At 41.9% G+C, this 143,296-nt stretch overlaps 1 protein-coding gene across 3 annotated transcripts; it reads right to left on the reverse strand.

Moving 5' to 3' along the window:
- Nucleotides 1-1,778: 1,778 nt before the first annotated feature.
- On the reverse strand, nt 1,779-100,588 carry SEMA4D (semaphorin 4D). Of its 3 annotated transcripts, XM_054809044.1 has the most exons (21): nt 100,174-100,222; nt 83,582-83,758; nt 43,558-43,621; nt 36,800-36,909; nt 36,517-36,664; nt 33,986-34,131; nt 32,700-32,762; nt 30,688-30,786; nt 29,384-29,477; nt 28,328-28,441; nt 27,245-27,396; nt 25,315-25,490; nt 25,051-25,207; nt 24,055-24,277; nt 23,510-23,625; nt 19,207-19,379; nt 18,936-18,979; nt 17,463-17,789; nt 14,731-14,937; nt 3,366-3,575; nt 1,779-2,028 (listed from the first exon to the last, which is right to left on the reverse strand). In XM_054809044.1, the coding sequence occupies exons 5-21, from the start codon at nt 36,608-36,610 to the stop codon at nt 1,829-1,831; spliced, it is 2,595 nt and encodes an 864-aa protein (XP_054665019.1). In that variant the 5' UTR covers nt 36,611-36,664; nt 36,800-36,909; nt 43,558-43,621; nt 83,582-83,758; nt 100,174-100,222; the 3' UTR covers nt 1,779-1,828. The 3 variants fall into 3 exon arrangements, with proteins under 3 accessions (XP_054665019.1, XP_054665017.1, XP_054665018.1); XM_054809042.1 differs by lacking the exon at nt 83,582-83,758 and having other exon boundaries at nt 36,517-36,909; nt 100,174-100,588; XM_054809043.1 differs by lacking the exons at nt 43,558-43,621; nt 83,582-83,758 and having other exon boundaries at nt 36,517-36,909; nt 100,174-100,256.
- Nucleotides 100,589-143,296: the final 42,708 nt, after the last annotated feature.

Consider the following 143,296-nt stretch of genomic DNA (forward strand, 5'->3'; position numbering starts at 1 on the left):
CTGCAGAGACAAGGCAGAGCTCAGCTACACTGCTCCACATCTATTTATTGAACAAATAGAGGAGGGACAACTCAAGAAAAATCTTTTTTTCATTGTACCTTAGCCATAAAAGATGTCATAAGAGAAATGCAATGGGGAAAAACTCCCTCTGAACATTGTCAGAAGTCTGCATCAGCATTAATTTGTGATTGCCAATGTGAAAAATAGAGAAAATGGTTTGTGTATAAGAATTTTCACCCTGCACGTGTAACCACAAGGTGGTCTGGCATTGGGGGGGGGGAAGTCATTCAGGCAAATCTTAGAGTGAGGAGAATGGTTTCTTCAATGTGGAAAACAATCTAATTTACATCTTGCCAGTTAGGGGATAAGTATGAAGCTTTCTGCTATTGCTAGAAGCAGCTGGCCCCATGGACTCAAGCTACAGTGATATCTTACTTGTTTCTAGATTGTTGAAAACCATTGAGAAGATAAGACAGAAAACTTGAATTATGCCTCAGACTTTTGTTTATTAGATGCAGAAGGACAAGACTCTGAACAGCAATGCAGTAAAACAGTTTCAGCATCAATTAAGTTTCAATTTGCAGTTGTTCACTAGGAATAGTTTGAGAATTCATTCAACATAGAATTTTTTAAAGCTACCACAGTTATCTCAAATACAGGAGAATAATTTAGAGAAACTAAAGAATCTGCTTTAACTTCTGTGCTTTGTAATCTGTGTGTATTTTGAGCATTAGTCAGAAGTTCTTTATTAGGTACAGAAGCTTTATTACCAAAGGAAATACGTTTGAACAAATGAACTTGCTGACACCAGAAAGGAATGCTCTTCAAAACACTGGGAACAGAGCATAAGGGTAAACACATTAAAAGAAAATGAATGGGTGAGTTGAAGTGCCTTTAAATAAATGTGATCCACATCATCTTATTAATCTCTAAATCATATGCCAAGATCCTCAAGCCCAAAATTAACTGGTTTGCTTAATGAACTCGAAACAGAAGCCATACATCTTATTATATTATTTGAGCAGCACAAGTCTTACTGAGACCACTTTTGTTCTTCATTAAGCTGAAATAACTGGCATCAGAAAACCAGAGATAGTTCCAGCATGGGATGAAGTTCCAGCATGGGATGAGTGGCCTCTCTTGTAACTCGGTTATTCTTTGGCACAGTAAGGCTATCCTCTTCCACCTCAAGCTTTAGGTGATTCTCCTGAATATCAGTTTTAATGCCAGCACTGGCACTGACAAATCTCTCTTTGAATGCTGTGACATTAAGAGTACTGGGTGCTCTTAACTTGCATACATTTCTCCTTCTAGCCTGTTCATTCCTTTTTCCATTAGAGGCTGTTTTTCTTGTTGCAGCTTTCCTGAAGAAGAAAAGGTTCAGAATGATGTGTTAGTATTGCTTTAAAAATTAAAATGGAGTTTAAAGGTTGTCTGTACTAACTGTTCCACATGCAGCAAGCATGTGTCATATCCAGAAGTTACCAAGAGTAATCTTTGATCTAACTGTTGGAGGAAAAACATTAAAAGCTAAGTACGGACTTTTTTAAAGGAAGGCCAGCTTTGATCAACAGGACCATTGATGAAGTCCAGTAGTCTCTGCAATCCAATTACTCAACAGACGTGACAAAATTAATCTACTATATTAAGTATAAACAGACTTACTATTCTGGGCATGATGAGAACTACTGACTGATCAGCACTTGGTTAGTGAAGGAGCAAGCTGACATAACTGTAACGTGTCACAAATCCAACAGGTTTTACTACTGAGAGGGTCAAGAATGATGACATGTACAGGAACACTAATCACTTTGTTATATAAATACATTTACTTCCAGAAACATGGTAGGCTCTTTATAAAATTGGGACTGTAGTGCGCATTGTAGAAGGCACTGTAGGAGATATCTTTTCCAAAAATTCTTACCCATGTTTTCCTCCAGTTTTGCATCATCTTGTCATGTTCACTGATGGCACTTCTCCAGGTATCAAATTCTTTGGTCCATCCATCCTGACCAGCACTACCTGAGACTTGTACATGGGATGATTATGTAAGTACATAATGATGAAGTAAGTTGATACGTGTTCAGTTGCAGTTACTTCCTGTGGAGGATTGGGCTAGAAGGAACAAAGGCTACCATCTTGTCCTTCATTTTGCTCTACCTCCTCTTACATTATTTGGAAGTAAGTTCTGTTGAAATGGTCATGTCTCTTCCCTTCTGCAGCAAACTTTATAGCCTTCAGAGTAAACAGAGTCAGTGCCTTTATCTGTGATTCAAGATCCAGAAAATGCAGCCTACAAGTTAGAGTTCAAACCCATCTAAGAAGCACAGGAATGCTCCAGTTAGGTCATACGAAGCCTGGGGAGTAAAATGATATGATACAGCTGACTATGTCCAGTTTGTAATTTCCCTATTTTTTGCTAATGTTATGTAGTTATTCTTCATTCTGAGAACTTAAAAGGGGCTATTTTACTGCATCTTGGTAAAATTCTAGTAATTCTGTCTGCCAGTTTTTCTTGTACAGTGCAACAGTATATCATGCTTTTGGAGCACAGCGAAAGCCTCCCTCTGTTTTATTTACATTTAGAGTGGTTTCACTGAGATGCTCTTCATTATGCTTCCAAGACAGACTTCAAAGTAACTGGAGTGATGGCAAGACAGCTTGTGTAACTCCTATTGCTTTTCTCTAGCATGGAAAAAAGAAGGGTTGAGCTGTTCTTGACAAATTCATGTTTGTTATGAACAAGCTAATGAATTTTTCCTTCACCCTGCCAAGAAAATCCGTACTATATCATCTTCATTGCTCCTGCTGTCTTTTTAAAGACTGTTCAGACCTTCTCCAGGCCTGGATAAGTTCTCAAAAGCTAGTTGCAAATGACGCTTAAGTTGCACCCAGAGATCCTGCCTAGTTAGTGTCCAGATGAAGAGGTAGGAGATGACCTCACCCAACCACAGGTGGTTTACAAGTCATCTGATTTTTAAAAATCCTGGGTAGTGGGGGGGTTCTCTTTACCATCTGACTTCCTTGGCATTAAAGAATTTTTCTGCATTACGCTGTAGAATTCTGGCAGAGTACCTATTTTTAACTCTCTAGTAACTCATCTGATTTCAAATTTGTGTCCATTAGTTTATCAGTTTGGGTTTCACTTCTAGATTGTAACTGCTAATTTGCAGGTTAGTCCTTTGTGGGAGGGGGTGGCAGAAGGAATTTTTATGGCTCTAAAACCTTTTCGTAAACAGTTAAAGTGGATATTGGTACAGGCAGCAAGAGTTACCCTCTTCAGATACGCACATTTTATGAGTGAAAATGAGAGCTTTACTCATCAGGGTCAGGCCAATCGCGGCATACATTCAAAACGAGCCTACCTTTATCTTCCACTGTGATGACCACTGCTGACGTTGTGTTCCCAACTTTTGAGATGAACAAACATTTATATTCTGTATTTTCTGATACTGAGTCTTTCACCCAACTCAGAACGTGCACTCTGCCATCAAACAGCATGTGAGATTGCTCAGTGATGCATGCCTTCATCTTCTGTCCATTCTTCTTCCAGACAAAATAGGAGTTATCCGGGCCTGTAAAAATGTCAGCTTATTTTGTTAGAAAATACAAGATGAGTCTTTGAAAAGAAAACAAAAGCCTAAGACCTCAAGGTTAAGGCTCAAAAGCATAAATGGTTGACTGTAATGTTTCTTAGGTTTCTTCAGCTGAAATTCTGCATACCAAAAACCGGAGACAAAAGGGAGCAGGCACTGCTAACTTAGATTCAAGCCAAAGTTGTAAGTGAGTTCATACGTATATAGGAGTTCTGTCTGGATTCTCACAAGGGGGAACTTACCCACAAGCACGTTAGAGGAGATGACGGATCTGTAGGCACTATCTGCGTATACTATTTCCTGTAGAGCTAGGCCACATTACCTACTGCTGATCAAGCTAGCTTCTGGTACAAAGCTGAAGCCCTCTGAGACCTGCTTTGCAAAATCTGAAATACAGGCTGGGAGGGGAGAAGGTTCAAGAACTCTGTGTTAAAGATGCTGGAACTAATAATGAAAGCAGCAGAATTGGAAAAAGCACAGAACCATTAGTTGCAGCAGTCAATTAGGCAAGACAGAACTTGGAAGAAGCTGGATCAACCACAAAGAGCAATCTAATCTTTTAACCTTCTTGCTATTATTCTTCTTAACCTGTGAGGACAGAATGTGAATAAATCAGAGATTGACAGTAGCCCAGAGGACAGAACAGCTGTTCCCAGAAAATTAGCAAGGTTGGCTGAAGTGTACTTGGCAGTCTCAGAGCCTTCCCATTTAGAAGACAGACATCTGGGCCAAGCTAAGAACTTTGCAGTAATTCTGATGTTTAAAACATGCCTGTTTTTCCCTCGGGGTTTAGAATCCAGCCTAGCCTTAGCAAGAGAAGACATAAAGAAAAATTTGGGGTAAAAAAGAAAAACTATTTTTGCAAGTATGTTTTGAAGAGAACGATTAACCTACTACAGAAGTCAGCTTTTACTATGAGCATTTCAGATTGCAAATCAATGTGGCATTTTTCTCTAGAAAAAGATGTGATTCTAGGTCAGTGTCCTGAAAACTAGTTAAATTTTACAAAATCATGAAGGCAGACCAAAAAAAAAAAAAGGTAGTCTTTACATCTGTCCACTTCATCAGCATATTGTGTTAAATTCGTAACTCATTTTGAAATAAACACTACAACTATGGAGACATAAATTAGGAGTAAGAGTGAATGATAGAAAATGTGATCTAGTTTAAGTCTGGTGGCGTTCATCTTGGAGGGAGGGAAGGGGCACAATCAGCTCTGACAAAGTGGAGGGAACAAGCGTACGCTGAACTGGAAACAGCTAGCCTAGCACACGCTCTTTAAAAAAAAAGTTTTCTGTATGATTGTACTCATTCTACAATTAACAGTAGATAGGTTGCATATCACTGCAATCACAGGAAGTCTGGGGCCAGGGATAAATTATTTCAGTAAACTAATGCTGAAGTTGGAACTTGGACAAATGGGAGGAACAGTAAATAAATAAAAGCACAGAAGATGGAAATCTTTAAGTAAAAAAAAAAAGGGGGGGGAGTGGAAACCTACCTTGAGAAACATTCCGAATTATAATTTCTATCAAATGCCACAATAAATCTGACACTGCATTAATACAGAAATGAAATTAAGCAATAGTGTTTGCAGACTTGGAGAAATGAAGAACCAACTTGACCAGAGTGAAGATAAGCATGAAGAGGGAATGCTGTGGCACAGCCTCAGGATGAACTTTTCCAAGCGTGGAGTATTTACTACTCTAGCATTGGAAAGGTAAAAGCCAGGTGCTGGAGTAAAGCCACAAGCTCACAAGTTTTATTTGCAGTAGTTCAAGCCCTAACACATGGGAATAGGGCCATTACCTAAAACCATGAGCTTGAAAAATGCCATTTTAGGGCCATGTGAGGAAGTGGCATGTTCAGAGCAGGACACTTCCCTGAACTTGGTTCAAAAGTTACTGTTCACAGCAGAGAACCTGCTCTCTCTTCTGGTGCTAAAGATCACAGTTGTTCCGGAAATCTGCCAAAAGCTCAGTGTAGGCGCACATTTCCCCAAAAGACTAAAATCCAACAATTGCCTTATATGGGAAATTTTGTAAGCTGTGTTGTTTCAGGTCAGCCCCTTAAGAAGTTACGACTGGGCAATTTTACCCCGCGCCTTTGTTTTCTATGCAGTCAGAAGCACTGGAAACCCCCACAGAGGTACAGTCATCCCCACTCATACAAGTTAGTCGACAGCAAAATCTAGGTTCACGCACTAGTCAGGGTTTTTACTGATCTCCATGTTTCACTGCAGTTTATTCCCGATTTCCAGGGACTGTGCTATTAGTTTCTCTACTTTGATTTCCTTTTCAGGATTCAGCAACAGAAAAAAAAAAAATACACTGTGAAACAGTTTAATTGCAAAAAACTTTGACTCACATTCGTTAAATGCAAATTTTCTACAATTCTAGAGCGAGAAAAGTTCAGACTTGGATGTAATGGTTAGAGAAGTATTTTTTGAATATAAAGGAAATTAATATGAACACACTCTGCATTTGCTACTGTTGCTATAATACAAAGTAAATGCATGTCTAGTGCAAACTTTATAATATGAATTTCTAACACATTTGATCTACTTACTTCACATTTGATCTACTTACTTTGCCATCCATTTTAAGAGTGCTTGAAAGATTTAAAAAAGTCATTAAAATACAATATTCAAGCAGAGAATTAAACAGATTTGTAAGTAGCTATGTTTAAGCAACAATGAAAGATATTTCAGACAGTTAACTTTAAAACATTGCTTCAATCTCAGCAAAAATATTAATAGTCAACTTCACCTTAATGATTTTAGAAGGGGAAAGGTTAACAGTTATCAAACAAAAATGAAAAAGCCTTGCCACACTGTCTGAGCTACCCTTTTTCTCTGCATAAGCCCTTCATAATTTCCAGTGTCTGTGGAAGTGTTTGGCTACTTTTCCATGTAGATTTCATTGTCCATACCTCTGCTTTCAGCACTCTGAGTGAAAGGGCACTGTCCAGGTAGCTTCCGCTGGCAAAATGGTTTCTCCGACCTGCATCGAGTCGGGTGGGTTTGCACAAACCAGGTATTCAATAGCCAGATGATGTTGCCACAGGATTTTCCGCAACGAAAACGTTCAGCAGCCATAGATAGCATTAAAAACTTAAACACCACTGCAACTGCTTGTAAACTTCTACCTGCAGTCTAACCGTGTTCACTGAATTACTGATATAAATTTGATCTTAGGTTAAGATCAATCAATCCAGATGTAAAGAACTGAAGTGTACGGCTACAGATTGAGAGCAGCACGCTGATGTGCCCTGCTAAACTCTACCAAATTAAGCATTTGCCATATACACATCAAAACCTAACAGAACATATGGCTTTGAAGAAATCTTGGCGACGTACTATTTTAAAGGCAAGATATTATGGATTAAGTCGAGCTCACTGACATAAGACTGTGGTGGGGGAGCAAGAAGGAGTACTGGCCAGGCTGGCTCCTTTTGCCCAGTGCTGCAACTTGCAGAGCTGCGCAGACGTCGCAGAAGTTACCCACTGAAGCCATGCAGCGAAACACTGGGAAGTGCTAGCCCATCGCTGTTGGTGTAACACACTGTTTTTCCTAATTTTTAACACGGTTCTTGAAGGGTAACATTAAGACAAGGCTTCTCTATGAATTATTCAGAGCAACACTTCCAGATAGAGGGCGGGGAGCTGTGGGTAAAACAATGCAGGAGCCATCAGCAAGGCTAAACCTCTTAAAAGCTTTCCTAATCTCTGGAAGTTGACAGCAAATTGAAATCTAGTGAAGATAACTGACAGGTATCCCACAGAGAAATTCCAGCACGGTTAACAAAAAGTCTTTTTCACAATTCCTATAATCTAGACACAGAGCTGCCACTGGAGGCTATCCTCAGTGACAGGGAATTTAGGGTTGGAAAAAACTCCCCTGTATTCCCCAATATATGCCAAACCCCTTCTGAAGCTCACAACATGCAGCAGATTTAAAAAAAAATAATAAAAATAAAACCACCAACCATGTGGCATCTGGATTTAATACTTGCTGTCTAGCTTGCAGCTTTGGCTTGTACTGACCTAAACATCCCAGATTTCAGAAAACCAAGATCATATAGGAAGCTCTCATCCATAGTAGGGATTAAGTTTTAAAATGACACTATAATCTGGGTACAGAAAGATTATTTTAAATCAGAGATGAAAGTTAGCACAGGGAAAGGCAGTCAAAACTGCCAGCACTACCCAATACACGAACAAAAGTTAGATTTAAGGCTGGTCACAGTTTCTTGAGTTGTAGGAGTCTGAGTCACTGTTGCTAACAAGCTAGCAAAATAGTAAATGAAGCAATCAGGTAACAGATTGGAAAAGTGGGGAAAGAAAGAAAGAATCTTTAAATTGCGACAAGCACCTTTGCAATTTTCTGAAAATAGTGTACAGGGTAGGTAACATCTCAGATAACTGGGGTTTTTTTGTAGTTTTGGTTTTTGGTGGTGGTTTTGGGTTGGTTGGTTTTGGGTGGTTTTTTTTTTTTTTTTTTAAAGTAGGGGCAGTACATTCTAGAAAACAAACTAGAAATAGCTTCACAGCAATGAAAAAAAAAAAAACAACTTAAAAAGCCAAGGAAAGGAGACCTCTCTGAAATGCCAACAAACAGCATTACTTCAAACACCAAATAATTCATACTGAGGAACGCATGACATACTCCTTCAAAAACCTGGTGCTTTTGTTAAATCACTAGTGCATTGGTGTAACATCAAGGCCACAAGTTGAAGCAGCTGTATCAAGGCAGATGAAAAGCAGGAAGTGCTTCCCCTGAAATGCAAACCAGGTAAAAGCTGGAAGCAGCAGCCGGGCACGGGAGGAGGCGACGCACAGCACGATGCGGATGCAAGCAGCGCACAGCATCTGCCTTCTTGGAATGGAATTGGAAAGCAGATTGGGAAAATGTCTGACTCACCTACGAGATGAAAATGCAATTCCTAACTGACCGCACTTGCCAGCATGAACACCATTTATTTAGATATTCTCTGAATGGGTCCAAAAAAAGGTTTTGCAATTGGGACCTAGATAATTGCCTCTGAAGGCTAATTGCAAGCTAGAACTAGGGAGTAGCAGGAAAAAACCAAGTTTCCACGTCAAGCTTGCGTACTTATTTTTGGCCCTCCCATCAGCTAACAAGGCTGCTACATGAAGTTTTAAAATAAAGTGAAGAAAATTGGAGAATGTATTTTAGGGAGTAACATGCTCTCCAGAAATCACTCCTGCTCTCCAGAGAGCGCAAGCTACTGCTTCTGCTCCTTTGTTTGTGCAGCAGATGTAGCAGGAAGATCACTGGAAGAGATAGAAGAGATTTTCATCTCTACTGAGTGAACAATGCACACGACACACTGAAGCAGCTCTGGCAAGCAATTTCTGCTGAAATAGTTAATAATCAGTGACAGCTATGTTCAAAATCAGTATCCATGTAATCAGCCAGCACACTAAGGGATGAATTATCACAAGTCTACAGGTTGTAGCTGTCATGGAGAAGACAAGAAAAATAAGCGTACAGGTATTCAGTTTGCAGACTGGGTTGGTGGGGGAAACAAGTTCTGAGGAAAAGAGCATAAAGTTGGGGTTATGCTCCAGATGCTCCGACACCAGTCCAAACACATCACACCTCACTAGGCAGGACCAGGAAATCCGGCTTCTAAATCACTGCCAGGGTTTAGGAGCTACTACCAGCGCACAGCTCCAAGCTGAGACCTTACTGAATCAGAGTTGCAGATTAGCAAGGAGAAACACAGTGTAAATATTTATGTTGAATTGCAAAAGAAGAAAGGCTAAGCTGGGAAGTCAAGTAAAACCTGTAAGCAAATGGTACATAGAAGCAAATGTACAGCAAAGCAAATCTCTCTCCTGAGAGAAGACACATGCCAAAAGTCATTTAGAAGTTACATGTGTGGATCTCGAAGACCCCAAGGTGAAGCAAACTTCTCCTTTTAGATATACCTAGTCACACTATAAAAGCTGCCATGGATTCTGCAATAACTTTCGTGCACTCTTGTAGCCTCCCCCCCGCCCCATAACCATGTGTATATTAAATTAGAACAGTGAATACTGCCTGTTTTGTGACCAACTCATTTGTCTCTGCAAACAGCCCGTGCAGCACCCGATTCCAGAAGTGAGTGGAAGTGAACCACTCAGCAGCACAGCTCGTGCTTCACAGAGGTCACCTGTGCACAGGTATCGCCTGTTCTCTTTCATCTCCAGAGACTTTCTGACAAACTATTTTCTCAAAAGGATGGCTTATTCAAATTGTGCAGATACCAATCGAAAACTTTTAAAATCATGTAATGGCCTTAATTTATGTAAGCCCTCTGCTGACATATGATGCAGCTGATAAAATTTACCCTTTAATGAGTGTACAAGAACGCTTACTTACTGATATATATGGGAAACACTACAACATGCTTTGCAACAGTAGTAATTACTTGCAGGCTACAAGTACTGGTCCTAACTGGACTGATTTCCTCACAGGGAGAAAGATATTTTAGTGTTTTTTCTTATGTTTTCAACATTTATAAATTATCAAGTCACACAAGAAGAGGTTTCCAAACTGCACCTTGTTACTCATTGCACAGGAAAAACCTGTATGAATGTAGTCAGCTGCACACCGTGCAAGGTAAGATTCTATTCAGCAGAAAAAAACTGAAGGAAATCTTTTGAAGAATTAAGAAGAAACTCTTGGTTCTACTTCTCCTCCTTACTTTCCCCATTTTTAACTTGATGTGCTTTACACTTAAATTATGTTTACATTGAACTTATTCTAGTCCTTACAAGAAAATAATATATTTAAAAAAGGGGGGAAAAGGTGTTCATACCTTTTCACATATTTCTTAGCTTGACAATAGCCTTTACGTATAAGAGTGCACAGCAAAAGAAAATAAGTTTTTCAAAATCTGCTGTCGATGCCAGAATTTAAGAATGCAGCATCCATATCATAGTCCTTACAGAAATTAATTTTCAATTGTCTTACAGAACTCACTATGGAGAATGCCATCAGAGCCAGCATAACACCAACACCTACATGCTGCTGGTTTTGCCTGCAGAGTTAGATGTAGCAGCAGGCCCTGGTGTCTGGAAAGAGTGCCAACGTTTTGCAATCTAAAGTAACAAGAAGGTTATTTTTAATGCCTGTGATTTTTATGCAAAATGGGTCTGCACTATTTACTTGATTTTATAACCTTAAGCCAAGACTTCTAAGTCCTTTTCTGGTTAATATATTAAAGGAACAAAGATGCATCTCAAATAATAAAAAGCAGGCGGCATGTCACAGATCTGCACGAAGGAATGGTTTTATCGTACCAGGATGCCTTTCAGTGATGAATGTTCACTCAGTGCACAAGTCACGGAAAGAAGTGGTACAAAACTACAAAATTACAAATCAACAGCTATCAGGTTGCTGTAGCCAAAGATGTTGAAACTGAGTCACAGGCAGACAGCATGAAATAAAACACCAAAGGTCTGCAGGGAAGCCAATTCATAAAGTGGGATTTGGAACCGTTTCAAGGTACAAACTTAGCGATTCCCATATGAGGATAAAGATAAACCAACCCCAGATTACTACGCTACCATGCAGATTAAAGTCATGGGTATTGCTTCAACAAAGCATCACCACATAGATCTCAAAATATACTGCATAAAAATAATTATTTTAGAAAGTTTTAAAATATTTGTGCAGTGGATTGAATTGTCCTGGACATGCAGAGCTTTTCCTCTCTAGGCTACCAGTTAAATAATTTTCAGGTTTCAAAAAACTAATCATGTATCTGTCCACAGGCATAATTAAGGAAAACTCAGTAACGAAGGCAGGAAGAGGACATATTCTGGGAATTATCTTATACAACAGTTCACAAAAAGGAAAAAAAAAAGCTGGAAAACTGCAACTGGTTATAAAACACAAATGTACATCCATGGAAAATTGCTATTTGCTATTTGCGTTCTTGTAAGAGTAGAACAAACAGCCAAAGCAAGCTCCATTTTAAGATACTGACATGCTGTAATTTAAACGCTGTGTGGTGCCAGACAAACATTTTGTTGTCTAGCTCAAAGCACTTTCCTACACAGGCTCGTTCTGCTCTGCGTGCTGCACACCTCTATGCCTCATCTGACTGAGCTCTTAATGCATCACACCAATCAGACCACCCCAGGGCATCACAGGTGATGCAATTGCTTTACAAAACCTCACCCAAGAATGCCTTACAAAGCCACTTCCAGACAGGAGTCTTACTCATTTCTGTGGGTAAGTCAATCTCTGACAGATGAGCTCCTCCTCCCAGGGGCAAATGGGGCAGAACCTCGGGGTGGCAGGACTCCTGTGCCCCACTCCCGTGGTAAGACGCGTGTTGCATGAGCAGTTGGTGACAGCAGCGGGGGCCACCCTCAAGACACCCAGACACAGCCATGGGAAGGTCTGTTTCAGACTCGTTCTGCAGGCGCTTTGTCTGGAGTTTTGCTCCGTCTGCAGCAGTGCTTGGTGAAGCGCAGCACATCATATTTTCCCCACCCTTCTGCATGCCCTTCAGTGCAACTGCAGGGTTCATCAGAGAGAAAAACTGTAGTCAATCCCTTGTGAGTTACGGATCTTTTCCCCGCGTGGATGTAGGAAGCTTTCTTGCATTCCCTTTAAAATAGCGTAACTACAGGGAACAGGCACGGTACGTGGGTGTTATCAGGTACCCATCTCAGTATCTCCATGAAATAATAACCTCTTTAAAGTGTATTGCTGAGTTTGTGGAATGTCTATGTTCACACTCCCGGGGTTATTTTAACGAGCCTGGAAAGTTAAGAAACCATTATGGAAAAACTCCAGCTTCAGATGAACTAAGGGAGGAGGTTAGACTTCCTGACACCACGGACACTGAGGGTGTCTGAATCTGCAGGCCACAAATACAAAGCATAACATTTTGCACCGTTTCATGGTTATAAATGCATTTAACTTGTGGCTCAGCATACTCAGGGTATTCTAGCATGCCATTCATCTGTGAAGTTAAGGTGAAGGATATACTACTCTATAGCTGGGGAGGAGGTGTCAATAAAACATCTTTTAGCAGAACCAAAACTACTAGAAAAAGCCCATTTCCACTATACCCAAATTCAACAGAGCACACCAGAGAAATTATAAAGCAGGTGCATATATCACAAACTCACTGCCTCTCGCCTGCACCAGATGGTGTAGTATTTTGCTCAATTTATTTTAAGCTCACCTCAAATGTTTTTAAAGGGTTTATAAATTTTGTAACAGAAGAGAAAAGCTCTATTAGAGAAAGTATACAGGAAACCTAACGTTTGCCAGTGCATATCTAGCAGACAGGTCTTTGGAGACATGTGAAGATGCAAGAGTCTTCAGGGGAGTAGAGAGAGAAACTGGAAGGCAACTCGTGAAGGGAGTTGTGTTCCTTTTCAGGAAAGGCAGGAGTGCTCGGTTCTTGAAAAATTCATTTTCCATTAAAAAAAAAAAACAACCTCCCCCCCCCAAAAAAACCAAACAAAAAACCCCAAAACCAAACAATAAAAAAACCAAAACAAACAAAAAACCCAACAGTATGTGACAAGTGGCTGTTTGTGCTGTATCCACTTGAACTTAATGTTGTTGAAATGAGCCAGTTACAGTGGTGTAAAGTATTATCCCTAGGCGAGCTTTCAGGTTAAAACATGTGGGATGAGTAAGAGATGAGTAAGAGAACTCACCAACTCCTGCTGAGTTTCCAGGCAGCTTGAAGCAGACATTTACAATTAAAAAAAGGAAGAGATTCAGTAATTCTCATAAAAATAACGTTAGAAACTTAATTAAAAATAAGCTTCAGGTTTTTGACTGGATGATGTGGCAATCTATGTGTTTGCATCATACATTTGCTGATACCATGTCCTTCATGCAGCAGACCAGGTACGACATTTAAACTCTCTGAGGGAAATAAAGTGCCATTACAGCTATGTTGGCATAAAGAAATATCAACAGGCACTGAAGGAATGTGAATAAATCCAAGTATAACCTCACATGCAGGTCCCAGAAAGATGCTAAAGCTCTACATCAGTCTGGTATGCTGGTTTACATTTGTTGGGTTTTGGTTGTTTGGGGTTTTTTTAACTCAACGGAATAAAGTTAGAGTGATGTATCAGCCACATCTCTTCTTTTGCAAAGAGAGGATCCTGCCCCCTGTAGCTGTACTCCAGTCTTTCACTGATTTTGGAGATCATCACTTGGATGCCAGACTCTCGTGACAGTTTCCTCTGCTGTTCGTCCCTATCCGCCCCTCCCACCCCCAGGAGTGAATTCCACAGGCTGAGTTTAGGACACCGCTCCTTCTTTCTTAAGTTCACTGCCAAGGCAATTACAATGACTGACAATTTTTAAAAAGCAGCATGAGTATTATGTTAAAACAGACACTGCTGTATGAAAAAAGTAATTTTAAAATAAATTCCAGATGTGTAGCACAATTATCAAACCGTTTAAATCCCTTGTGCTGCTTTTTACAATTTTTTTTCATGTTTCTGATTTGTCTATAGCAGCAGTGAACAAATTATTGCTGAAAGAACCCAGATCCCACTGCTGTTCTTTTTAGCCATGGAATTACAAATCATGCCTTTAAGACCTACTCTAATAAAGATTTATGCATTTTGATCTGATTCTGTGTAACATTAACACACACTAACCCACAGACTGATACAAAACAACACTACTTTTAAGTTGCCATTGCTCTAAGTACTTTACCATTTGAAGTAAGTTAAGACTAAAAAGGAATAACTGATCTGATCCAGAAAAATACGCTACATTCAAATCCAACATAAAGAGTATTTTTTAAATAGCATACATACTGACAGTGAAAATATTTTCCTGCTAAACATCCATATACAATCATGATTCAGTGAACTCCTTCAGCATGCAAGTGAGCCTACTAAAATCAATTGCCTATTAATATACTGAAGTAGGCTGCTAAATTAGAGCCTGCATTTTACAGTACAGTGTTCACAGTGCCAGATTCTTGGTAACAGCATGTTCACAATACATCCTGAAATGGTCTTTTTCTTTTTAAAATGTCAAAAAAGTAAAACACATACAGTACATGGTGACATATCTAAACCTTCAATGCAGAAAATGCTGGTTTATACAGGGGTCCTCCAACTTACCTATGGCTTGGCAGAAGAGGTGAAAGGGTCCACGGACACTAACATGCTGTGCCTGGTCACTTAGGAAAGGTGGCAACAACATGACCTTTACAGGGTCTGTGCTAGACCAAACATCAGGCTGGGTACTGGTGGGTGAAGGAGGTGAATCACTTCCCACACAGGACAAAAAGGAGGTACCAGTAGGAGGGAAAGGTATAGGAGATGAGGCTGTGCGACAGAAGAGGACAGAAAAGAAAAAAAAAAAGAGGGTACTAAGGAAAAAAGTTGTAAGAAATACATCACACACTGAAGAAATAATGCAAAAAGACAAATGAGTTTTAGAAGGGTAATAAGAGGAAGTGTCCCTAGGCCCCTACAGAAGAGTGCTTTCCTCCTTCACCCATGTTGCTTTCTCCATCCTTCCAAACCCCCCCCCCCCCCCACCCCAGGTTATAACCCACTCAAAGCTGAGAAGAAAATCTGCTTCAAATTAATTGCAGAAGTTTTCACTTTTCCCCCTTAAAGAAAACCACAAGGAACATTAGTACTTGCAATATGGAAAGCAGTGTCATTGTGTCAAGTTTCATGAAAGCCAAGATATAATACAATTTATTTTAATATTTATTCTGTTATATGTACATAATTAAAAATAGAAAAATAAAACCAAACTGAATCTTATAAAATATAAACTGTTTACACTAAGATGGTCTAGATTATGTTCGCATGAAAGTTCAACATAGAAAAGCAGCCCAGGCACACTGCTATTAACTGTTAAAATGTATTCTACTTCTAGTAATATTTACAGAAAGATGCAGTGAGAGGAACAATTCTTCGGGACTGTACCGCACAAAATGCTTTTACAGACAAACAGTGCTGCTGTGAACCAGGCTGAGAACAAATGCACACTTTCACGTTTGCAGGCATGATTCACATAAACAGTTCAAGTGACTGATTGATTGATTGAGCAGCTCCAGTTTCAGTCTCCAGTTGCCTAAGAGATTGGAAGGTGTCATCCAGAAAGGGTGACGCTGCAAAGATTTGTCACAAAAAAGAAGCTGAGTTATTTCTGAATCTGGAAAAAAGAAAAAAAATCGGCAATGTTTTCTCATCAGGCTGTATCCTAACAGTCCATTCCAGCGAGTCACTAGCTCAATTATTGTAGTTAATTCTTCTTGATTCCTGTTTCGCTTCCACAGTGCAAAAAACCTCTCCCGTGTCACTGCTAACTGACAGCTGCTTGCCTGTACTGTTTCATTAAAAAAAAAAAAAGAAAAGAAAAAATAAAACCAAAAAAATCCAGTTTTGTATAGAAAATAGACTGTGACTGTGTCCAGCTTGCTGGTTGGGGGGTGGGAAGTGGGACAAGAAGAAAAAAAAAGAAAAAAAGAAAAACATTCCTAAATCTATTATGTCCTCCATCCCCCAACTTATTCCATGTTTTGTACTGATATTATTGTACCTAATTTCTAGAAAGCAGCAAAGAAAAAAGCCTTTAAACAAGATTATCCCTGAGAGTCTTACACAAATCAAGCCAATGCTATCCCCATTATACCTTAAAATCTAAGATACTTAAAAACAGTCAAAAAAAATTAACTTTAACCAACTAGAGAGACCTAGTGTGCCAAAACACAAAACTAAAAATAATCACTAGAAGCAAAGAAAAAAAAATGTCCCAATCTGGACAAAAGTCTATAATTTACCAATCTGATAAACTAAACTTAATTTCCAATTTGGAATTAAAATGAAACTAGGTCTTTTTTTTTTAATGACAGCTAAAAATACGTGTAGGCTGAACAACTTTTTAAAGCCAACTGAATTAGAAAGTTACTTTTATACTATGGGAGAACAGGGCTAAAGAACAAGCAAGTAACTGTTCAGAGTGAAGCGCTCAGTGGGGGAAAAATTGGGAACAAACAAATGGTGATCTGAAACTGGCCTTTAAAAAAAGAAATAAAGACAATACAACACAAGATGCTATGGTCTGCAGACAAGAACACCGCTTCTCTAATCTGGCAAGATCTGAACACAAAATTGGCTTGCTGTACAGCTTAAGCATGTAAACCCCGCTATGGCTCAGCTGCCACCCCCATGCTCTCTGTGCTCGAATAGCTAGCTGCAGGACCACAGCTCATTTCCACCACTGAAACAGACAACTTGGGCTCTTCAGTCCCCCTCCACATCTGAGTCGGCGTACTTGAGCTCACACTTGACATCGAAGGGCTTGTCCTTGGCCTCTCGGGATGCCTGTGAATCCCCAGGCTGCAGCTGGCCGTTCCCGCAGTCGGGCTCAGTCTCGTAGCCGGTGTCATGCGCCGGCTTTGGTTGCTCCCCACTCTGGTGGCTGACGCTGCCTTGCTCCACCAGTGTCTCCTTCACGCTTTGCTCGCAATCAGAAAAATCTGACTTCGTTTTCTTTTTACCAAGCAGCATGACAGAGCGAAACTTCAAGCACTGCCCTGGCAAGTACCCTTTGTAACAGTTGTAGGAGAGCAGGCACAAGAAGAGAATAAAAAAGAAGAGAAAGAGGAACATCAACAGGAAGTTATCATTTGACTTGAGGAACATGGTCTTTTCCGGGACTGCATCAGGAATTGAATTGAAGAGCTCTGTGTTGGAGGCTGCACTTGTTAGGATGGGGCCAATAGGCTTTGTTACTATCCTTGCTGTCGTTACCGGTACCATCTGAGTGGTCGAGGTGTGAGTGGTAGACCCCTCGTTTGGTAGAGCTGACACTTTTGGCACATCACTATTACCTTCTGTTGGTGCAGCTGCCACAGTGGGGCCCACTGTGGTATGCTGGATCTTTTTCAGTTCCAAAACATGCTTAGCCAGCACTTGAGAAAATTTCTTATTCTTCACTTTTTCTTCTGACAAACACTGGTAAACACCACTGTCTCCTTCTGATAAATTGAAGATGAGCAGCGCCTTTTCCAGCAGACGGTACTTGGGGCTCTCCACTCTGAGCACATCGTCTTTGAACTTCCAAACTACCTGTGCCAGATTGGACTTTTGAGAACACTTGAGTTCTGCTGTGCTCCCATGCTTGAATGTATGCTGTAGGGAATTCTCTCTTACTTTATCTGGAACATCAAAATAAACGTGCAGAGTATCAGCAATGATTCCCATTTGCTCTAATCCGTACAGTTTCACAAGACTGTGCTATAGTCTTAACGGAAATGTAAAGATTACGGCATTCAGATTACCTCACAAGACCAAGATGACAGCATGCAAGAATCTCAGTGAACTACCAAGCTACAGCTGCGTGCGAGACATCAAGACAGACTAAGAGATAGGACACCTCAAACTCTAAGACAGCCTCCACTTCTAGATAAAGACGAGATCTTGTTGATCCGCAACAGAGTGTGCATCTGAGATGAGTCATTATTTGAGACAAGATGCTGAACTTGGTATCACTTTATATGCAATTAGTGCGTTTTAAGTAAATCAGCAACTACAAAATATCAAGAAGAAACTACAAAATAGCAAGAAGAAACAAAGTGCTGTTACTCAAACTCTCTTCTAAAAAAGAAATCAGCACTTATGGCACACCCACAATGCAACACCATAAATTAATGAAAAAACTAACAAGCAAAACTCTCATAGTGGTCCGTGCTTTGCTTGGATTAGAAATAAAAATGGAGTAAATCAAACTCATAAGAGCTTTGTTTACTGCAGTACAAATCTCCTGTAACACTACTCTTCTTCGAGATCTCCTTGATCTGGTGGGAGCAGCACACACTATAAAGAAAGGACCTGTGGTTACTTGCCTTAAAGCGCTATGGAGGGTATGTCAGCTGCTCTGTATCATGTTCTGAGTCCCCCTCCCCGCCCACCATAAAACCAGCTTTTTTCAGGATCATTTCATCTGATCCAGCAGCAATAGCCAAGCCCTTATCAAGGCTCACAGTAGAATGTCAAATGCTGTATCAGAGACAGAGGTCTCTGCACTAGAAGTACTTATGGTAAATACTGCTTTCAATCCCAAGTCGCGGTTGAGGTGCCCCCGTTCATTTCAGAGGTTTGTGCACTGCACACTGAAATGTACACAAATACAGACATTTTAAGACAACATGCAGGCTGTACAGATGCTCAAATAGTCAAAAGCAGAAACTCATACCTTAAAATATAAATGAATGTCCAGATAATCACAAAAAACGAGCCGAACTAAACACAACTTTCACTACTCCACTTAGACATGTGAAATAACTCTTCAAAAACTAACTCACCAGAACAAGAAGACGCATCTCCACCTATGTTCTGAATCCAATTCCTGTAAAAGGAAGTCCAAGTATTACAACTTCAAATAGTTTCCTACAGTCTGCCCATTCTCTCATACTCAGTAAGATTGATCTTATCTAAATAGCACAAGCAGACATAGATAGATAAGAAAACGTCTGTATTTGAAAACATTCAGTTAAAATAAAACCAGTTATCAGTAAGGGGCAAAAGTGATGCAATATTGATTGTAACTGTGAGGTAATCAAAGGCTACCATTACCTTTCAATTTCACTTTCTTTAAAAATATCAATGCAGGAAGCTTCAATGGGTTTCCACGCACAGTAAGGATCCCTTGCTAAAACACAGTCAACACAAGTGGTGTACTTGTCACAGAAAGCCACCGGAGACTGAACCACACCAGAATTTGAACCAGCATAGAGGTATCTTCTGCCCTAAGAAAAACAAAGCACAAAAAAAACCCCACAGCCAATCACCTTCTCAAAGCCAAACAATCCAATTCATGAAACAATTTAAAAATTATTAAAAGTAAAAAGTTGCAAACATACAGCCATGTTTGTAAAAACTGGAACATGAGGGGAATAAACATTGATTAGCTTTTATTTCTAAGAAGGAAAGGAAAATTATCCTGAAAATATTCAGCAATGCTGGAAGTACAAAAATCTGAAATAAATACAGTTTATGAGAATGGAAAGTAACCATGTCTAACTGTGGCTTTATTGCACAATTTTTCCACACGTACAAATGCACCGACAATCCTCGTGTGAGGCAAGGCAAGCCTGTGCTGATGACAAGGCTGCAGCAGGTGCACGCAAGCCCGAACAGGCAAGGCTTGCTGTGTGTAGGACCTGCTCCTGTCAACCCAAAGCAGCTCTACTGCCTTCGGCTCTTCTACCAGGCAGGTCTCTGCAGCCACATCAGCACCAGCCTTACAAGAGTCAAATGCAGCTGCCTACTTGCTGCTCAAGGAGGAACACTGGAGAGTATTCGAAGGGAACAGCACTTGTGTGACACCTAGGAAAAGGGGATATAAACAGAACAGCTGTTGGACCCACTGTTGTCAGGCTTCCCAAACAAATCTCACCCTGAGAACGGCAGGAAAAGGCCACACTCATCCCGAACATCCTTCTCATAAAAGGTGGGTATCTGCCTTATTGCACTCATTTGTTTCAAGGCTCAGGGAAACCAATGGCTAAAGGTACACTGGATTTTACAAATTATTATGCAAAGCCTCAAGAAAGGGGCCTATGCTGCAACCCAAAACCACCAGTGACTGACCCTCTAGTCTTTTTGAGAGGCTGTGCATACAAAGCCAAACCGCACACCCCATCTTGGCAGTGGGTTGGCTTCATCCTGAGCAGAATACTGAGTGGATTTATCAGCACCCCACTGCAGTTGTCATGGCAAATGAGCCAGATCCAAGCACAGAGATGCTTTTCCTGTACTGCAGTCGTACGGATCTCAGTACGGTGAAATGTACTCAGGGGTCGTGCCTGCAGGGACTCTGCTTGACTCCAGTGGGATGAATATGGTTACAAAGTGATGGGCGGACATTCAAGAAAGATTTCTAGTAGAGAAACATTCTTCAAAAATCTCATGTTTGTGGTGAAGACTCTTGGTCATGGCAGCAGAAATAGCCTCAAGAAAACAACTAACAGGGCATCTTACGGCTCTTTCACTATGTAAGGAGTTTTGCCATGAAAGCTCAGAACAGGTTAAGTCTCTGTAATGCAATCATCATTAAAAAGTCTGTCTTAAAATTAAGCTAAAGAACAATGCATTCTGACTAACAGTAGTCTCTAGAAGAAGCTCTAGAGGAAGACCAAGCAGAAATCAGTTTGGATCCATCTTACATGTCAAGTGTGTGGACAGCTTTCAAGGAAACTCTTGACACTGGAAGATGAAAGACAAAACTAGACAAAAAAGAATCTGATGACACTGCTGGAAAATGAACTTTGACAGAGAATCAGACTTCAGAGACATACATTCAAATGCAGTCTTTCATGCTGAAATTTAACTTAGGTTAGTGTTGGACTATGCTGGAGTGCCCACAGAAGGAAGTCTGCAGCAGAAGACACATACGACTCTCTAGGAAAAGCTTCTTTTCCACTCTGCCAGAAAGCTCCCCCAAGGCACTAAGCGCTGCTCATCTCTCTAGCACTCTGCTAGCTAACACCCAAGCCAACAGTGCAACACAGTGCATGGGTTGTAGTGTCTAGGCATGGTTCCCATCCATGAGTTCAGAGAACACGGAGCGAGCTGAGCAGACCATTTTAAAAAATCCAGACACATCTTTCAGTCAAGCAAGAGTTATGAGGATCTATTGTAGGCTCATCTGACTCTGCCCACCACCCTCCAAACACAGTGAAGAAGGTGTATGTATGGAAAGGGCCTGAAGACTACTGCAATAACATGTTCAGAAAGGACTCTGACTCCAGAAAGGTGTGAAGCCCACCATCAGGGTAACAACTGTTACCCTCTTGTAGTTAATCCATTACTACAAGATGCCACTACGCATATCACAATATCAGCTCTATGAAGGACTTCAGCAGCAACTGACTGTGAATGCTACTGTGATGTCTAAGGAGGCAGAAACTTGTGTTTTCACACTGGGGATCAGAAGTAATCCCTGCTTGGGTGGTACCATGACTATACAGCTTTCATGACTCTGGCACCTGACCCAACCTCCAACTCCTCATCACTGGAAAGGACCACTGTTTTTATGGGAATGGACCGGACAGCACTGCTTCAAGTTTTGAGTGTTAGTTCTACGTGTCAAAAGTTTTCTAGAAACATGGAAATTTTACCTTGCAGAACACACAAGCTGTTACTCTCCACAGTGCCATGCAGGAAGCAGTGTTTTATTTCAATCCTAAGCTTTGAGAGAAGTTTCTTTGTGAATAGACAGTGCGTTCCCTAAGCAGCCCCAGTGCCATGTCTCACACTGCCCGCTTTAGGGATATTCTTGAGGAACTGAGAACGTGGCACCTGGATTCAAAGCGAATAAATTCAGTGCCATCATTTCTACACTAGCCTTGGCTACCAAGCGTGTACTGAAACTGCTAGATCATGTGTCTTTGTTATCAGGCTGTAATGCCTATCCCTTCCTTTTCACTACCCAGAAATGGGGGAATAATAATTAAACCAGTGTATGAATGATCCCACAATTTACTCAGAAGAATGGGCTTTAACTTATTTATTAGAAGAGTTATCTATCATTACCTTCTATCACAGGGCAAATGCTGAAATATCCTGTCAAAGCAAGGCATTTGAAGCTGTCTTTGCAGACAAAGCAGAAGAAACCAGCAAAACGTTTTTATATGTGTATATACACAGACAATATACATATACATATGTGCATAAGTTGCCAGTGTGATGCACCATACAAAAATAATACAAACATCTTTACTAAACTCTATGACCACTCAATTTTTAATCACTGATTTTCATTTGTCTATCAAAGGTATACTCTGTCCTCAAGACTTCTGTTACAAGCATGAGAGGACAACAAATAAGCGTACAAGATGAGCTTGAAAGAAGTATGGCATAATGGTCATTTCCACCGAGTTGATCATGTTGGTATGCAAAGTTTTATTAAATATCACACAAAAATAAAACCTGTTTCTAAGATATCTTGGTAGTACTCCTAAATCCCTAGCTGCAGAGAATTTATTGATCACTAGATAGCTACTGAATGCCACTATTACTACCAGACACTTCGAAGGAGTCATTCGTTCCTTAAGAAACCCTGAAGTTTCACCAGTTGAGTCTGATGCTACAAGCTACTGCTTAGGGTAATAATTTCCAGACATTCACAGATCTGCAGGGCTGCGTAACTAGGGCCAAAAGCCTAACTAGTGTACAAAGTACATACAGTGATTATCCTCCCACTGTCCCAAAACCACTCCAAGATTAAACCCAGAATGACCACCAGGTTTGGAGCCTGCAGCAAGGCTTGTGTGCCCCAGCCGGAGCCCTGCTGGGCAGACAGGACCTTACCAGCGGTCCTCACCCTCGGCTGCACCAACATGACTGCTCTCATGATACAACTCACATGCAGGAGCCTGAGAGATTTGGGACAGCAGAAACCAATTAATTACACAATTATGAGTGTCTCTGCTAGACAAGACTGTTCTCTCTTCTTAGGTCTATTTCCTCAGAAAGAGATACTACTCCTCTGCTAAATCCCCAAGGATTTTTTCTCATGGATTTACAATGGCCACAAGAGGTCAGGATTTTTACATTTCTCCTAACCTGAAAATAGGTACCTTAAAACATGTTAACAGCTTTCAGCTTCTGCACATGGAATCCAGGTGAAGACCTGCACACCTGTTCCCTACTCCATACCTTCCCTATATCTACATACCTTCAGAAGCTTGCTACCTACCAAACACATTGAAATGCAGCAGGCAATACGTGATATTGCTGCAGCACCAGAAGTTACAGATGCAGCCTTGGGCTCCGTGCACAGTCATCTTTCATCACGACAAGGTTACAAGGCGGTACTAAAAAGTTTTGTGGAAAAGCAAAGTGAGATGAATGCTGTGACGCTTATAGCACTTACTTTTTTGGATGAAAGCAAGAGAGTTTGGACTGGCTCAAAGTTTGGGAAAAGCTGTGTTTCTTCAATAATATGCATTCCATTTTCGTAGCTGATAGCTTTGTGCAGGGCTCCTCGATCTGAAACAACAAAGCAATACATTTAAGATCCTTAAAATAAGAAGGCAGTAAAAAATTGCACAATTGCTATAATCTGCTTGCTGTTCAGCTGAAGACTTCACACAACTCTGTGCCAATGGCAACCACTAAACCTGCTATCACAAGGAGGTCTGAGCAAGAAATAAATTTTGGGACAAGGAATGACCACTTAAGGATTATCTTACATGTGCTTTTGCTGTACTCATTGCAGTTTTGCAGTTCTTTTCCTACAATACTTTTTCAAAGCACATATGATTCTCTGCTCACTCACCCTGGCCCCTTACTTTTTAATGAAAACACCAGCTGGTGTAAAAGCACTCTAAGTATGGAAATCTCAAGAGTTTCTCTTAGAATACACTTCAGCCTCAAGAATCAGTGCATCGAAAAAAAAAAGTGTTTTGCAGAACTCACCTGTACTGATGAACATAACATCATATATGCTGCCATTGAGTGCTCTGACTCTGTCTACTACAATCTGGGTATATTTCACATCTCGTTTTACTAGTCGAGGTCTGTCTCCCATTGGAGTCACAGAGTCATCCATTAGAGGATGATCTTTAACGAACTGCAGTGTTTTGTCTGGTAAATTCAGAGAACTCATGTAGTTTGATGCTCTGGCTTCATTGTTTATACACTGGGAGGGAGGGGGGAACAAACAAACAAAGACAACAAATTGTATCATTTACTTGTACAAAGTAGAGACAATTAACACCAGCTACATACATCATCATCTCTGCATTATTTCAGCCAGTAAGCACACCTTTACATCATACTCATTTTACCTAGGAAGGTTCTCTGGTCTCACAGCACTTTGGCTTCTGCGATGTACTAATCTCTGAGCTTCAGACTACATTTTTGTTTGGGCCCAAAATATATTTTAGGAAAATATTCTTTCTGAACTCTCATGCTTCTTAACTACTTTTAACTGTCATGTCATTCAGCAGTAGCAACAAGATGACTGCAGGGAACATAATAAAGTAAGGAAAGTGTGAGAGAGACCCAGCACCACGAACATTTTAGTTTGCAGAGCAATGCACTGCATTGGATAAACACGCTGAACCTACTGAGACAGTGCAACAGTTGCTACTTCTGTTCATCTGAACTAAAAAGTATTTGATGTTGCCTAGTGTATACTGGCATCTATTTCACCACTTGAAAATTAGTAACGGAATAATGAAAATACAAAACCAGTAACCAAAGTCAATTATAAATTAAAAAACCCACCTCAATTCCCAGATACAAATTTCAGAATAAATCACTTGAGTGTTTGTCTACCAAGCCTTTATAGCAAAAAGTATCCAGATCAGGGCAAACTAAAATACGCTTTAGTAGGTTCTCTCCGATTTTCTAGTTACTTTACTCCTGAAAAGAAGACTAGTCATCAGATCCAAGATCACAGAAACTTACCGCACCAGGTCGAGGGTTAGGAATTTCCCCATTGTATCGTACCCACTTTGTATGAGATTGTTCCACTGTAGCACTCTGCATGTATTTTCCTTTTGAGAAAACATCTTCTACAGTAGACAGATTGTATGCACACACTGCTGACAGCCCCACATTATTCCTAAAAGTTCAGGAAGAAATAAAAAAAAAATCATAGGAGTGATTATTACTTGTTGTAGTAACCGAGATCAAGAGTACTTATCCAGGAAAAGGCTATACCACACTTACAATTGCGGGGTGAAGACTCCGTATATCACTGGTTCCTTCAAAGTTGGAGACTTGAGAATAAAAACATCATTGATAATATTGAAAATTAAATTCTTATCAGGGATGGTACAAATCAATCTGGCCTTGAGAAAAGTCGTCCATTTTTTCTGCAAAGTCCTTAATCCTCCTTGGTCTCTCTTTTGATATTAAAAAAAATAAAAAGGTGTTTGTGAAGAGAATTAGCAGCATTTTTGCATTCAAGAACCACTGCTATACAGCATGGAATTACTGACCTGTATTATTTTCTAACATTTCATCTGTAGCAACATAAATAAATGTTAACACATTCACAAACAGAAAAGTAAGGAAGCCATAGGACAATTAGCTGATTCAATAAAAATAATGCAGAATGGTTTCTATCAACACACAGAGGTAAGATATGAGACTTATGAAAAAAAACATACTTCAGCAACACTTGAAAAATTGAGATGAGCAATGTACCCTTAGAAAAAACCCTGCGTATCAGAACAAGTAAAATGAGCATGGAAGTATGCTACTGTCCCCTAAGAGAAAGTAACATTGCAATTGTTCTGTGATACCTGAACTGTGATTTAAATTCTAATGTTGCAATGTGCACTTAAACTTGCCTGACATTAATAATTCTGTTAGAAGAAACGGAGCAACAGCTTAATCCTGCAAGTAATTACCACCTTTATTAAGGATTTGCAGAACCAAGGCTTAAAGAAGGAAAGATATATTGGTTAGAAATGTTTCAAAATATTTGATACTTGAGCTGTAGCTCTGTTACTTGTCTTCAAAAAGCAGGCATTTTTGAACATCATTAATATTTCCCATTCATTATCCAATGTTGTTATGCAAAGTATTAAAGGAAATCTCCAAAATTTATGTACAATTATGTATAAATGGTTATAGATTTTGCAACCTGCCATTGATTCCTCTTTCAGGCAAACAGCAATAAAGCTCTCATACTCCACGATACTCGCCTTTTAAAGCATGCACAAGCTGTCAGTGGGCAGAGGGCCATAATAAGCCCCATGTAAATCTGCCTCCAGCTGCTTGTTTAATGGAAATCTCAAGGGCACTAACTTGTTATTGATGTTTTGACTTCTCTGTTTAAATATAAAACAGTTAAGTCAAAATACAACATTTCAACGTCAAAATGAAATGGGTAGATAAATTTCCTGTTGGAAAAAAAAATCCTAAGGAAATTGATACATTCCACTGCAAAGGTTTTTGCTAAATTAACATTTTCTCCTGGAAAAAACATCTTTTATCAGCAAGATTTTTAACCAACACTCCTGAGTACATACTTGAATCTGCCTAACACACTGAGGTTTAAACACAGCAAGTGTGACAGAATCAGGCTGCTGGTGACCATTTTCCTTGGGGCTCTGGCAGCTCCAAGAGCTTCATGGAAATCCCATCTGCTAGACCACAGACAAGAGCTATTCTGCTGTGGACACAGCTACAGTTCTGTTTGTACACAGCTGCTTGAAAGTAACTTGACAAACATCCTATGTGCTCAGCTCCAAAGTCAGTTCTTCTCAAGGAGCTGCACTTAGAGTTGTTTAAAAAAATAAAAAATAAAAAGGAAAGCCAGGGGAAACACTTTTTCTGCTGCTGGGTTTTATGGTGTTTGGGGTTTTTTTTCCCCCCAGGGGTGGGCAGAACCCTCAGATGTACTGAAAGGTCACCATTGCGCAAAATTAAATCAAGTATTTATTCCCAAAGTAACAGGCTTTGTAAGTTCTGAAGAAATTGATTCAATTTCTGATTGAGTTGTGATTGAAATTGCTGATTCACCAAGATTCACTAAGTTTGACCACTTCCATTTAACTGGCAATAAATCCACAACAATAAACGCTTTTTAACACACACACACACAAAATTCTAGTTGAATTAGTAAAAGTGAATTGAACTACGTCCCCACCTTGCACACTCTAGCTATTCTTGGAATCATCAGTTTTCCAACAAATTCATACTCCACAGACACCTCAGTGAAAAAGAAGTATATCTTGTCATCTTCTCCATCTGTGATGTTTTGATCTGCCCTTATCACATCAGCAAAAACAAAATTGGGCTCTAGAGATACAAAGAGAAGAATATTATATTATATATGAGACTAACTTGATTCCCTCAAAGACCTTCTATGAGTTCTCTTTTGCTCAAACCTCCAACTGCATTTACCTGCTCTCCAGTCACCGAACTGCCTACACAGTTTGCTGTTGATAACATGAATAGCATTTCTAAAAAATATAGAAATAAAGAAAAAAAGCAAATCACAAACCCTATGTGAAAGCACTAAGATACCAGAGATCTCTGTGGTCTGATATCTCATTACTTCAACATTCTTCAGCCCACACTCAAGTGTGCTCTTTTAATGGGCCTGGAAAGGTACTCTCCCTTGCCTGCCTCTGCTCTATTTCAGCTACTAGCTGAAACACTAAAAATGACAGTATCATTACAACACGTATTACAAAACTCAATATCCTGTACTTTTTGGACATAATACATCTTTTGGAATATGCTAACTTCATGAGTTTGGTCCTTTTTGGCAGAAAGCCACAAACCTCTGAGCATTCACAAAACTTGGTGAATTTTGAAATTCCAGAACTGAAATCATCAGGAACCATGATCTGCTCAATTTGAAAACCCGTCAAACCCGTTCTCTTCCTTACTATATAATAACTACGCTGCATTATTGCAAGGATGAACAAGTAGATATAAAATAAACTCTAGCCCTTTAATGTCAAGTTGAAGCCTGCATGTCTTGAAGCTGTTTTCATTGTCAAAGCTGATAAACCCCCTGAAATTTCAAAATAAAATCTCTTGATGGTAGACATGAGGGCACACACTCACATGTCAGTGTATGCCAGTATAACAAAATACATTCTCTTTGAGATACTAGACAACTGCCCCTTGCCCCAGGTAAGACATGTAAACTCTTTGCCTATAAATGTGACATTGAAGAAGGAAAAACAATTTGGCTGGGCCAGTTCTGATACCCACTTACCATTAAGCCAAGGTATTGCATACTCTGTTCTCAGAGGGCTCTGATGAGAGTGCCGTGAAATGATAGGTTCGCTTCCCAAGAAATTGTAGGAAGTCCCGGAATAAAGCTCCTCATCTTTAACACAAAAACAAGTATTTCTGACTTTCTTATGTACTGGAGTACCAAAAAGGGTACATAAATATTTTGGGAGACTGTGCAAGCGTAAACTTCCCACAAGAAAAGATAAACATGGATTTCCTTTAAATTGCCCCAAGCATGTCTTCTATGTTTATGTTTCTGCTGACCATTTTCAAGGCTAACACTTCTAACACATTAGTTTATTATTGCTCTAACACAAGCAACTGGCAAAAGTCAGCATTGTTTTTCTGTACTTTAACACTCAACATGTAAGCCTACAGCTCATGTACAAACATGCAAATTTATTTCAGAAATGCCACAAGAGTTTTGGAAGTAATTACTTTCTTTCTATGCCACCATTATTCAAACTCAACTGTTAAGAATTTAAGCAACAATGCAGGGAGTGTGTTCTTTTCTTTCTCATTTCCTGTTTCTTTGAGCTTCTCTTTTATGATCTTGTGACACCAGGGTACAGCCATGAACTCCAGCTTCACCAAATCAAGATTCAGTGGTGTCTAACCATGCAGTAATATACTCGCTATAAATATCTCGCTTCCCAATTCTGTCTCATGGATATGTCTTCAGGACAGCTAAAAATTTCTACTTGTTAAATTTACTGAAATGGAAGCAATTGATACTACAAAGGCAGACAAAGTACCTTTAGACTACCTGGACTAAATATGTTAAACAGCTGAAAAACAGTTTAAAAATTAGCATTTTAAAAGTTGCTTCAAAACCAACCTAGAGTTTTAAGTTTTCCTTTTAAGAAACACGCTAAGGTTGACTATGTAAGTATTTTAATGTCTATCTAGATACAGAGTAAAGATGTAAAAATATGGACACAAACTACCATTTTGATATTGAGAGACTGGAAAATGACAGCAGAAAAGATTGAACATTTTAATACATAATAATGTGGTATGCAAAGTCTGAACTTACCAACCATAACAGATGTGTAGCTTTGAGCAGGATCAAATGGACATCTGCCCTTACCATCTTCATTTTTACCTCCAAGTTCAAATGAAATTAAATTCTGAAAAAAATTAAGTTGAAAACCACAAAAACAACTGTTAGCACCTTTTCTGTCAGCCACCTGACTTGTGCAAAGGTAACTGAAAAATTAATACTAAATAATGGACTATATCATTAACTTCCAGCATCAAAGGCATTTTTCGTAAGATTACAAAAGGCATACGTATTTTCAGAAAATCTTATTGAGTCCAGCAGACAGAGAAGAAATGTGATCCTATGATTTGTGAGGGTGGGAGCAGAAAAAAACCAAAAGATGAAAAGTTAAATCCAGACAGACCTCCAGAAAGAGCACCCAAAAAAGTCAGACAGCAAAAAAGGCAGGGAAGTTAATTGATATATGGAAAGAGCTGGACATTATTGAATTAGTCTGCACAAAAATTGTTTTAGAAATCAAGAAGGCTTTCTGAAGTGGATTTAGCGATTTTCAAGACTCTTAAATTTGTGAGATGGGGCAACTAAATTTTAAAGAGCAACAGAGTACTTTGGCTGTTACTTTATAAATCCTTTAAAAAATGAGGGAATGAGGATCAGGAAGACCACAGAGAACTGTAGGCACAGTACTGAGAAAATCATCAGTTATACTGCATACATTGTGTAATGAAGACATTGGAGGCTAAGGGCAATGACTTCTGGCAATGTTCCAGAGGTGATGGCAGGCAGACTTGCAGGCAGGGGAGACAAAATGAACAATTACAAGATTTCTCCATTTCAGAATTGTAAAGAGCCACAGTAAGAACGGTACTAGAGTCAGCAGCAAGAAAAGGGAGTTTTGATGTTGTGCCAAGACTTCTCTCTGAAGCATTCAGCACCATGAATCTGTGACATAGCCAGGAGCAGACACAAGGCAAGCGGAGACAGGAACCTGACAAATTTCAGGGAGATTTGGTAATGGATGGAAGTCTCAAAAAATGTCATTTCAGTTTTAGAAATCGTTTTTATGCTAACGCACAATACACAAAGAATTATGAAAGCTAAGAAAAAGTAAATCTGCAGTTAAACAAGATGAACCAGTAATTCAGTAAGCGCTTTGAAAAAAGAACAGTACGGTTTATTTCCATACTCTATCTGTGGGACAGTGTAATAAATGTTCCAGACTTTACAGCTGGCACTGACACTGCAACAATCTTTGGGAATGGAAATCAACTCATTGTTTAAATGAGCTGCTTTTAAGTTACAGTTGTAATTGGATCAAAACGTATGTACATTCTTACCAAGTAATCGCATGTTGGCTGAAATGCATTAGTTCCACACACGTAGAGAAAAGTATCGTTCAGCTGTTGCAAGACACGCACATAATTACGACACTCTGTCTGTAATAGAAGATGAGAAAAGGACCAGTCTGATAAACTACAGCTTCCACATTTCAACATAAATAAACAATTGAAGTTGTGCTGTCAGCTTGTCTGTTGCCACTACTTATGCCACACCAGAGCAGTACAGCCGGGTGATACAGTCACCACTTGGGACACCATCTCCCTGCAGTCTCCAGGAGCTCTAGTCCTGCAGCATCTGGTTTCCTACAGCCAGTAGTGCACAGCTGCCTCTATACCTATCAGGGTAGCATCACCAAGTACCATACGCTCGGCAAGGTGCATCTCAAGTTGTTCCATGAAAGCACAAGCTCCATGGGAGGGAAAAAGAGCAAAACCAGTTTTCTGCCAGATGAGGTCCCTGAACAGCTGCATAAATGCTTTTTGCTGGCACTAAACAGCATAGTAGTGATGGGTGGGGGACACGACTGCCCATTTTAGTGTAAGAAACTGCAGTAGTGGCTTAATACCTTTTGAAACTATTGCACTATGCAAAATGTCATGGCTACAACATAAACGTGACTAGAAAAGGTTCTATGAGTACAGTGAAGAAAAAGCATGGCTGGCAATAAGTGTGACTTGTTAAACTGGGGGCAGGGGAAAAAAAAGGAAGAGAAGTTTGGAGCTCTGGCAAAGTACCTATTCATGGGGTCTAACCTCACTTCTAACTAACACCAATAATCTCTGCAGAGAACTGATGGAGATGCACACACTGTCCACTAAACTGTATGCACATGACAGAAATTCACATCTCATATTCATTGTGGCTGTGACTATTATTACTGGTAACCCCAACTGAACCTGCAGAACACATACAACACTCTCTGAATGCATCCTGAAGAGGCAGACAAGGAGGAAATGGCACTTAAATACCTGCCACACCTTGTGTTAGGATAATGTATTGATGGTTGTCAGTCAAAGGAAAGGCAGTAAACTGAGCCAAGGGAGACAGAGCCCACTCCTACCCTGAGGAGCCCCATGAATGCAGGATGTCTATCAGCCCTGGATGTAGCATCTGGAGTTTTATAACAGTGCGAACCAAAGAGGCTGCAGGTTCAGGGGTGCCAAATGTCAAATCCCGGCAAGTGTAGGGTAGGACTGCTTTTTGTATTTGCAGGGCTTGCACACTTCCACTTTCAAACCTGTGCTAAAAGCCTGACCATCAGTCTTGCCCAGTAAACTCTCACTTTACCATATCACTAAACAAAGTGGCGCAACACAAGGGGAAAGGTACATCCACACACAGTCAACCACCTCAAGTAAACCATCTCAAAATGAGCAAGCCAGCCTGTGCGCTGGCAGTTGCGAGGAGTCTGTGGTTCCCAGAAAAACGGAGGTATCTCAGCGGCTGAGCTGCCTGCACTGCCGAGCTGGCAGGAGATCAGTCTGCTCAGGTGCCAGGGAGCTGTCTGAGCAGTCATATCAGCAAAGGGGCACACCCGGCTGAGCATCACAATAAGGATGTATGTAGTTAGTGAAAAACACACTGGTGGAACAGCACCGGCCCAATCAATAAACCCTACGCCCTAAAGCAAAGCAAACAAAATTATTAGTTATTTTCTAAAATCAAATGCTGGGGAGGAATTATTGCAATTACAAAACACAGCAGTTGCTATCAGTTACCTCAATTAAAGTAATACTAGTTTATCATTTCAATGGAAAAACTTGTAACATTAAGCACACATCAGGGTGTGGTCAGATTTTCAAACATTCAAATAATATTCACTAGCAAGAAATAATTAACTAAGAATTTTAAAAAATACTAAGCATGCTGCAGTTTCTAAAGCTCACGTTAAAGAATTTAGGTGATTATGTGGAGATTTTAAAACAGCTGGAGCCTTTCTTCTTTTGGCATCACTCCTCTTGAAGTGAAATATGTAACATCTTTCTCAAAGTTCAATAAAAGTACATACCTGTTCTGATTTGCCCTTGACTGCACATTTAGTCCTTTTATCTTCAGTGACCTTCCAGTGAAACTAAGTTAAAAAACAAGCAACAAAAAGGCACATTCAAAGCACTTTAATTCAATGCAAGGTCTGAAAAATCTTGCAATAACACGCACACACACACAAAAAGGCAATCCTATCTGCTGCATGCCGTTTTGCAAGTAGCTTTCAAAGGTTCAAAGCCATTCGTTCCTGGTGAGGCAGCACTTCCAAATGCATGTGCCTTAAGTGGGGATAAACCACTGCTATTATCTTTTGCTGCTTCCTCTCAAAATGCCAATGAATTTTGTATTACCATATGTATTAGGGAAATGTAACTGTTAACAGTTTAAAGTACTTCTCAATTTTAAGTACTTCTCCATTTCATTCACACTTGAATGAAAAACACCGCAGGGAGGGGAAATCAAAACTTATTGGACCACTTTACACTACACAGAGAAATACAACTTTGACGAGTTACATGCACTTATAAAACAAGTTTTATATGCTCGTGAAACTGACCACCACTACCCATGAACATTTTGTTCGATTAAAAATTGTGTGAGCATCTTCCTGAACATCCTAAGTGGGGACTCCATGCTGCACCCCTAAGTGTCAGGCTGTGCTGCTTGATGGGATGAGAGGCAGGAACCTGGGAAGGACTGGAAGCAATACAACGTTAACAGACTTCCGCATGGGCTAATCTGCTCTGAGAAGCCAGTGTCAACAAACACATCCAGAATACTTTCTGAGCAAGCTGGATCAGACCTGTCTGCACCACTGCTTGCTGTGCAGACACACCTAGAGACACAAAAAAGAAGCTGAAACCGAAAGGACCAGGCCCTCATTTCATTTGAGGCACGTCTGCAGCCTGCCACTCCTGAGCAAACTCCAACTTTGCTTCTGTTTCGGATTAGATTACCTTCTGATTCAGATTAACAGGAGATGGCCCACTCCTGATAAAAAAAAACATGTATGAAAACCACCATTACAGATGATACACAAAATCCCTTCAGTCCAGCATCCTGTCCCCAACAAAAAAGTACCTTAGGAGACCTCTAACTATTTGTTTATATCCAACTCCTCATATCTTCCTCTCATCTAATGGCATGTTTTACTCTATAGTGTCTTCCAGAAATAACATAGGAGTAGCCTGCACAGAATTTTCTCTTTTAGGTACCTGCCACCTAAAGTGCGATGCTACTGATATCAGGAAATTAAGTCAAATTTGGAGTAGAATTTTTACCTGGAGGGTAACATATTAAAATGCATACCTCATGCTGCTTTGCAGCAATATTCACTGCATTTAATGCAAAGATCACTTCTCTGGCTCCTACATATAGAACATCTTTGTCTTCACTTAACAGCAGGGTTGAATAGTTTGACACTTCTGATTCATGAAAATGTATTAGCTGGACCTCTGTTGAAATGAAAGAAAAATAGCACTACATGAAGAAATACAATCACTTAAGGTCAAGTTTATGGGTCATTTTTCTATGTTGTCTAACAGCTGTTGGATATCTTGAAAACAACAAAGGTTAGTTTGGACAACCCATGTAACAGATGAGAGACTCCTCAGAAGCTTGGTTCAGCAGAAACGGCAGCTCCCATTACCAACATCGAAATCATCAGTCCCCACTTTCTCATTCAATTTCAAATGCCTGAATATTTCCTCTTGTAGTGATCCCTGTAACTCATGTCTTCATTTTTTCTACCTGTGAATTCCCTTTTTTCTAACCTTCCATTTTACACATCCACTGTCAGGTCCTTTCTCACCTTTTCCCTTCCACATACCCACCTACTGTGGAAAATCTAGTCAGTCACCACATCCCTTGCAACCACCCCAAAGCAATCTCACAAAAAAATTATGCACCTTAAAAGACAACACTTCAGTATATTACCATAGCAGAAAGACAACACAGAAGCTAAAAGGGAACCATTTACAGAGGGTTAATAAGCTGATTTTGAAGTGGAGACCAGAGATGAAATGCACATGATAGAAAGAAATAACGAGGGAGAAATCAAGATGAAAAGGAAGATGATGAGAGAAAGAGGGGAAACACAGGGGACAAGTCAGCGGAATGAGGAAGCATGCAGACTGGAACAGAATGGCTTGGAGAAAGATGACACCAAATGACTAATATACGAGAATATTTTTTCTGCATGTACAACCATAATGGAAAAATGACTGAAAGCTTGAGAGCCTGTAGTTTGTGCAAGACACCACCACAAAATTAATTAAGCATGGCTGTTTTCTGCCTATATCTTAAAAAATGTATTATTGCTCCCAATTCTAACATTAGAAATTGCACTTTTTCAACTATAGTACTCCAGAAACATTCATTTTAAACTAGATTCTCTAGCATGTAATTTTAAAGTCTTTTACTTGGCAAGAACATTTTCCCCAAACAGATGAACACGTTCATACAACTCCACAAGTTCATTCCTCCACTGATATGGATTCCTCCTCCGATTCAAAGCAGGCTTCCCATATTTAAATGCAACAATCTTTAGCAGGGAGAGACAGGGATAAATGGCAGCAATGAAAATAAATTCCATTTCTTTTGAGTAATTTGGAGCATTACCGTAATATCATTAAAGAGCAACTTGCCAAATTTTAACTATTATATAAGATAGGAGCATCAGGGAGCCTGAATAGGAACTACAAGCCTTGTCTAGACCATTCTGTCTGAAAAGCTACATCAGCAACTAACTAATTGCTATACCAATAAAGAGGAAAAACACTTCCTACAGTCGTCTCATAAATCAGCTTATTGTTACTACATTCTTAATCTCCTTCTATATTTCCTATACTATGACTGCTCAGTATTTAACATCCTTACTTAAGACTGCTTCTTCTTACTGCCCATATACTTGTTTGGTTTTGATCAGTTATAGCACACTTGGTTAGTAATTGTTGCTAACTAACTAGTAGTAAAGGAGGACCCAAACACAAACCTTGTAAAATCTAAAACATCCATGCCACATAGAGGTGTGGGGAAAGAGAGAGAGAGAGGGGAAAAAAAAAAAAAAAAAAAAAAAAACAACCCAAAAAACACCCCAGATACTCACAATCAGCAGCAAATAACTACTTTATAGTCCTTGCTCTAGAGTTCTCTTTAGACCCAGGCTAAATTATTAAACTAAAAGCTAAAGGATTCTCTGCTCCCTATTACTTTTCTTTGTGCCACATTTGCTGACTCCTGCTAATTGTATTGGAAGGTTATGAATATTTGCTGCAACTTCAAATACAGGGAAAGTGGTCTATGAAAAAGACTTTTTCAACTCTAGACACCATATAATGCTGTCAGAAGAGGGCCAAATGCTTATCTTTCCTTCACCTGGTGATTTATTTTGTGCACAGGATGGCTTAGTGTCAAAATACATCTCAGTCCAAAAAAGCATTAAAAAAGATTATTTGCTGGAGAGGTGCATTTTGCTAAAATGTTCAGATTCAAAGCAAAAATAATTTGAGTAAAACGAAACATGGCTGTTGGATTTTTCTCTTGAAGCAAGCTTCACCTGCAAGATCCTTCAGCTGAGAAAGCCAAATTTGAAATTCTCCCTTTAAAAAGTTATGTTTTCAGAACTCAAAAGGATCTGAAATTTGTTAACCCAGTGCCTGAATCACTTGCGAATATTCTGGTCCTAAGCACTTCATAAACTAAGCAAAGCCAACAACACCTGGCCAAACTCACAGCAAGCAGGCTGGAAGAACATACAGTCTCAAGGAGTTTCAGATCCTACAGAAACCCTGAGGTTGTGGCAGTGTCCCATATTACATTACTGAAACTTCTCTTCTTACCTCTGTGTTCCCAAGTGATCCTCGGTACTGGGCCAAATGCTACTGCCACTTCCAGTAACAAACCCCAAATTGCATAAAAAGCACACAGAGCCATCTTCAGTGTCCTTGCTCTTCAGGGCTCCTTGGATAACTGTGGCAGGTAGCGTTTCTTCGGCAGAAGAAATGCAAATCACAGGGAGTATTAGAGACCAAGCATTTCAGACTTTGAGAGCAGTGCAACAAGGCAGACTGGAACAACTGTACAAGCACACGCTTTTCAGCGGATCACTTCAAGGGAACGCACATTTTCCAGGATGCTGCATACAGAGACTGCCCACACTCTCCACAGGCTGTGGAGCTGCTGAGAAGCACAACTGAGCACATTCTTTTGTTTCGTTGCAGAAATAAATGATGCTGTGGAGAGAGGAAGGGAGCAAGAAGTAGAAGAGAAAGCAAACTGAGTACTGCCAAAAATAACACATTGTATGCACTCATCTTGCAATGCTTCTACATCTGTCTGCATAGCATAATTTGGATAAAGAGTACATGCATTGGTGAAAATATGATTCTTAAAAACAAGCCACACATTACATGGCAAATAAGCAATAACTGAAAGCAGTTATTTCAATCTAGAATGACAAGTATAAATACTTTGATCTTTCACTTATATTTAATGCACTAAATTCAAGTCTAGTTTACATATTTTCTTACTTTTAATAGTGAATCAAAGAAAATCCCACTTCTTTGATAAATGATAAACCAAGGAAACAAAATCGCTATGACCAAGTTCAGAGAGCAAAGGACATGAGAAGTGCAGGACTAATCTTCAGCATTGCTTATACAAACCTGCCATCCTTGGGATCTTATGAACCGAAGCATTATTTTTAGCTAAGTCTTTTCATGCTACTAATGCACTCGAGTGCAGGGGTAGAAAGAAACACAGCTACAGAAACAAAGAGCTAATGCACTGCATACAAAATACAGCAAGAAAATGCTTAAATACTAAAACTGCTAGATAGGCCTATGAAATCACTCTGTGAGCCACCCGTTACTCAGACCTGGAAAGGGCTCTGTCCTTAGCAATCAACAAAACCATTCACTATTTTCTACATCATCTTCCATGAGTCTCCACTGCTCCCCTCTTCCTACAACCACTTCTAGGTCAAGACTCTTGCACGCATTAACCAGGAGAAACAAGTGCATTCATCAATAACTAGATTATTGCATATGGATAAATTTTGGGGGCTGGACACTCAGGACGGGGTGAGGGTGTGAGAAAAGCACATTGTTCCATGCAGCAGGGCAGAGAAGGTGCTACATTTACACCGTGCCATGGCCCAAGACACTCGTGTGACACTATGAAGAGACATGCCACAATCCAAGATAACCAAAATACCCAGAGGTTATCCAGCACGAGAGCAAGGGAGGGTTGCGAAAACCTGAGTAGCGTTTAAGAGGGAAGGGGCATCACTTGAGAAAGGCATTACGTAAAAAACTAAGGCAAAGCTGCAGCAGGAACATCTTTAAAGATAAGTGTGATGCTGACAGCCTCTTTGGGAGGGAGAGGCCCCAGGCTTAAGCAGACAAAGGCAAAGAGCCCCTGGGACATGCAGCGAGAGGATCTGCTAAAGAACACATAAATAACATGGCTGAATAGAAGACCGACAAATACATCAGAAGCTGTTACACCTGCTTTACTCAATGATCACAGGCAAAGATAAAAAATTAAAAATCTCTTTTATTCCTGCAAATCTGTTGTCTACTAAAAAACCCACACACAAAACCAAAACTTGCTCAAGCTGAACCTCTGACTTACTATTTTTTTAAAATTTTTTTTTTTTTTTTAGTTTTGTAAGCACTTTGCATCAGATCCAACTGTTTGTAATGGATCTTATAAATCATTTTGGTTTTTAAGGCATCATATTTTCAGTTAAGCTTGCCAGGCTTGTTTGTCTGTCTTGCACCCTTCCTGTTTATTATCATACATAGGCAATTCCATGTTCTGCTCTCAAATACGTTAAAAATTGTTCAGAGTTGTAAGGTATCACACAAATGTATTCTGAGGCAAACAGCTTTACAATTATGTATTTAGAGAGTGAACAGTAGTTCAATGATTAAGTTCAAGGCAGTTTAGCAATTTTATTTTAATGGAAATGTAAGGGGAAAAATAGCACTTTGAAGAAAGATCTTCGAGCCATTATTTCTACACACTGCTAATTCTTCTTTTCATACCACCTTTTGTTACTGAAAAGACTCCACATAATAATCAATTTTCTGTTAACTCTTGATTTATTTTTTTTTTAAAAGAGTCAGCCAGAGCACCATTATTCAGTACCAGTTCCAATGATAAGCAATCATTTATGTACACCGTAAGGTAGAGATGTCTCCAGAGAAGACTTGTGAAGTCCTGTAAATTTTCTGGACTTTAAAATAGGATTACCAAATCTATGCCTTCGTAAAGGAAAATCTTGAGTCTCCCTACAGCCACAGTTACACTCCTAACCTAGCTGACATACCTCAGAAAATACAAAACGACAATGAAATCTGCAACAAACTACATTACCTTCTGAAGAAGACAAAAGGTCTGGTTGGGTTAGTTGGTGTCTACTTTGCTGTATGGCTGGAGAATTACTCTGGCCACACAAAGCAGAAACTCATCATTTCATTCCCACTGCGTAAGTTTGCAAGACAGGCCCTTTTTCACATTAGTAAGTTTGACTTGTGGGACATTATTTGTCAATCGAAGGTAAAATTCTGCATGATAAAAAAGGGAGACAGACTACAGTGAACGTTACATGCCCAGTCATGCAAGATCCACTTTGTTCTCATTCCTATTAGTTTAAATAGAGATGAAAATGCACTCAGGACTTTGTCCTTTAATTTAGCCTTCAATTTAATTAATCTCTCCCTGCCCTCCCTACCCTGTGTTGAAAATTATCTGGAATAACTCCTTCACTGACATCCACTGGGAAGTCATCCATCCTCTAATATAAAACCAGTTTTATATAACACAAGGAGTAGAAGGAGGAAAAAAAAAAAAAAAAAAAAGAGGTGCAGACAACGGCCTAATTTCTGAAGTAGCTCAGCTCCATCAGTGTTCATGGACTTTGATTAGATTTGAGTGCTTCGCATTTCTGGAAAGTTAGGTCTCCTAATGCTTTAGGTTTTACTCCTAACAATGAGACACCGTTTGCTTGAAAACAAGAACATTTAAGAAGTAAAGCAGAAAGAAACTTGAAATGCTTAGTTATATAATTAAACTCTAATTAAAGTGACCACAGGTCTACTTTTCAGTTTTCTGTAAAACTGCTGAAAATTTTCTGAAGTAAATTTGAATGAATAATTTTAATTTGGGCACTCTGCTGCTGCTGATTTTAAATCAATGTATAAGGATGAACTGGAGCAACTACTTGTGTGAGTTTTCCATAATGCTTGTTTTTTGTGGTGACTAAAAACAGGGCAACTATAGAAGAAGAAACAATCAACAGAGCTCCTGTCAGTTTGGCAGAGCACAGCTGGAAATTCAGAGCTGTGAATGTTCCCATTGACATGCATAATTTTAGTGCACAGGCAGGGAAATGGGAAGAGATGAGCTTCTGCTCTCTCAAAGGACAGAAAACCAAAACTGTTAGAAAAAGTTCAGGCTGCTTAAGTGCTAAATAGGGAATACTAGCACAAATTATGAAAGCAGGAAGTTGCAATGGCATATCCTGAGTGTCACCAAGATCAAAAAACATCTGGCTCTCACATTGCCAGTGTCAGTGGGCATCAAAGAAGCAGTGCTCTGGTCCACCCACTGGAAAAATGCAAAATGCTAGCCCTGCAATGGGAGAAGCTGAGAAACCAACAGTGGGAAGAAGTCTGCCATCCTTCCCATCCTCCAGGAAACAGAGGCAAACTAAGCACAAAGAGGTATTTGTGAACATAAAATGTCATCTTTCACAGATGTCAATTCAGCAACCCTTATCAGTACCAAATAATTTTTTTGATAAGTAAAAAAACCACAACTTCAAATACCCTAGATTCAAGTGTGCATCTTGTATGCGCAATGCTTACACAAGCTATCTAAACTCTGGAATGTCAAAGTTAGGAAATGCCCAATTTTGCAACCCTAGTTTTGAAATCTTTTTTTTTTTCTAATAAATGCTTAGTTGCATTGTGCAACTTCTGAATTCTGCTCAGCGTTACACAAACTGCTGAATGGATCCATCTTTATCTTCTCCATGAAGGTTAAAACCATATGAGAATTTACTGACATGCCCACAGCAGTCAGCATTATAGCTGGGATACTTGTGATTCCCAAGAAATGATCGTTACCATCACACAGTATCCAGCCTCCCCCTGCAGAACGTCAGAAGGGCACTGGCCCTCCTGGCCTACTCCTGTCACTCTTTTCATGACTCCCTAGGCACACCAAGTGTCCCCATCATTCTCCCTCCCATTTGCTATTGTAGTTTTTTCTCCTCCCCAGCACTGCCTTTTCTTGCAATCCCCTGCCTACTCTGTGCTTATGCTCCGATCTGTGCTGCTGCCACCTCCTCCTGCCCAACACAAGCAGTGTACAACCACATGACCACAAGTGATGCAAGCCCCAGTGTGGCTATCAGACAAAAGACCACCCACCTCTGGGCTAGAAGGAAGACCTTCTAACGTATATACTTCCCTACCTCTCCATGAAATCACTCTCACACCACCTGCTGTCCAGGCACAGCAAACAAGGGCCTCACAGTAAGCAAAAACTAACCACAAGGCACCTTCCATTCCCGCCGCCAGGAGCAAAAAACCACGGCAGGTTTCCCAGGCAGCCTAGCATGCTATTTTTAGATGTAAAAAAAAAAAAATATAAAATGCATTTGTAAAACTTGTACATTACTATGATGAACGATATGAAGCTCAGTATGTGGAGACAGGCAAATTTACAAGCAAATTGCTTCCTCCAGCAGAAAAGGCGGCGGTTAAAGAATTCATCTGTCAGAGGGCATAAATTGCAAGTTCTCCCAAAATAACTTTCTTCAAAGGCTTTTGAAAGCTTTAACAGAATACAGACCTGCTTCAATGTTTATTTATGTGTATTTGATAACAAAGATTTTAAGGATTCATACATGAAAAAAACCAACCACAGAACTCCCACTGTGACATTTTGCTTAAACCTGATTTTTTTCAATTTGCCCAAAGTTTTGTTTCCAAAAATGGAAGAAAAAGTTAGCAATGCTTGTATTTTAAGCAATGAAATTATACAGTAAGAAGTGTGCAATTTACCTTTGACAGCTGCATTTTATTTACATAGTTCGTTTGTTTTAGACTGGTAAGGACAGGCTGGATATAGCCTTTGCTTTAGTTTTCAATCTTTAAAACCTCAACCACATTGCCATTTTTAGACTGCCTCATGAAAAACATCATTTTTACACTCTTTCTTATTATACAATACGTATGGACTCCTTTTCTGCTGAGGTAAGTTAAAACAAACTAGCAGACCAGTAGCCCTTTATGACTAACATACAAGTAGAGCATGGGTTTATTTACATTTCAAACTGTAACCAAAATACTTTGTAGTTGCTAGGTGCTTACAAGTTAGATGAAGCTTTTTAAGGTAATTTAATGTGGTGTTGATCACCACCACAAAGCTTGCTGGAGGATAAGCACTAGTGCTAAAAGCATAAAAATTCAGAGGAAAATGAAATTCTTAGTTTTATTCTGAAACTTCCTGTGAAGACAGAAATTTAATATTTTCCTGATTCTGCATTATAAGTATGCCATAAAGTACTACTCGGGAAACTAATGCTTCAGCTTAAAGCAGTGAATATTTATAATCTTCAGTGAAATACACGAAGAGATTTTTATTTTTTTTAACTCCCATTCCTGTTATTTTCTTTATTGCTATGCACTTTTTTGGGGGTAAAGATCAGAAGATGATAAAGTATTATGAAAAAAAACCCCAACAAACAAAAAACCCACAAAACAAATATAAAAAACACCCCAAAGATTACAAGAAGACAAATAGGAGATTAAAATTCTTATTTTTCAGATTATTACAGGTGGATTGTTAGATTGTTAGCATTCAATTTCAAAGAGCAACAGGAAAGAGCAAACGGGTTGCTTCTGCTTGCTTTGTCTTTAAGAAAAAGAAACCTAACTCTAGCCTTGGACAAGTTGACCTCTGAGCTATCAGAGGTTGTAGGCACTGTCATGGGTTCTCAGCCTGGCTGCATAGAAGCAAACAAAACAAATTATTCACTTAAAACTACAAGGATGATCAGTAGGACCCGACCACAGCTGCAATGCCAGCACCTCCTGCTAACTTGGATGCTGAGCTATCCCAAAGCCAGAATTCAAGAGCTGCCCAGGGAACAGATGCGTTTTAAGATCTTTTTCTGCCTCACTATGCTCACCCAGATATTGAGCCTAGGCTGTGACAGCTGTCAGTGCTGCAGTGTGAACTGTTCAAATGACCAAGAAATAAAGTCCCTGAAATTCCATCTTCCCCTACCACTTAAATACACAATACAAAATATTGCTCAGCTTCTTCCTTGTTTCTTCTCGGGCTCATAGGACTGGGTCAGTCAAAGTTATTTGAAGATGCCTACAGGCAGCTAACAACACTCGCTAAAGTACCTGTGTGTCAAAATCAATAGACAGATTTTTTTTTTTTTTAAAAGCATGCCTATCTTAGGTGTCTGGCAACACTTTCAAAGATACAATTGTCTCTGCAAAGCAAGCCCAGTACCCCCTCACACACATAAACTGGGTAACACGAGGGCTGCAATCCTGAACGCGACCTTTCAGTGGTAACTAAAGTACAGGTAAATATACAGTATGTTCCCTGAGTGAAAAAAGTCCCTTTTCTGATAAGTTGATTGAGAAGTATTCTGGTCTTGAAGCAAAACAAAGTAATAAATAGAGCTTAAAATTAAATCCATATTTGTGTTTTCCCATATGAATTAAGTCACTGGTCTTGCAGTGTATTTATTTGTTTTACTAACAAAGACACCTGTAACACTGCCACCATGAATCCACCACAGCCCCCTTGCTGCAAGGGGGTACTCCTAGTTTCACTGTACCTACCTACCACCCCTTGGAGCCTCCCGTACACTCCTGCAGCTGGAGAGTTGTCAGAAACACGTCCTTTCTGCAAAGAGATAAGAAACGGGGTTTGACATCATTACCATATAAATCTGAAAGGCAAGTTTTGTTATGGGAATTATAATAAATCCTCCCCTGAAAGTTTGGCTTTTATTTCACAGATTACCAGGACAGATAGTTTCTGACAGAAACCAGAACCAATACATTTGCATCCAATGAGCCATGACCCTGATGCTCCACTTAACACAAAAAAAAAAAACCCTGTTAAGCAGTCCTGATAAAAAGCATACACACCAGCCCTTTTCAAACTCAGTAACTTGTTTCCTCTATCCCAAGCTGGCTGGTAACCACTCAGTACAAAATTATCCAGCATTTGCATTGCAGTAGCAATTATTGACCCTGGTAAGAGTCTGGGACCTCTCTTATGCTTGTACAGGACATACAAACAGAGCTCAGAAAGGTTAGACACCAGCCAGCCCCACAATTACTTTTACTAAATCCATATAAAGCAGTTCCAACACTCTCCTGCATTACTGAATGACCACATTATGCACAAGCTTAGAACAAGAATATCTGGATATTTATGACAAATCCTTGCATGTTCAAATTTATTTTGCTGTAATCAAAGGAGAACAGTGTGCCACTCCAAAGCAGTCAAAACAGGGTGCACGGTGCATTTATCCCAACACTATTCTAGGTAACATACTTCTAAATATGCAGACTTATAATACTGTTACATCAGCTTGTATTTAGCATATATACTTCCTACTGTTTACCCAACTACTTTTAGAAGGGTGTGGGCTACCTGAAGGGATAGTGTTTTTTAAATGCAAGCCACCGTGGGTCTGATCTGGATTTCACTGAAGTCAACATTAAGAGGGTTTCCACAGATGCAAATGTGAATTGAATGCACCTAAAAAAAATCTCCACTGCACATCTGAAGGCTTCATTCTTGATTCAGAAGATTATAATGCAAGACCCACAAGACAGAAGGCCCCAAAAGAAACAGGCCAGACAAAATTACAAGAAACAGGTCAATATTGCAAGTCTCTAAGGAAAGGGAGAGCCTGTACAGGGTCTTTCCAAAGGCACAGTGTCTGCCCTGTCCTTCAACAGAGCATGTTTTGTGGCTGCCAGTATGGTAGCAGGTATCAAACAGGTACATGAAACCCACTTTTGCTTAAAAGAAGTATTTTCAAAATCTTTTTAATCTTTTGTGCTATAGAGAGGGGAATCTATTCTGACTCTCCCCACAATGACTTTTCAACAAGATACCCCACTAACCAGAATTTTCAGATCCTAGCGTGTTTCCTAACTGCTTACTGCTTACAGAGCAAACAAAGGTATAATCATCCATTTTAGGTACCTTACAGGGAAAAGAAAATTCTCTTTTGCCTCTGCTGAGAAAGGATTTCTAGCAGCCTGTGGCTCGTATGAGCATTTTCATTATAATGAAGCACTTGCATCTAAATAAATAGCTACAGTAGGTGTGAAACTTCTCATAAAAACCCTTGCAGCAAATTAGCTGACCTGCAGACTTCACTAGCTCTCCAAATGGCGTGTCAGAGATTTCCACATCTCCACAAGTGGCTCCACGTTTCTGACCTAGGGTCTAAGGCCACTAGGGACCTGGAAGCCAGGTGGACAGGTGGCTGGAGCCCAGGCCAGCCCTCAGCCAGCCCCTGAATCTCCACAGAGGCAGGGGGGAGGAGAAAAGCCACAAAGACTTCGAAGTTGAGGCACCTCAGCTTCAGAACTCAGCTCCCAAGAGCAGTGCACCCCTCCTCAGTCTGTCCCTTGGGAACGGGGCACTAAGCATCAGTGTTTCTGGCAGAGAAGCCCACAGACACGGGTTGGGTGTGAGGGTGGCGAGACTCAGGTGAAGGGTGGTTTGCAGGCAGGGGCCAATTCTCCTCCTTTGATCATGCTGCTGCTGGCTGCCTGTCTGGACAACACCTGTAGTCACGCTATGCACATGAGTAACTACTCACAGCTTGCCAAGAGCTATGACATAATTAAACCCTTTAATCCAACCAGGACTTTGAGTGTGAAATTAACATCTATGTATGAACTTCAGTTTTACAGGCACCCATTGGGTCCTCTTGTTTGACCCAAGCCTCGCAGGTGATCCTTTAAAGCAGGCACTGCAGGAGTTCCCTAACAAACCTTAAACACTGTTGGGTTTTAAGACTGAAAACCATATTTCAGTGTAAACTTAAGGGAAAAAAGCCCTGTTTCTTCATGTAACAATTACTTGAGCTTGGGGGGATGGTACAGGGACAACAAAAAATTACACCACAAAAAGCTCATTATTTTGACAACTGTGACTAAATCCTCAAAGATTAAAGAAAACACCTACTGGATTATAAATGAAAGACAGCCTGGAATATATTATGTAGAATAACATGATAGTCTTCTTAGAGAAATTTTTCATAATACAGCCACAATCCTTCATATATGTGTGTTTGCATATATTTGAGGACTTCATTGTGTCAAATTCCAAAGCACATTAATCTATTACAAGGTACTTCTAGCTGTCAAAGCCTACTTGTATTTAAAAAAAATCACCAAAAAAAAAAAAAGACCCAACACATAACTTGTACTCCTTCCTTCGGCACATCAATTACCATCCATATCAGAAGCACTTCTTTAATCCTCTATTCAAGCATACGTCTGCTGTAACTAGGTCCTAGGGATTCTAAATGAGAAGGAGAAAGGAAATACAGAAGAAAACTAGCTTATAAATGACTATGAATTACTCAGAGAACTCTTGGAGAGACCATGGAGGCAAATTTTAAGTTTGAGAATGTTTGTATTATTACAGTACTATTCACTGACCTTACCAAAATACAATTTCCAGACCCATACCTTGATGATTGCAAATAGAGGCATACTTGCTACCCACACTTCAAGCTGGCCGCAACCTATATGTGCTAGCTTTCTCAGTAAAACTATTTTAAATGGTTGTACGGAAGCCACAGGTAAAGCCGACATACAGCTATGAATAACTAAGGCTGCTGTGTACGCTGCCCACAGACAGCATGCTAACAACCTTCCTGTGAATGCTATGTGTGGTTTTAGAGTCTTAAAATGAAGCAATTACATGAAAAGGTAGGCTAGACTACAAAATTCAAGAACTGTGCATATTACCAGCACTTTAATAATTAATATCCAAATTTAATTTGATAATTGGATATTTGACATATCAAAATGTTGCTGTTGCTGACTGCAGCAATTTCCATACCTCCCACCCTCTCTCAATGGGACTGATCATACCTGCTAATCACCTCTGCAAGACACTGGGGTGAAAAAAGTAATAAACACACTACAGTATTTACAGAGCAAAGCCTCAAATGTTTTTTCCCCTTCCGACTTGAAGCTTCACTTTTCCAAAAATATCTTTATTTCACATAACCATTTACTGGGCCCCAACTTTTTCTAAACATTACGTTAAAAGAAAGATAGGGTTGACTTGGGCCTGACTTTATGTACAGGAGCTTTAACCTGTAGCAGAGGCTCATGCTAACCCAGGTTTTGGAACAACAAAGCAGAAAAGCCTTTTTATGTCTCAAACAGTCATTTTAATTTAGCCCAAACGGAACTGGGATCTTCAGCTTTCAATTCCCCCATCAACCTGACACTGCTTAGATCTCACAAGCACCCTCTAAAAAGCCCAGAACAACATGAAGACTATCCTGGAAGTGGAGAGGCCAGGACTGCCATGAATCCCTCCTGCATCCCAGTGACAAAATACAAATACTGAGGTTGGGCCAGCTACTGCTGAAAGCAGAGTTCCTCCATTTTTAAGGATGTTAAGAGAAACCGTAATTAAGCAACCTGACTTCCACAGAACTGGATGGGAGCATTCATGGTATTATCTATGCATGCTACCCCTCTTCAGGAAAGGATCTAAGTGTATTTCACAATTCTGGCTTTCCTACAGTTAAAATACTATATAAATACTTGCATTATTATACAAATAATAAAATTTTAACCAAAAACATGGTAGCGGTTCTGAATCAAATTCTAATAAAGTCAGAGGGCACCAGCACTACCAACTGTGTGAGACCAAGAGCCACAAAGCGCTGGAGAAAAGAAAGGAGGATGCACAACTGCACAAAGAAAATAGCAAATACCAGCACTTTAGCTTCAGATTGAACTTTTTAAATGACCACTTTGGGGACATGTAATATTTATATGTATTCGTAACAGACTGCATTTGCTTAAGGAAGCAAACGCTCTTTCAGAGGCTGCATTAGAGTATTTTACGTGGCCAATAAACAACAGAGTCTCTGAGAAGCAGAGGTCATTGGGAGCATCTTCATATTCAACGCATTTTTACTTCAACAAGGTCAGTACAAAGGAGATCATTACCTCTCTTCACACCACACAAACATCATCCCTTATTATCCTACAAGGTCTCCTCCTCCTTCTATCAGAAAAGGAGTAATCCAGAGAATTATTTGCTGGTGCTAAAACCTGAATAAGAAACAGCAGATGAGCCTCCAAATCTTACTTTAAGTATTCAATGAAAAATAACAGAAAATAAAAGTTTAAATTCTGCCTATATTTTTGGTTAATGTTCTTTAACAAAATGAATGAAACACACTACAAGAAAATCAAGAGTTAAAAAAACACCCAACAACCAGGAAGTCTGTACTACAAGCTTTGCTACACAGAGGTGTTTTACCTAAAAGAGGATCAGCTGCCAATTACGTGGAAACACCTCATAATATTAAAAAGAGAAGTGAAGGAATATCCTGTATTTCCATATTCCCTATGACAATACAGCAACCCAGAAAAGCAAAAGCTAAAATCAACATGCTGTATTACACCACCTAACTTCTTAAAAGCTTAGATCACATCTTTTGTCACTTTCAGATAACACCTTTTGTTGCTTTTCAACAATTTATTACTCCAGCATTTCCTTTTTTGACTATCTCTGATTCTTCACAAAAACTGCACTTCCCACTCTTTACAGGTGATAGTCTAAATATATTCAAGTGAGTTATCTGAACATTGAGATTACAAAACACACAGTTGTTACTTCACAGCATTCCACATTCAGCGTTTTTCAATGCTGTCTTGATATCTTTCTCTCTCTTGCCTTAAGAAATGCATGGCCTCTTCCAAATAATGCAGGCAATAAGACACAGAAGTGGGTCTTTAATGCATAAAGAACAGTGTATTTTACCATCATGATACTTGTTATTCAGTAACAGATTCAGGCTCTTCAGGCTTTCAAGACAGTTTAACAAATTATGCCAGTTACTGACAGATGCCAGACCCTGAAGCTTCTTGACTCTCAGAGGACGTAAATACAAAAGCCATCTTGTCCACACAGCAGAGGTTTTCAGTAACAGAACATCCTCAGCCAGTTTGCCCAGTGAAAACACCCAACTAATTAAGCTGTACATACCACTACACACTGTGCATTGCTCAGGGGCACCTACAGCAAGAAGGCAAAATGCAAAGATAGCTTTTAAACGAACCTTAAAAGCATGTCCAAATCACTGCCTTCCTCCTTTTTTTTTTTTTAACCCTCCTAAAATGAATTAGCTTTAGGAGAAGGAAGAGGAAAAGAAAAAGTAATTTTCCTCTCAGCACACAAGATTTAAAAACAGCCCTCATCCAACCTGCATAGCACAACTTTTTCCAACTTACTGAAGAGAAGCCTTGGCAGAGGTTACCTGTCCGTCCTGAGTAAAAGCTTCTGTGCTGAGAAAACAGGTGATTTCAGTTCAAAAAGCCAGAGAGTCAGCTCCCCGGTTGTGTAAGTCACAACACAGCCTCCCAGAGGGAGCTGCGTGAGGTTGCTGAAATAGGGGATTTGAACCAAGTTATTCAAAACAGTGGAGAAATAACAAAAACAAAACTTCACTGTGTTTGGCTACATGGAATTCCGAAGTTGAACCTTGCAGCAGTATTTGCTATTAAAAAACAATTAAAGTTCACAGGTGGAATTTACCCATTTTTTTGTTAAAACAAAACAAAACTGTTCATGTCCAAAAAAACCCCAAAAGCTATAAAACGGGATTTCCTCAAGCTTTACAAGTTATGTAAGGATATCTTTGACTTATGAACACAGGTAAAATTTGTTATGCTTCTGAATATCCTTATCTTACTGATCATGCATTACAAGTCCCTTATCACACACACCCTTTAAAACTATCTCTCTCTCTCATGTCCAATTGCACAAAGTGATAACAAACGAGAATGTCATTAGACTGGTTAGGCTGATACTTCATATCACATTAAAAACATGCCCACTCAATAGCAAAACAAGCAGAATGGACCGCAGGAAATTCACACATTCCTGAATCCTCCTGCATCACATTCCCAGTTTCATTTGTGACAAAGAACTACAACATCCAACTGGCAAATGGATCTACAACAATAATTTTGAGTTTTCAGTTTCGGATGCAGTGAAGTGATAGCAGTGTCACTGCCCCCAGCACTTCACCTGTCACTCCACAGAGCTGTTTCTGCAGCCCACTAAACACAACCAGCTTTGCATTTGACATGAATCATGCTGGCTAAACAGTAAAAGCTGTCCATTTTTCCCTACATTGGGCATGTACACCTGTTGAAGGTGGTGCGGTAAAGCCCTCTTTTGAAATGCCGGGGGTTTTTTCTTGAGTAAGAATGCCATTTGTATGGCAGCTACTTAAAGCATCAAGTGCTGTCAATTCTCTTTCATAAATACCGATCTAAAGCCAGTGCCTCCATGCAGGTGCTATTAGGATGGGTCATGGAATGGAAGTTGCACAGGGAACCTTCTCAAGCTAAAACCAGTTGAGTTTCCAAATTTATTTCCACTGAAAACCTGCTGTAGGTCAAAGATTAACAACAACAACAAACCACTAAACCTGATCATTTCCCTCAGGTCTGCTCATCCTCTCATTAAAGAAAAAATGTTGAAACATCATCTTTTTACCTTCCATTCCCATTCTTTGATACCAGACCCTTGGACATCAAATGTCAAGTTTTATTTTCAAGTACAGCATCAAGAGCACTAGACAGCAATGCAGTTTTCCCTGCACTGACATAAGCAGAGTTTGACATGCTCAGGTCTCACATCTGGCCTGTCACCAGGTCACTGCTGTTTTCCTCTTTCCCCTGCAGTATTCCACTTGTAGTATGTGGTAACCCACTCTTCTATCCATACTCTTATTTAATTAGAGCACATTTAGGCTTTATGGGTCCTAGAAAGCAACTGTGCACTGATAAGAAATTATGTGAACATCTTAGTTTTAAGACATATCAGAAATTTAGCAGTGTGCCAGGGTGAATGGCTTAAAAAAATCATACCGTGGATCCCCAAAATAGGGCTGGTGGAAACAAGCTAGGTAACTGCTCCTCCCCTGTATAGTTACCAAGGGTCCAGATTGCTTATTTAAGTTTTCTGCCTACCTGTGTCCCCTGGTCTCCATCCATCTCCACCTCCCAGCTCAAACTTGTGCCACTGTGCAACCAACTACAGAAGTCGACTGATCAACTTCCACAGGTTAAAACTTACTTTGGAGAGGAGAAGGGTCAGGGCAGTTCAAATCCATCCACAATGCTCCTTTCAGTAGCAGTGCTAGCTTGTGTCCGATGAAACATATGTACAACACCATTGGAGACATTAAGTCTGAGCCTTCCTTGGAAAAAAGAAAAACTGAGTGGGAAGCCCAGTAAATGCTACACTCACTCCAAGTCCTCCCAGCCTCACCTCAGGGCCAATGTAAGAAAATGCAAGGAAGAGATGAAGGATCCTGGCCTGAAAAACAAAACCCTGAAGGACTGAGTGCTATTTGGGATTAGGCCTGTGATGGACACGATCCAGCTCTCCCCTCTGATGCTGCACAGCACCAGCCAGGGGACTGAGCTTTCTACAGGACTGCTTGCTGCAAGAGACCTTGAAAAGACTAAACTCAGAACTACCCGAGGGTAGGGCTATGTCCCTGACAGTAAATGTTGCTCTTTTCCTGCTGCAGCATCATTATAAAAACAATTTACTTTATTCTGCCAGTGGTGAGTAACAAACTACAATTCCTTCTCATCAGCTAAACCCTGGCCACAAGGGTGTTACCCTTACAGTTATTTGCATATTCAAGATACTCAGCTGCCTCTGAAGGACTGGCAAAGAGCACGTACCATGGGACAAATCCATGTCCCAGACTACCCCATGCAAACCAGGATATACCAGGTTTAGGTTCAAAATCCAGAACTCACACCACACTGCAAAGGTCATTTTAAATACCCGAGATCTTGACAGGAGTTTAATCTCCAATAGCAGACTGCAACTCATGTTTTCTTGGCAAGCACCATGGAAATGCAGTAAAGTAGCCTTAAAACTTAAGAAATCATTTCACCATAATAAAAACACCTAATGCAAACAGCCTCTGTGGCAAGCACTTTAAAATGTTTGAGCTTTTGCTGTGTTTAAGGCTATGCTAGCTCAGAAAAGAGTTGCCCTTTTTTTCCATGTTAAAACGTCTACAGCAACCCTAGCATCTTTTATGCTGAGAAGTAACACAATCGTACTTTTGAAAAAAGCTGCTAGAGCTTTTCACAGATAGCACAGGCATGGATTTTACTAATTATCATCAGATTATTACACTGTCGCTCACTAACCTTTGCTATTTTTTTAAACTAACACTGTACAGCCAGGGAGTCTGCACACTTCTGTAAGATATACAAAGAAATTATACATACCAGCAACTACGAAAAAGTTTGTGGAGAATCCAACTTGTTAAACATAGGTGTTTCATTGCAGAATTTGGTTAGCAACAACTCAGTTAGCAATGACTAACTCTGGAGTTTGAAAAAACAACTCTGACTTTGGGAGAACTTACGCAAATGCAGCAATTTATCACATGTTGCTACATCCACTCTATGAGGTTGTAGAGCATCAATCATACCTACTCCTGCTTCAATACAACCCTTGTGTTGATATTAACAATGCAAAGGTAATTTTGACCTTTAGCTAGTAACTGGGTATCAGTTTGTGCCCACATTACTGCTTTCTGTACATTCAAAAAACATAGGTGCAGATCTTTCAGTATAAATGCTTCAGATTTCACATCAAATTATGTGTGAGCATGTCAGGAACAGGATTAACAGAAGCTTTGCTTGCAGAACATTCTCATGAGCATTACTGGGATTTTAACTCCTGCCAAGCCTAAAATGAGTTTTTTCTTATGCCAAATGAAATGTAGCAGAAAGAGTCATTATTACACTTGATGATTAACTTTTAAGAATCTTGTTTGCACTATCATTAAAGACATTATGAAAGGGAAAGATAGATCTGAGAGCTGCATACTACAGAGGTTCTGCCTCAAAGTTTCTTGATGAAACGGGTAATTACTGAGAGTTTCCAGCCCTTGAATGCTAAATTTGAGGGGTATAGTATTACAGAAAAACAGAACTGTAAAATTGTATGAAGGTATTAGAGGCAAAACGAGGTTTATGTGCTTCCTTCAAGCTTTAGGGCTCAATAGTGAAACACAAAGCCTTCCTCTGCGAAGCTGACCTCCAAATGTAGCAGCAGCCATCCACGTCTTATCTCAAACCAGAGATTCCCCACCCCAGACTACACACAGCTTTCACTTTTCAAATGTCACAGTGGAAAAATTAGGTTAAGACCAGCCATATGCAAAATTAATCCCAGCCTAGAGAGACACGTCAGAGAATTTGATGGCAATTAATGTTGTGAACCAGATTCTGTAGAGGTGCTCAAGCTGCTAGCTGCTTCCCTGTATCGCTCTATAATCTTCTGAGGTTGGCAACTACCGTGTATCACACCACCGAAAGATACACAAAGGAGAACATCCTTGAGACAGCTATATCCGTTTTCCTGCTGCATGACCCAGAACAGGCAGAGACAGGACTCAAAAAGATACCGTCATTGTCTATACTCCAAGTGTCATTCTGCATTGCAAAATATCCTTCGCTTCCAAAGCGCACTTAATAGAGCAAGAAACAAATCAAAGTCCCCGTACGTCCTGTAAAATAAATAGGCCACTTTATTAAAAATATCATCATTCCATATTAATTCAAAACAACTCAACTTTTAAGTTCAAAGTTCTCTGTGGATATATTAGTTTCCTAAATTTAAATTTCAATTGTAATGCAGCTCATTTGCTAACAGCTTGCTGGTTTGCTTTATGTTGTTGTTTGGTAGGTTTTTTTTAAATAAGGGCAGAAACAAAACAATGATTGTTACTAAGCATTAGTTTCCTTCTCATTCTCCCTTGATGCTTCCCCCAAGTTTGTCTAATTGGAATATTAGCTTTAAACTACTGTAGGACTATATATATATAAGAGCAAAGCAAGAAAATGACCCAGTATTAAAATGTGAGCTTAGCTAGGTAATGTTATTTATTTATGAACAGAGGAACTTCTCACATACAGTCTTGTTTCCAGCAAGCTATTATTTATACTTAAGTCTAGACTTTTTTTTTTTTGAGAAATTGAAAAACACTAATCTTCAAGTTTCCTACAGAATCTCCAGGCTTGCATTGACAATTTAAGTCTTGCTTTTCTTAAGTAGCTTTTGCGGATCTCTTAGAAGTCATCCATGGTACCCAGGAATATATAGACTACAAGTTGATTATCACTAGTCCAGATTAATGACCACTTATTAGCTGTTTGCTACTGCTCTTCTACAATTAAAGACTGAATGACAGTTTTCATTATTTTTGTTGCTAAGAAACTGTCTCCTGTCGGACTGTTTGCTGATGGCCCTCACTTATTATGGCAGATTTTAAATAGCAAGCTTCATTTAAGCTTCTTTGTTCTTAAAGGCTGCAGACGTATTTCTTCTTGCAAAAACGCTTATCGTCTTTAACAACAGATTCGCTGTTCAGTGACACACAAGAAACTGTGCTACAGTTTGTGTGCAATGGCCTGAGAAATCCACCGGCAAGGTCAGCAGACCACACACCTCAAGGCATAACACAAGCTGCTCCTTATTGACCCCAAAACTTCCATGACTCCCCTCTGAAAAAGCCCAAAACAAATAGTCATTTTGCAGAAAAAATATAGGTACCTAAGTATCTATGCTCAAACAGCTTCTCTATCTTTCTAACTTGGTGGGTATCACGCATTTTACCGTTAGCTCTTTTGAGCCATGGCACTTTAAAAATATCTGAATAGGTTAAAGTTTTCTAAATTCTAACATGCTTTGAAAGACTGGTGGCACATCCAACGTTTAAGTGACAGCCAACAGTTATGCAATTTCACTACAGTTGACCCCTCCCTCAAGACGTCTATAGCAAAACACTGTCACACTGCGGGTCATCTTGGATGATATGAACTGACATCACTCTTCAGCAGGAAAAATGCCCTTGTCTTTTTGATAGCATGAAATGAGGAATTCAAACGTTAACATTTGAAAGTACTGCTCAAAATTAACCTTCTTATGACAATGACAAACTAGTGGAAAGCTAAAACATTAGGTTTATTTATATCACTGCTGTAATGTACATGAGATGCTTCATCTTGTTGCCGTGCACCTAGGTTCACCACACCACTCCTGATGCACAGGGAACCAAAGATCTATCTCCTGCTGCTTCTCAGGGTATGAAAACGTGTTGTTTCATTCTCCCTGCTACAGAATTTTTTTGCAGGATTTCCTACAGCGGTCCTTCCTGTCTGATATGAGTGAGTTTTCACAGGACACTTCCAGGAAAGTGTGCCCTAAAGACAATCTGGTCAGATCCTGGCAAAGATGAGCTACTGACTAATAGTCTCTCAGACTGCTCCATGAGCGATGGGTCTTTCCATCCAAGGCCCAGAACTTCTCAATGACATTTATCTCCTGCCCATACCTACGCTTTGGTACTTTTCCAGCTCCCAGACATGTGTTACGTTTAACCTTCCCTGACATGCGCCAGTGCAGTTGTCAGTTCCATACCTAAGAAAGAGTGCAAAAGCCTGGGATCAACTGCTTGACTTCCAAAGGACACAGTAACTGCAAAACTAGGAGAAGATGATCGTGCCTGGGAAAACAGCGGCTCAGCAGAGAGCTCCACCAGCTCCTGTAGTGCACAAAGGCTCCTAGTGAAAGCCAGGCTCAATAAGACAGAGGACTGTCATGGTGGACTCAAGGAAAGGGTCATTTTGGTAGAACGCAGAAACAACAGTTCAAAACACAAAAAATTTTACTTATCAGGAAAACAATTTCAGCAACTCCAACAGAAAGAAGGCAAGAGGACTGCCTACTGAGATCCACAGCACTGTAATAAGGATTATCATGTCACTTGTAAAAACTACAATTTTCACCTTTCAGTGAAAATCTGCACCACACACAGTTTGCACCAATTTCTGCTTAAACACCTTAAGGCTTATGTCACTCAGCAAATAGTTTTCTCCTACATCTAAGCCACTTCATAAGTTTTCGGGGGGGGGGGGGGGGGGGGGGGGGGCGATGACAAGTTCAATAAACGTTATTTTTCTGGCTCTCTAAAGGGCTGAAAAGTTGGTGGCACAGCCTGTGAGGATCTCCCTGCTGCTTGCTGTCCTCCTCCACGCCTCACAGGGCCACCTCATCCTAGCACCCACTCCTCTGCCACCACAGGGCTCTCCCAACTGCACCCAACAACCCACGCCTGCCATAGGGCTGTGTCACTGTCAGTATTTACAAGCAAGGTTAGAAAACACCATCAGCAGAGACATTACAGTTCTAGTCTTACGGGTATGAATGCAGGCAGGCTTGAAAAAGTGCCTCACAGTATCACCCTATCTGGTCTTTAACGGCTTGCAGAAATAGGCAAAAATCAAGCAGACTAACACTGCACTGCATACAAAAATATCAGAGCAGCAGCAACGATCAAATTCTGCCACCACCTCACAAGATCGGGCATCGTCAATCATCTTCTCAACTCATCAGTGTAACACACATTAAGAGGAGCAGCTAAAGTGGTGGGGTATCTCCTTCCTGAGGAGCTGCAGCTAAAATGGCATCCTCAGACTTCCCCTGTGCCGTAAATAAACCTGTCTCCACACACTTCTGATAAGTGAGACACGCAGGTGGCAAGCCAGGGACCCATGCCAGCCCCTCCACTGCCTCCCATGCTGCCAGAAGAGCCAAGGGCCAGGTGGGCAACTCTCTCCCACTGCTACACAGGGTCCTGTTTCATCATTTTGACTCCTGGATGAGTAATAAATGTTAAGACCAACAAGCAACAAGATGCACTGTTTCTCAGACAGTAGCGTGTGTGGCCTACTCAGGGACACCTGCCGTTGTCAAAGACACACAATTAGAAGAAACAAAGGCATGATCATTTGGATCACCTCACTGCCCAGGCAGGACAAAGGCACTACAAAATCCAGAGCTGAACAATGTTTCTCAGGTGAAAGACTCATAAAATAAAAATCCTGTAGTCCTCCATTCCTTGCCCTCAATAAATGTGAAATTTGAGATAAATAAGATTACAAGATCTTAAAGTGATCTATTAAAGCAGATGAAGCAAACACTTCAATGTGTTACTGCAGCAAGCTGGAAGAGGTGACCAAAACACAAATCCTGTTTCTCAAAGAGGTCTTCAGAGCTGCAGAGTACCAGAGAAGAGCATGGGATTGTTTCTGCTGTTGGTTTGACAAATTTAAATGGAAAATAGCAAATAAAAATGCTTAGAGAACTTATATTATTGTCAAATCCCATTTCAATAATGCAAATTGTTTGTAGTCAAAAAGATTCAATTCTATTGGATTAGTAAGGGCAACACGTAACTTGTAGAAAAGCCTGGCTGTGACAATTAGATCCATGAAACTGCAGAAGGCTGATCACCAGCAGAGGGAGAGTAAGGCAAGTCTACAGGCAGGAAAGTCAAGTATTAGTAAACTCTTGCAGTCAAGACTATAGTCAGGTCTGGGTTTAGACAGCATCCAGGACAGGGAGCAGAGGCCTCGGCTCAGACTCTCAACCCACACACTGGACGCTGCCCATCAACCAGGACTTGAGGAAGCTAGTGTAAAACTGCCTAGACAGTAAACAGCTCCTTGCTGATTAGCAGGATTTGCATTCAGCACTAAAGAGGACACTGCAATACAAGAAAAGAATAAGCACAGCTTGCCTGGGCAAGTAATCCCACACACAGCGATGGCCACAGAGTATGGTAGGAATAAAAAGTAAAAATAAAAATTTTAAAAAAAAATCAGCAAGCTATTTCAGTGGAACAAGACAAAGAATACATTTTTAACTGTGACACTCTACAGCCCCATCATCATTAAGATTTCATTCAAAGGAAACAGCAGCAGCACAGGAGATTGGGGAAGGGAGGAACAAGACAAGGAACAGGCAATTGCAGTTACTGAATTAAGAATAACTTGAAGCTATGACTTAAAGCGGCATCCTTGAAGGACTGGCCTTCCTCCTGCCCCGCTCCCTGCAGCAGTTGGGAGCAGTGTGAACCTGTTCCCACCTATGAGCTCCAGCACTAACAACCAGCTTCACACTACAGGAGTGAGTATGAGCATAGCAGTCCATTTTCCTTTACTGCATGTTACAAAAGCTCTGGAAACAAGGCAGACTAACTCCAACTGAGAATTATTTACTCTCCAGCCTTACTGGACATCTTATCTTTTTATCACACAGGCCACTACTGCAGCTCCAGTTTCAAGGAAGTTGACAATTTACTGCACCAGCACAGACAAACATCATCATCACCAACAAAAGATGTTTTCAGATGTTGGGTATTATTTGGTCCAAACCAAGGCTGACTGGACACAAGAGGCACCTGGCCTGTAATATGTCTGCAGACAGTCTTTCCTTTTCTTCTGCTTACAAAGGTTCTACAGCTGGCAAAAGCTGAACAGAGCAAGCACAAAAGTAAAACATTGCCACAGGTCTAAAAACCAAAAAAAACCCCTAGACTGCAATCTAAGGCAATGATTGCAAGTGGCAATCATTTCCACCTTCATGGGAAAAAGCCAGAGTCAGAATAAGCTGCGTGAATTTAGTTAATCATAACCACATTAAGCTGTTCATCTCCGTGGCAGAATGTCCCAGGCTTTGCTGCTAACATTTCACTATGTGAATGGGTAGAAACATTTGCTCACATAAGCTGGTCAAATGTGATTCAGCCCAGATGTCCAAATGGTTTAGCAGTCTTTGTTGTGAGATGTTTGCAAAACATCAAAAAAGAATGACAGACACAAACACATGACTGAGTTCCTGTCCAGCGGACGTGCAAGGCCTGGAGTTTAACAAGACTATTTTTGGTAGCATGTACTGCTAAAAGTCACTGATGTACCACAACTGTAGTTTTACAACATTCAGTTCTTGTTCAAAGGAAAGGTGAAAATGGGATACAATCTGGGCTGTAAAAGACCTGCCCATTAGGGTCCCTTTGTCCCTATGCAGCACTGCCGCACCTGTCAGCAACAAGGAGATAGAGAAATGAGATATGAAAAATGCTGCTTGGAAAATACCTGAGACACCACAGGTTGGGGGCAAATGTTCCACTTACAGCCTTGATATGGATCCTCAGGTTTAATGAAGATGTATCAGCATAACTTCAAAAAGTTTGTCTTACAGATTGTGACAGTATGAGATAACTAAGGCCAGAATTGTATTTACAGTGGGTCTGGTCACATAATTCTATCAAAACAATGGTACTGTCCAGCTCCTCTTAGTACCATATTGTTCTGGAGAACACACGCAAAAGACAGTGTTTTAAAAGTAGGTATTATAGACAAAAAACAGAAGTCAGAGTGTGAATAATGCAGCAAAAACCTTGGAACAAGGCCAATAACATGCCACTAATTCATCCTTCCAAATAAAAGGTCATTTTCTTCTCATTGTGGAATGTATTGATTCTAATTAAGCACAAATTTTCCTGCAGCGATAGTGGTTAATATGATGTCTGGTTCAGACAGTATCTGCAACACATGTACACACTCAAATTTACCCTTAAAGCACAACTTGAGGAAGAGACATGGACTTGTTCTATTATGCAAACGCGCAAACATGCATGTACAAATTTCTGCACAAGTATTACACAGAAGTATTTGGTTCAATATAGTGAAACAAACTGATCTACAGCCACTTTCACAAATAAAGTCATTCTCCTTATTTGATGATCTCAAACAACAAATACATCTCAATGTCACTGTCCCAGATTACTTGCTGGAGGCATCTTAACAGACTATAGAGCTGAAATCAGCCAAGCAGGTTGGTTAGAGCCCAAGTCTTCCCCAGGATATATCATATACCAACAGACAAGCCTCAACACAGGAGTGCAGACCTACCAGCAGCAGACCCGCTAGTCATCCTCTGCTACTAACACAGGCTAATATGTAATTTGTAATAAAGAGGCATTTCACAGGGCAAAGAATGAATATGCAATAATCAATACCAATAAAATCTACCACTACAGCAGGACACTGTCTTCCCTGCTACTCAGTCTGTTGCCTCCAAATTTAATTTTAAAAACAAGTTAAAGAAAACATACAACTCTGAAAGGGCTTAACAGGTACAACATTTTTCCACATCTCTGACTTCTCATCTAAAAGAACAAAAGCCAGCTTCAAACTCTCCTCCTCAAGTCCATCCCCATCTTTAAAGCCCAACAGACATTTTTTTGCTCTTAGCAGGCTATTCAGCCTCAAAAATATCATAATTTGAGAGTATTTGCCTTGACCCAAACCTCAGAAATTTGGTTTTTAACTTCAGGGGTGGAAGTTAAATTGAGCATGAAGTTCCTAATTACAGTTTAGGTCCAAGCAAAGCAAAAATTTGCTCACACTGTCCATGTTTAACTTTGATCCACACAAGAACGTTGAAACCCTGAGCAACCAGACTCTTGATACACTTCTGCCAGAAGTCTTTTGTGTTCTACAGAAGGAAAACTACCTTTTGTATACCACTCTCCTTCACAAGTCATTTATAACTAAATGTAGTTATAAATGTAGTTCTCCTCAGTGTTCTCCAGAAAAGAGGGCAAAAAAGCAAAACAAACCAGAAGATTTTGCGGCAAAGAACATAACGATATGAAATGCTTGGGGCTGAGGAGCACAAAGCAAAGCAACTAGCAAAGCCCAGGATTTTAAATGTGCAGAAGTTTAACGATGAAATAGTCAGTCTTTTATTCTAATTTGTGCCTGCCAGTTTACAAAACAGAGGCACCACTCTCCCGCACCTATTTTTTGAAGATACACGGACCAATTGCTTTAGATAAAATTGTTGTACAAATATTCTTGCTACTTGCCACACACTTGGGATGGCAATGTAAAAGCAGTTGCTCTAGCCAATTTTCTTCCAAAAGCAGCAACTGCTCTCCTTGCTCCTAAAGAGAATTTAATGAAGCCATCTGCTCACGGCTGAGACTATTCTAAAGACATCCTGCATTCTTAATGCTCCCTTTTACAGTTCAAAGACTGGCTAGCATCCCAAGGCTATAACCTTTGCAAAAAGCAAAGCAAGAAGCAGAAAAAAAGATTACTGGAAAGATTTTGCTCATATGTACATTAAAATACTGCAGTATCTGCATATATCATATGCAGGTATCATTATTGACAACATTTTTGGCAACATTTGTATTTTAAAGAAAGGTGATAGAATAGTGAATTGCAATGCACATATAAAATTGAATCTTGCAACACTTGTTTTCAAATATTTGAGTATATTATTTGATAAACAAATGTCAAATCAAGGAAGCTATTGGACTGATCCACAATTTTAAAACATGTCAGTGCTACAGCCTCATATAAGCATAACCAATAAATTAAGAACTTATGTTCATTTAGTTTCCAAAAATTCTATCCAACCCATCTGTAAAATACCAACCAGGAGAAATTATTTAAAACAATTGCTGTACACACAGACTACAGAAAAGAGCTCTCATATGACACAACTTCCACACATCTGCAGCGACCAGTTTCAGCTGTCAGGATATTGTCTATCCTTCAGGGATGTATGGGAGAAGAGTACTGGAAGAGGCACACTGAGTCAAGAACGAACATGGAGCACAGGTAGGTTTCCTATGTGAAGTTACTGCTTTTAGAGAGTAGAGATGCGTAACATATATTGACTTTTAACACTTCCATACTTAGAGGTACATTCCTCCAATTTCCCATCTGTTAGCACCCATCTGGCAGCAGACTTAAAACATGATTTTTCAAGGAGATATATTGCAGCACAGGATTAACTTCTACTGCACCTGGCAGTATAAACAAGCATACGTGCACTTTTCCAACTGAAAAATACACCCTTTACTCACAATGCAAGTTCCAAAAGGTAAAAGCCTGTTTTATTGTTTCCAAGACAACTCTGAAATTAACACTGCTGCAAGTCATCCAGGAACAGAAAATACATTCATCACAGTACTGAGCACAGTGGAGCCTTCAAATTTCCCTGGTGCTTCTAGATCACTTTCGAACACAATTAATTGTTGTGTTCAGTTACAAACAAAACATCACCAAAAAAACCACCAAAAAAACTATGAGTGGCATAATAAAAACCACAGAACTTTATTTATAAGGGAGCACAGCCTACAGACACCAAGAGCCTGAATATACAACTTGCATGCTTTGGATTTCATTGTTTCCGTGGCAAGACTTTCTGGAAGGCAAGGGACAAGAAAGGGAGAAGAATCCCTCTTCCAAAAGATTTTTTATGGCAGTTTGCAAAAGGCATAGTTTCTCAGTGGGAGTCACATCTAGCATACTACAACTGCATATTCAAAATTTCAGTAGTCATCTGGTGCCCAGGAGAGTTATGACAGTAGCACAGGACAGGCAAAAATCAGAGTAAAGCTGCTATAAAAAATTCAGCAAAATTCAACACCAAAATTTGAGTGTGAGCAGTTCCTCTGCTCTTGCAGCACTAAGTGACAAAATCCCAGTTCTGCGCTCACACTTCAGAACATTTTGTCAAATAGCTGCTTCTTCACAGAGCCAAGCCTCTCATAGCATGAGGAAAACCAAAAAATTATCTCTATTTACATTTTTTCTCCCAGATTTCTCTGTAATAAAAACCAGTTCTTGACTTATATTCATTTTAAAAGTGTGCCTTCCAAATTTAGCCTTTTCACATTCATAGAGCAACAAAAGCAAGGCTGTCATTTTTGGATTTCATAGCAAGGAGAAGCAGAAGTGGAAATGGTACTACAGTGACTAGGACATCCTTTTTTTTCCAGTGCTGGGATTCTTCAAAAGTAAGCACACTGCTACTGTTACAGGCATAGCTAACTCATCTGAAATAATATGTGACTGACAGACAGCTCCCAAACTAGGCCAAAGCTACCAAAGGGACTTTATAAGCCCAAAACCTAACTGCAACGAGAAGCCAGCTGTCCCATTGCAAATGGTGCCATTTCCTCATTCTGCACGTGTTAAGTGATTAAAACATGAGGTTCATGAAAACCAAAACGGAAAGCACCGACAGGGTGCCACTGCTGTTGAAGACACAGCATCTCCTGTTCTAAGAAGCACAACCACCTCGTAATTCAGAGGGAAATGGTTTAAGTAGGGTGGTTGCTACACTCACTGATTTAAAACACACGAACACATACCTCTCCTCCTCTGCAGTGGCCTGAGAAATTGTGGCCTGATGGCAAAAGCTTTACTAACTGACCCACTTCAGCCTCTGTGCAGTAAGGCACATCTGGCAGATCGATGGCAGGATGGGCCTTGCTACAAATCACCCAGACACCAGCACTGTCAATGCATTCAGCATGCTGTGCCCTCCATTTCCATGAAATAGTCCCTAAACACTCCTGGTTTCAGGCCAGAAAACAGGCAAAAACACATATGTCATCACTGTGCAAAAGAGAATCCAAAGATCTTCCCACTGAAAGTGGAACAGGAGTCTGTGCTCAGTAATCAGTGGCTACTTAGCAAATTACTGCTCAAACAGTACCTTCATCCAACTCTTCTTCCTTTTCTTGCATGCAAGAGAAATTTCCAGCATTGTCCCCTGCTGAACAGGCTGGCTACATGGGGGAGGAAGCTAGCTTTCTCTACCAGCACAGCAAAAAGAGAAACAGTGCTCCCCCAAACACACCTCCTTTTTAACCAGTGATCCTGGCTAAAAGGATTAAGGCAGGAACCCATACTGCTACTTGTTTTAGCACTTCTCAGACCTGACATGTTCTGGAAAATATCCTTCCGGGATATACCAAAACAAGTTAAGCAAAAACATATTTTCCAGGCTAGTTGTAGAATGACATCTGCATATGCAGATTTTTCCTCCCTCTTGTTGTCTGGTGTCTGATCAGTATTATTTATCAAGGATTAAAGAGGTGGTAAACTACCAACTGCCTGAAGTTTGCTCAGCTGGAAAAGCCCCAAAGCTCACTTGTTTGAAGTGTGTCAGGCAGGAGAGGGAAGAGAATTTGAACAAATATTAGCAGAGCATTAATGTAGATGCAGAGACTTGCCGGCAGCAGACACTATTTCCTCTCCGCCTCCACAACCAGGGACAGAATGTCATCACCCAAGGGACCAGAAGAACAGGACCAGGCACACAAGCAGCAAAACTCACAGGAGACTTCATACAACCACCACGCTGAGAGCGCCTGGAATGACACTTCAACAGCAGAAAATACCTAACTTATGATATGATAGTACGAGAGATGCAGAAAGCTACATGTGCACACGTGGTTTTTTTCCCTTGTTCTCAAAGATAAATGAAAATACTAACTTTAAAGTTTATGTTGGTTCGAGAAACTTATCCAACTGAAAAAATAAGCCATCTGCTTTTATGGGGAGAAATGGAGGTTTCGACATGCCCGCTTTTCAGACAGATCAGTTTCTGAATGCAGCTCACTGTACAGCCAGACAAGTTTTGATACTAGTGCAGGGAAACAAGTAAGAGCTCATTTAACTGCAGATTTTCGAGAAAAATATGCTCAGTCTCTTTCACTGTGAAGAACTGCAGTCTTGGAAAGCATTAAGGTTTTGACTGAAATTCTGCCAACCAGAGAAATAGATTGGAAGCTACCAGACCAGTTGCTGCCATGGAACAAAGCATCTTTAATATGTTCCTCACACGTTGGGGTTTCCACTGACCAACCTGTCTCCTTAACTTGTATTTGCATGAGGATATCTTTTGAGTCTCTTGAATATACCTTCCCTTGTGGCACTTGCACCAGAGACTTGACGTGAACTCTGAAGCATGCCTCTTCGGCTCACAGCACACACAGAGTTTATCAGCTCCTAGGGCACTTGCTAACCAAGTGAGAAAGCGCTGCCAAACACCAACCTATTTTATTTGAACTCTCTGTAAACTTGCGTTTGAGCTCCAGTGAAGGTGAGAAGCATACAGAAAGGCCGGACTACACAGGCTCTGAAAGCCCCGTGTTGATGCCAGAGGACTGAATAAACGCAAGTGCAAATTCACAAGCTGTGCTTCTGTGACAGACGGGTAGCAGTGCACTTCAAGAACACCAACCTGAGCATCACTGAAACTCGCCACCCACAGCCAAAGGCTTCTGATCAACAACAATACTGACTACACATCAAAGCCCATAACAACAGATGTACTAAAAAGCAGATCTGGAGTCCAGAACAGCAGGACTTAACACAGATCACACCGCCTTTGCTCTCTTCCCACCCCAGACCTTGTTTCAGCCCCTGAAGTGGACATACAGCATGGGCTCCAGCTGCCTCCAAACCCTCTCTGCGGCAGCACGCAGGGGACGCCCAGCCTCTGTTACTCCATTCCCACCCCCAGCCTCAACGTGAGCTGCTCGCAGAGGATTACAAAACCACAGAACGGCAGCTCTCCCACAGACCTCTTCAGTTCCTGTGCTGCTGAAAGCTAGCAGCCTGTGGCAGGGACATAATGCTTCAAAATGGACAGCCGCAGGACCCAAAAAGGACCACTGAGGAGGAAGAGAGAGGGACAAGCCACTTGTGCTGAAACCTGTTTACGTAATTTTTGTCTTCCAACTTCACTGACTTCAGAATGCCGAAAGCCATTTGAGTGCTGTGAGATAGAGCAGATAAACCCCTGAATCCCGAGTTTAGCAAGTACAATTTCTACCACAAGCTGGTTTTGCTACTTGGGTATCGCCAAAAAGCATGAACAAGCACTGTTTCCAGGTTTAAACTTTACTTGCCGTGTGGTATAGACTGAGAATTTACCATAAAGGATCATTTATAAAATCAAGGCAACTGGTATGGCAAACGTGCAAACTATCTGCATTACAGTTACACACATTCTCATAGCCCTCACCTTGATGCAACTTAAGGGAGCAAGTGAAGAGTGCAAGAACAAAACAAACAGACAAATATCAATCTGAAGACACAGTTCTTTGAAGAACCAATTTAAACTAATGTTTAATCAAATACTTCCATCTCACTCTATCAAAGTTAGACGGTATGCTCATCAGAAGCTCCTAAACGCAAAACTGCTAGAGAAACAGGTAGTGAAATGAGTAATTAATGGCTGCCCTCTCCAGATCAATGAACAGTGACAGACTGCCCAAGACACAGGGTATAGCCACGATGTCTGCAGCAGACAAAGCATTGCTTTCTACCAAAGCTACCAAAGTCAGGAAAGCTTAGAGCTGCCAAATAAAAAGTTAACATACAACTAAGACCTTCACACGTGAGCATTTCATCAACCTTTGCTTTTCATGCTATGCACCCCTAAGTAATGGGTATGTGATACTTTGTTCATAGTGAGGTAGACATACCTTTTGAAATGTACACCATCAGGTGTTCCCAAAGAGAAAGCATTACAGTCACAAAATGGATTTAGGTGGGTTCTGCCATCTTGAGAAGTAGAACCAGGAGCTCTGTGATTAAAAACCTGTCTAAGGGTGGATGGTACCCATTCACTTCCCTGTCAGAACCGGATGCTAAGGCTGTAACTCAGAAATGGAGCTTCAGAGCAGATAAATCATAATTCACAGCTCCTGGCGTGAGCCTAACTTTTCTGCCTATCAGTGGATTTCTGATGTTGCAATTCATACACCAGTCTGAAAGGTTTCCAAGGCAGAGGACTAAATATTCCTGTAGGTTAGTGTATCACTGAGCAATGAGCCTGCTAGCACAGTTCAAACGAACAAACTGTACTAACAGACTGTCCATTAATTAAAGCTGACGCTTCTTTGCCCATCAGGCAACAGCACATTCAGGAGCCATCACATAATGAAACCATTGTTAGTCTTTCCTTCGCATATTCAACTGTAGAACAAAAGGTGATGGTTGTACATTCAACAAGGACTTGAACTTCTGCAGGTAGCACTGCTTCTCAATGACAAACTCAACAGCAAAAAAAGATCTTGCACTGAAAGAGGTGAAAACCTCAGTAAAAAAACCCTAAAAGCTTTCTATTACAATTTTTCACTGAACAGCACCCTTTCAAAAGCACCATCAGGGTTTTTTTAAGTTCAACATCATACCACTTATCCATTATTATTAGCTATAAAAGATAGCACAAAATGCCACCTAAGGACAGTTTACTCTCCTTCCCTCCTCCCAAGCTGTCACATTTAGTGCTCTTTTGCAAGTTTTCAAACATATGAATTAAATAGAACATTTTGACATTTGAATACGAGACAAATGTCTCAAAAAATAAGATATCCACTTCTTTCAAAACATGTGATATGACAAAGTTATTCTTTAATTTAAAAAAATAAAAGATAGGCATAACAAGAAGTTGCAAAACACTTACCAGGAGAAGGTAAGGAGAAGTTTCCCTGCATAAAGGAACGTACGGGGGATTTTGAACTTGTGGCAGTGTTCCATGAATTTTTGCAACATATTTAAAAACAAAAACCAATTCATAATTGTCCTGGTTTTGGCTGGGATACTGTTAATTTTCTTCCTAACAGCTGGTATGGTGCTGTGTTTTGGATTTAGGATGAGAATAATGTTGATAGCACACTGATGTTTTTAGTTGTTGCCAAGCAGTCAAAGACGTTTCAGCTTCTCGCACCAGCAAGCAGGCTGGGAGTACACCAGAAGCTGGGAGGGGACACAGCCAGGACAGCTGACCCCAACTAACCAAAGGGATATTCCATACCATACAATGTCATGCTTAGCATATAAACTTGGGGGAAGCTGGCCGGGGAGGCCACCACTGCTCAGGGACAGGCTGGGCATCGGTTGGTGGTAAGCAATTGTTTTTCATTTGAATACTTTTTTTCCTTGGGTTTTATTTCTCTTTTTGTTATTCTGCTTTTCATTACAATTTTTTTTAATTTTTCTATTATTATTTAATTTCAATTACTAAACTGTGAGTGAGTGGTCATGTGGTGCTTAGTGGCCAGCTGCCATTAAACCACAACAATATTCCTATCAGCAATGTTTCTAAACTGTGATGGTTTACCAACTGCACTAACTACAAACAGCAACCACAGGTGCCATAATGTGAGGACCAACTCAAAAAAGCAAAATGAATACTTTCATCCCAATTTTCCTGAGAAGAATAAAACAGATGAAAGAATGTCTAAAGCTTCAGAAACTAGCAAAGAAACAAATCCCTGAACAAAAAGAAATAACAGGGTAAGACAAGTAAAAGGCTTCTAATGGTAGTGATTTATGCTATCACAGCCTGTTAGTGTCAGGTTATGTAATGAGCCCACATGATTTAGGTATTCATGTGGGGAGAAAATGTTTTTCAATTAGCAATATGGATCTGGGTTAGCCGATGTCAAGTGCCTGTAAGTGACAAAAATGATGGATGAAGACTTTAAACAATGGCTTAAAATTCTTTACTTTTTATGACCCTAAGTTTATGAAGGCATGCCTCAACGCTATCTTCAAAATAAACCAAAAGAAATTAGAAGAGTAGATGTAAGCTGTAATTCTCCCCAAGTACCAGCATTTCTCTTACTTTCAAACATCTCTGCTTCTACATTAGGGTACAGATGAAATGATGTATGAAGCTGAAACACAGAGGCAGGTAACACAACAGCTATGAATTAAAGAGACAGAAACTTGTAAGCAATGAAACAAAACCACAAGGAACAATTAATACATGTTAAGCATTTACAGGAGGGAAAATACAGATACCAATTTTCTGTTGTGTAAATGTGCTTTATAACTGGTCTAAAAAGCCCGCCTTCAGCTTTCAAACACTAGGTCCTACGCACCTCACCCTGGAGTCAACTAAATGTTTCCTCCCCATCATTTGTATTTATCAACTTATGCCGATTACCTTTTCTTTGGTAAGTTACACAGGTAGTGCTTCTTGAATTTGTCCTACTATAAGCGTATTTTCTAGCACTTATCAACCCTCCAGGACTCGGGTAACATCCTGTACCTGTCCACAGGCAAACAAGACAATGAAATGACACTAATCCAATTTCTTTGTTACCTCAGCTGAATTGATACGCAATACAAGCACCACAGATTAAAAAGACACATAGCACCAGTTTACAATGGCTAAGACCACCAAAAAAGCCCCAAATTTTCAAATGCGTCCTTACAGTGGCTTTTAAATCTGGGGTGGGTTTTTTTGAGACATTCAGACAATGGCTGTCCAAGACCTCATCTTCCCAAAGGAACCAGGTTCAGAGCCAAAAGTCATGACTCAGATCAGCAGCCTCCAGGGGCTGTCGGCACTAGGGTCCTCTGATGTCAAGTCAATTTAGGTAGCTCTAGAATTACTGAAAGGAAGAAGCCTCTAGCAAACATTTACTCCCCAGACTCTGTAAAACAGAGATACTCGTTTTACAACACAAGGGGCATAGGTAAGGCCATCTCTTGAGGGCTTTTGGGGTTTTTTTTTGGTTTGTGTTGTGGGGTTTTTTGTGCTTGGGGATTTTGGTTTTTGTTTTTTTTTAAAAATCAGCTGTTTGTTCAGGACACTGAGTTCCTTCATTAAGTGATGCAACTTCAGCCAGATCAGCACAGAAAGAGCACTCCCAGGGTGGGAAATAGTAAGCTCTAGAGCACTTCTGCATCTTTTTTTTGACTCTAGGTACACCACTTCACATGGGTAAAGATGAATCAATAGGTTGAAATTCTTCTGCCTAAGTACGGAAGTGGGATAAGCTACTGAGACAGTTACAACAGATTTTTCTCATGACATAACTTTGACCATACCATGAATACACATACTTCTCTTCAACCCACGTCAAATTCTTACAAAAACTCTTTCATCCTCTTATTCCCATACATGAAAGTTTCCAAGAGGAAGGGAAGCAAATGGGATTACAAAAAACAAAATTAAATCCTTCCCCTTTCATTCATGACGAGCCAGCAAACCTCTTGCCTTCATCACTCGGCAGAAATCACTCAGATTAATTACCATCTGCACTTACCTTCGTCAGGCAGCAATGCTCCCAATGCCTTCCCCTCAGCTGAGGTTCAAAACATTACATGGCCAAGAGTAAATTAAAATTTCACAAACAGACGTGAAGGTGAGGGGAGGGCTGCCCAGGGGCTAGAGTCTTTCTAGGCCAACGCTGCCCCATGCTGTACGTGCCCCCTAACACAGACTTGCCCCTCACACCCCCAGGTCCCAGAGCCAGCATGGCCACTGCTGCGTCCAGCCCCCGTCCTCCTAGACACAAGCGCTCTGTTCACTACAGGGAGGAAAATAGAGTAGAGATAACAAGGGAAGAGAAAGGGCATTGTGCTTTCTGCCAGCCAGCTTTCTGGTTTTGGGGACCATTTTCATTTAGAATTTGACTTATTCGAGAAGTAACTGATGTTGTCTTAGCTCAGTACTCTAGTGCATCAGGAAAGCAGCAGCCACAGGGATTTAAGGTAGTGGATATCATGCGTGCTCTAGAAAGCTCCTCAATAATACAGGTAAAAATACCTACTTAAAAAAATAGGCTACAGAACCCAAAGGATTTCAGGAAAGAGCTCAGCAACACCAAAATGGGAAAAGCAAAAGTAAAGTCCAATACAATACTGTGTTGTATGTGAGCCCAGCAAATTGTAGAAACCTGATGGCTCAGATGGCACGAGTCAGCATTTGGCAAAACAAGCCAGCTTAGACAAAGAATACTCCCAGATTACATGGAAGGAAACCTTATTAACAGCACCGTTACCCAAAAGCGACAAGAGCCCAACTCTCAGAAGAGGCCCTGCCACCACTTGGTACCAAATATGACTCCTCCAAGAAGGCATCTCTCTTGTTAACCTGCTTTTTGATGCCATTTTTGATGAATCCGATTTCTACAGACACAAAGAGGCGATTCACAGCTCTTCGCCGACACAAGAAAAGGACAGAGGCCACTGAAGCTGTTGTGAGGGGGACAGTCCCACCACCCCGGGCCAGCAGGAGCAAGAGGGGTTTGGTTTGCTCTCCCTCCCCTGAGCTGGATCGAAGGCCAGCCTGGACCTGTATGCTCACAAACCGTCATTTCAGCTGTTCACCATGCAAGCCACACCACAACACACAACACCGTTCTCCGCAAAACCACAGGGAGGGCAAAAGATGGAGTTCACACTTGCCGGACGCTCAGGGCCTGCTCCCTCCGGCAGGCGGTGGGAGCCTGGGAGGGAACGGACAGGCACATGGGGATGTGGTGGGGCAAGAAACACATCAAGCCAGTGCTTGTGACAGTAAACACTGTGTCACATAAAAATTTGGTAAGAGGTATCAATTACTACAAATGGAGGCATTTCTGTAGCGGTGCTGAAAGGAGCAGCAGCATTGCACCTCTCTCAATCAATAACCAAACGGGAAGAAAAACAGCACACTTGCCGCCCGTCAGTCAGAGCACGTTCATCCCAGCCGCGTTCAGCTCCAGCTGCCCTTCACAAAGGCCGGCATTTCAGGGAGATGGCACCCGAGGGGCACAGCTCTCCTGTCACACCACCCACAAGCAGGGAAGGGCTGGTGGCCATTCCTCCCTGTCCCTCGATGCCTGGGAGAGGGGCATTACGGCCACAGAGTCCAGCAGGCCAGCCCTACTGCCACCAGGCTGACGTTGCTACTTCAGGCTCTGAAGTAAGGCGGACAAAAAAAATTACTATCGAGTTATTAGAGAGGAGTCACTGTCAAACACAAGAAAGGTAAATAACTCCACACCTAATTTAGAAAGAAAATTAAATCCGTAGTGTTAAAAAAAAAAGCCTCAGATGATACAAACTTGAAGAGCCTGCCAGTGTAGCAGTAATTGCTCTCTTCCTAATGGCTACCCTGCTGTGTTTCTGTTCGGTGAGGAGTTTGGGTTGAAGCCTCCCCAGACCCTCACCACATCTCACATCCCCAACTGGCCTCTGGTTGCCCCAGAGGGCTCTGGCACAACGAACCACCAGCTGCTGGCCAACACCGCTGTGACAGCCAGGGTCCCTGTGCAACAGCCATTAAAATACCTCGCAGAAGGAGGTCTACAGCTATCAGCTACCATTAATAATTTGAGGCACAGTATCAGACAGTTTTATTATTTTTAAAAAAAGGGCTTTGTTCAATGTTAAACCACGCAACTGATTTATTGGACCCTTAGAAGGCATCTTATCCATGCTGAACACATTAACTGATCAGTTTGTTACACATAAGGGTCAACTCTCTTTTCCTAAGTTACACAAAGACAGCTTTGACCAGTTCGTATTTTATACCTCCAAACTCTTGCCTAAGTTTTTCACCTAGAACCTGATTGACAATTGCTTTTTCTTTTAGCTAGAATTTTTAAAAAAACCCCAAAACCTAAAAAACCCCAAGCTGTTATCCAGTTCTAATTTTGAAGAAACCCAGCTGACCTACACATTCTTCTGACCCATGAATACAAAACAATACCGTACCCCTTGTAAAAGGAGGAGGTACATTCCCCCCCCATTCCCAAACCCTATTCCACAGAGAAACATGTTACTTGAAATAAAACCAGTATAAAGAATACAAATGCAGCAAATTAGGAGTTTAAAGTGCTAGATAAACATACTTGGCTCGATTAAGTAGCTTTTATTCTCCAGGCACTCTTCAACAAATAGATTCAAGACTCATCATGCCTGTAACATCCCCTCCTTCAGGAAGACGACTAAAGAGAAGAAGCTGGACACTGTTCTGTCCCTGTGATGCAAATTTTGATACAGAAAGGTGTCTCTACACCTAAAACTAAAAACTTCAAATCAAGGAGTAAATTAAGACCTCCATCATTAAACAGCTGTGGTTTCCAACACATTTTTCTTGGAATTTTTCTACCATTCAAAAGCAAACAATACTGCAAAATAAGACTATCCATATGCTATATTTATGTGATTCTATGAAAAGTACATCAACCCACAAAAAGTTAAGAATTTTCAAATTAAAGCAAAAAATTCTGCTTTCAGTCTTCTTACCTAGTAAGTAGTCTGGCATTAAGTCAACTGGACCAAAAAACTTCATGGGAACTGTCACACAAGGTTGAGGTAAATCCAGATAGTTTTGTAGCAAACCACCGCCTACTGCATGCAAAGTTATTACTGAATGACTATTCCCTATTAAAATCAGGAACTTGCTCAACATACTTAAAAAATACAGGTTGAAAGGAGCATATTAAATCTTAGGGAAACTACTTAAGCAGCAGAATATGACCTGTGAAAAAGCACCACCCACAGACAATAACACAGAAAACGCCCCCCAATTCATTGGTAGCAAGCTGGTCTGTGTTGGAAAGCCCACCCAAAAGCCTACAGACCAGTTTACACCACCTTTGCTCACCTTATGGAGAGCCCCCCTCTATGATGAGGGTCCATTTTTAAAAATAAGACAGCCTGCAGAACAAAATGCCACCTACTGAGAGCAAACAAGAAGGTGAAAATCTGTGCCTGAACAAACAAAGTCAATTGCTCACTTGAAATTAAAATCAGAGAGAAACCAAAATAGGCAGCCCACTCTAAGAAAATGTCAGCAGGAGACATTAGGGTGCCAGATGCTGTTATTAAACCAAGCCGTAAGAGAAGCCGAGGAGATCACTTAAGACATGAGGTGACAATGTCGGCATCAAAAGGAGGAGGACATTGTGCAACAGGTCTCCTACACCTTGTCCTCTGCAATTCCATCTTAAAACTTGGTGGGGGGAGAGAAGAGATAACCTGATAACCTGTCATCACAGAGATCATAATCTCTCGCTTCAGGGAGAGGCATGGAATTAAAATAATTTTCTCCTTTGGTGGCTGCCAAGGAACATGACCTACAATTCCATGCTAGATAACAACTGAAAGAAAGCTGGTATTTATGAAATATTTTTATCAGCTGAAAGAAACCGTCACTTCAGTCAAGTCAGATTCACCCCTAACTTGTTGATGCCCATTTTCATTCTCCAGCTTGCCACAGCACGGATCACACCGTGATTTCACCGATGCTCCCCTCGCTGGCAAAACCAGCTGAAGCAGCTCCTGCCCCCGCAGCAGCACTGCTTTGTCGCTGGTGGGGCTGTACCATCAGTGAGCAGCACTGATGTGGCACAGTGTCAGGCCTCCAAGCAGCTGCACCACCACTTCTGAAGAGGCTGCATGGGAACAAGGAGAGGGAGTGGGAATTGGCAAGAGAAGTTTAGGCTGGCTTTTCTGGCATATGCAACGGCAGCGACGCACCAACATTGAGAAGCACAAACCTGCATGAATGCAATGACCATCTGAACCATGCAAAACACCATCACTGCTGCTCTTGAGTTAGTCCAACAAGCAAGCGGCGACATTGGATATCTGCATATGTATTCACAATAAAACAGTTTCATGGTGCAATTTTCAGGTTACATGCAAACAATACATATAATCATGGTGGAGAAAAATGCAACTCTATTTTTGCCCATGGTAAAGATGAACCCACAGGCGAGCATATGTTGGGAACCACCACACTGTCCTTCCTGCCAATAAGGGCTCACATTCATGCTTCACACGCCTCAAGCCAAGCTTACATCTGTTTTAGCAGGAGGAGAGCATGGACACCAGCATATGCCCAACAACATGGACAGGCCATATGCCCAAGTCATCACACCACTGTGTGTTCTCCCTACCCTGGCAGCACCACCATGCCACCATGGCTTACCCCAGGTTAGCTCCTCACAAGGTCTTTCTCAGGAAGGCACAGCACCTACATGCCCCAAGAGACGCTGAGATGCGTAGGTAGCTCAAAGCTTAAGAGTCCTTTGTTACATGGTGGTCAGCCCACCCCAAGCTGCAGGCATTCCTATCCATCCCAACGCACAGAGGAGTAGAAACCACATGAGGCTCAGACTGGCCTTTCTGCCTGTCATATCAGGTACTGACATCAATTATAAATATACATATATCACTAAAAACCTGCAGTACCTTTTCTCATGGGTTTTCATGCATGTGTAACTACAATGCATGGATAGTTGTCCCAAGGCAAAGGGCACACACACTTCTTGCTGTAGTTAAGGTAAAATGCCTGAATACTACTGGTAGTTGAGAAACCACGACCATACTTGAGTAATCTTTGTAAACACAGTAAGTGTCTTCTAAGCAGACTTTCTAGGTACACACTACTAATAAAGATGAAGGACAAACAAAAGGTCACAAAGCTAAAAGAGCTTTAAATACCTGCTTTGGAAACAAACCTCAGCACAACATACGGATTGCAAATAAGGAACATGATTTTTTTCTTTTTTCTATTTTTTTTTTTAAAGTACCATAAGATCTTATGAGATCCTATACCTCGACCTCAATTTGTAACTAGGACTCTCTCAGTAACATGTGCACAAGATTATAGATATTTCCCCCTCTGCCCCTAAAATCAAGTTTCAAGTTTGTGGACCAGATCCAAGGCACTGGTTTCTATGCATTCCTGAGGGAGAAAAGGCTATAGAAAAAGCCTTTTATTTCTGCATGTATTTCCCAGAAGGCCTAACTAATGCAAAAGGAAATGTATCAGGCTTCTTCAATGGGGGGAGGGCAGGAGGGGATTAACATGTTTCATGGGCAGAGTGTGTGCAACTGGGGAGGGGTGAGCACTTCAGTGTGAGCAATTAAACGCAGTAATTTTGTAAACCTTACAATAAAATAGCTAAAATACCCTTTTCAACAGAAAACCCTACTCAAGTAAATGTCAAGGTAAATTACACTGAAAAACAGACTGTGTGTCACAAAATGCTACTGTGAAGGAGGACACTTGAGACTGCATATGTACATCTCATGAGAATCACCACTTAAGCATGTCAGCATCATGAAGTTAAGGGTATATATACAGGAATGCACATTTTCATTGCAAGTCAGCGTCAATGGTTTCCACCTCCCAAATTGATTTTATACATACTTCCCTGCAAAGCTTTTCAAGAACAAACCAAGGTTGGTCCCAGGTTCAGAAACACATTTCAAGATCAATTAAAAAAAAAAAAAAATGCAACCAGGAGCAGGGCGACTGTTCCTTAATGCAATCAGGTGCAGGGCGACTGTTCCTTATAGTAAAATAAATATTATAGAAAAAAATGAATAAAAGGTTATTGCTCCAGAATTAGGACTTCACATGCTGGGTCTACTTCACTGCCAAAGCATACCTATAGGCAATGACCAAGCAGCTTTTGCCCAACCTCACGTCTTTGGGGACCTAATCCTGAGTCCAACCACCACATACTCTGTCAACTGCTGCCTCAAGCCCCTGCTGCCCATCACACATCAACTGCTATTCCCCTTGGGGCTTGTTTTTTCCTTAAAACACTCTCCTCCCCCTTGCTAGCAAAAGTAGGAGTTAAACCAGACATGGGCCGAGTTAGCTGACGGTACACCTTGCTCTTATTTTTACCCGGAGGAGAGGCAGCAGACCACACAGCTCCAGCTCACAGGTTAGTGAGCTGACCAACATACAATTAATTGAACAAGAAGCTTAATTCAAGTTTTGCTGCACTTGCTGGTTCAGAAATTCCTACTCCACCTGTATTTAAAAACTGTTTTCATGTTTAATATAGCATGCAACTACTATAGCTCTCTATACACACTAAGTAAAAACAAATTCATTCCCAGGGTTATTTGGCATTAATATTAGTTACAGTGTAAAAAGCCGAGGTTAGTTAACTAGTCCACTCAATAACACAGTCATCCATCCTTCCCCTCCACCCCTCTCACAGACAGGTGAAAGCAGCAAAATTAATTATTTACTTAAAACCAAATAATCAGGTTGATTGTTCCAGGTCTGTGCTTTTAGATGGTTAGTTACTTCGCATTATATTTAAAACATTTAATAAGCCAACAGGGAAAAAAACACAATAATATTTACTACTGATTTTGCTCAGTCATTTATTCTTTTCCATAATCTCATTTTACAGTATTTGAAGACTTCCAACTTTGCAACACTATATTCTGGAATTTTAACACTACAAACGATAGACATTTATAAATCTCTCTGAACAGAGATCAACAATTTTAATAGTAAACTGTTTGCTTAAGAAAAAACCCCATTAGAGTCCAAGTCACATGCAAGCAACTTAGAGGTTATGTTTACAGGAGAAGGTGATACTGAATAGCACGGTCTTTCATTTAATAAAGTACTGAAAAGATCCAGCAGCCAGAAACTGAAGACCAACAATAAAATGTGCAGACTCTCAAGGCGGAGAGTAATTAACCATTGGAAATAAGATGACATGGGGGATTTGCAATCATTAGAAACAGCATGAGGAGAGATCCGTTTTCTGGATGGGGAAAATGAGAGTAGTGGGCAAACTCCAGGGCTCGGTAGAATTTCACCCAGTCATTCCAGATGTCCAGTTACTCAAGGGTAAGGTAACACCTTTAATTTGCTTTTCTTTAGGGAAGTACTGGGTTACTTTTTTTATCTGGTTATCTTTTCACCTCAGGCAAGCTGAAGCTTACCACCCTGCCTCACCACCCTCCATCTCCAGCAAGAGAGGGGGCACGGATGGGGAAGGCAGGATACCAGCTGCCCTAATTCTGGGATGATACAAGACAACTGTTTTCCCAACAGTTTCTTGGCTTTAACAAGATTGTTCCTAACTTGTACATTTTGCTGAATGCAACGCAGCTGCAGCTACAAGATCCAGAAACAGCGAAAGCTGCAGCACGGCTGCAGCCATAGCACACATGCCTCTGCAGCATAACCCCATTTCAGGGCAGCAGCACACTCAATTGCCTGCTGCTCCAAGTGCTACTCCCTTACAAAAAGACAACCTCACAATCCCATGTGAAAAGCTCAGAAAGACTTCATGCATATACCTCAGAGAGACAACAAAGATCAAGACAGCCATCAGTCTTCTGGCTGTTTTGAATACATTGCTCTATTTTTCCACAAAAAAACAAAAAGCATGATTACAGCACAGATTTTTCTCATTATGACTCTGCCCAACCCATTACCAAGTTGAAAGCTAAACCCAAGCATCAATATATACATGCTTTGCAAATATAACACCTAGTCATCACAGAGCAAAGCTCTACTCAGTCACCTATCTGAAAATTATTTTGAAAAAAAAAAGTCTTAATTTCTCTTTGGTTGTATACACAGCTTTGAAAAATCCCACCTAGATTTTAAAAAGCCTCCTTCACAAAACCACACTCCTCTGTGTCTGCTCTTATTTGCCATTAATCATTTCAATACAAGTCTTCCATATTAGCTCCTTCAACCTTGCATAGCATAATTACAAATGTTCTCTCTGCATATTTTTGCATATTTAACTGAGACATGTCATGCTAATCCAAAGGAAATGTCTCAGTACACATGTATTTCACATGTTATGCTTACATTGTGCTATGCCATTTACCTCTCCATTTCTAGATAACCTTTAGCATAGTGCAGGTGTAATACATAAACAGCAATTATAACACAATAGAAATTACAACCTAAGTACACCGACAGAACATCAGCTGAAGGTAATGCAAAGGGAACTCCCCAAATTGCACGAGATAATTAAGAGCCTTCATGAGAAATCCCATGTGGAGAAAAATCTCATTGTAGGCCAGGAAAGTGATAGACTGTAAAATCAAATTAATGGGAAGGTAAATTTCAGCCTCAAGACACTGTGTGTTCTACATGCATGCCAGACCTCAGAAAACTTTCTCTTAAAACTTGACATGGGATCTGAAGCTGTCTGGGACGGTCTGGAGCAAAAGCAGAGCAGCAGTAAGTGGTGTTTTGCCTATGGTAGCAACATGGTTTGGAGGAACTCTCTCATCCCTCTTGGTACCACACATCTCTGCCCAAATTATAATTCAACCAAAGTATTTGTACTCCCACTGTTACTACCCTGATAGGCTGAAGGGTTACTGAAAATACACTAGCAGAACCCATCGCTCGGGAAATCATCTGCCAGACTGAAGCCAACAGCATGTGCCAGCACAACGTAATGATCTTTCCTCCCCTGCCCGTCTCTCCCTCCACAGCACTGCAAATTCTCAAGCAGAGGCAGGGCTGCTAATGTAGTGCCTGGTGTAGAAGCGCTACTCTTAATATACAGTTAAATGTGCTCCCCGGGAGCCCAGCAAGCCTCAAGTCTCTGAAGGCATGGGTGGTCCCTTCAGGAAATAATTAACCCCCATCACCTAGAAAGATGGACAAAACCTGATCAGTCGGCACTGAGCTCAGGCAGCCTCCCTTCTCCATTCTTGACTACTTCCTTAAATATTTAATCTGCTTCTGTCACCCACAAATCCAAAGCAAGAAGGCAGATCCTATAATAAGAGCTGTAAGACTCCTGAGCTTGTAACAAGTAGCGTCTCAAATCAAAGAAACAGGAATAACTTGTTATTTCTTCTCTAAGTTCCTCATGCATCCTCAGAATAACATCTGAACTTCAAGCAAATACGGCCCTTCAGGATCCTGTCCTCCACTAGATCTCCAAACAAGAAAATTTGTATTTACATGATTAATAATGTAATTACTATAATTACTTATAATAACATAGTTTAGTATGTATTACATGTTAGGTACTATAATATATATTAATAAAGTAATATAATGACTTATATTTATTAAAAACATTTTAGAAAGGTACAGACTTTAATTGACTGATGCCTTTAAAGTTTAAAGCAATATTTAATATAAGAGGAGAAAATGTAACCGGCATGAAAGTCAGTTTATGCACTCATTTTACTTTGGTCTTTCAGGCAAATTTAAGCCCTTTACTGAGCTTTTTGAAAATCTTCCTTCTAGTTTCAAGATTCAAACTGCAGATTTATGTTGTCCACAGAACTTAATTTCACGATCACGAGGCTACCACCCCAAAGTCCCATAAAACTTGTAAAACCAAACTTCTTCATTTTGTATTTGGTTATGTTGCGGCTTTCCCAGAGGCCAAACATAAGGTAGCACTTCAGCCACTGCAACCCTCCCCAAGCCTCTTGATTGTCTGCATCTCTGAAAGCTAATGCAATGGGGCGACTTTGTCAGCATTATTTTTACAAGGCATTTTAACTGGGAAAGCCAGCATGCGCCACTGGCTCCTGCTCTGGCACGCTGTGCTACACCCCCCCATCTGGTCCTTGTTCACCCTGCTGAAGCAATGCAGAGCTAATCCCAAACGTTCGTGATTCTTTCAAAAGGGATTGTTAGTTTCACAGCAGTTCTTCTGAACCTTATTTTACACTGATTAAGGCAAACAGCAACGACCAGAAGAACAACAGCTACTTTGCTCACGTAATAAAACCATGTGTGAAACTGCCAGGATCATTCTGAAATTGCTGAGTTTTACTGCATTATGTTAAATAGCTGGTTTACAAAGCAACGTCATAAAACTAATCTTTGATATTTCCCTTTCCCATTCAGCCTCTCTCATAGCAGATGCTAACTAGTTGGTTAGCCACATTTCATTAATAAGAAAAACACGCAGTCAACTGATACAAATATGGTAACTGGAAACTTCTCTCCATTGTTTTAACCATTTAGCTCTTGACAGAATAATGAAAAAGGAAATCTGAACACTGTACACTCCAAATCTGCAGCTACACTTCTACAGCTTACACTTCAGCACAACTCTGCCACTAAAAAGCAGTAATTCTCAGTACACAAATAAGAAAAATACTTTGCAAATACGAGGGTTTGTGGGGTTTTTTTTAAAAAAAAAGCCCTGGCAAAATGTGTTTGTGTAAAAAGAGAGCAGCAGTGGAAGGGGACGCAACTGTAAGGTGAGGAACACTGTCGTTTCCCCTCGCTACCACTCACTGCGGCTTATTCCTTGCCACACTGGTACTGGGAAGCCTCTGTAACAGCCCATTTGGGTGTTTGTATTCACCGGGCGAGCAGTCCGTAGGCAGGCTGGGAGAAGAGGCTGCAGGCAGGAGCCCCAGCGAGGCTCCCACAGCAGCAGCCGCTGCCACCAGGTCAGCAGAAGACTTGCTGAGCCGCTCTGCAGCGCTGGCACCTTTGCCCTTGGCTTCCAGCACCCGCAAAGCTCAGGGGAAAACTAATTACAGTGTAAGGGACAGGTACAAAAGCAAAGGCAGAATAGTCTGTACTGAAGTGCATTAATAAAACAGGCCCTGTTATACTAGACACCAGTCACACGGCATCTGATTAGCTTAAAAAAATTAAAAAAAGAAAAAGCAGACAGCGCTACATACCCAGACAGAAGATGGGGAAAGCAGCACCAACCGCAGAGTAAGACACCAAAGACAGCTACTCTGGATCAGAAGTATCAGCTTACCATTCCCCAAAATTACACTGTGTGTCAGTTTTTGGCCATTCAGGAGAAAAGCAGGTCTGTATCATACACATCTCCCACTGACGGATGGAACCACCCTCTCGAATCACTCAAGCTGGGCGCAGAGAAAAGTCACCTGCACCCACAAAAATAAACCTTCTCTCCCAGTAGCCCCGAATGCCAAACCAAAACCCAGAAAAGCCTGCTGCAGCGAACTCTCTCTGAAGGACCTACCACCTCCGAGCCAAATGCTGCTCTCCTACCAGCACCCATCCTGCACTCACAGTGCCCTGACCCACGGCACCATTTCCTCAGTCACAACATTTTTCAGGAAAAAAAATTCCTTCTCAACAAAAGTAGACCTCCTCGCGAGAGGTATCTGATTCCTTGTCTGCGCCATGGTCCTGCTTACTGTAAAAACATTCCCCATTCTGCACTGAACATCCTCAGCTCTTACTTTGTTATCTGCTCATCTCCCTGGATATAGATATATGCACACTTTTTTTTTTAATAGTAGGAGGGGAAAGTCATTTCAACTCATCAAGCCTCAGACATCATTACGTGCCTAGCCAACACAAAACAATCCAAAGTGACAAAAGATCGTTGCTCTTGATTCACCTCCTTTTTCTTAGAGTGACAGTTCTGACTTTGCTTTTCTGACCAAATTCAACAAAAAACCTGATTAAGAATTAATTGGTTGAGGTCTAAGGGTACCTAAGTAATGAAACATTCCAACAGATTTAATTTTTTTTTAAAAAAAACCTGTTAATTGAGCATAAGGCAAGTTTATACTTAAAGTCTTAGCTTCTCAAAATGCTTACAAATTCCCATCCCCTTTTGTTTTCTCTGTTTCTTATTAGATAAAGCATCAATGTCGTTACAACATAATGGCATCCTTTCAATATTTAATAGATTCTTGTTATTAAGGAAAACAGAACTTTCAGAAGTATAAACGATTATTCTGATGTCTCCTAAAAGGCAGATGTTATTTTCGGTTTGCCTTTTGTTTTGCACATATTTGCGAACACCACCCTAGTGATTTTGATTTGTCTGGAGTTTTGTTCATTTATTCAAGCGAGCTTCAGTGATGCTGATCATCAAGGTACACTTAAATTTAAAAAGAACAAAAACAGAAAAAACATATACTAGTTATGCAACACATACCCTAAGTTTTAATAAAAACCAAAAGTATCATCAAAAGCAATAACCAGAAAACATAATAATACCTTCCAGGGCACAAGCACAACTGAGTTCTGTCCCTGTCCCGTCCCCCCTCCTTTGTTCTTCTAACTTCAGCGTGGCTGTTCTTTAGGAGAATAATATTGATATTCAACTGCCAGTTACTTATGTAAACACAGATTAGTCTGTATACACTAATACAGATCACTTCAAAGCCTGATGTCTTCAAAATAGATCTCAAGATTCAAACTACAGTTTTGCACACTCACAATGTAAACAAAGCTGCTGCCTGTTCAGCTACAATTTACACAATACACCCACCAAAGGGTTTTTTCATTAATTCTTCCTATTTCAGCCATATGGCAATAGAAAACACACAGTATCTACCTACAATGCACCAACAAAAACACAGCTTCCCAGTAGTTTGTATCACACCACCACAGAGGCACTTGCTCAGGCATTGCTGTTTGTGGGGAATACACCGACGCGCATGCGTCTGAATACTCTCAAACTGGACCAAAGCTATTACAGAAATAAAACTATAGTCAGAGTTCCCTCTCCAATGCACATAGGAACATAAGATCATTTACAATTCATCTCCACATAGGCAATATGAGTCACAGTCAGTTTAAGAAATCTCAATCTGCCGAGTAATTCAAACAGCTTCATTGTTAGTTATGATGTAATGAAATCAGTCAATCAACACTGACACCGCTATATAAACCTCTCTCATTTGGAGCCTAGATTACAGCATTTTGCAAGCTAAGACAATTATTTTCTGCTGCTACTAAATTATTCCCTATTGTGACAACTAATTTACTTGATAAAGAACCTTTAAATGAGCTTTTAACTTACACTGCCTTACAAAATACCTAAAAAATTAATTTCTTACCTGCAACCCAAGCTGCATGGCTGTTCTCACAGCTCTCTTACAAAAAGACCGTAGCAAAAGGTTGCCTTAAGCAGTAGGCAATGGCCTGAATTTTGTCATCAAGTAATGAGCCTGCCACAAAAATAATGACCTCCTGGCAGCAGCCTGCTGGATATAAATCCCTTTGCTGCTTAGAACTAGATTTTGGATCAATATTAAAACAAAAACAAAACAACCCCCCAATACTATCTGAAAAAAGTGGCAAAAATAAAAAGCATCTGTGCTGGTCTAACTATACAGCAGAATGCAAATTAGCACTAAACTGTTTTATATTTAAGCAAGTGTAAAAATAAGAATATGAAACAGAGAACACTCTGTTGGCTCTGTGGCTCTGCACAGAGTCAGCCACAAGCATGAAATGCCTCACCATGCAAATGGTGAAAGCTTTCTAAAGAGATCCCAATACTTAGAAGCAGCAAAATAAACGCTACATGTTTTGTGAGTGCCCCCCTCCCTTTCCAGCCATGCTCACCCTTTTGTCCCCTAAGGCTTCAGTTCTTGGTTAACATCTCTTCGGCTGAAAATAATTGCCTGCCTCCGAAAGGCGTCTCGGACAGTGTCGTTCCTTAATCAGCAGGAGGACAGCTGAGTGATGCAAGGCATTTCCACCTTCTCCCTGGAGTAATCGCACCGTCTCCACAAGGCAGTACTGCAACATCAAGAACTAAAATGACTTTAAATCTGGTACTCTCCCCTAATGAGAACAATATTCCAATAAAGTCACCCTCCAAAAACCTACTTCACACCATTACACCAGCTGCCTGTTAGGACTTCACTTATCAATACAGCTATCGCCAAGGATCAATTAGTGCAGCCTCCATACAAACCTCAGGGAAAATCCATTTGTAGAAATGAACTCACAGTGCTTTTGGTATACCTCGATACACATATGCAAGAAATAATCAATTCTGTTATCTTTAAATTTTTAGCACAGTGTGAACATCGTAATAAGCAGTGGTAGATATGCAAGTTCTCATGCCCTGGCAGAGGAAGAACACTAGTAAAACTACACTCCATTTACAAGATGGGATTAATTTACTTCTCTGCAGAAATACCTTAGAAAAGGTATTATCAGGGAGTGTAGTGACAGGACAAGGGATAAGGGGTTTAAGCTGAAGGAGGGTAGGTTTAGATTAGATAATTAGGAAAAAATTCTTTACTGTGAGGGTGGTGAGGCACTGGAACAGGTTGCCCAGAGAAGCTGTGGATGCCCCATCCCTGGAAGTGTTCAAGGCCAGGTTGGATGGGGCTTTGGGCAACGTGGTCTAGTGGAGGGTGTCCCTGCCCATGGCAGGGGGGTTGGAACTACATAATCTTTGAGGTCCCTTCCAACCCAAACCATCCTATGATTCTAAAATAAAACTACATATCTATTTCTAAATAATTTGGAAAGATGGAGAGAAAAAACATGTTCATGGGCTTTGCTAATACACTTGTAGTGGGTAGACCAAGAAGGATATGTGTGCATCAGAATAATACAAACTTCAGCTTTCATCAGATCAGTAACACATGCTGTAGTTTCACTCCAGGACCAAATGTCAGCATCTGGAAATTGCATGGGTATGTTTCTTCCAAACAAGTCACTTTCTCTTCCCCACATCACGCATTTACTTGAAAAAGAAAATCTAGGTATGATCCTCACCATCCTCAAAGAGCCACCAAAATCATCTTTTCTGGAAGGACACTTGTATTCTATAATTGTTTCTATTCATCCATTCTTTTTATCCAGTTTTCCATCCTTCCCAACTCTGCACCCTTGCTAGTTAGCCACTCTTGAAGTCTGATACCAAGCCACAGCTCGAACCTTTGGCAGACTCCCATATTCACTGCCCTTCCCCCATTTCATTTTGCAGCTTATTCAGTAAACTGACAGCTACTGCCCCTTTTTTCTCCCCTGTGCATTTGAGATCCATATTTGCAGCAAGACATACAGGAGGAAATAACTTTCATATACAACAGCCAAAGGCACAGCTCAATGACTGGATGCAGCAGGACCGCACAAGTTAAATCTTTAACCCGCACTTCCAAATTCTGCTTCTCCTCCTTCCATGAGGCTCCATTTCTTCTTGTTTCAAACTATGCTGTAAACTTCCCAAGGAAGGGACTGTGTCTCCCACACGTTTATACTATAAACTCTTAATGTACCAAACCTCTCCTTGGGGCCCTCGAATGTCACCAGAATACAACAGCCCTGGGAGTACCTTAAAACCATCAATTACACTTGGGTCTAGCAGCTTCAGATTTTTCCAGGAAATGCAAATCATTAATTGAGAAAGTGACAGGCACTGTCCTTTTTTACCAACCTGCAAGTCCTTCCTCTCCACATACGGGGAACTACCTAATTTGGTTATATTAGACAGTGTTTGATTGTTGTGATTAAAGTTTCACAAGCCTTCATATCCTCCTCTGCAAGCATATATCCCCTCTTAAAGATTCAGTTAAATTCAGCTTGTTTTCTTCTCCGCTCCCCGACCATTTTTAAAAGCTCACATTTTCATCAACTATAGAAGATTAAATTCCTCTGGTCCATTCCACATCACAGCCACAAAGAAACCTTTAAACCTCTTCACACAAACTTTGAAAAGCAAGTGTAATTAGGTATTAGAAGTAAAGCAAGGAGTTTTGAAAACAGAGAAAGCAATCCTTGCTTTGGGTGATCGGAAATAAGTGCTTTATATCCTGGAAATGATGATAGTTATATTAAGAAACTTAAGAAGTGGAAAAAACACAGCAGCAATGTAAGTGGACGTGAAAAGCTTGACTACAAGTAGGTTTTGCCGAGTCCTTAAAACATTAAAGTTGAGAAGCAAATAAACTGCATTATTTCAATAGACAGAGCTGAGACAAGGAAAGGGAAGTGGTACTGAAAAGCCCACATTTTTAACAGTTTCCTGTTCACACTAGAACACTTCCTTGATTAATCAATGTATTGCTTTATGATGCATGTTTACATGACCCCCATGTACGACGATAGCTGTTAACACAACACGCATTAAAGGTCACAAACACATTTTCGACTCTGCAGATAGCCACAACAAGAAGCAGAAAGCTGAATTACTGATCTTCACTGCTACTATGGTTTCTTCCTCTGTACCAGTTTCAGAGCTAGACTGTTCCACACGACTCAGAGATGTACAAGCCTGAGTAGCTGACCTCAGGCTCTGGACCAGATCGCTGTGTCCTCCTGCCAAAGAGCTAAGCAGGGGTTTACAGCCAAAGTCCAGAAGCATTCCACAACCGCTGCAGCAAACACTCAGCCGTTTCAATGAACTCCAGTTTCCACCTGCCACAAATCCTGACCCTGAAACAAACAGGAGTACTTTACTCCTGTGAGTAGCCCACTGGCTGACAGCTGGGCTAACAAGACAGAGCCTCAGCTGAATTTTGCATTTTGCCCTGCATTTTATGAAAGCGAACAGCTTTCACCTTCCCACTCCCTCCCCTCTGCCACAAACCCAAGCACTGAAAGTAATATAAATACAACGTTTTGAAGGATTGTTGCACAAACTTTACCAATCATAACAGAGCCCCAGAAAAGACCATCATTACATCGCTGGTAAAAACTGCCAGTGCTGTGCTGGATATCACATGCCTCTTATTCTACACACTTAACCCCCTGGCATGCGTCCCACTCTTGGTTCAGCGTGATGAGTCTGGAAAATCTGTGCCAATGTGGCTATCTGTAGCACATAATTCACAAAAAGAATGGACGGCTGCTGTGTGTACGTTGTTGTACATGCTAGCATTTGGAATTCTAGGCAGCCAAAAAGCAAACTTTATATACAATTCTTCTTTGTCCTAGGTGTTACAAATGGTACACATGTGACCTCGATTACATAACCTACCTACACTAGTCACTAAAAATTAACTAAAATATCAACTTTGCTCTACCCACATAAATATCTGAACAGTTTGATATTAAAATTTAGATTAAAACAATTTCTAAGCAGTTTGATATTCATCTTAGAATAAAGTGGCTTTTAATTTTAACAAAGCCCGAATTCTAAGTCCTGACTTTAAAAGTAAAGTATCAACTGTGTTTTTATCAAATGCTTTAAAGTCAAGGACATGAAACATCAAGAATTAAAACTGAATTGAATTTTAGCTACACCTTTTTTCTTTGAGTGAAAAGAAATAATCATTCAGTTTTATTACAGTTTTGGCCTTCACATTCTTATACTCAGTGTGATTCAATAAAGTTGTTTGTTCCAGTACAGGCAGTACCCACCTGGTATTGTTATGGCTCACAACAGTATAAATAGTTCCATCAATATGTTTTCAAAAAATGCCTTGCTGAAATAAACACAGTGGCTCAAAACTCTGTATTTTTCCTCTGAATATTTGAAATGGATAGGCATCATTATCATCAGTAGCTCAGCAATAAAACTTTTTTTTCCTTGCTTCCCACAAGAATGTTAATGTATGCCAGTATTAGACAGTATCGCCTATAAAATGCCCACAGCTTTACTGTCAATATTTGATTAATTTTATCCCTAATCCAAAGTTCCTCTGTCTGTGAAGAGAAGAAGCATTCACAGATAGCAATGCATAAAGAAAAAAAAACTAACAACATAATTGCCTGGATAACCAAATATAGGATCTTGGCTTGATAACTAAATATAACATCTCAGTATTAATACCTTTGCAATTTTCAAGTGTATAAAGCCTTAAAACTCAAGGCTTGAACATCTTGAACTCATGTAATCACAAGGGACTTTGAACACTGCAAGAAAGGTCTCAAAAAAGCCTACTGAAGTCATTTGATCACATCTGAAAAACTTTTGAAGTCACTGCAGCAATCACAACCCTACATGGACATCTAAACAAACATTTTCACAGTGCTGCTGGCTGTCATGAAAGTATTAAATTAATAATCCACACTGCTCTTTTTAGTGAAACCATTAAAATATTTTTCAGAAGGCAACATAAAAACATGCAAATTCTGAACAAAGGCTACAGTATTCTCTCCTGCGTACACATCTATTCCAGCTGAGCTTTATCCAGACAGACACTTCAGGATCTGGATGAACTGATCACCAAGACGCCCCAAACATCATGGTCTGAATGCACAAGTTCAGAGCTGCTGCAGCACCTTTCCAGCTGGAGGTGCACGTTCAGATCATTAGGGTCTGTCCCACATTTTATGTACCTGTCTTTAAACTTCAATACGTGCTTTCAACTCTGATTAAAAACTAAAGTTGCCAAAACAACACCTCATGCACCTCAGCATCCAAGAGGAGCCCAAAGAAATCCTTACTTTTCAGGATCTGAAAGCATACTAATTGAGAGACCTCTCTCTGGACCCAACCCCCGACTACAGCCAAGGTCTCCTCTCAGATAGAGATGACCTCGGCAGGCTGCAAACAGACGTGCCTTGCTGATGGCAAAGCACCACCACTACTAACTCCAGAGATTTCATTCTCAGGTCTTTATTTTGTCCATGTTTATATTCTGGTGCACATTTTTCAGTTAACTTACAAAACTTCTAGAGCTTTCTTTCCTTTCCAGCTTGCTAGCAGGTCAACTTGAGTTGTTATATCCCCCCCACACCAAATCATTATCCTTTTCCAAAACACTAATTAGTTCACTTTGGGAATAGACTTCTACCAGCAGGTAAGACCAGCTTCATCGCTGACCTCCCAGTAGCCGTTAGCTGAGCCCACAAATGCCCTCAGAGAGTTTGAGTCTTCCACCCCGCTACAAAGGTCCTTCCCAAACCCAGCTCTTTGGGGATGTCATCATTCAAGGGACCAGCATTACCCAGCAAGTGCCCTAATGCCTGTAAAAGTCTTCGACCCCTTCTCCTCGCAACATGCGAGCAGTAAACCACACTCCTCTCATTACAAAGGTCCTCCATCTAATGTGTCTCCAGAACACAAACAACAAGGATTAATCAAGAACTTTCAGAAAAAGCCACCTGAGCTGTAGAATGGCTGATATTCTGTGAAAAAATTAAGAATGGGTAGTTGCTTTAAAGTTAGGAAGGGAAAAGCAGAGTAAGGAACTCAGACAAGAAGAGAAAAAAAAAAATCACTCTGAAGCAGTCTGTAGAACATAAAAACACAGCTGTGAGTTATCTTAACACTAGTAACACCTGTGCATTCGCAGTCCTCATAAGCGAGCCAACCCATTTCATGGTGACATCACTGTCATAAAACGTGCACTGGATCACAAACATTTCAAAATACCAAAAGGAAGCATACAAAATGCAAGACAAGAATATGTAAGACCAAGCTGTCCAATCTAGCACATGCACATTGCAACACAGAGGACACCTTGGGCTGTTTCCTGAGACTGGGCTGTAGAGTTTTCATCCAAAAAAAGAGGAAAAAAATTGCCTAATCCCAAACCCCACCTTTCTGATTCATGAAAACAGTGGGAAATGCTCTAGCTATGCCAAGAAGTCCATTTGACATACAGCCCTGACATCAGGACAACCTCTGTGTGCTGCTGTTTTTCAAAAGTATATTTAGATCTCAAGCAGGCAACATGTCACGAGAATAGTTATTTCTCTAATTTGACAGGGTAGCCAGAAATACTTACTCATATCACAACAGCTAATGCAAGTCATTCCCAACCCAAAATTGCATGGATTAGTAACAGCATCAATATCCACAGCTAGCCTGGATTTAAAAAAAAAAAAAAAAAAGTATTTCACAATGCCCTTTCATTTTTCCCCAAGTTTTCTTTTCCTTTCTGCCTCTTCTATGACTGAGGACATCCTTATAAATATCCTAGTATCATGAACTTTCCAGTCGTGTTTGCATAGTCATTATGAACTTTCCACAGTAACTAACCAGGTCTTTCAGCACTAAAAACTTTCTCAAGGAATGTTAAGGGCTTGTACCAAAACAGTGTGAAGGCCCCTCCGCGATCCTGGCAGCAGCACATGAGGCTACTAACAACCATACAGTGTGCTCAGTCTTAGAAATTCAGACAGAACAATACATCTGCAGCAGTAAAATCCTGTTTGGCAACCATAGCCACCCTATCCATTTAAACTACCAATCACCAGCTATTAGCCTTAGCAGTATCTATACATCCTTTCCTTCGGAAAGAAAAAAAGGCGATGGATGGTGAAATGCTGGAGCATGCAGTCCTAGCAAAACGGCCCTTTACACGTCACGTTCTCTCACCGAGCCAGTCGACCACTTCTACCCTCACCTACAGTCAGTACTGACTAGTACAAAGCAAAACCAAATTTCAGCTGCCCAAAGCAGAGGCACAGAAAAAACACAGCTTTATTTCATCTCTCTTCAGAGCTCCCACTGTGCTAGTCCTGAAATTACAGTTCAACTTTTGCTAGCATAACCATGAAACCCACTAGCACATTCAGTACTTCATCTCCCCAAAGATGATTCAAAAAGAGTGGCAGGTGGCAAATAAAAATAGGAAAAAAAAAAAGCCCAAGATTAGAAAGAAAGCAGAAAAATATTATGGAAAATTATTCCATTTGCTTCCAAAATTCCACTGCTTTCCAGCAGTGAGAAACTCACAAAAAAAGCATACCATGCTGCACCTGAGCATTAGATGCGAGAATACCTGACCTGAACAGAGAGCGTTTCATTCACAGCACTGCTACGTGGCCACCACAGCATGAAGTAAAATACTTTAAAGATGATGCACGTGGGGTGAGGAAGGAGGGATGGGAAGATTGCACCAAGCATAAACATTCCCTTCCATGCAGCTCGCAAGCCAACAGCAAGCTCCAGCTTCTGCAGTGACAGCTTGCTCTCCCCGCTGGCACAAGGCTCTTGTGTATCAGCCCTTATACTGCTCAAGAGACTGCTTATTTAGGGTATATCTCATGTTCCTCCTCTTTAAAAATGTGTTTTATTTAACACAAAATTAGTTATTTTCCTCAAACCCTTTTATGAGAGACAAAAATCCCCTTGCATAATAGACTTCAAGTATAATTTTGGTACAAAATGCACTAATGTAAATAAATAGCAACTAAATTGGTGGAGTGATGTCAGTGCAGCTATCATCAAAGTCAAATAGCTATCTCCAAAACATCGCATTTACCCCGAAATGTCATCTCAAAGTCTACCAAATGGGGAAGGGACAGCTGTGTTCCTCATAAAACCTCCACACTCCACGGAATGTAAATAAGAGATATCGTTAAAATGAAAGACCTAGTTAAAGCTTTACATTTGTAACATTTAAAAGGTTTTCCCCTCCTTTTTGTATCTTTAATCAAAGGTTATAAATGTTTAAGTGATGGCAGTTGCCATGGAAATATGCAGGCCTAAGTCTCTCTGTGGGAACCTCAAAGCTCCCTTCACTACCGACCACCGTGTAATGACAGGGCCACACTAACACCTTTGACTCCCAAAGCCCATGTATTGCATCGAAATTAGCACAGCTGACTCCAAACATTAACTACTCCTGCTCAGCTGATTTCCTGCTGCGCTTACCCCTTCCCCTGGACACGCTCCCAGACCTATTTCGACACCATCCTTCATCCAGCACCACACCGATCTTCAACGTGTACGACCTTCTCAGCAAACACTGAGCAGAAATCACAGAGTGGAAAGGTCGTCAGATGCTTCACCTGATCAAAAGCATCATTTCATAATCTGTTGAGAAATGTATTTTTCCAAAGCAAGTGACATCATAAATCCACATCCCATTCCAGACTGATGAAGGCATAGCTATGAAGAAAAACAGAGGCAGACATGCAGCGACAGGAACTGAACTCTCATAAAAGCCAACAATTAAATTAGACAACAGAAGACAGGTTCTGAATAATGGTCACTTTTTGCCCTGGTGGCTGTCAATACTAAAGCAGGAAAAAGAAGTTCTTAAAAACCTCAGTGGAATTCCTGAGTATCAGCATGTACCATTTGAAGCACAATCAATTTATGCACACAGGAGGCCCATTTCAGGGCAGATGCAAGCAGAGCCTTTAAGAAGAAAAAAACCCCCAACAATTCCAAATAAGCAAATTCAACAACTGGAGAATGCCTCCTTATCAAAATCTTAATTCTGTGAGCAAACATTGATTTTAAAATGCACACGTTTAACTTACACAGCCATATATGTTTGTATGAAATATATTTATGTCACACATCCGCCATTACAATAACAAGTCCCTTAGACATATAAAATACAAGATTAAAAATACACTTACTAATTTGTGGATTTGAAGACAACACTATTTCAGAAGTATCAACCCTCACTGAAAATAGCTAGTCAAATATTTTAAACAATTAATATGCTGTGAATGTGTACATATGGGTTGGGGGTTTATTTAGTTAGTTAGTTAATTCTTCGGGGAGATAGAATTGCACAGAGAGGAAAGCTCTTAAGCCTATGAAAAGTTCTGTCTTACATACTTAGCATACAGTGCCTCACAACTAAATCCTGTGCAGAAGTGAAATGAAAAGGCCATTATATGTCTCACTAACTTAGCAGGTATTCAGGATGACCTTTCAAGGCAGTTTATCAATTTCCCTGACACTTGGAGTAAAAACCTAGTCAAATTCAACTGAATACTAAACTTGTTTCTATAGGACCAAGCATTTAAACATGTTAACTGCAGATTTTTAACAACCCTATTAATTTCAAGAAGAAAAAGGCAGCCATTCTCTCATCTAAACAAGACTGGATTTTAACAGGTTCAAAAAAAAGTCATTCTTACTCCTGAGCAAAAGACAGATACTTTTTAGTAGCTCTGCAGATTTGTTTGGGTTCAGGAGGGCAGGAGGGATATTAGTTCTATCACAGGTATTTATTTTCCTTGCACTTAGTTCTGATGGACGACTAATTTCCTGACAAATGGACCCTTCGCGCAGGGTACATCTGCAGCCAAATACGGAAGGGGATCTGTCTGCGCATACGTATGCATCTCTAGCAAATCCTCAGTAATTATGCAATTGCTGAGTGAAAACAGGAATGCATAATTTCTTGCCTGTGGCCGTTTTACACACTTTTTGTCAAAAGAAACAACAGAAACTTGGGAGTGGAAAAAAGCTTTGAGATGATTTTTTTTTTTTTTTTAATGGGAAGATGTCAGGACTGCACGCTTGTGCGGAGCCCCTGTCCTACAGGTAAACCTCTGCAGGCATATCCCCAACCTCAGCGACAGTCCATCCACACAAGCCTGCTAGCAAGGTCAGGGCCCTGACTACTAACCTCTGTGTGCAGAACAATGCTTTGCAGATCGTTCTTACTGTACTCAAATTAAATACAGATTTACACACAGAAATACCTCACGACCCACACTATAATGTCCGGCAAGAATTACAGAGCCTACCAAGAACATCAAAGACAGGACTTGCAGGGAAGAGTGATAAATATTTTACTAGATTAAGTTGAGGTAAGATTGACTGTCCAAAAGTCTGTCTATATTCCCATCACTTTCCCAATTACATCCATTGGTCCAATGAAATGCATAGCCTCTTTCCACAAACTTTGCCTTCCTTACATCCTCCAGTGAGTGAGAAGAATCTGGTTTCACTGAGCAACAAGTGTTCCACTTGCGTTAGCAACTGGCATTTTATTTCTTAAATGTGATTTAATAAATGGCTTCTGAATAAATTCAGGCATTACTGGATGAGGTAAAAGCACAGATAAAGGTATCTGTAAAAGTATTATATCAATACTTAAAAGTTACTCTAACTCCAGAGAACATACCAGTGTCACCCACATGTATATGACAGTCCCAAACACCACAAGGCACAGCAGGTTTATTTTTTCCTACTGTCACAAGAGATAACTTGCAAACTGGGAGGCTGCAATAATGCGTTTTACGGACATAAATTACCACATTTAGTAACAAGCTCTAACCAACCTATTTTACGCTAAACAATGTAAGAGCCAGCTAGCTACTTCCGAAGTTATTGCAAACTTGGGAACTTAACTACAACAATCCTGTGCAAAGCCATGCGCAACCTCAGCAACCTGATTTAAGACATAAATTCATACTGTGCTTTGTCTAAAAAAAAAAAAAAATCTGTATTGTTCCATTCGCCCCAAAAAGCATCAAATTTAGACTGAGAGAGAATTTAAATACAAATCTAAGAACTTTCACATCTCTAGGTCTCTTCCCTACATCCTGCATTGTTTTTCCAGTAACAAACAACCATAACACATTATCTCTTTCAGTGGAAATAAGAACAAAGACATTCTTTAAAAAAAAAAAGCCTCCACTTTTCTATGCATCTCTTTGTATATACAATGACAAAGTTCATAGGCATCATTTGTTTATGAAAAGAAAAAAAAAAAACAAACCAAGCACAACTAAGCATATACATATAAAACCCAGTCATTTGGGGCAAGGAGAATGCCTGCTTTATGTTGGGGGACGGAGCAAAAACTCAGCAGAAACACAGTTAAAGCCTGCCCTTGAAAAACACTCTTGAACAAAGCAAGAACTATAATCACGTTTCATGCATTTTTCCCCCCTTTTCCTCCCTCTCCGGCATTTGCAATGCATGCAAATCTGTCCAGACCTGCAGGCCGTATTCAAGCAAAGGAGAACACCAGCCTCCCTGCTCTGTCTCACCTTGCTGCAGTCGTGCTAGACCTGCTTCAGCTTCCAGACACCGGTTGGTTTCTCTTGTGTACCACCAGCAAACAGCTAATAAAATTTGCAGAAGTTTCTACTCTCCTGCCTGCCTTCCCAGCAGAAATGCCTGTCTCCGTAAACTTCCCACTGCTTTGCATAGACTCTGTCTCCCAGCTCAGTTGAGTAATAAGATGCTTTATGGACATCATGATTTCCCAGTTTGCTAATTCCATACATTTCATGTAAGTGCTCAATCACGTACACATCTGCTTGGCATGCACAATCGTGCACAGGAACATACAAATCAAGCTCCTTGCAATGCACAATCACCTGTTCTCCTCTCAAGCCTGTACTGTATCACAAGGCCTAAAGCATTCTTCAGAGAGGGAAGAAGTGAAATGTAACCTTCCTGTCCTTGCAGTGAGGCCAAACAGGTAATAATTTTGCAGCACAGTGTTCAATCCTCTTTGGTGTGCTTCATATATAGGCTAATACTAATTTTTTAAGAGGATCAATGGAGAAAATGCCTGGTGGATTATGAGTTCACTGCTGTACATGAACTGAGAGAAAAAGAAATAGGTATAAGAGGAGGGAAAGGCAGGAAAATGGGTATTATTTCTAGATTACTAACAAACTTGTTCTAAATTTGATACATGGGATTAACTTTATTTACTGTCCTTAGCAAAGTTACGTATCTGCTCACATCTATACTCCAATTTTTTATTAATTTGCCGTCTGTTTTGTTTCCCCCTCAGGCACTGCAAGAACATACTCTTGAAGTGAAGTCTGCCATTTGGTGCTTTAAAACACTTACGGGTCAAAAATCTGAGCAGCAGTACTACAAACAACATGCATGCCCCCTCACTGAAAAGTCTTTCCTTTCTTCTGCCTCCGTCCCATCATAAAAAAAAAAGTGCTAACAGTACCATAAATAAGTTTATGGTTGTTTACTCACGCCACTTTCAGAAACGTGTTCACGTACCCAGAAGCTTGCTGCAGCACAGCTTGGCAAGGTGGGGAGCAGGAGGGAAAAGAGCGGCTCCTGGACGCCCAAGGTTAGACGAAGTGGAGCGCAACACCCTTCTTACTACAGGCACTAACCTCCCCCGTAGTCAAGGCAGTCTGCAGCAAAAGCTGAACAGCTCTTTGCATTCCTGGAACTTTACAGGTAGATAAAAGGACAGAACATAAAAGCCTTTTGGCCAGAACACAATTAAATACAAGACCTTGTTAATCCAGTTCTGGACAGCGAGACCTGCAACTTGCCCATCCAACATGTTGGCATACATTAGCCTGAAATACGAGGTGCTACTTTTGGTTTGTAACTGAACAGTTGTGGGAATACAAGAAGTCATTTTCTTTCCTTTCATTAACTCATCTGAGAAACAAAGATGAAACCCTCAATGCCAGAGGGAAACCAGTTAAAACAGCTTCCACCCAGCCAGTTACAGCTACGTCGACGCACTGTTAACACTCCAAATGGCAGCTGCAGCAGCATGCTTTCAGCATTCACAGGCTCCTCTTGGTACACAACCAGCTGTGTGCTATGCTGGAAAAGCTGCTCTGCAGCCACTTCATCTTCTCAAAACTCAAAACCCCAGTAAAACAAGTGGGACCCTCCTCACTCCTTTCGACACACTTCCACCTATCTGCCTAGACACTCAAGCATAAGACTATCCAAAGCCAGATGAAGAAGGCCTTATAAAAGGCTGCCTTACCACCAGAGAAATGGCCAGTTAGACAGGAGGAGGGGGAAAGCTTCAGGGAAAGGAAAAAAAAAAAAAAAATCAAACAAAATGGCCAAAAGCACTTCACAGCTCCTTATTTATGATACAGCCTCCCAACTGAGCACATCTTTCTTCAGCTAACTAAACACAGCATACAACAGCTAAGTATTAAACACAACAAAGAACACCCCAAAACTGTTAAATACTACCACAATAATGAAAATCTGAATTCTCATTTTAAACTTTCAACACAGTAATTTATATACAGGTGTAAAAAAAGGAACCTTTAAAGGGTAACTCAGGGAAGTTTATGACCTGCTTTGCTGCTGCTTGTTGTCACCTTTAAGTCTCCATCCTTATTGTCACATGCTACCTGGAATATATTACTGCTTCATGCATTTTTCTAAAATTAAAACATTGTGGAAAAATTCTCTCAGTCATGTCTACAAGTAATTAAACCTCGGTTTAGTGGGAAGCATAGTTGATCAGCATCCATTAATGAGTAACACTTTCATGGTCATGCACTTTCAGAAACTACTTTTCAACTCATTTAAATCACAGAATATTTACAAGATCCAACACTTGGAAGCACTGAGAGCTTAGAAGAAAACTTAGTCAACCTTAGCAATTACATTCTTCCTTCCCTGTCACTACTCATTTCAAGTTATCTTTGCACAGCAAAAACTGGGACAAAGAACCTCATCCCTGAGCATTCAGGGGAAATACTTTCTTTTCTTATGATCTACAAAATTGCTCAACTATGGCTTGAGATTCCGTTTTTTTCCAGAAAAAAACCTGCAACCACGCATTTGAGGAGCTCAGAGACAATATAAAATCTTGGAGCATTTCTGTCTATTTAAATAAGGGTCCCAATTTGGATCATTGTCCTTAGAATCAGACTAAGGCACAACCATTTACTAATTTACGCAACAAAACTAGGTGGCATATGCAAGTATTAGATCAAGTCATAGCGGCTCAGATCAAGAATTCATTTTGGCACGACTGAAAAATCCCCACTTACTTCACTGCGAGAAAACATCTAAGACAATGTATTTCAACACCATAACCTTCATTCGACGTGCACCCTTTAAGATAGCTGGGAGAGCATGAAAGCAGGCACAGAGTGAGCACAGCGCAGTCTCCAACTCCAGCCAAGTGTCCCTGTGCAGATTATAGATCCTCTCCAGAGGTCTCCAGCTCCCCCCCCCCCAGTAAGAGGTTGCACGAAGCAGGTAACTCAGAAGCTCCGCTGCTCAGGAGGCAGGCCAGCGAGGGAAGCACCAGGGCAACCAGACCACCTCTTCTTCTTGCAGGACCTCTAAGTGGTACAAAGCCACATGCTTTTGGCAGGGCACAGCTGTATCCATGCGAGCAGGTTAACAAAAGGTTATCAAGTGTTTAATGTAATAGCTGTTTATATTGGAGGAGGAGAGAGGACTGAACCATAACACCAGCAAAGAGAGGGCAACACAGCACATTAAACGAAATCTCCAGGCACACCCGCACTTACAATGTCCAGAAAAATCTGTCAATCAGTCTTACAGTTTTGAATAAATACACTCACATGAAACACTGACATTAAACGCTTCACTTGCTGTGGAAGAAGCTACCACCTTCCCCATCAGCTACAACACCATTTCTTTCTTTAAAGAAAACAAAACAGTTATAGACTTATTTTTGTAGGTATGAGTGCAAGCAGCTTTTGTCAAGAGGCTCTGTAGCAAACCCTGACCGCCACAAAGTGTACACTGAATAATTGCTTTTTGGGGTATGAATTATTTGCTCTCTAGGCCAAGAAATCCCAGTAGAGACAGATTTCTTCTGTCAATGCAGCCCCACATTTGCAAACCTTTCTTTTTTTCCCCTTGATGAACATGCACATAGAAACCTATTCCCTTGCCACTCATTTGCTTTCAGTGGAAAAGAGCTGCCTGCACCGCATCTCTGCTACCTGAAAGAATTACAAGGGCCCATCCATAACCTGCTCATCCCAGACAGTACACTGTACTCATACACTTCCCTGCACTGCAGGGAACACGGTATGCGTTTCGTCCTACAGGAGCTACTCGGTTCTCTCTCTCTGACAATGCCCCTTTCTAACCCAGTTTGTAAACGATACTCCCACTCCGGCACGGCCTCCGCATACGCCATCCGCACAGCCGCGCAGGCAGCTGGGCTTCCTTTAGGTGCACTTGCATGACTGCCAAAGCTCGCACTCTTTCTAATAAAAGAAGTCATTAAACAGGTCTCTAACAAAACCTCCGTATAGGTATCCAAAAGGGAGTATGAGGTCAGTAGCTATTTCTGAGCCTGATGGTCATAAAACAGTCAACAGCCTATGGCTAATTACTGTAGGAATTTTAATTTAAAAAAAAAAAAAAAGACACTTTACTACTACATAGATTTCCAGACCCTGCTAGATACTTGGTTATCATAGGCTTAAAGGCAATGTTTCACGTTTTTTAGCTTAAGTATCTGCTTGCAAGAGGTATGTGATAATAAAGACAGGAGGTAAGAGAAGGCAGGAAAATATTTCAGCATGAAACCAAAGAGCAGCTTTGAAAAAGCCCTTCAACCTGCAGATCCATCAGGTTCCCTCCCACACCAGGGCAGGAACAAGCTCCTGTTCCCCTCCCTGCTAATGGCAGTCACATAATAGAAACGAGCTGCAACAATAAAGTTAGTCACTGCATTCATCCACTTACTCCTTCGCACTTAAAACACCGATGTTGCGTCGTTTTGTACATGCAGAAAACACCGCCGAACAGCCCACACCTCCACGGAGCAGTAGAGAAGACAACCCCCTATAAAAAGCAGGAGGGCAGACAGGAATAGACAGGAAACCCTTATGTCACTTTCCCCATCCCTTGAAAACTTAGCACCTCTGTGCAGACCTGATTTAAACTCTCCTGACAGCTGAAAAATAAAACAGCATATAATAGCTCTTTAAAACACATGCAGCACATTTCCCAACAGCAAGCACCCAGTACAGCGTCCTGCTACCCGCTGAGTAAGGGACCGCGGCTCCCAGCAGACAGCAGCCTTCCCTGAAGGGCTCAGACACATTAATGGCAACCTGGGCTGGCACTTGGAAGCGACGGGGCCACCTCCCGCCTGGGTGAAAACGCCTCGCATCCCTATTCATCATCCCCGGGAGGAGCCCCCGGCCGCCACCCAGCCCCGCCGCCGCGGCAGGTGCAACCAGGACCGGCAGCGGGGGCCCGGGCGCTGGCCCGTCACCCCGGGACGCACCAGGGGGAGCCGCCGCGGGGCATCGGGCACGCACGGAGCTACCGCCGGAGTCAGCGGGGCTGGGGGGTGGTGGGACAAAAAGCATGTTTATAAACCTGCCAGCCCTCGCTCATTTGCTGCGAGAGGCTCCTCCTCTCCGCCCTGCTTCGCTCCGGCCACGCCGCCAGCGGGGGCTGCCAGCGCCCGCGCCGGGTCCCACCTCGCCGCAGCCGCCCGCGCCCCCTTCCCTGGAGCCAGCGGGCGGGCTCGGCCCCGCCGGGCGGGAGGCCCTGCTCCGCAGGTGCGCCGGCACCGTCCGCCCGCCCCGGTGCAGACCCGAGCCCCGCCGCCCAGGCAGCCCCCGCACCCACCTCGGCGGGAGGAGGCACAGCGGGCACGGCCAGACGCTCGCTCCAGCGGCGGCCGCTCCGCCTCCGCCACCAGCGCCGCCGCCGCCCCCTCCTCCTCCTCCTCCTCTTCCTCCTCCTCCTCCTCCTCCTCCACCGCCGCCTCCTTCTCCCCCTCCCCGCCCTTGCCGCCGCCTTCTCCCCCAGCCCCAGGCGGCTCGCAGCCCGCCCCACTGGGCTGTCCTACCTGCGGGGGTCTGCGGCGTTTCCCTCGCCCGAGCCCCGCCCGGCTCAGCGCCTTCCCCGTGGCAGGCTGGGCCGGCGCAGCCCCCTCCTCCCCGCGCCGGCGGGGGCAGGGCGGTGGCGGGAGGAGGAGTTGGTGCCCGTGTGTAACAAGTTTGGGTTGCCCTGCAGTATGGCGGACGAGGGCTGAGGGGGGTGGCGGGCGTGACGGGCCGCAGTGCCCGCCTGGAGCGGGGCAACAGCGACGCGGGGTGCCGGACCCGACCTTCGCTCTCAGGGGAAGCCTGGAGTGGCTGCCCCCGCACTGGCGGGGCTCGGCCGGGGGCGACTACTCCGCCCTCTTTTCAATAAACTCTGTTATTCTTTCCTTCCCCCTCCGCAGGCGCATCCCCCATTAACGGCAGCATCTCTACAGGGTCCGGCCGGAGAGGGCAACAGTTGGATGGTGCCCACTGGATGACACCCCAAGCAAAAGTACCGGCAACTCGGCTCCTCCCTGATGATTTAGGGCTGCGTGATTTGAAAAGGTTTTGAGGCACTTACGCCGAAAGCAGATGCCATGCCCCCACAATTTAATCGGGCCGTGCAACAGCCGCCTCGCACCTCGCTGCTTGTTACATTCGCGTTCCCCTGCTCCCGCTCCGTCTCCTCTCGGGAAGGATGGATCCGCTCGCTGCGGTCCAGCGCAAACCGCATCCGGGATGCAGCCTCTCGGCACCATGGAATTATGAATGATTTATACTCAAAGCAAACGTTACTGGAATTACTGTACCTTAAAGTATAGGCCTGTGTAAGTGACTGCTTGGTAATATTAAAGGAGGAGCAGCTTGGCATAAAAAAGAAAATAGGTCAGTGAGTATACAACTCTCACCCAGGATACTTCTGCTGAGTCATTGATGAGTTATTGATTACCGTCATGTCTCTACACGCCCGTGGCGACTTTCTGATGAATGACATGAAACAACACATGGATGACGCAGGTTTTTTATTGCTGGGGAACAGATGATATCCAAAGTCATACAGCTCTGTTAACAGGAGTCATTTAAGCAAGACTGAACAAAATATTTAGTTTATCGGATGTTGGCATTTGCTTTACTGTCTGACCTAATTCCAGCATTACACAATATGTATGTATTGTTACAGTAACATAACAGTCAGTTTCTAGTAGCTGTAATTCACATTAGCTATAGCTGAGAAATACTGTAAAAATGAAAATATTGAGGAAATAGAGCCTCTTAAAGACATAGACTCGTGATGATAACCTCAGATGACGAAAGCTGTAAGGCAAGACCTCAATGTTTCAGGGAATCTGAAACTGTAGGGTTTGAAGGAGGATATTAGCACAGCCAGTGAAGAGTTTGTTGTTGTGTGGAAAACACTGGGAAATCCACTTCCCCTCATTAAATTTTCAAAATGGTGATTTAACTCAGGCCGGCTTACCGTTGGCCTGCCAGCATCCATCACACCGTTAACATCAAACAGGGTCACACACTATCAGAACATTAGATCTGAGGCATGGGGAAGCAAGTGGTCACACCCAGCTCCGGGAGGCAACAGCAGTAGGGAGCAGGAGGAGCTGAGGAGCCAGGGTCTGCCGGGAAGGGGGGAGAACCGCTTCTGATGATTCACCTGCGTCTGCCAGGAGCTTGAAAAAGGATCAAACGCTGAACCCATGCCGGAAAATCCCTAGTGCAAATACAGTAGCAGGATAAAAAAATCCTTATCGTATTTTATTTGGGGAATTGCTTTAATTTATACCAGCAGAAGAATAAGCTGCAGCTCCCCTGGGACTGGCTGGTGGTATTAATATACCAGCAAAACCTTCCTAGCGTAGACAAGACTTTAAGCATCTCCTGAGGGATACAGTTATGAAATGATATTCCAAGGGAAGAAACAAAGGTGCTTTTTTAATCTCCTTTGCATTGTACAAATTCTAGGCTAGGGCAGTTCTTAGCATAGAGTAGGAAAATCACAGGGGGCCTTCCAAAAACCCAGAGCAGCACAAAGGAACTGGAGCAAAGGCTAGCACCAAGACAAAATTTCCATTACTTCTGTTGTCTCTATCCAGCTTAGATTTTGTGACCTTTAAGAATTATATTGTTCATTTGTATAGTGTAGTTTTCAATCTCCATTCTCAATAAAACCTGTGGAGTATCGCAGGCTGAAAGGTCAGAGGTAAAACAAGGAATTGATACTTGGACCGTGTCAATTACCAGATTCTCAGTCACATTCACAATCTTCTTGCAAGTAAAATGTGTTACCAACAGGGACTTGTTGAGAAAAAGGAAATGCCCTAATAATAACAGTGTCAGGAACATACAGCAAGTAGCATAAATTGCACCACTGAAAATTCCAATCAGTTCCCATTAGAAGTAATATCTTTCACAGGATTTGAAAACTAATGGCCTCTCAGGCGTGATGGACGCAAATTTGGGAGGTTTTCCCAAGGTCTGTCACATTAGCCTGGATTGTATGTGAACTAGTGGTGTAGGGCTAAAGACACTGGTCCTCGCAGTCATTATAACTGAATTTGTTTTGCTAAAAATTATTATCATCTTTCAAATACAACATGCTGTGGCAATGAGATCATATAATGAACAACTATTAATACACGTCCACAGAAACTCCATAATGGCCATTCCAAAGATACGCATGAAAATACTTTTAAAAACCTCCATTATAAGCATAATAAAGTATAATCTTTGAAAGTACACATAATGCATGCTGTGAATAATAAAGTATAATATGTAAAGATTGCCTCAGTCATAATATACCTAGTGCAGAAATCATGTTGAGGGATGAATGTACACATGGGTATTTTAAGCCTAGGCAAGCTGTATCAAATCTGTGCCAAGGGGGGCGGGGGGAAAAAAAGCAATTAAGGAAGAAAAAGTTAAAGAAAGCTCTAGCAACTGACTGTGCTCTTAAACCTGAAGTCCTTAATTAAATTCAGGAAGAAATAAGCTGCAGGGTAGAAGATAGGAGAAGGGAGTAGGGAAGGGGAGGAAGACCGAAGCTGGCCCAAAAGCCAGGTCTGAGACTGAGGGCAGATCAGTCCAAGAGTGAGTGAGTGAACAGGTGGTAGGTATTTAGTAAGTCAGTGAAAAGGGCAGTGAACGTGCCCGGAGGTTTGCAGACCAATATATAATGCAATGAATAGGTCAGTAGCAGAGTACGTGAGAGAATGAATGGATGAGAGGATGAAAGAATAAACAGTTGGGTTGAATTAATGTGCCTATGTGAACAATTCTAAACAAAGTCAAAGTTTCAAGCTATACTGTTTTATTGTTATATTGCTATGATGGCATGAATTTTCAGATCATTTGTCATCAATATCAGTCAGTGCTAGAGGAAAACAAGATGCATTCCTGAAAAAAAACCCAAACCAACCCAAACCCAAACCTTTTCAACTAACAATCTTGGGAAAACAGCATGACAAAAATACAGATTTAAAATGCACTTTACAGTCATGACAATAAAAACAGTTTTGGAAACCTTAATATAGAAAAATAAGCACACAAAAGACATTTTGAAGCACTCTCCAGTAAATTAATATTGATTAACATTATTAAACTACTAAAATTGACAGAGACCTAAAATTATTTGCAGAGTAGGAAAATGCCATTAACTCTTTATCCTAGCTAGGAATATGATACACAACAGCTCAAAGTGATTTGTGCAAGATTATACAGCAAGTCAGTGGCAGAACCACAGACAGATAAAACCTTGACCTTTTACTTCTGTATCTTCCCCATCAGGCAGAGAAAATGCATTGCCTTCACTTGTGCAATTACAGAGGCAATGGAACTAAATTATAATAGTCAAGGGGCGTTATCTCCTAACCCTGTGGGATTTTTTTTTTTTTTTGGTCTGAACACTTCCTATATCATTATAGATAAACATGGCAATTATGTAGAGGATACACTCCAAGACTTTAAAACTGTCCCTGTATTTACCATGTGTCTGTATGTCTAAGACAGAAGGACAGGGAGCTAAGTAGGTGCTACACAGACATCTGCATTTAAATGATACAGTGCAGAGGAAGTGCATGGCTGGATGACATGGGAAAGGAGGGTGTCTTTCTCCTCTTTTGATGGATCTAGTTGCCAAGAACCCCATAAAGGCCACAGACAGTATCTTCCTTTTTCTTTTTACTTCATAGTCTGGAATAACAGATTTAGTGGAGGTACACTGTAGTTTAGTGTCTAACCAATGGACAAAAGAGTTATCTGTAGTGCAGCCTCCATTAAATCCCACTGCAAAGACTGTTAAAAAGTTTGCTAAATGGATGAGGGACAGGGTGAATATAGGAAGGATAGCAAAAGTGGTAGGAATTCCCCTCATCCTGGTTCTGTGTAGATATTCGTATTTTACAATGAGAACTCACTAGGAAATTACATTACTGACATGTCTTGCTCCTAGACAAAATAGCAACAACTCAAACATTTTGTGTTAATAGTTTTCACTTACCAGTGTCCAAACTCGGAGCCTATAATCCTTATTCAAACAGCTAAGTTACGTGCACGGGTACAAAATGAAGAATTTAACCACTCAAGTGGTCTTTTCATAGGAAGCTGGCATGGAAAGACATACGATCAACAGTGAATGAGTGATAAACGACTGATAAAGGACACTTTATCCACTCTACCTTGTGGAAGAAGTGCATGGGCTAGTGGAGGAGGCCAAACATGTTTATTAATGAGGAAAATAATAAAAAAGGTGTCAGCAGTGCCTGCCTCAAGGGACACGGTCAATGAGGCAACATTAATAATGTAGTACATGGAGAATAATGAAGAAACTAAACCTCAACATATCGTTTTTCATCTCTTTTGAAAATGCAATTACATTTCCAAAAAGGTCAAAGTTAATAAAAAATTTTAAATGGAGTCATCACCAATCATAGGAATTATTTCTGTTTACATGGTTTTCACACAAGTCAACATCAAACTATTGATGGGGGGTAACTGTGCTAGCCATGAAGAAGTATGAAACCAGAGAGTTAACAAAGGTGTTCTGTTGTTAACACAGGAAAAGCAAATGTAGGGTTTGACAGTAATGGATTGAGACATTCATAACTTTATACTAAGCTTGCGGTCTTCCTATATGAACTGTACATTTTTATTGCCTGCACTATTACAATACCTTATGACTTTTTCATATTTTCCACAATTGTTTTTATAGACTAGTAACTTCATATCACTCTTCACAAACACAAATTAAGAAATGGATTTGTCTGGTGACAAACTTGATTGTAAAAGTTAATACCCACAGACCTGTCTCCTTTATGTAGTGAGTGAAGAGTTTGCCTTTTTATCATTCACCATAGCACCTTAATCCAATTTCTTTCCACACATGCCAGTTTACTCAAAGAAGATCTCAAGACTGGTGAGATTCTTTGATTTGTACCAATGCCTGCAACTTCAGCTGAATTACCCAGCTAAAACCTGCAGACTCCAAGTTTGGACCTTGATAAGACAGGAATACGAAAAATATATCTTGTGGTTGCTGCTGTTCTTGTACTGGGCATTGGCCTCAACTAATGCACAAGCCAATTAATTCCTGTCAACACTCAGACAGCCATGAACCCTCAAAATGAGAAGTCAGCAATGGAAATACACCATGAATAAAAGGTGAAAGCAGACTCCTCATTTTTCCTTACGTGCCGCCTTCTTTTTTTTGGTGTTTTTTTGTGCTGGCATCCCTTGTCCTTCTCACTCTGAAAGAATGCAAAAACCTGATGTAACTTGCTGCTTGAACTAAGTTGCCCTAAAAACCACCCCTTTGCTGAAGCTAAACCGGGTCACGATTCCCCAGTGTGATGTTACAGGGACATTTCTTCCCTGCCCTACAGTAAGGTTTTCCTTTCTACCGGTTGCTCCTATTAGGTTTCTGTTGTTTCATATGGAGAACAAAGGCAAAGGATCCAGTTGCCTCACTATTATAAATTAAATGAAAGGACACACAGTACAGGAAAGGATGGGATTTTCTAAGCTGATATGAACAATTTGCAACTAACAAAACTCCCTTGGGAACACAACTCTCTGTTCCAGAAAATAACAAAAAGGCAAATAAAAGATAGCGTGGAAGGGACCAAGGACGGTCTTTGACAAGAGACTTACAAAGACAGAAAAGATCACTTTAAGCGTGCAGAAATTGGGAACATTTTATAGTTTTTCTATGCCTTGCATAACAATCTAAGTGAGTACAAGTACACAGTATCAAAAATCACATCCGTATCTCTCTGTCCCCCTGGAAAGACAACAAATGCAAAAACTTACGGTTAATGCATTTAATGTGCACTGAATGGTCTGGCTATCTGCAAAAAATGTCTTTTAGCTGTTTAAAACATCACCCCCCTTAGAAGTTCTTTATTCATATTTCTATAGAACTGCCAGACCATACAGAGAAATTACAAAAAAAAAAAAAAAAGTCTTGGAAGAAGAGGAAGCAAAAGACTTATTGTAGAGCAAGTTGGGATTTTTTTTAATATAATCCTGGAAATTCTCCATTAGTTAACATCAAAACCATTTACTAGGATGCAATTTCAGTTATTGTGATTAAATACTTATTTTGTGCTTAAAATTATCAAGACACTGTTAGTCAAAAGTTTTTATCCTGAAGGGCTTATTATTTTGAAACTTTTTGTTAATTAACACTAAACAAAATCCTCAATTACAGATGAAGCAATTTTATTAACCATTTGTCTGGGAACAATTTCTATATTGATTTTTTTTTCGGTTTTGAGTTGGTAATGCTTTAAAATCAAGGAAACTTTTCTAGGGCAAGATAGGAGGTATCCAAAATTCATAGTAGTCTTATGGCTAAAACCTCCTCGGCTGAAAAAGTAGGTTGGTTTCCAGAGGGACCAGTCCCGTTACCTGCTGTTGCTGCAAAGCTGCCGTAGCATCGTACAGGAGGCGGTGGGACGGAGCAAGGCAGAGCTGTACTGCACCTTTGGGCTTATTTGCTGGACAAAAGTGCAACCGCTGTCTTAAACTTTGTTGATTAGGCACTCTCACTCTTTTAAATTTAATCAGGTGCTCTTAGCCATAGCTACCTCAGGACTAACCCAGAAGGTGGGGTGACATAATATTTGCTCTTTCTTTTTACTTGATTAATCCTTTAAATTTCTAATTATTTTGGATAACAGAGATAAGAAAAAGGCTAAGAAAAATGTCAACAAAGGAATCATGAAGGGCATTATCGGCTGATAGTCACTGTTGTTTGTTTTGGCTTTAGGAATGAAAATAGGTAGAGAAAGAAAAGTCTAGTAGAAAGGAAGCATCTTCACTAAGAAATAGCCAAGGAAAAGAAAAAGAAAAAAAAAGAGGTAGAGAAAAAAAGATCAGATAAAAACGTTAGAAAAATATAATGAAAAATGTTAGAAAAATATAATGGGCCTGTTATTTGTATGTTTCTCACATTTAAAATACATTTTTGTGAGAAAGATAATGAATATTCTGTAACTAGGAGCAATAAAGAAAATTCAATCCCAGACTTCCTAGGATTTTAAAGTTGCTTTCAAGGCCTGTTCTTTCTGTTTATTATATCTCTCTTCAGTGTTAAAGCAGGCCTGGACTTTCCACCTTCTGGGATTTGTTGCATGATATGCCTAGGGGCAGGCATTTTAAAGCAATGCTTTTTAGAGCCACTGGTAGCCTGCTTGCACTGCGTATTCAGTCTATGTCTATTGTGTACCCTCCTTTATTGCAAAAAAACCTACATGACCCTACAACAAAGGATAAGAAAATGCTATTTATTGCTTTCCATGCCCACTTTTCCTTTGACCTCGCAGCTGAACAAATAGCTCAATCAAAGACGGTCTGAATGGATATTAGGGATCAGTATCATATCAGTCCCTTCCAGTCCCCATGACACTTTGTGCAGATCCTCCTGCCTTCTTTCCGCACAAAATCTCATCGTTTTGAGGCAAGACGCGTGCAGTGCTGGGCTCCCCGGCTGGCACTCCCTTACCTGGTCCAGAGCCCAACCTCATTTTGTTTGGCTGTGAGTTAGTCACTTGGAAATCGTTTTATGCATAACAGCCAAGGAAGTCTAGTAGTATGAAATTATTGGATAGTATGAAACAATTATTAAAAACAGCATCAAAAGAGCCGCTCACGCTTCTCTTTGTGAAGTAAGGAAAAAAAACAAGCCAAGCCCAAATCCAAACATGTTAAGTTGCCTGCTATTTTTTCAAGAATAACAGCTACGTTCACAAATGTTAAGTGATAAATCTTCCAAAGACTAAATACAGATCCAAAAAGCAGGCTTGGATTGCCCATTTGCATGGTGAATTACCAGTGGTAAGAGCTCAGGAAGAGAGTCCCGCTGATACAGTAGACCAAGATGAGAAGCTACATTATCTCCAACCCCAATGCAATGGACTGGTGGCATAATATGCACTTGTACCACGTATCATTAAAGTTTCATGCAATCTAATTATTTAACACATTAAAAAAATGGGATAATCAGCTGCTGTTCCAAGGGGTTTTAAGCCTATTAATACCATGTCTTGGTTGGGGGGCATTATTGTCTTTTCCTGTGTTCTTATTGAGACTTGCCCAATTATTTTGTTTTCAATGAAGTGAAGAAGGGAAATAGTAGCAGTATTATACAAGGCCCCTTTCTGGGGCAGTGGCATTTGCTGATCTCTTCAGAAGGGAAAGACCTTCCTCTTCACCGTCTTCGCACATTAGCCTGGCCAATAATTTCTGTAGGAAGGTCTCGTCTGCTCCCAGCCCTCTGGGCGTCAACCAAATTTGATCAGGGGGTGCTGCAAGACAACCTGCCCCTGCCGTGCTGAGCCCTGCGGGTGCAAGGGACACCCCTCCGCCCCTCGGTGTGGTCACCCCTCTCCCCTTTCCCCAGGGTTTCAGGGCATCACAGTCCCTCTCCCCTCCTCCCGGGGCGTCTGCGGCGCGCTGCCGGCTCAGCTCTGCACCAGAGCAAGCTGAGCAAAATCCTGACCTGATACTGAGGAACAAAGTCTCGGGGCTGATTGCTTCATCTCTGGCAAAAATTCCAGATGTGGGAGACAACCTGTTCCTCCTGGGTGACCACTCCATTCTCAGCAGGATTTGCGAAAATCCCAGCAAGGACAGCCTTCTTCACCGAGGTTTCTCACAGAAGCAAATGGCATTTAACCATGCCATTATTTAAAAGGATCACAGCTTTTTTTTCCTTGATTTTGCCAGTTCCTCCTCTGTCCTTTTCTGGGCTTTACTGATAATTCTTGGCCAGTTTCCAGCCCCTTTGCGACAAACAGGTGCAGCAGGGATGTCAGCGGGGATTAGTCTTCTAATGGCTAGCTAGAAATCTACTAAGGGAAAAAGACAAATAGCGATTTAAAGACATTTATACATATATATGTATATGTATAAATACATATATTCTGAGAAATCAGAATAAGCTCTTTGTCCACGTAATTAACACTCCTTTTGATGTTTCAGACTGAGGAAATTAAATTAAGAAATCAGACAAGAAGTTTTTCCTGTGTTCTGCAGTCAGCCCTGGTGACTGACCGACAGCAAGTAGTGCGTGAAGACTTAAAGGTAGTTTTGGAGCGCTGATTAATGAATCTGATTGAACTCAGGTATGTTCCTTGATTTAAAAAAGTAAATACATTGCTGTCACCAACGTATGGAGTTGTAGATTGACAGGAGAGCCAAAATAGCCTGTCCACACCTCCTGTCCCCTGACAGTCCTTGTGCAACGTATGGTCCTCTATACTTCCACCTTCCTCCTGTCCTCAGACATCCATTTGACCTTTATGGGGCCAGATTTCTCAAATGACCAAATGCAATACTGATACCCGGTCAATAGGCATGTTTGTCGTGCTTGTTTCATAATCTGAATGGAGGTAGGACATGCTCTCAGACTCACAAAACATGTAAATGTATCCACCAACCAGAACTAATTCACAGTATGAATTAATTAACGAGAAGTAAAAGCTAGAGAAGGGGAAAACCAACATGATTTTTCATCCTTTATTGTATATCGCTCCTCCCTGTTCTAGGAAGAGCTCAAAAAGAGTTGCAGGAACTGTAATTTGCATTGCTTGGTCTTGTTTATACATGTTGTTAAACCACTCTCCACGCTGGTTTAGTTACACCCAGTACTGACACCCATTATAAATGCAGGATTTTATGAGGCAGCTTAGGAAGCGCAGAGTGTTATGTACTAGGGCTTGTGCCATAGATAACAGAACAGCTCATGTTGCAGTGAGCTGCTCACTTCCCTCTTTCTGTTCATAGATTTTAAGGATTAAAGATGATTGATCATTCAGTCTCACCCTTCATATCACACAGGTCAGCAAATTTCAGCTGAGGTTTCCTGCAGCTAGTGCAAACGATAAGCAGCATGTTTCTTCCTGGAGCACGGTACAGGTAATCTTATTTGAAGGCAGAGTAAAGATGGCAGCATGTGACTCTCTCCTCCAGGTTCAAAATGAAATACTGTATTTTATTGTGTGGGAAGCTTGTCCGGCTGGTATTCAAAGTGCATGTAATTGCTTCTCACAGTACTGCTTTGAAGGAGAGGCTGTCAAGTTTTCATGATTATCTGTCCAGCACAATTCACAGACATGAAAGTGGCATATAAATGTATACAGACAGATATACATACCCATCGTGCAAGATTGCTGTTCATCTTACTCTCTTACTTTCAAAGCACCAGAAAGGACAGGAAATGCTGTACTGGTATGTATAGCCTTGTAAACAAAAAAGGATTGCATACAGTAAAATAATGCAGCACAGAGCTCAAGGAAATGATGGTTTGATTGTTGGTTTTCCCCCTACCCTGCCATGGAGCCTGTAAGTCTGAAAACCAAACACGTGGGAATCAGACAGATTTCCTATATGCATGGTAATTCTGCAAGAGCTAGTCTGATGGCAGTTCTGCCATAAGTGCTAACCAGCGTATTTTCAGGATCTCAGTAGCATGCGATCTGCTTAAACTGTGGGGTTAACAACTAGTGACCAATTGGCCGCTTTTTTACAGCTCTTGAGAAAATTGTAGCAACCCTTGCAGCCTTTCACATCCTTCCACTGCAGAACTGCAGTACTGCAAGCCAATGTGCTCTCTAAGGTAGCAATAAGCTTAGGCAGCTTAGCCCAGTCAAAGTAATGAAATTACATGTTGCAATTCAGTTCACCGTGGTCATTGCCCTCAGCCTCCATTTGGAGATTTATTTTCCTGAAAGCAACTGTTCTCAAAGCTTGTTAATACCAGCTCTTGCCTCCTGCTAGTCTTTGTAGACATAAACCCCCTTATTTTCCTTTTTTATTAAATAAAGTATCTCACAAAGCCAAAATACTAATGCTTTAATGGTATTAAAAAGAAAGAATAATAAGTTTGGCTTGAACCTCACAGTCAAAAATACCAATCAGACTTGAGAGTGCAGAATAAAAATGAAGGAGCACCAATAACTCTTTAGGCATGAAGCTATCACAGGTACTCAGTCGCTTGGTGAACCCAGATGCAAACGCATCCTCTCTAATAGAAATATTATTGAACATTGTAGCTGTGTTATTGCCATGCCGGCAATCTCCTGGCACACAAAATACAGTGAGTTCCTCCCAGGAGAAACCGCCCTGAACATTCGTGTGTGTAAGGCTACCAAGTGTTTGGTGAAATCAGCGGTTCGTTACCAGTCTTGCCCATGCATCATGCTCTCTCCTAGGTGTGCTGTCCACTTTTTTGCAGGTTTGGGTTTTTTTTAAAGCTGGGACATTTCCTCAGGCAGCTTGCAGCAAGGCTGCTGGAGTGGTCTCCCCACCAGGAGCAAGGGGAACAGAACACCTTTGGGCAGTATTGCCACCAAATGCTCCGTATCATTAAACGACAGCCTAAGTAATTATACTTTTGTCAGCACTTCCCTTGATTTCATGGATTAGTACAAGGAAGACAGGCCATACTAGAAAGATCAAGGGCTGTGATGACTAAGGAGTTAATCAGGGAGGTCTGAAGCTGTCAGTACCTTCCTGGCTCTTGCCAGATCTACAGCTACTGTAGGGATGTGAGCAGGGCCATACGGAGAGGGCCAGAAAGTGAAGCTGGGTGTTAAATCAGTGCCCTGCTGATGCTGTGGCATTCAGGGCTCAGGAAATCTGCTCCCTGAGGAGCTTCTCGGAAAGTCAAAGTCTGCTCCTGTGAGACTGTGTACCTCTGACAGCCCTCCTGCTTCACCCTGCCGACTCAGCCGTCCTGTTTATGCATTCCTGGGTGCCTTCATCCTGCTCTGCAAGGGCTTGGGTGGCTTCTTATCAAACTAATTTCCCATCTTTCAGAAGCTGTTATTCATTAGTAATGCAGAAAAGTTTCCCATGCACTACAGCCTTGTAAATGGAATTGGCGCTGGCAGCAATAAATGCGTTATAATGTTCCCTTCCCAGGAAGCTGGTGTGTCACTCCACTGCCAGTTTTCAGAAACATTTTCATTTCTCAAGTGAAATGCTATAGTAGGAAGATGCAGACTGATTCCAGAAATCAATGCCTGCTGATAACTGTGCTGCTCTTTTGGGAACTTGTTGGTATGAACCAGCACGATGATAAATTGGGGGAAATGATGTGTGATCAGGTTTTGTAGAAAGCAGTTACATTATGACATTACTTACTATTTATGCAGCACCATAAAATTATAAGAATGACTTGTCCCTGCACAAAGTATTTTGGTATAATTTAATTGTCCTCAGCATGCATATGTGTACAATTACCGCTTAAGCCATAATTAACATCACAGAAATCTGTTTATTGCTAGCTTGTTACGGTGGAGTCTAAAATATTTGCTCTCCTAGTTTATTTACACACATTCTTGATCCTTTTTGCTCAAAAGGGATAAAGTTCTTACTTAAAGTAATCATTCTGCATTACTCCATCTTCATTTACTTTATACAATGTCAAGCTTCTATCCTACACGTGCACTGCAAACATACAGCAGCTCCCAGCCTGACTCCTCAGTCCCCACGGAGTTAACTACGCAAATTGCTAGTAAATGGTAAGCGGCCAAAAAGCGCTTTAACCCTTGCAGAGGAGGCCCATAACTGTGTTCCTTATGAACGAATATGATTATTCATTGATAAATAATTGTATTTCTGTTACATGCTTGAGTCTAGTGTCAGTTACAGAGAAAGAAAATGTTTTGTACGTGAAGCTTGGATTGTTAAAGAAGAAGGCACTGCAGTATGCAGAAAATACTACTCTTGGCTTTGCCATTTTCATGAAGGAAGGATGTGGCAAAAAAGTAGCTTTTCCTACCATTTAAAAAGTATAACATTTTGGTTTTGGGGGTTTTCTTTTTGGAACAACGGTTTAACATAGAAACTTTGAATTTCCACAGAGATGCTCTGTCAGCCTGGTGAAGTGTCCTTTCATTTGTGGAACATGTTTCCTTTTTAGCCAAAATGAGAAAGAAACATCTCCAAGACAGATGTGCGCTACGTTGTGCTGTTGTTGGTCTGGCTGCCATGCAGATGCATATGTAGTCCGTGGAGAAGGGTAGAAAGATTTCCTGTTTCCCTCCAAGAACCTAATCTTGGCAAGCGATCAACCTGCAGGGACGAGCGAGATTTGTGGCACTTTCAGCATGTGGATTGCCCAGAAAGCCCCTCGGAATTGCTTTTGTGAGCTTCTGCGTTCTCTGAAGGTTGGCGCTTCTGCTTTTTTTTTTTTTCCCCCAAAATATCTTTTGTTACATTTGTTATTTTCTGAATTTTGGTGCTGTTGGTTCTGATCTTGGCCATTTTCCAAAAAGGCAGCGTGGAAACACAAATATGTTACCTGGTACTGACAGGGATTACCACCTGCCTGGCTCTTGTTAGACGTCCTGCTGATTGCTGCTGGAATAATCAGGTAAAAATAAAAGCCTGAATTTTAATGACGCTTTTAGACTAGACAATGCTAGAGGGATCTGATGGCCAAAAATCTTCTGCCGCTATGGCTTGTGTAAGCATCAGAGCTTAACTTTCAGTTATGAAAAAGGAGAGGAGAGGCTGGTAACAGCGACTTCCTCCCCCCGTATAAGAGGGCAATTGACATACACCTGGAGCTGTGTGTTACTTTCCTGCTTGCATGTGAAAAGCCAGTTTTCCCTAGCACTTTAGGTTAATGGTTATGCATATTCTGCACCAAATTCTTGCCTTTGAAATTAGGTACCAATTTACCCAAACTTGCAGGTACAGCCCGACCTCCCACAGCACGTTGCAGTGGAGGAGGGGATACCCCCTTGCCTGCAGGTCGGGGAAAACCCCCCTCTTTTCCTTGCCGCCGTGTTTCCCGCTGCCCCGAGCCCCGTCCCGTCGCGCCGTGCCCTCCCGCCCGCCGGCGGCCGGAGCCCGCGGGGATGCGGCGGAGCGGGCCGGGGGGAGGTCGGGTGAGCGACAGCAGGAGGGGGAAAGACATGTCTATATTTGAGCCATGCCTGCCTGTAATTTATTTTTACATAGTAGCCCGCTGCCTGCCTTTGTTGTGCAGCCAGACAGACCGCACCGATATAGCCTTGGCAGAAGCGTGGGTTTTGCTTTTGCTCTTTTTGGAAGAATTAACTGAAGAGCCTTCCTAACTATGTAAATGTCATATTGGGGGAGGAGGGGTGGGGAAGCGTTGCGTTAGGAAACGTATCGACCCAATGTCTATTAAATGTTTTAACTAAAATTGAAATGTAAAATATGACATAACAGATAATCAGATGTGAATCCACAAGTATAACCGAGGATAGTTATGCTTAAGAAGATGTTAGCAGGTCGTGGTGATGTCCTAAGCCTAAAGTTAATCAAGCCTAGCTAACACGCGTTCTTCTAATTGGAGGAGCCATTCTAAAAATAAGGCTGTCAACACGTGTGTGTGTGTGTGGGGGGGTGTTAAAAAAAGAAAAAGGCAAATATAGGCTACATCCTTAACCACTTAATTCTCCTTAAAAAAATCTCACAGATTTTTTTCTCAAAGGCTATCGCAGGGCTGAGTCACATGTTAGCTGGTGTGTTAGCTGAAAGCTTTTTGATCTCCGAGGTTCCTTTTGTCTCCCAGCTGTCCTTTAAGTACCATGGAGCAGAGCTGCGAAAACATATCAAAAGCCAAGAGGGGTTTGAAGTGCTGAGCGCAACCACCAATAAAACTAAATGTATACAAAACCTGGGAAAATCCAGGGAGATTTCCTAAAACGAATTGCGCAAACCAAACACCCTACGGCTAAGGAAGCTTCTGTCGTACTGACGAGTTACGAATCCACAATATCAACGGCAAAGATACTGTATTAGCAGCTGCTAATGAGTGCAAACATGAGTATAATCACTGGGAAATACTGTTGGTGTTTAAAAACAAACAAAAACCCAGCGTGAAGCAGAAAAACTCTCCTCTCCCTTCGCAGGACCTGCCTGGACAGGCTGCCAAATCCCTGCCTGCAGCAGCTCCCCACGGGGGGGCAGAGGGGAGGGAGCCTGATCCCGGTCCCTCTCCTCCACCCCCCTCAGACGTGGGAGCGCAGACACCTGGCCCATTCCTTCTCTGCCGCCACCCGAGGTGTAGGTGAGTGCTGGAGGGAAGATCCGAGGTGTTCTTTCTTTCCCTGGCATCTGCTGCCTGGGTGATTTAGCACATTCACCTTTTTTGGTCCCTCCTGGATGTTAGCCCTGCAGTCTTCTAAGGGACATTCCTCATTCCTGCCTCCAAATGCTCTTTTTTTTCCCCATCTATGTTATTACTGTTATCCACTGGGTTAGCTGAAAAAGTCCCGCATTCTGAATGTTTTCTTTTCACACACTGAGGAAACACCCTTTTCCCAACACTTTACTCACTGACCCCACAACTGCCTGGAGTTTGCTCTCCAGGATGAGGCCAATTGCCCTTTCTCCCCAACATAGTTCTGTAGACACTTGCATGGTCCCTACAAGGGCATTGTTAACTTACTTCCCCACCCCCACCCCCCGCCGTCATTTTCCCCATGATAGGGCAGTAAGTTTAAGGAGCATTATTTTTGTTTCTTCCTACATCTGTCATAATGACTCATACAGGCCCTGTGTCTATAGGTGGTGCATTTTTCATCCCCTAAGTAGGACAGGCCTGACAACCGTTCTCCTTCTGACAACAGACCACTGTGCTAAGCAGCAATCTGTCATCTGCTACTTTGGGCAGCCGTCCCGAAGAAGTGCTCTTGCACACGCTGAGAGCAAGGCTGGTGGCGTGCAACCGTTGGGCCGTATCCTACATAAGGTCTGTCGCGTGTGCAGAGCCCTCCTGCTCGTGCACGTTTCTGGTGTGTCTGGGATATGCTGACCTTGCTGGGGAGATGCAGCTAGTCAGGTGTGGGACATGCTGGAGCTACTGCTCTCAGACTTGCCAGCATCGGTGCGTCTGTCAGGGAGAGGTAATTGGTATGGACAGGAAACAAGGTGCACGAGCCAAGTGATGTGCCAAACTGCTCCGGAAGTCTGCAGCAGGCACTGGAAGAGAACCTCACCCCTCAGCACTGCACTAATGGCTTAAACCACAGAGCAAATAAAAATCAGACGTGACCCCACCTGAAAATGTGTATGGTATAAAGAACTCGTTTCTGTCCATCCTTCTGACTCCATCACCTCATGCATGACTGTGGCCCAATACTTGGGCTCTGTGTTACCTTCTGAAAACTCTCCAGCTGCTCACTTACACGATGGGACACCTATGGACATGCCTATCTCTATGGACTATTAGATCTCTGCAGGGCCAAAAGTCTCTCTCACTATAAAATTATCGCATCATTTTGGTAGATATTTTCACATAGATCTAATTACAAAAGGAAATAATATGAATATATGGTATGTGTTAAATCTATCTCCCCCAATGTTATACATTTCTAGATCTACTGTACCTAATTTTCAAGTTTGTCTGTTTTATTTGTTCTTTATTATGTGACAATTTAAGTGAGAACAAAATGTACCTCAGGCTGCCTACCCTTATTAACAATAAGTAGATTTTTCACCCACACTTTTCTCCCTTTGCTTATCTGCAGAGCAGATGCAGACCTATTTGCTTAAATCAAGGCTTGTGATTCACTGGCACATCAAAAGAGCAGCCCCTATCTTGTCGCTTTTATTAGTGCGCCTTGTCTCCGTGATCTCCACTGCATCCATGCTGCAAGAGGAGGTCCCTTTATCACTTTGCTTCCCTTCCTTCTGCTCTTCGTGGAATCTGAGCTAGCAATCAGAATAATAATGATTTACCTCCAAGGGAATGTGAATGCAAGCCAAGTTCCTTTGGTATGCAGGGAAATCAGTTTGGTATTGTTTACTCATCCCCTGTGGATTCACCAGATGGCATCAGACAGCATAATTTGGAGTCCATACTCAAAAGAGAGGCAAGGCTTGAGCTGCAGGAATTGATAATGTGAACTTACCAGGAAGAGTTCTGGTCTTTTTCTGAGGATATGGCATGTCTTTCATCTTCGTCATAAAACATGGAAGGAACCAAAACACATTGTAGCACACATGGACCCCTAGCACGTTAAGCAATCCATTTTTATCACAGTCATTTATGAATGATTTTGGCTACTCTTCCAATAACTGCTTTGCCTGGAGAGGATGCTCTCCCTGGGCTGGGGTGAAGGTCAGCAGAGAGGAGGCAATGGGAAATGAGGCGTTACAGCTGTTTCCTTCTAGGCTAGCTCTGCTTGAATTCAGTAAATACAGGATTTAGGTTTCTGTTCTTTAAATATCCCAAGCATAAATTATTCACTCAAAATACATTTGTCAGAGAACAGAAGAAATAGGAAAACAGAAGTGCAAAGCCTTAGCAGAGCCTGAACCAGCTACAGCTTTACTGACCGCAGCACAAAGCACTCAGTATAGCCTGACGGCCCTGCCTCGAGGGATGGAGGAGATGATCTAATCATTCTTTTCCATCTCGTTGCTGCAGTTCTATGATTTGAATTGTTTTCGGGCCAGATCCTAAACCGATGTAAGCTTTCTTGTAGTGAATACTACTGCATTGTGTCTGCTGAGTGTCTGACCTCTGAGGACTGTTTTAACCTTTAGAATATTGATTTCTCTTTGTATTTTCCCTGATGCTGGAAGCAAGCCCCTTGGTGAGATCCCTGGTTGTGCAATATGCAGAAGTGCACTGGTGCCATGATTTGTAAAAATGAGTGACCAAGGAGGTGAAAAGTTCAGCAGGCTTTGCTGCAGCACTGCATAATCACCGTAAAAGGGGCCATGGCCTCCTGGAAGGAGGCACGGCCTCAGAAAATCACTTGACAGCAATGTTTACTGGGTGGGACCTGTCCTGCTGCGGATGAGGGACCAGAACTGGAGGGAGGCACAGGGATCCTGGAGGAGCGGGTAAAGGGGTCCAGAGCAGGCTTGGGGCATCGATGGGGAGGACGTGCAGACATTTTTGTTCGCAGGTCTCATCGCCCCCGACCCTTCCTCCCTGAAACCATCACATGCTGCATCCCCTCCCTCCTCCCCCTTTCAGGGCAGGGCTTTAGCTCAGCCCCAGCTAAGCCATCAAGACCCCGGAATGGGAAATGGCTGCAGAAAACAAACAGTAGCTGAAAAGACGGCTGGTGGCAGCGGGCAGTCTATGAAGGTAAGAGTGTGAGGACTGGGAACATAAAAATAGTTTGCAAAGCACCAGTGGCAGAGGCCCACCAGATCATCTCCCAGAAGCACCCAGCAGGAGGGTGGTAGACCCGGCCACCCTAAAGGTGAATTTTGCTCCTTGAAGGGCAGCGTTCGTCCTTGTTCTTGCAAGGATGGTGCGGAGCTCATCCTCACTGCTGAGATGCCCCCAGCGCCGCTGGGCTCAGAGGAGCTGCTGAAGGGAGGGGAATGCGGGGAAGGTCACCTGGTGTGCTTTCGTGTGAGTGGCTGTGGAAGGTGTTGAAAATTTGGGAGACACAAATCATGCGTGGGCTTATCGTGTGACAGAGCTGCTGAGATCACAGGGGCCAGACCAGGAGCCCCAGCTGGTCCCCAGTCTTTCCAGTGACTTCAAAGACTGCGGGCCCAGCCAAAGGGGTGTCTGTCAGGATAAAATATGTGTGTCTATTTTAGCTAAGACTGATACAGATCTACCTTTCTTGAAGCTGCTAATGACAGTGATAAGAGCATCTATCATCGTCACACCCCCCCACTCTGTCACGAGTGGTTGGTTTTCTGAAGGGAACATGCCATACACCTGCCTCTGGAGCATCCCAGAGGAGACTGACTTGCATGAGCAGCGCAGCCCTACCTTGTGCTGTCCCTCCTATGGTTATCTGTGTTGATAACAGTGATTAATAACATGGTCTGCTAGCAAGAAGTGGGATTCAGAGCTGGGAGTCTACCTGCCGGCTGTACTCGTTCTGTGTCCCCATGTCGTAATTGACAAAGTAAAAAAGCGAGCTTTTACTTGATTTCAGTGCTGAATTATCAGTCATTAAAGGTTTATAATGCAGAGAAAAAAAATTGAAATCTCCTCTGTTCCAACCTGGGTTTGACACTTACTAGGCATACAGTGACATACGTGTTTATCTATGAGCACAGTACATATTTGGGTATTTAGCTGCCAGGGAAAGGGTGTGGTTTTGTTCACACGCAATGTATGTCCCACATGTCAACATCCAGATTTAAGTAATGGACCATCATGATGACTTTGAAAGACTACATCGTGCCTACAGCTGGGTTAGACCTCACAGGAAACCTGCTCTTTGCTCTGCAGGGAGAATGTGCCAAGGGCGCAGGGCTCGCACAACCTTCAGACGGGTTTTCCATCGTGGCTTTTCCAGCTCTCTCTGTCCCGGTGGTCCCACTGGGGTGGGGGTGGCTGTGCTGAAGTTGGTGCAGGGGGGGTCATTGCCACCAGCTGGACCTGACCCCTCCCGCCCCCCCGCAGCTGGATGAAGTGGGCGGTGTGGCAGCGGTTTCTTCCCCGGCGCTGTGCTGATGTATGGTCTGCGTTGGTGCGGCTTTCCGTGGCCGGCTGGCTGGCATGGCATGCCCGCCCTGGCAGGGCAGGACGTGGTGAGGCTGAAGGGCAGCGCTGCAGCGGCAGCGGGTTGGGGCTCGACGGCCTGGCTGAGCATCCTGCAGCTGGTGCGGCCGCGGGGCCTGGGAGAGCGGTCTGTCCCCGGCTGGGACACAGGCACCGTGCGTAAGGGCCGTCTGCCTTCCTGTATTGCTTTTCAGGTCCCGGTGCTTCCACCATGATTTCCTCTGCCCTCGCTGGGGCCTCGGGTGTCTGGACACGCTTAGCAACTGTTTTACACCTCCGGGATGGACGGCCTCTCATCTGCAGGGCAGAGCAATGCCCTGCTTGTTCCGGCCCGCTCGTGCTTTTGACATTCGAGTACGCGAGCAGTAAGGCAAGCGAGCAGTGGGCACTAGCCACGGCAGCGGGGTGAGCTTTAACTGCACGGTGCCGGCACAGGTCTGCACCGTAACTTCAGGGAATTCTGCAGAGCTGCTTCCGTGCTCACCACCTGGAGCTCTTCCCAGTGCAGCAGATTCCAGTTTTCACAGGGCTCTCCAGTTTAGGAATAACCTGGAGGGATGCCTTGAAATGTCACACGCAGATGCTTCCTTTCAATGCTTCGAAATACCCGTTTCTCACAGAAGCCAATTGCCTGTAATGCAATGCATCTGGGAATCTGGAAATACCTCCTCTCATCTCTTCCCCTATTCTAATGTGCCCCCTGGCAGAAGAAAGTCCAGAGAGGCGGGTAGCGCGCAGTCATCGTGCCAGTTGTATGCTCACCAGAAATTCCCCGCTGCTTCTTTTACGGCAGCCTTCCAAGCTTTTAGTACCGTGAGAGTAATGCAAAGTGATCCTCTTTCCTGTCTGTTTTGAAGTTTTTTGTTTTGTTCTGTTTAGGTTTTGGGTTTGGTGGTATATGAACCTACAGCAAATCTCAGTTTAATTTATCCAGATTCCTGATATGGATAAAAAAAGAAACCTAGCCACTTTTTCCCACCCTGCCTGTTAATTTTGGTACCTATAGTGGTGTCCCATTGGCATCAGTTAAAGCTTGCTTTAGTGTACTGTTTACCCACAGTAACTTGTAGACTTGTCGGACATGTAGAGAGAAAAATATTGGCCAGCTATTTGTTCAGTTATGTTCTCATTACCCAACAATTGCATGAAAATTATGAAAGTTACATGGTACAAAAAAGTATACCTTTAATATTTTTATTACTATCCATTAAATTGTCTTTCCGCCAAAGCCAAGTGCTTAGCCGTATATCTGCTTGTTTCCTGTCTTGGTGTGAGGTGTCAGATGTCTCAGGAAAGCAGTTATCCACATGAGCTCTAAATGTACTTAGCATACTGTAAGCATACTGGTTTCTGTTACAGGTATATTATTATACTGCCACTTCCATGCAGTTGGCAGAAATGAAGCCAGCAAATGCATGGGAAAGACAGCTTGACGTGACTGCTATCTTATAGGAACATTTTATTCTATAAGCTTCTCCACATGTTTCAGAGATTTTAGACTACCGGATGGATACAACCACTGCCAGAAGTTGATTGCACCTGGTATTGCATTATTACAGGAACCCTTTCCTATAATAAAACCTTTTTGATAACCTTTCCTATAATAAAACATGTTATTATATACTTACTTAACTTATGTCTAAAATGCAAAATTTTTTAGTTTTATAACACCTGTGACAACCTTTAATTATGTCTTCCAAAACCATAACTGGTTTGGTTGTATACCCAGGATCATGGAAAGCCTTACTAACAGAGTCAATAATCTGATCATCAGCAAAAAGTTAATATCCAAGCCTGAAATCAGGAGGAGGAACCCTACTCGTCAGGTTGGGTTGGTGGTTTCAAGATCATCTTAATTAGTTCAAGCCTGATCCTAAAAAAGGCTGAGGATTTTCAACTTGCATTACAATCACTGAGAAGTCAGTGCTCAGGGCTGTGCAAGAGCGGGCCTGAGAAAAGAAGAGTTTTAAGTGCTGGATGCCAAATCCATCGCTGCGATGGCTGATCTGGAATTGAACCTGCTTGCACCACACATTGATTTGGCTCCAAGACAGTAAAGCAGGAGAGCTTGTCAAGACAAAAGTACACAAACACGCTGTGCGAGAGAGGCCAAAGTACAAGTTAAAACGCATCTTTCTGGCTCCCAGGAGTACTGCGTAATTACTTGAAAGCGCTGCTGTACAAAGTCTTACTAAACAGGTCTCTTTCATTTTACCTATTAAATGCGGCAAGTCCCATGACTGGGCTGCTCACTGCTTTGTAAAATGCAAGGCCTGTTTGTGAAAGCTGATTTCTTCTCTTCTTGCCTCCAGACCGTGTCCTTTTCAAGTTCTGAAGCAAACATATGCAGCTAATCCTGTATTATTTGTAATTACTGAATGCTCTGCTTCTCTGAAATCAGTTTCTCTGACTGCAGTTCTTGCATTCAGCTGACATCACAGGCATGTCATGGGATGTGTCGGCAGACAGAGCTACCTGGCTCTGTGAGGCATCCCAGCTGCCTGCACAGGAGCAGTTGCATGCACTTGCAGAACAGTCGTCAGCTTCAGAGCCAAGAGCAGGCTGCAGTTCCCCGGCCAGGCATGTCCAGGTCAGCCACAGGGAAACTGTAGTTTCTCTACAACCACTGGTTTCTCCCGCTCTTTGCCCCAGTTTTGGCTCTGGCAATGAATTGACTCTGACTGAGATGAAAAAGTTGTTTTCTGCACCAAAAGTCCTTTGACACCAATATCGAAACCAGACCAAGAATAACAGGGAGGGAATTCAAAAGGGGGCATAACACTAGCCTACCAGTAAGGGAACCAGGCAGCTCCACATCTTGGTCTTGTGCTTAACTTCTTATCCTATACATGGAAACATCCTCTGCAGCAAGATCTAAAGCTCAGGGTTTCAGTCTCTCAGGTTTTATTCCTAGGTTTAGGTCTTGCATTGCTTTCTGTACTGCAAATAATCTCAATATATCACCAAGAGGCTTTCCTTCAGAAGAGGGTTTGGGATGGTGGATTCTGGCAACCCTGGCCCAGGTTTAGCCTCTGGAGTGGGATGACATTTCATATGTTTTTGGCGCTCAGCACTTGCTTTTTGTGGCTCCATGATGCAGGTGTTTTGCATTGCCAGTCTGAGGCAGCAAGAGCTTCCAGAATACTGTGTCAGCAGCTGCAGGACATGACATAAACCTATTGATCCTTTTCCAAGGATTGAGTATTTGAAAATCATTGCAGCACTTAGGTTCTTTGCATGTCTTTGCTGAATCTAGCCCAGAGCCTCTGCAAATTTACGGTTTGCAGAGAACAATTTCATTTGTTATGTAAATTATTAAATAAAACATGAAATGATTCCTACCGCTACAGCCATTTGGTAAACAAACCTGAGTTGAAATGGACTTGGGAAAACTCTCACTTTTCTGTAGGTGCCAGTTTTCCAGTTTGCACAGGATTAGGTAATCGCAAAGCACCAGATTAGGTGTATTTCCTGCAGTACAGCTCTGCTGGAGTCCAGGGCTGTGCATCCATGCCACAGGGGAAAGAACGTGGCCCGTTCAGACAGTTTCAACCAAAAAGTGTGTTTATAAAGTTTGATGTATAATTCTTAATAGTCCACTAAGTTTGTTCCTAGTTACACCACTGAAGTATGAACTGATATGAAAAACATAATTTTCAATTTGCATCAAAGTATGAAAGGGAAAAATTGCCCACAAAGCTACGTGTTTCTTGCCTTAAGTATTTGTACTTCCGTGTCCTGCTTAAATGTCTGAGGCATTTGGAGGAAACTTTTATTTCCACTATTGCTTCATTTCGGGTGTTTTCTAGCGAAGTCTGGCCTCAGTGTAGAAATGTAAGATATCCTTAATCTGTGTTTTAGGAATGGGGAGATGGATTTCTACTCAAGTCACTGACAGTTTCATGCCTGCAAGGTTGGTTATGATCACTACTACCATCCCCAGGGGCGGCAGAGATACGTAGCACGCAGGGCTGGAGTACTCCATCTGCTCTGTGACGCTGATGGACACCCCGCCATCAGGAGCGTCAGCAGCAAGCACCATTCCCTAACCAGCTCCAGTACCGTAAGGACAAAGTGCAATCTTCAGGCTGCTCGGTGGAAGTGAATGTATTTTACCACCATCAGCTCCTCATACTGTGTGTTAGCAATATGCTGTCATGTCTCTGCCTCATGATCAGACCCAACCTTGGGATTTTTCTGCTACAAACAGCTTTGAAAAATGTGTGTCAGCAGGCCTGAAGTTAGTGTAACTAACAGTAAAAGCTTGTCTCTGTTTCACAAGTAAGCTGAATTAAATGGATAGTCAGACACCATTGGAAAATCCATAGGTCTCTGTGAGGCTCTTTGATGGTTGTTTAAATCCTCTGCATTAAATTGTCTCAGATCTCATAGACCTTTGCACAGAGAGAAAGACACAAATGAACTGCATTTTAAAAAAAAAAAAGTGATCTCCTCTGTTTGTTGGTTACCCATTTGTGTGATCATGAAGTGTTAACCAGGAAACAAGTTTCCATAAATAAACGTTACTTCTGTAGATAGGTTAGTGGCCAGAACATCTGACTGGAAATCAGATTACAATCTCCATCGCTGGCCAAATGCTCCTCTCAGCCTCTCTGTACTGTAGTTTGTCCCTCTGTGAAACAGCAATAACGATAATGCTTATCTCCTTTGTAAAGGCCATTTAGATCCACTGATGAAAACCACTATCCAGAGTTAGAGATAATTGTTTCTTATTGTCTGAGAGCAATGGCATTTCTTTATAGCTTCAGAGAATCAGAATTTTTGTAGCTTTGGGGAACCAGCTTCAACTACAAATCCCCTTGTTTCCAACACTGTTTTTCAAAGTGTGTCTACACCTCAGTGACAGAAGCCAGGGTTCATTTGAGGGCACAGCTAGTTTCAGCCCACGTCCGATTTAAGTTCATCTTTTTTAAAAAATGGTGTTTTGTGGGTTAGACTTTTTGGGGGGAAGTAGACACCGCAGACACTCACAAAGGAGGAAGAAGTGTCAAATGCAGCTTCGGGTTGTGGATTTACGCAGACTATGCGCCATGTGATTTTGACGTGCTGCTTTGACGTATTGTCCCTTGCTGCCCTCAGGCCGCTTTTGACCAGGCTGAGTTCCCCGGGGCTGCGGGCGACCATCGCAGCGAGGCTGCTCGATCAGACCCAGCTGGGGTCTGCTGCTCTCCCTTGGGGCAGGGACCACGCTCCCCTCCTAATCCAGTGCTTAGTGCGATGCTTCCTGGATCCGTTGAGTGGGATCCTGGAGGAGACAGCAAGGCAATTGGGAAAATCCCAGCCAAGGGAGAGAGTCTGCGAGGGCGTTGGCTTGCTCCCGGGTGGTGATGGCAAAAGCAGGGCTGCTTTCCTTACAGCTGCATGAGGGACGCGTGCATCCCTCCCTGGATAGCAAGGAGGCCCTGTGGCAAGATAAGGGGGTGCAGGATATAGTACAAGAAAAAAGTGAAAAAAGTCAGTTTGGAGCTTAAGGGCTCCTCTCCTACGTGACGTGAAGGTGGCTGTTTGAGATGGCCTCAGCCCTGCCTTCTTGCTGCCTCGGGCACCCAGCCATGACGGGGAGGGCCACCAACAGAGACGAGGGATCTGAAACCGCTTCTCTGTGGAGGAAGCGTTTTAGTCGTTGATGGATGTGTGAAAGGTATAGGAATATGGTGATGATTACCTTCTAGTCCATTAGCAAGTGACTAGGGAGGATATTAAATGGCAGATATTAAACTTAAACATTTAAAACCCTGCAGGATTGGATAACTTCCAGGAATTGGTCAAAGAGCTCTCTGAACCATTAGTGTTGACACAATGAAAATAAAAAATGGAGTAGTGGAGAAATTGAAAAGTGTTGGAAAAAAGCCAATCTTTTAAAAGGGTAAATGGGATGAGTAGGGCACTAAATGTTCCTGATCCTGACATCTATCACGGGAGGGAATAGAGTGGCTGATACAGGACGCAACTGGCAGAGCGTGGGGTCTTAGCCTCCACTACATGATGGTTAAAAACCAATAATAATCAGCATTATACAGAATGACTGCAGCCTCCTACTGAATGAATTAAGAACCGGGTAATTGGGGATCACAAAAAGTGACTGTACATGGGGAGCTGATGTCTATTGGGAGTATTTTGCAGCCGAACCTAAGAACGATCTGTGGTATGCATGGTGCCCTTCAACAGGATCTTTCTCTGAAAGGAAACCTGAAATCATCGCAAGTGAAATGGGGGGCTGACTTCAGCACTTGGTGTAACGATACGCTGTGATGGGAACAGGTCAGTTAAATATGCTGAGCTAGGCTGTTTATCTATCACTGAAACGTGTATTTCAACCAACTGGCAGATCCTGAAACAAAGAATATAGGCCCCGGGTGAGGCTGAACATTGAGGACCACTGCGGTTCCTGAAAGAACCAGGGAGCTCTGTGAATAAGCCTAATTGCAGATAGGCACCCTGCGCCATGCTCTGCTTAGGATACCAAGTACGTTCCTCAGAAGGCATTGCATTTGTATATACAAGCCTGCTTGGTCTCATGCATTAAGCAGAAAACTAGTGCAATTGCGTCCTGTCTCCCACTGCTCCGTACGTAAGCATGTATCTTGTGCATTTTTAGAACTACATAGTTGCTCGTATGTGCTAAATATTACTCTATAGACTATGTGAATCAGCGAAAACTGCTTTAAATTGGGTTAGGAGAGTAATTTGTTTATTCCCACGATGCTATTCCTGCTATAGATTCAAGAGCAACAGCAAATTAAAAATCAACGCTGAACAACCCTACCTGTTATGCCTCAGACAAAGTATGGATTTTTATTTGCCCTTTGCTATATCATAAAAAGAAGAACACTCATTTCAAGGGATAGCATTGAGTTTGGGTTCCAGGCGGTTTGGTTATATGTGTCTTTCTCTCTTTGCTATGCACGTGCTTTCCTTGTCTTGAGCTGGCCCAAGCAGCTACAAAATGGTTAAGTCAGACTCTCACAAATTATTTTCAGGTTTAACGTATGTCCTTGGGCTGTCTGCAATTCTAGTTTAACAGAATTATCCAAATTCATTATAAGAAGATGAGCTGAAATGTTCCATGAAGGCTGTTACATCCTGGAGACTGTGAGCACTGCTCCTTGTTAAGTGACACAAGGGACCAGACTTTCAGCCCTGTGTTGCCTAAAATAAACTCAACATCTCATACATGGCCCCCAACCCCCGCAATAGGCAAAGCCAGTCCGTGTGCGTGCAGTGTCCATTTTGTATCATCCAGCTGCAGACGTTAAGTTAGATGGGTGACTGAGGAATTGGCTCTTGCTTTTTGTTTGTCAGCAGGGGACTGCAGCGGATGCAGGGACGCAGAATAGGGCATGGCCAGCCCCATTCTTCTCCTCCAACATCGCCCTGATGACCAGCACTGCCTAGGACAGTGGCAGGAGGAATGGAGGCAAAGCAATGCACTCTTGCAGCTCAGCAATGCAAGAGGCTTTTCCAGGTCACAAACATCCTTGAAAATCCTACAAGTTATTGCAAGGTTGGTTCTTTTTGCATTAGAAATGTGGTGCAAAAAAAAAAAAGCATTACAGCTTTTGGTGCAGCAGCAAACTTGATCTGAAGAATTAATGGTGATTTCTTGCAGCCTTCTGGAGGTTTCTTTGCAAAATAATGGTGTGAAATTTTGAGGTATGTTAGTGCATTAACGGTGTTATTTTTTGGTCCTACGCCATATACCAGAGATGTTCCACAGGACCTGCATGCAGCCAGCAGGGCAGTGTGTGGACTCTGGGATATACTGTACGTTGAATAAATGACAGGAGCCAGGACATGTTCTGTCATGCAGACATGCCTATGCTGTCAAAAGGTGGCCTCAAGTCTGCAAAAAGAGGGTCTAAATATTTTCTTTCTGTTTTGCTTCCTGAGAGCCCTGAATGAGAAAGCAGAACCCAAGTCTTCACATTATTAACATCAAATGCTTTTTTTTCCCCTTGGGTTTTGGTTCTTTTTTTTTATTTTATTTTTGTTCAAGCCACTAATAAATTCTCAATTTCCTGAATGCTGATGTAAGGTCTGTGTCTTGCAAGTGGAGGACTTACATTGTGTCAGCCAGCTGTGTGGGCAGGAGTAGGGACGTGCAGGCAATGAGTTTACCAAGGAAATCAGGGGGAAGAGTATTACGGTGTTTCTCTGGGGAGTGGAGTGACACCAGTGAGAGTGTGGTGACCCCTGGACAAGGCTGATGTCTCTGTGTGTGCTGGGGGGAACTGGTGCGAGCAGAGGCGGAAGGAAGCGTGGGAGACCCAAGGGAGTGTGTGTGTTGCAAGGGGGAGAGTGCACAAGTCATACAGTGTGAAACTTATTTTTTCTGCTTTCATTTCAAGTGTTGCAGATGTTCTTTTCCTGGGTTTTGACACTGGGAAAAAGAGCAGCATGTAAACCCTTCAACTTTGTTAATTATTATTATTATTATCATCACCATCATCTAACTGTTGTGTAAAATTACAAATATTTATTCAGCTTTTACTCTAGTATAATTTTAACCAGACTTGTGGGTTTGCAAATGAATGAAATCATAGGATCCTTCAGACATTTTACAAGCACAAATGCGATGATAACATCTAATTGCAAGGATCTGAGACTGTCTGACTGCAGATGGGATGCTATTAACCTCTTTCTGTCTGTTACGGATGTGTAGAAAATTGTCGGGACAGTGCTAAACACACTCCAAACCTGTGTGATGGAACATTTAGGTCCTGAGTCTGCAAGAATTTAATCCACGCTTAGGCTGATGCATTTGCAAACAGTCCTGTTGCAACAGGACTTTCGAGTTACTTTAATGTATAACCTAACCCATAAAGAGAGATGATTGAAGAAGCAGTATCCCAAAAAGTAACGATAGCTTTAATACACCACATTACAACATATGCAGGGCTTCAGGTGCTGGAATACTAACTACGTTCAATTCTGAATTGTGACAGTAGGATAGTGTACGTCATGCGTCATTTGATGCCCCATTTGCTGCCATAGCACTTTCGTTCCAAGTCACGGTTCCCTTCGTGCTTCCGAACGCCTGGTTACTTTGACGTTTTAAAACTAATACTTTCTATAGGTGGTTGCCAGAGGTGTCCTCGGCATAGGCGCTGCTCTCTGAAAGCCAGGGGCTTTATAGGTGAAACAGGGAATCTGATTCCCTATTTCCTCCAGGTTCTGCGAAGCATTGTACTAGGCTCAGGTATGCAAAATCTACCCTATTTTGGCCACTTTGTATGCAGATGCTAAATTAACAGGCATAAAAAAGAAAGGTACGTAATTCATCTTTAATTTCAGAAAGTGCTGACAACGGACACTTTTTAGGTGTGCTCAGCGTAGCGATGACCACTAGAGCACACGTTCAGTCTTGTTTCGGCGTAAGACGTGGCCGACCTGCCCAGCCGCGGCTGTCAGAGAAAGCCCAGCACTGACGGCAGGCTTACCGCAGGTTTCCACAAGCCGCTCCAGCGGCTTTGTCCGCCACGTCTGCGGGAGCGTAACCCGTGAGTGACACCTGCTGAGCAGCGCTGTCCAGCTCAGTACTCCGAAGTTAATCCGCACGTAACCCGAGAGCAATCATTGCGGGAGCGGGACCGCCTCTTTTTCGTAATTGCCCAACCCGCCACGAGGGGAGGGACGACACACCACTGGCGAAGACGTGTGACACGTGTGTGGCAAGCAGCAGATCGAGCCCTCCCCCGCACCGTGAGCTCATGAAAGGAGGAAGAAAACGCTGCCGTCCGTGCCTGCCGGCGGGACACGGCTCCGCCCCCGTGACAACATCCGGCAGCCTGCTTTCGCAATGCTGACAGCTGCCAGTAGTGGCGAGGGCAGATACGTGCTCTGTTTTACCAAATCTTTTTTTTTTTTTTTTTTTTTAGTTTATTTTTATACTGTTAGTCAGCAAAACTCTCCTCACTTGTAAATCACACAAAACGGAGGCGCTGATAATGTAATTGTTTAAAGTTGAAGCCGATGGCGTGCAGCAAAAGCAGCGCATAGCTGTTGGGCTCTGGTGTTCAGAGTTTTCCACTGCTGGAAAAAACCCAAACTTGACATGTTCAGCTGTTTTTACCGGATAGCATATCCATTTTGCTAAAACATATGAGGAACGGCTGAGCAAGCTGGGAGTGTTCAGCCTCGGGAAGAGAAGGCTCACAGTGTATATACCAGTGTATATACCAGTGTATATACCAGTGTATATAAACACCTGAGGGCAGGTGCAACGAGGATGGAGCCGGGCTCTTTCCAGTGATGCCCAGTGACGGGACCAGAGGCAACGGGCACCACCTGAAACACAGGAGGTTTTCCTGAACATCAGGAAATGCTTATTTACTGTGAGGGTGATGGGGCACTGGCACAGGTTGCCCAGAGAGCTGCGGGAGTCTCCATCCTTGGGAGACACACAAAAGCTATCTAGACACGGTCCTGGGCAGCCTGCTTGAGCAGGGTGTTGGACCAGATGACCTCCAGAGGTGCTTTCCAACCTCAACCACATTGTGATTCTGTGATTCTGCAGAAAAGATCCAAGGAATAGTCGCTGCTGCTGGTGGTATTCAATGATCCTAATTGGATTTAACTTGTGAGATTATAGAGGTTGCCTTGAGGTTTTGATGTTCTTCTGTTAACAATAGGGTTGCAGAAGAGTGACCAAGAAGCTTGATTTCTTCTTCTTCTTGATAATACCTGAAAAAGAAAGAAGATACAGCCTGCTTGATTTTCAAGGCCCAGAGCAAGAAAAATAAAGCCAAAATCAAACCCTCAACTATACTTGAAAAGTAAATAACTTTTAATGTAGGCTTATAGTAAAAATAAATAGAGACAGTGTGAGGGCATATTTAGATTTTTTTAGATTTTTTTCAGAAGAAAATTTAATTTCATGGAGTGACTGCTTCTTTTTACACAGAAGTTGAGCAACTGAGCTTAGCAAATGAAGGCTGAGATTTACTCTGAACTTGGCAGCCACCATTACATTATAACGTTACGGAAAAAGAAAAATATTCTTCTATTTGACTCCTTTGGTTTAAAGCTGTACATTATTACCATTCACATTGTGGCTGCACCTGAAGGCATCAGTTAAGAGCAGGGCATCACGGTACAGGGGAAACTGTGGTTGTATTTTAAGAGTCTGTCTCTGTCCAAAGGTATGACAAATTAACTAAAGGCCAAGAAAGACTTTTAGAAAGGCAACATTATTGCAGGCTCTTTCAACCTGAAGTGATAAACCAATAAATAAACCATGAGTCAGGCCCACAAAAAAAGTCATGAAGTTTGGTTTAAACTTAGTTTTTAATGAGCAGATCCTTTTTATTGTGGTGTTCGGGTTTGTTTTTGTTTGGGTTTTGGGGTTTTTTTTGGGGTTTTTTAAAATTTTAATGTCAATCTCTATGGTTCATTCACTTCTAGCTTTTCTCTCAAGCTGTGAGAGTCAGAAAGCTTCAGTTAAAAAACCCAAAAGCTTCCCTTCACTAGCATGAATCCAAGAACTGGAGAGATTTAAAATGACAGAAAACATGCTGAGATTCAGCCAGTCTGCTAATCCTGTTTTGCACATGTGGAACTAGGCCTGGCCCAGAGAGATTTACTATTTTGCCCAGGTTTATGTATCATGTTGGACAAAGTTAGATGCCCTGATGCCCAGATAAGCAAACAAGTCTTCTGAAGAACAGAGATGACCAAATTCTATAGCCAAGTCCCCATTTTGAATCGCAATACAAGATTACTTGGCCAGCACCCTCTCTAATCCATGCTAGCATATGGCAAGCTGCACGTGTAATTTCTGGACTCCCCTCCTTCAGTAATTGTCATTTTCAGGGGAGATGTTTTACAGTTGCTTTTGTATTCTGAGTAATGACTGCTCATTGCACAGCACTGTGCAGTGGAAGAAGATCTCTGTTGCAAATTCAGCCTTATTATTGTTATCTAAATGTTGGTACCAGTATCTCCAGGCTTCCTTAATCAGCCTTGAGTGGGACACATCTCAAAATGTGCGTATATCCTGAACACCGAATAGAAACAGAATTACGTTGAATAACTGGTAAGTGATACTCACATTTTCCTCCCATTGTATCCACACAAACTGGAGCCAAGGGGAATTATGTTTCTAAAAACTTTATGCCGTTCTTAGATTTTGAAATATTCAGCCGGGATCCTGAATGGTGGATTTCCCTGAAAACGTGGGGTGTGGGACTTCGCGGAGCAGTAAGGATTTGAAGAAATGCCCAGTTTAACCACTAGAGGTCCGTTTCACACAAGTCCTTTGCACAGTATAGAAAAGTATAGCATAGAGTATTGGTACCAAAATTTTAAGCTGTTGCATACGATAATAAATATCTAAACTATTTTAAGTGACTAGTGTGAGAATGCCACCCTAAACGATAACATGTATTTCTTGGTTTCTGGTGTTTCTTGTAGTAGCAGCTAGATCTTTGTTTCTAACACTCGTTTCAGCTGAATACTGAAGAATACTAAACAAGAAACTAGATCAGCGTGTGGCTGCTGGTAACTTTACTCATTCCTCACCCCTAAATAGAGACGATGAAGTCACTGTGCAAGATAACTCATGAAAGATCACTTTAGCATCCTTATCTTTTTCTCAGAAATTTTGAAGGCACAAGCCAAAGGAGCTTGCTAATGGCCTCTCTTATTGATATCAGACAAATTACAGAGGCAGAGCTGCATACTGGGAAACGAGATACTCTGACCTAAAATGAATTACCGAATGCGGAGTCATGAGGAGAGGAGTCACTGTTCAATAAACTTGTCTGGGACTTTGAAGAACCACTGCCTTCCCGGGTGAAGGTGTTGCACGCAGCTTTGGGTACGGAACTTCAGGAAGACTGGGTGGGTGCGAGGTGAAGGGCAAGGTGAAGGGCAAACTCCTCCAGCTTCTCTGCGTGTGTGCCTTGGCTGTTGCTAGAGACGTTCCCAAAACTGAATTCTTGCCTGCATGAACATCTAGAGCAATTTCAGACTTTCAGTGCTGCTTCCCCACAGCTCAGCCAAATCTGCCTCCTGTAACTAAGCCCCAAGAGCCGAGGGTGCACAGCCTGTACCTTTAAAACCAGATTCGGCACCACATGTATCTTCTGCCCAGGCAAAACCAGGGCCGGTGCTAGATCTGCGGCTGCTGCCCCTGTTTATTCAGCTGGGCAAAAAAAGGCTTTGCTTGATGGTCTCGTACTTCCCGGTTTCCGTTTCCAGGACTGCCAGAAGCTCTTCCTGGGCATGCCTTTGGTTCAGACTACCCGCCACACTGGCATGGGCAGTGCTCGACACCCTGTCTGTTCAGCCAGTGCAAGTGGGCAGTAGGCAGCCCCGCTACCCCCAAACCCCACTGTATGTTGAGCTTGAGAGAGTCCTGCTCAGAGACTCTGCTGCCTGCTGCTTAGGGAAGGTAGCTGGGACCAGGGAAAAACTACATTCTGGTCCCCATATGGAGGACCCCTGCCTCTTTCATTTAAGGCTTGTTTATTAAAAACAACATATGTGATCCTCAGAGCAGGTGTGAGGGGCCAGGCATAAGTCATAGCTGATGGATCTTACGCTGTTGGTGTGGATAGGGAATTTTTAATCATCAGTAAGAACATCTACCAGTGCTACTGTGCTGCCCCTCTGTCATATCCAGGGTCACACACAAACTGACTGGTGTCTGAGAGGTTTTAGGTATCCACATTTTCTGAAAACAGTGTCATACCCATGCACCCAGATAGTAACTGGTCACAACAAGTGCTTCAAGGGAAGGCTACCTGCCACCCCTCTTCTTATGTACACCCATCTGTGTCCCTGCCCACCCCTTCCTCCCTCCAGATGTAGGGGGAAACCTGTGATTTATGTGTTTCGTTCAAAATCCCATACTCAGTGACTGAGGTATAGGTCTACATCAGAAAATGAGAAGGAATTACAGATAGGAAAATGGGAGGGCTAAAAAGTAAAAAGCACCAGAGAAACAATGACAACTTAGCCAGCTGGCATGCACATATTTTAATGAAATTAGTTAAAACTATCTGAGTGAATTTCAAGATGAACTGACTAAAAGTCTTCACTAGTAAAGTGTGATAGCCAGGAATAATAGTCCTGTTGCAGTAACTTCATAATCAATAGCTCCCAGTGGCCTTCTCCTATAGGAGTGCTAAACTGCATCTAGATGTTAGGTTATATTTCTGCACATTTATCAGCTGTCATCGCTTGCTTTTTGTAACCTTATGCATCAAAGAGTGCAAGTGGATTTCACTTTATGGGGGTCGTTCATGGCTCACTTCTCACTATGATGTTTGGAGTATTTGATTAACAAGACTTCAAAGAGGAAATCTGAACTTCTAGATACCATTACATAGTACCTTAATTAATGTACTTCTTTATATCTAAAGAAAATGTCTCTGTCTTGCATGGGTGAAAAGGAAAGAGAGAATGCGTCCATTTTCTAGATTTAAGCTGGTTCTCTTTTTACTGTCACAAAGATGGGATGATACAAATGTTCTGATTTGATGTTGCTTGTGATCAAGGAAAATTGGCATCTGCAGAGGAGTCTCGGCAAATAACTGAGGTCAGTAAAGGTTTTTGCTATTCTTACCTTTCAGTTTGTTTTAAAGAAAAGGGTCAAGGTAAAGTAACCCCGTCACCATCAGATCTCATGTCTAACTTGTTTAGATATAAGCCAGTCTCATAGAATTTTTTTTGAAGGCAAGAAAATGCACATGGAAAAACTCAAGAGTTACATATTTAAGGTCTAGGGTGACCTTCTGAGTTTTCGTTCTGATGTTGTTTGTTCTCTTACACCTAAGAGAGAAGACACCAAAGAACTAATGAAGGATCAGATTACTTTACTCAGCTAGGTACATCTCTGCAATAAAAGTTCCATTAGACAGTCTTCTGCTGAGTTACGAGAAGCACTTGACATAGGGCAACACATCTGCCTTCTTTGTGAATTTTATTTCTTCATGCTGCAGAATTACCCAGTGAAATGAATAATTCTGGCAGCATCTGGGCTAAGGAAAGACACTGTTCTTCTTTTATTATAACACACAGACAGCTGTTCAGTGATCTTAAGCATTTGATTTTTAGCTTTTGTTGGAATCTCTAAGAAAGCTCAGTACAGAACAAAATAAAAATCAGATTCTTTAATGTTATGCTGATCAAATTATGTTCAGCTGTTCAAAAATTCCCTTTGGCATCATATGGAACCATCAGCATAGGAAAGCCAACGTCGTCATTCAAAGCAGTCTTTAATGTCATCTGGTTGAACTGCAGAACTAGCAAAACAAGACTGTTTTTCAGTAGTTTTATTCTGCTGGAGGAGAGGGACCTCTGTACAGCACAATAACAGGTACAGCAGAAAAAATACGTGAAGAAACTAACGTAAGTGGGGATGAAAACCAGCTATATCACAAGAAATTCTCAGTTCTGTTTGTAACCAAGCCTCACTTGAGACTGTTACTGGCAGCAGCCGGCAGTCTGCAGTGCTAAGTGGATGGGGAGTCAGAACCTGATTTTTGATGCTTGGATTTGCCTCTGTTCTTCTGGCTTGAATTATTAGCAAATATAATTTTTAGTGTCACTTATGTAGTTTTCTAACCTTGAATGTCTGTCTGAAGTCATATTCCTAAGTAAGGTTTCCAGGCATTCCTGGACAAAGGTGTGTGCTCAAGGATAGTAAATCTGACACTGCCGACTTTCTGGCACACAGACTTCAATTGAACATGCATGCGCAATCTGTCCAATTTGGCCTGAAAACATAGGATTTAGTGAGCTGGGTGTTATGCAGCTGTGGTGCATATGGGCTGTGAATGTGTCTAGGATTTCCAGTTGTACAGCAGCCAGTCAGAGCTGCTGTGAATGCACAATAAGGTTTCAGTTGCTGGACCTACAGACACAGAGAAATGCCAGGAGATGATCCTGAAAAATTTGCCCTGATCAAATTCTGGTCTGAAAAAAAAGCAAGCATTGCCAAGAAAACCTGGCTTTCAGCAGTTCTTAATTAAAAACAAAAAAACCCAACCCAACCCAACCCAAACCAAAAACCCCAAACAACCAAAAAACAACAAAACAAAAGCAAAAACAAAAAGGAAAAGGAAAAATCATCATGCCTCACAGTGTTTTTGAGGGACTCCTGAGCTGGGGTATAGCAGAAGGTTCCCTGACATGTTATCAGCTACCCCCCATAAGCTGCTTCCGACTGCCCTTCCCAGCTCCCAGTAGGATGTGAATTGTGCAGATTTTGGCACGGGTTTGGGGAGAGGGTGGAGCTGGCCATCCTAGACACATATTCTTTGCACACTTGCAGCTCACCACAGTCTAAATACAGAACGGGCAATGCAGGTTTATTGATTTTTTGCCTTTTTTTTTTTTTGAGATGCACACTAGGGGGAGTCTCTCAGGAGCACAACTTGGTGTAGTACTATCATGTTGAAGATAAGCATGAAAAGAAAAACTTTTTCTCTCTGTAACTCTATCAGTCACTCTTGGTGAACAGAGATGGGCAAGGGATGTATCTTTTGTTTAAAATATGAAACCCAAATATGCAATATTATGTTGAAAATATTATATGGGACCTGATGAGTTGCATCCACGAGTCTTGAGGGAACTGGCGGATGAAGTGGCCAGGCCACTCTCCATCATATTTGAGAAGTCCTGGCAGTCCAGCAAAGTTCCCACCAACTGGAAGAGGGGGAACAAAACCCCCATTTTTAAGAAGGGTAAAAAGGAAGACTCAGGGAACTACAGGCCGGTCAGTCTCACCTCTGTGCCTGGCAAGATTATGGAGCAGACCCTCCTGGAGACTATGCTCAGGCACGTGGAAAATAAGGAGGTGATTGGTGACAGCCAACATGTCTTCACTAGGGGCAAATCATGCCTGACAAATTTGGTGGCCTTCTGTGATGGGGTTACAGCGTTGGTGGATAAAGGGAAGGGCAGCTGACGTCATCTACCTGGACTTGTGCAAGGCATTTGACACTGTCCTGCACGACATCCTTGTCTCTAAATTGGAGAGACATGGATTCGATGGATGGACCACACGGTGGATAAGGAATTGGCTGGATGGTCACACTCAAAGAGTTGTGGTCAACGGCTCAATGTCCAAGTAGAGAACAGTGACAAGTGACGTTCCTCAGGGGTCGGTACTGGGACCGGCACTGTTCAACATCTTTGGTGGCGACATGGACAGTGGGATCGAGTGAAACCTCAGCAAGTTTGCTGATGACACCAAGCTGTGTGGTGTGGTCGACACGCTGGAGGGAAGGGATGCCATCCAGAGGGACCTTGACAGGCTAGAGAGGTGGGCCCGTGCAAACCGCATGAAGTTCAACAAGGTCAAGTGCAAGGTCCTGCACATGGGTCAGCACAATCCCAAGCACAGCTATAGGCTGGGTGAGGAATGGATTGAGAGCAGCCCCAAGGAGAAGGACTTGGGGGTGTTGATTGATGAGAAGCTCAACATGAGCCAGCAGTGTGCGCTTGCAGCCCAGAAAGCCAACCGTGTCCTGGGCTGCATCAAAAGAAGTGTGACCAGCAGGTCGAGGGAGGTGATCCTGCCCCTCTACTCTGCTCTTGTGAGACCCCACCTGGAGTACTGCGTCCAGCTCTGGGGGCCCCAGTACAGGAGAGACATTGAGCTGTTGGAGCGAGTCCAGAGGAGGGCCACGAAGCTGATCAGAGGGCTGGAGCACCTCTCCTATGAGGACAGGCTGAGAGAGTTGGGATTGTTCAGCCTGGAGAAGAGAAGGCTCCGGGGAGATCTAATTGTGGCCTTCCAGTACCTGAAGGGGCCTACAGGAAAGATGGTGAGGGACTGTTTATCAGAGAGTGTAGGGGTAATGGGTTTATGCTGAAGGAGGGTCGATTTAGATTAGATGTTAGGAAGAAATTCTTTACTGTGAGGGCAGTGAGGCACTGGAACAGGTTGCCCAGAGAAGCTGTGGATGCCCCCTCCCTGGAAGTGTTTAAGACCAGGTTGGATGGGGCTTTGGGCAACCTGCTCTAGTGGAGGGTGTCCCTGCCCATGGCAGGGGGTTGGAACTAGATGATCTTTGAGGTCCCTTCCAAACCAAACCATTCTATGATTCTACATGTGACTATCTTTAATTGAGGCATCACATGACTAGATAAATGCAGTACAGGAATCTCAGCAGCTGTGTAAATAAATCATTTGTGAAGAGGAAAAAGTGCTTGAACTTGCAGAATACTTCCGTTTAAGTGTGCCAATGAAAGCAAACCTGCTGGGGAAAATAGCACTGTGTTTTGAGGTAAGAAGGAGCCTTTTCAAACAGCCAGTTTCAAGGATGGCCACTTGTGTCCTGATCCCAAACACTCAGTTGCATTGGCTGGCTGATGCTTTTAGCTGATGCCAAATTACAAGGTGTCGTAGATAGCCATATCCATCTACATTACCAGGTAGGGGCTGCCATCTATTGAAGCAACACAAGGCAGAGTAGTTGTTTGGTGCAGTATTTTTCCCCATGCCTTGGCTGTTCCTCTATGAGAGCTCTCACCGGCTCCAAGTCTGTATTTTCAAAATTAATTCTTTCAACCTCCCACCTGTATAAAGAGTTGACTAAAAATAGCCATCCTTGTAAAACTTCTAAAGCAATTTTTTTCTCTTTCTTTCTTAAAACAGGAGAGAAACATTCATCTATTATTAGAAAGATGTTTCTCTATTATTAGATCGACATTTCTAGTTTCTTGCTTTAAGAATAGGATCTGCAGCAGGGAAAATGCACTACCAGTGTGAATTCAGCAACACTTACAAACAAACTCATTTGGCTACTTGATACAGTGTGCCATTGTCGGCACAAAAACTCAAACAACCAAAATTAATGCAAGAGGTGCTTTTGCCCTTTTTAGGCCCTTTTTAGGGCCTTTTTTTTCCCTGTTATCTCCTGAGAAGATAACAGAAATGAGGACTCTCTGCTCATTTGCACTGCATTCTGTAATAATCAGGTCTATGCAGCCAATTAAGTGTTGTCCATCCTATAGCACTTCAGTTATATTTGTGGGAATACTCAATTTGTTAAACAAAACAGTAAAACAATTCAGATGAATACTTCTTCTATTCCCACAGCATCATTTTCAGCTGAGACTTGTAATAGGCAGTTTTTTGGGGGTTTTTTTGGTTGGTTGGTTGGGGTTTTTTTGGTTTTTTTTTTTTAGAAAAAGAAGATGCTGCAAAAAGTCTTACTTCACTGCTTTCTCAGAAAGTTAAATGTCCCTGCTGCCTACAGATCGTGGATGTTTGGTCTTGGCAGAAGTGCCACAGAACAAGGTGTATGAACAGCACGAGCTGTCTGGTTTACTAGGCACAGGATCAGCAGCATCTGTGTCAGGTTCAGTAGAAGGAAATAATACAAAGACCGGGTGACCTGTTGGTCTGAGGGAAACACAAAACCAACTTGATCATAGCCGGAGGATTTGTAGAGGATGCTGGGACTACAGGTCTGCCTCCTAAAACTTCTAGGTTATGTACAGAGTTTTTTGGTTTGATTTTTATTGTGCGGGATGCCATATCTGGAGAAGGAAGCTTGCTGGGTGAGGAAAACAGGCGAAGCACTGGATGGAGGACTGGAATGGGATGAGGAGAAAGAGGAGAAAGAGTTGAGCTTGGGGATACTCCATCTAAACTGAAAGGGCTGGTATATCTTGGTAAAAAGGGTCTTTCTGATGGGAAGTCCAGGAATGCAGCACGAGCCAGGAAAGCACCAGGCAGGTCGGGGAAATGTGAGAGCCCCATGGCTGGGCTGGCTGCTACCACTGCTTGCATGCCTTTTCTGACATGGAAGGCTGGAGTCTCCTCTCACTTAGGCCAAATGGTGGCGTCTGTGTCTGCTGCTCTTCAGTTGGAGATATATTATTGCTTTCCTCACAAAATGACAAAATCGTGTTTGTTACCAGCTGTACAGGGGTGTAATCTGTCTCCAGTTTTATCTGTGATGTTCCTCTCGGTTCCTTGCCTTTGTTGCAATTGAATATACTTTTATTTCCCTCTGCATCTGGCTTTTCATAAGATTAGGGGGCTGGTTTTGGGGTTTTCTTCATGTAGGAAACACTAATGTCTACTTTTTTTTTTTCCTAAATTTTCACTAAAAACGTTAAGGATACAAAACCAGGAACCAAATGTAGGTCCCGTTTGCCAGAGGGCTGTTAATGGGTTTTTGTAGCAGCAATACTGTAGATGTCCACCAGAGGTCACAGCTTTACTGTGAACGCAGCATCATGTTTTGCTGAAGCGTTTGGTCGTGTGCTAAAGGAGCCAGTTAAAAAAAAAAAAGGGGGCTTGCAGTTGAGCTTCATGCATAAGTGGCACAGGCATTATACGATCGCTGTCAAATATAATGGCAAAATCTACTTATTTATGTCTAAGTACTGTTGCTATGTGATGTTGCCACCTCAATCTACAGGATGGCTTCAAGCACTCAACAGCTGATCCTCCAGAGGTCTGGTGCCCCCCATTTTTTCCATCAAATGTGTAGATTATACTGAGCTGCGTTTACAGAAGTGAATTTTGTTGTTCAGTAGTTGGCACATAAGCATATTGAGGACACTTAAGTATGCTTAAGTGTGCTCAAATGTCCTGTGGCAATGGAGGGTGTAACTTCCACTTTCAGATGGAAACATTCAGTAAGCACCCTTACTCTGCTGTTCATGGGCAGGAATGCTGAAAAACAGAAAGAATATCTCATTTCTTTTTTTTTCTTTTCCTTTTTCTTTCCTTTCTTTCAAATTTGTATTAAAAACACATGAGGAAAATACCAAGAAAGCAAGCAGTTGAGCTCGACCTCCACTTACGTTCGGTTTGCTTATTAGACATCAAAGGTAACATGTCTGTGGAGCTGTCGCCTTCAAAACAGGGACAGAACCTGAGGCAGGCACAGCTGTCCTTCCTGCACCTCCTCTTCTGCGTTGGAGGACACTGTGGTTCAAAATAAGCTGTATCAGGTGTCTGGTAATGCTTTGTGGCCTTCAGCACCATCTGTGCTAGGAGACCCAGGAATAATGGGGCAAACTGAAAAGTGTGATAACAAGAAGCTCTGACTCCAGGGTGCTGTGTCATTAAGGCAAGATTGGCAGCTTCCATGTGAAAGGATTAATGTGTTAATATGGTTCCATACATCAGTTTATTATTTAGGTACTTATATAAGTTATACTACTACTACGCAGTGTTATCCACTACGAGTTACTTTGGCCTGCTGATTTTGATCCATTTTAGGTAACTTTAATTTCCACTGTAATGGGAAACTCATTGAAGTCATAGTTAATATCAGCATCTTTCAAAGCTCTGAGTCAGTCCTGGATTTTTCAGTTTCATTGTACACTGAAACTATAGTACATCAGAAACAGGCCCTTCAATACTTCTAAGAGATGTATGCTGCTCTTCTGCATTCCTCCCCATTTATATATTTAGAGGAAAAAAAAGAGGCAGACATATGAAGGATTTTTACCTTTTGAGAATGAACGGTACATGCTACGTACACTATGCTCATTCCAACAAGTGCAGACAATTTCCATTTCATGAGTACAGACTGGGAGATAACTTCCTGAAAACTTCTTACATAATTTTTAAAGAAAGCAAACTAAGAATTTATGCCCTGCTCAAGCAAATGGAGTGTGCCCAGTCACTGGCACGGCTTCACAAATCAAGAATGCCTTTGCACATTAGTAGGGTGAAAAGGGACATTAGGCTTGAGAATTGGTGGTTACAACAGAGTTGTCTCCCCAGTCCCGAGAGCTCTGTAGGTATCACCCGAGAATGTTCTCAGAGAGCTTGGATGTGTCTGACAGACCCTGCTGTTGTCATCGGTTTAAAATGGAAGCTTACTGCAGGGATTACTGCAGGGTCCAATGCTGTCATCAGTAGTAATGCCAAGGACATTAACTAGAAACAACTGGAAGCGGAAATACAGCAAGACATTGAAGTGGCTCACCTTGAGGGGCACTTGAAATTATGGTGCTCAAAGAGGCTGAAACTGCTGAGCAGACAGTGTACACTGTACACAGAGTGACAGATGAGCCGTGCTTGATGTAGGACTCCCAGTGAAGTACTGGAAAGGACATCCCCAAGTCCTGGGTTTAAACAGATCTGAGAGGGGACGATGTGACCGGAGGCGGGGGAGCAGCGAGGGTGACAGGTTGCACAGCTCGGTCTCTGCAACCTGCTGGACTCGGTCCGGCGCAGGTTTGCAACAGACATAGGTCTACCTCAAGGTGGCTCTCCACACCCTCTATGAAATGACTTGGTGCTGGTCTGAAGCGTTTACTCGGTGGACAAATACCAACTAGCAGCCTAAGTTGAGATGTCAGAGACTGAAAGGACTTGGGAAGTGATTGATCCTTTAATATTCAGACCATACTCATCCACAGTGGGAAAATTTGTTTTACTATTGCTTGGTTTGCTGACAAACAGGTTCAGATCCGAGTTCAGCAATCAGACACATTTCACACTGAATTAATGTTAAAGGATACTCTCGAACTCACTTTACTATCCAAATTAGATCTACTTCTAATAAAGCTCAACTGAAAAAAAATCCCTATTTTCTGGGAAAAAAAATATTAAAATGATAGGATCATAGGACAATGCAGCCCAGAAGGGACCTCAGGAGCTCTCCTGCTTGCAGCAGGGTCACTGGGGAGCTCAGACCAGGTCTCTCAGGGCTTTGCCCCACTGGGGTTTGCAGCCCTGCAAGGACGGAGCCTGCACAGCCTCCCTGGGCAGCCTGCTCTGCTGCCTGACTGTCCTCGGGGGTAAAAGGGTTTTCCTTACATCCTGTCTGAGGCTCTCGATTCAACTTATGCCCATTGTCTCTCGTCTCCCTGCTCAGCACTGCTGTGTAGACCCTGGCCCTGTCTTCTCGATGACAGCCCCACAGGTTTTGGGGAGCTGCTGTTTGCCCCCCCCCCCAAACTGTGCCTTCTCCAGGCTGAGCCAGCCCTGGTCCCCCAGCCTGCAGGGCAGGACAGTGCTGCAGCCCTGGACACCTCGGTGCCCTCAGTGCCCCCATCTAAACCTGCTCCAGTTATTGATGTGTTTCCTCTACCGGGGGTGCCAAAACCGGACAAACTACATAGCTGTTGTCTCACGAGTGCTGAGCAGAGGGGGATTATCACCTCCCTCGACCGACTGGCCATGCTCCTGTGCATGCAGCCCAGGACATGGTGGGTCTTCATTGCAGCCAGGG

The sequence above is a fragment of the Grus americana genome, chromosome Z, assembly GCF_028858705.1.
Source record: "Grus americana isolate bGruAme1 chromosome Z, bGruAme1.mat, whole genome shotgun sequence".
Classification (NCBI taxonomy): domain Eukaryota; kingdom Metazoa; phylum Chordata; class Aves; order Gruiformes; family Gruidae; genus Grus; species Grus americana.

Excerpts from the sequence above, each read along its gene's own strand:
- SEMA4D (XM_054809042.1), bottom strand. The coding sequence starts at position 36,610 with ATGGCTCTGTGTGCTTTTTATGCAATTTGGGGTTTGTTACTGGAAGTG. Across the intron at positions 30,787-32,699 it reads TCAAGGGCAAATCAGAACAG|ACAGAGTGTCGTAATTATGT; the intron begins GTATGTACTTTT and ends CTTCTATTACAG. Across the intron at positions 27,397-28,327 it reads TGCAATACCTTGGCTTAATG|AGCCCAATTTTGTTTTTGCT; the intron begins GTAAGTGGGTAT and ends TTGTATCTCTAG.